The sequence below is a fragment of the Plectropomus leopardus genome, chromosome 15 (genome assembly GCF_026936395.1).
Source record: "Plectropomus leopardus strain MGB_pleo_1.0 chromosome 15, ASM2693639v1, whole genome shotgun sequence".
Taxonomy (NCBI): domain Eukaryota; kingdom Metazoa; phylum Chordata; class Actinopteri; order Perciformes; family Serranidae; genus Plectropomus; species Plectropomus leopardus.
In genome coordinates, this window is record NC_142190.1 from 13,307,710 (window position 1) to 13,444,995 (window position 137,286).

The 137,286-nt window shown below is 38.8% G+C and overlaps 4 protein-coding genes and 1 long non-coding RNA gene across 8 annotated transcripts; 3 read left to right on the forward strand and 2 right to left on the reverse strand.

Annotated features, from left to right (window-relative positions):
- Positions 1–24,423: 24,423 nt before the first annotated feature.
- On the reverse strand, positions 24,424–28,617 carry LOC121952806 (cornifelin homolog B-like). Its single transcript, XM_042499644.2, has 4 exons — positions 28,492–28,617; positions 26,582–26,692; positions 25,654–25,811; positions 24,424–25,060 (listed from the first exon to the last, which is right to left on the reverse strand). The coding sequence occupies exons 2-4, from the start codon at positions 26,682–26,684 to the stop codon at positions 24,938–24,940; spliced, it is 384 nt and encodes a 127-aa protein (XP_042355578.1). The 5' UTR covers positions 26,685–26,692; positions 28,492–28,617; the 3' UTR covers positions 24,424–24,937.
- Positions 28,618–34,970: 6,353 nt separating this feature from the next.
- Positions 34,971–37,390, forward strand: LOC121953060 (uncharacterized). Its single transcript, XR_006106476.2, has 3 exons — positions 34,971–35,101; positions 35,454–35,578; positions 36,618–37,390. It is a non-coding gene; the product is annotated as an uncharacterized LOC121953060 (long non-coding RNA).
- Positions 37,391–38,955: 1,565 nt separating this feature from the next.
- On the forward strand, positions 38,956–43,175 carry LOC121952738 (15-hydroxyprostaglandin dehydrogenase [NAD(+)]-like). Its single transcript, XM_042499557.2, has 8 exons — positions 38,956–38,970; positions 39,088–39,141; positions 39,423–39,546; positions 40,593–40,703; positions 40,779–40,871; positions 41,458–41,535; positions 41,705–41,858; positions 43,058–43,175. Exons 1-8 carry the CDS (start codon positions 38,956–38,958, stop codon positions 43,173–43,175), a joined length of 747 nt encoding a protein of 248 aa, XP_042355491.2.
- A 2,083-nt stretch (positions 43,176–45,258) lies between these two features.
- Positions 45,259–51,414, reverse strand: LOC121952409 (15-hydroxyprostaglandin dehydrogenase [NAD(+)]). Its single transcript, XM_042499071.2, has 7 exons — positions 51,257–51,414; positions 49,461–49,584; positions 47,834–47,940; positions 47,396–47,492; positions 46,782–46,858; positions 45,695–45,852; positions 45,259–45,494 (listed from the first exon to the last, which is right to left on the reverse strand). The coding sequence occupies exons 1-7, from the start codon at positions 51,347–51,349 to the stop codon at positions 45,374–45,376; spliced, it is 777 nt and encodes a 258-aa protein (XP_042355005.1). The 5' UTR covers positions 51,350–51,414; the 3' UTR covers positions 45,259–45,373.
- A 10,046-nt stretch (positions 51,415–61,460) lies between these two features.
- larp1 (La ribonucleoprotein 1, translational regulator) lies at positions 61,461–118,776 on the forward strand. Of its 4 annotated transcripts, none has more exons than XM_088088122.1 (22): positions 61,461–62,107; positions 85,511–85,575; positions 87,961–88,026; positions 93,519–93,590; positions 97,290–97,319; positions 97,618–97,768; positions 100,471–100,605; positions 101,149–101,298; positions 104,429–104,591; positions 106,080–106,224; positions 106,960–107,134; positions 107,254–107,435; positions 108,352–108,441; positions 108,861–109,187; positions 111,065–111,188; positions 112,015–112,220; positions 112,382–112,488; positions 113,429–113,586; positions 113,733–113,877; positions 114,097–114,206; positions 114,388–114,515; positions 115,278–118,776. In XM_088088122.1, exons 1-22 carry the CDS (start codon positions 61,729–61,731, stop codon positions 115,500–115,502), a joined length of 3,333 nt encoding a protein of 1,110 aa, XP_087944248.1. In that variant the 5' UTR covers positions 61,461–61,728; the 3' UTR covers positions 115,503–118,776. The 4 variants fall into 4 exon arrangements, with proteins under 4 accessions (XP_087944248.1, XP_087944249.1, XP_042354689.1 ...); XM_088088123.1 differs by having other exon boundaries at positions 107,254–107,420; XM_042498755.2 differs by lacking the exon at positions 97,290–97,319 and having other exon boundaries at positions 61,462–62,107.
- The last annotated feature ends 18,510 nt before the right edge of the window (positions 118,777–137,286 follow it).

Sequence of the window (137,286 nt, forward strand, 5' to 3'; positions counted from 1 at the left end):
AAGTCAAGTCCACAGATGGACAAGGTTGCGGAAGATAGTTTGGATAAATAAAATATTGGACTTTGTTATGGGAGACCACTGTTCATTTTCTGTTTCCAATCAGGATCATGATCTTTTCCATAGCCTATTAAAGTAGTATTTTTTTACCCATAGTCGGATGTGTTTCTTACCCTGAAGTGCTTATTTTAACCCAAACCATGATATTTTCCTAACCCTAACCAAACCTTTTTCCTGTCAAAGCTAACCAAACCATAGCATTATCACATCTTAAAACAGATTTATTATTATTATTAACAGTGATTTGTGACAGTTTAGTATGGCACAGACAAATGATGTCGCCCTGCCACTTGGGACTTCAAATCAGAAAAGTCTTGTTCTGGAAGGCAGGTACAAACAACGTACTTAATGTAATTTGGTGGACGTTTTTTTTTTTTGTCTTTCTGAGAAGCATTGTCATATGTGGTGTTAAGTAGAGTAGTAGTTATACAATCACATATGTAGATTTCAGTCAAAACTTCCCCCTTCAAATGCTATTGAAAATATTTTGTGTTCCTAAAAAAACTGTAAAGACTCTTTTTAAATCTTTTTACATCTTCTTTTCATATCTTCTCTGTTGCACAAATAATTAAATTTTATAAAACCACCACAAACACAGTGATTGTCTTCCTCCTGGTTTTGTTTGGCTCCTGAATCACCTCACGGTTACCCTTTTTCTCTCTCTCTCTTTTACTACTTCTTAACCAAATGTGGCTGAGCCTTCTGAGCAGACAGGCATCCACTCCCTTCTCCCACGGTCTCTCACAGCCAATAGATCAGTGTAAAAGCAAACCTGTGACGTCGGGTCATGATATACTGTGACTTGACTTTAAATGTGTGTACAGGTCGGAATCTCTCTGTACGTGTAGACAGAAGCACTGAGGTTGTAGGCTAACACACAATGCCAGACGCTTCCAATTACATCTCTGTATCTGTCAGGGGGCCTCCGAGCTTTGCCCTTTATGAAAACAATGAGCGGCACAAGAGCATGCGAGGCCGCTGTAGTCAGACCACAGATCCACTCCAGCTTTTCACACTCGTCCAAGGAGCTAATCACGTCTCTCTGTCTTAAATTATATTCAGAATTATTATGTAGCAGTGCAAGGAATCTTTGGAAATTTACTTTGTGATCTGGCCAGATGAGGATCAAGGTTGTCTGTTAGATATGATCTCATAGTTCCATGCTTTTCTTATTGTTGTCTGTGTTATCAAAAAACCATGTTCAAACAGGATAGTGCTCACATAATTAATGCATGCACACTAAGATTATTTTGAAAAGATTGGTGCTCAGGGCCACACCTAGCACTGAGGACGCAGAGGTCATGTCCTCAACGTTGTCTCTGGGGGGGTTTAATGACTGGGGAGCCTACTTTCTCTCTTCATCTTTTCGGCCAAACTTGCAATTGAAACTAAATTAAAAAATAAATCAATTAAAAGAACTACATTTTGTATGTCTACACCATATTCTTGGGGGAGTGTTTGAGCATCAGTATCGTTAAAATCATAGCTGCAACCCTGGCTGTTCTTCTGACAAACCGAATAAAACATTTAACTAAAAGCTCCCCAACTCTGTAACCATCACTGATTTTACTTACTGCTGTTTGCAATATACAAGGAAAGAAAGAAAGAAAATTAGACAGTAATTTTTATTATCAGAAAATATACAACTGCTACTACCACTACAACTACTACTAATAATGATGATAATACTAATTATTATTATCATTGTCATTACTATTATTATTATTAGCAGTGGTAGTGTAGTAGTCTTGTTAAAAGCAGTGTGCTGTTGTCATTGTGTGTTTAAATTGTGATCTGCTCAGGGATCCCAGCTGAAAAATAGCTCTCAATTTACATAAAATTATTTATGTTAAATTTTGACAGAAATAAATCTTATCAAATAAAAGTTACATTTGACATGACATTTGCTGAAGAGATTTTAAATTTAGCTGTTTGTGATTTTGGAAATGTATTAATAACCTACAGGGGGAGTTATAAGGCAGTAAGAAAAACAGCAATGATCCACAAGAGATACACATTTTACCTGTGGGAGAAGAAGAAGTAAATTCATCTGAAATTACAGAGATTGTTTTGTATGGTATATATGATATTACACATTTTGGCCCCAGTTTCCTGCCTTTTTCATTTCAAACATGTTTATTTTTTCATCTGATTCACACAACTCACCATTGCTTCTGTTTTGTAAGAAAAACATACATATTTTTTATCATATATGTACATCCCTAAATGACGTTTTCTGTGAAGGCAATTAACATCTTTGGTGTTTTTCCTTTTTTATGTGTTCCCAAAACATCAGGGTAAGCTCCATAAGCAGCTGCCGACAGGTTTAAACTATTGCAGCTTTGACACATTTTAGCTGAAATATGAGTCACTTTGCAAGTTAGGAAGGTTTATAAAATGCTTTTACTCTTCGTCCTAAATGAAGAACCAACCTTTTGCCACAACCTTTGTCCAGTTCACACTGATTTCCTCCTCTGATGTTTTGATGAGTTAAGGCTCTAGTCAGGTGTGTGTGTCTTTATCAAACAGACTGATTCGTTAGGCTCATTCAAGACCAGCTTTTCACAATAAGGGACACCTTAATGAAATAAACCTATGAGAGTTGACAGAATGAATACACAAAATCATAACTGCACTTTCTTTACTGAATGATTTGAACCACTTCTGTGACAGAATTCTCTGACACATCTTTAACTTTTTTAGGTTAAGCATACATTCAGGTGGTTGCTCCACATTTGCCAGTATTTACAAAAAGTTTAAGGTTACTTCCAGTAACTTCCAGACAAAAAGACAAGTTCTCTTCCAACTAAAGTATCTGGATTGTTTATGAAGAGGAGACTCACACACAAGTTAGAGTTAAAAAAAAATGCACTTCATACTGAAATAACCAAACGTGTTTCACAACTTTTGTCCAGTTTGAACTCACATCCAAGCTCTGATCAGGTCTGATTGTTTTCATGAATAGTTTGTTACACTCATTCAAGTCAGGCTTTTCACAATAAAAGATGCCTTTGGGGGTGTGAGAAGGAAAATACAACACATACAAATAAGACTTGAACTCACAACATTCAGAATATGGAGCAGATACTCTTTTACCACCTGCACCTCATCCCCTCTTCAGTCTAGTTTGTATTTAAGCCCAAGTTTTCAGTTCAGTGTCCGCTGGATCCTTGTTTTGGTCATGTGGTTTTCTGTTTGCTGTTTCCATGCTTCGACCTGGAATCAAGACTTATCAGATTCAAGTCATTTGCCTTCTCCTACATTTAGTGTCCACCTGCTCCAAATCTCATAACACAATGAATGCATTCTTGTCAAACTCAGTTGTAATTTGTAGTTGTAAACTGCACAAATGTTCTTCCATGGCTGATGCTACATCATATCACCAAGTTTTATGAAAATCACGGCAGTAGTTCTTTCCATAATCTTGCTGAGAAATAATTAACCAAATGAACCGAAAACAGCTTCCTTGGTGGAGGTTAATATGCTAAAAATGCCAACGCACTAACATGCATTAAAAAAACAAAAGTTTAATCAGAGATGTGCTAAAATGGCCTCCCAACTAAGTAACTATAGTTTCTTCTAGCCGCACATTTTGGACAAACATATCTATTTATTTGCCCTATGAGTGTTAAAAATCTAACATTGGCAAAGTTCTTAATTTTCTATACTTCCAACTTTTTTTTCAGCTGTGGCTGATATGTAACTATAGACTCAGGCTACTCTTGTTAGTAAATTAGCAAAATGTGCATGAACTCCGGCATTGGCCCTTAATCACCTGTAATAGAGCCTTTTACTTCAGTATGACAGAAGAATAAGCTCCGTACTACGATGTAGCTTTAATTACATCACACAGCGAGCAGCACCTCCAGTTCAAACAGGCCACACTCGTCCTGTCAGCTGCACGGCTCTGACATCAGCTGAGCCTCGGCTGCTGCGACACACCGCAGCTTCAAAGCTGCTGCTCGTCTGGCTCACGCCAAAACCAGTTACAGTGGTGCAGAACAGATCACCGCCACACAAAGGAAGCTTTGCTTTAATGTTATCAGAGACTGATCCACGTCTGTACTGAGCTGTAATGATGCTGTATTTCCCTGCCTGTCTGACAATGGCCTTATGGCTTTTATAAACGGACCCTAATACAACTATACACCATTAGAGAGCCACTTTTATTGCATTTCCAGGCCTAGAGAAGCCCATTCATCTTCAGCGAGATGGATTGCTCTTGTTTTTTTGTCATCATCAAGATGGATGAGTTTATGTTTCCCTCTGGCATTGAAGGGTTGGTAAACGGTGCCTGTGTAGAGATGAGCATCTCTGAGCAGAATCAGGAGGGCACAAAACATAGAATGCATTTATCTGTTTTGTTTAAATAGAACCAAAAACACCCATATCCAAAAAAGGGGATTGATTTTTATCTGTTTCTGTTACAATTATTTTTTCATGATGAATTTTTAAATTTAATTTAATTTTTTCATTTTTTTATTTATTTGCTGCTGTATCTGAGGACCTATTGTGAAGATTTTTCAGCTCAAACTATTAATTTCCTGCATTCTGGTGATTTTTTTTAATCAATTTATTTTTTTTTTGGCAACAATTTGTGCCTTTTCAGCATTATTGGTGTAAATGGTTTTGGTCGAAATTGCACAGCTTATATTTTTTTATGGTTGCATTATTGCATCAAATGGAAAGATGTTGATATCTTGTGTATTATTTTTGTAAACGTTCAAACCTAATTCAACTTGACATATTTGTTATCACTGAAGTTTTTTCCGCTGCATAATTTGGTGACCTTACAGATGAGATTTTTATTAATTTGAGTAAATAACTAATAAAGACAAGGACATAACATCCTCATCTTCAGTCCACGCTATGATAGTGAAAGTGTTTCCAGTCTGTGTAACGCTCCCTCAGACATCTGAGGACACACTGACAGTTATGGCATCCAGCTCTTTATCCGCAGCAGTAAGCAGCAGCTCCGACCATAAACCTGTTATCAGGACCAAAGCAGCCAGTTTGGACATTCTTCTTTTCAGTCTTTGTGTTGTTGACTGTGTTTTGTTTATTTGAAACTGAGTTGTAAAAGATGTTCTGAACAAGGCTTTGATGAGCCACTGTAACAGCGCCATGACCCCCCCTTCCCCCCACCACCACCACCACCACCACCCTCATCCCTGCCCATGCACCCCCAGCCACCCAAAACCCTAAATCTAAATGGGGGCTTTGATGTGGCTGGATGGTGCCTGTTGTTATTGTTTGTATCAGGGCTTATCACTGCTGACCCCCCACCTTACCCCCATCCTGATTCCTGACTACACACACATGCACACACACACCTCTTTGTGCATCATAAAGGCTGTTTAAGGTAGGGGTGTGACTTTAGCGCTTCTTTTGGTTGTTATTACATCTGCTAATAAAAATACAGACTTGTCTTTTCATTCTAAAGCTGATCTTTTCTTCTTTTTTCTTCCCTCTTCTCCTATACAGCCAGACTCTCCCTGATAAGGATGATGGATGGGGCAGAACTCTGGCTCCAGCCAAGCCCAGCAGCTTCCTGGGAGCTGAGAGATACTGAGGGGGAGGCGGGGAGGAGGTGCAGGGTGGGCAGGGGGTGAGGGGGGTGGGGGTATTGATGGAGGAGGTTGTTTGCCCCAAAAGACTGCCAAATAAAATAAGATAATAAAGGCTGTGTCACTCCACTTGTTGCAGATCATAGCTGTAGGTAAGGTGAAAGCAACTGGTGGGACTGACTGAATTTTCAGTGGGACAAACCAAACATGGCTTCAGTTTTTTTTTTTTTTTTACTATATCCTGGGGAGGGTTTAACCCTATGGAACCTGCAGCAACATCACTTTTCTTGTGCTGCTTTAAGATTCCTTTCACAAGTTTGTAAACCTTGGAACCCTGAGGGGAAAAAAGGCAATGAACAGAAAACAGACAATGAGCACTTTGGTAATAAGTGTTTCCCAATTGCAAGAAATCAGTAGATTTAGAAAATAACTAAAAGCTGGGGAAAATGTCTACGGAAAAAGGCAAAAAGCAGAGGAAAAACTATATAATCATCACAGTATCTCTTTCTAGTTTGTGTCTCTTTTTGGTTATTTTTTCCATTTCTGTTGTTATTTTTGTTGCCTTTGCAGCTCCTTCACATCTCTCTGTGGTGTTTTTGTGTCTTTGTTTGGTCACTTGGTTGGCATTGCTGAGTGGCATTTTGTAGGTAAAAGCCAAGGGGCATGTCTCGCACTTCGGGCCCCTGAAAGGAAACTAAAGCAGTCATGTGTGAATCAAAAAAAACAAAACAAAAATGGCTGACACTTAGGAATCAGCTCTCCTATAGGCGACATGCTCTCAGTCATACATGTATGCCTGATGGAAGTCTCTGACTTAAATAATGTATATATTTATACTTACTGCCGGTTTGAACACTATGACAGAGAATTAGAGCCACTGTGAGGGGAAAAAATGAAATTTTGACAAAAGAGTTCAAATGTTTGGGGACAAACATTTGAACTAGTTTTATTTCAGCATCCTAAAATCTCAGCTTATAAAATGTTAGTGAAACTGTATTAACATATTATGAGACAATGGGCCCCTGGGCACAGAAATGCAGAAGGACACACAGACTTTGTTGTGGTTTGCCCTGTTTTTATTATTGTATAATTTATCTTTAGATAGATATTTATTTGTCCTTTTGAAATTCGTTGTGTGCTGTACAGCAATCATCAGATAGACAACTTTCATAACACTAACAACAACACCAAAAGAAAAAAAAACATCTGCACATTAAAGAGTTTTGCGTTCTTTATGCATATTTTCTGGTTTTGTCTCTTTTTAAAACCATTTTGTGTCTGTTTGTCTTTTTGTAGTCATGTTATCACAATTCCCGTGAGTAATTCTGAGTCTCTCTTGAGTCTCTTTGTGGTCAGTATGTGTCATTTTGAGTGACATTTTGCAGGTGACGGTCAGTGGGGCCCCTGACGCTTTGGGCCCCTAGGTTTGTGCCGGGTAAGGCCTGTTTGATAATCCAGACATGGTGAAACTTTTAACTTCAGTCCATCTACCTTTCTCATTTGATGCAAATGCTCTCACCTGTTTTGATAAAAACATAATAGAATATTATGACTTTTTGTCTGGTGCAGAAGTGTCTATTTGAGTGAATTTCTATCAGTTAACATTGCTCTTTCTTCACTAGTCAAATCATAAATCCACGCAGGCAACACATGAAAATAAAGTCTTAATGTACAGTCTCAAAAAGCCTCTTTTGCTCCCAGGACACAAAGGGCAGAGGTGATGGCTCCCCCTCTCTACTGCACGTCACTGCACCTCATTAAAAACACAATTTTAATGCTTTACATTCTCTAGAGCTGCTTATTCATCTGAATATTTCTTTAATCTAACTGAGACTTTCCCTACGGGTCATTAAGTCAGGCTTCAATATGTGAAAATAGATAAAAGATTCCTAAATTCAACATTATTTGTCTCATCAGCAGTGTCTTCCCTTTTTTTTGTGTATAAATGATGTTTTGTTTACTGTGACCTACAGAAGCACCATTAGGTCACAGCCCTTGTTTGTGGAAAATTCAGCTGTATCTCTTACTGTAACTGTGGCGTGTGACCTCCCTGCCACACAGCGCCTTCCTGCTGGAAAACTGCGATTACGTTAATGATTTGTTTGGGTTTCAGGAAGACAGAGGGGGAAAGTCAAGCAAATATATTGTTAAATGAAAAGCCTAATCCGTGTTTATATCCCTGGCAAAGACAGGCATTTGCTTTCATTATGAATCAGACAAGATAATGTTTCCCACAGACAGACTTTGTTAAAATGAATTTCAACCAATTTTCTTCAGCTTTATCTGTGCCGCCAGGATCAAGGGTGCAAAGTCTGTGAGTTTAAAGACGTGTTGACCTGCTGTTGTATCTTGGCATGATCAGAAACATCGCCGAGGATGGTGGCCAGGAGGCTGGCAACTGCAACCTTAAACAAAATCTGTTTTAAAGAGTGTGTCCTCTTTTGTATGACTTTAACCCTTTAAAACCTTAGCAAAGTGGCTTGATTTCTTTAAAAACATGGCAGGAAGGCAATGAGCATTGAAAGAAAAAATGACCCAAAAATGATCAAGAAATTAGTAAAAATTCCAAGAAAATTACCCCAAAATTGGTTTAAAAAAAAGATAAAATAAAAATATTAATAAATAAATAAAATGACTTGGAAAAAGCACTTTGAAAATCTAATTATTTGTAACATAATTTCAAATATGTCAATGATAATTATAAAGATAGGTTTTTTTTCCCTCGCTTTTTCTTCCCTAAACATTTTTCCCTAGCTTTTTAAAAAGTAATTTTCTAAATCTACAAATTTCTTGCAATTTGAGAAACATTTCTTGCCAAGTTGCCTTTTTTCCCATGTTGTTGAAAGAAATTGCAAGTGGCATTTGAAAGCAGCCAAAGAATAGTGATGTCGATCCAGATTTCAAAGAGTTAAATTCTTTCCATACAAACGTCTGCTCTGTCATACTTCTGATACACCCAGAGATACAGCCAAGGGACAACTTTTATTTCCCAGAATTCCTCCATTCCCCCATAAGGTGTGCGCTCCCAGCTCACGGTGATGATTTAGGGGTGTTTATTCCCATTCGCTTAAACATTTACTTTTCAGCAGGTGAAGCTGAGAAGACAAATGTTTCTCTGCGGGGTTCAACCTCTGGAGGATTTAACACCACCTCTCCCCTCTCCACACAACTGACATTTACAAGATGAGCAACTTATGATGGCACCCGAGGAATCATGGGATACATATGAGTGGTCGGCTGGCTGTAAAGCGTCCGAGGGCATGCGTGTATGTTTTGTACTCACGGAAGTACACTGCGTTTCGGTGTGATTGCTACATCGCGTCTGGGAGGCATCTCCATTTTTCATTGCAGCACATTGTTTTGATCCAGTTCCTCTTTTTAATGACCCATAATCTTTTACTGTAAAACGGTTGGAAGGAGATCCAAAGGCCCCTGCTGAGTGACTTATTATCAGTTTATGCATGAGGATGGAGAGTAAATAAATGAACATATCTCTGCACGCCCTGAGCTTTCACCTTCTAATGTTCTTTTTCAAAAATTCTTCACTCTCCTTCTTGGCTGTTTTATTGCTTCATTCGTCCCTATTTTAAATTGTTCTGCTTCACTCCCCCTTGTGTGTCTCTCCCCCCTTTCCTCTCGTTTTGTTCCACTCCACCTCCTGCGTTAAGCCTTGATAATACGCAACACCTTGAGCTTTTTAAGAGGCTGCAGTTTTGGAGAAACTATTCCAGAAACACTGCTGGATGTTAAGTACAGAGGTGTGTTTCTGGGTGAGGGGACACTCGCCTTTCTGCAACAAGTTAGGATGAGGACATGGGGGTTACTGGAGGGGACAGGGTCTTAAGTAGAGCCAGGTCAGGGTCAAAACTGTAATTGAGACTGAGTGATTGTTTTAAATCACTTGTAATATCTGAGGTTTTGGTTTAATGAAGTAAAAAGTAAAGTTGATATTTTCAGTTACAGAAATCTGAAATAATTTCCAGTTTTTAATTCATGTTGTGGGTGTAGGGTGTGTGTGTGTGTGTGTGTGTGTGTGTGTGTGTGTGTGTGTGTGTGTGTGTGTTTGGGGGTTGGGGTCCCTCTAATGGGAGGTTTAGCTGAGACACATTAAGACATGGAGGAAAAGGGTCGAGTATGATTAGTGACCACCTTAATGGTATAATGTCGCCTCTATTTCAGGTTTCCTGGAAACAGAGGGTGTGTGTGTGTGTGTGTGTGTGTGTGTGAGTGCATGCATATCCAGGGGGAATACATACATGGACAAGAAAATGTTTGCTTACCAACTCCTAGCTCCAAATCATACATACCTTTTAAAATTTCGTATGCTGTATGAAAATGAATGGCTCTTTTTTTTTTTTTTTGTAGCTGTGCAAATTTCTGTTTGGTGAAATAAGTTGCTTTTAAGGGTTATGGTTATTTAGGTAACTTTATTTTTGTTTCATGAAAAGAAAAAGAGGAAATCAATAGTATTCATGCCAGCAGCTCTATGAGACTGTCATGCTTATTGTGAGGAAAACAAAAATTTAAGATGGACAAACTTGTGACCCAAAGTTGGTAAAGTAAATGTAAATACGATTCGTGTTGTGCACATTCACACTTCACAACAACTTACCCTATGTACACTAAACCTTCAATCAATGGTTGCATATGAGTATTTTCTTTAAAATATGCTCTTAAAGACATAAGACAGAAGAGCTGCCTGCTGACTCAGTTTCCCAGTTGGATATACTGGAGACACATCATTTTTACGGTTTGCAGATAATATGGTTAAGAGTGGTTTGGACAATCAGACTACAGTCCTTTCTAAGTGCATCTTGAGGGCATTTTCAGCCATACTGGTAAGATATATCTCATTACACTCCAATCAAAAGGTCAATATTGGACCCATAATTGACGAAGTGATGTATTACCCAACCCTTCCACCTTAACTATCAGTGCCACGTTTTCTGTGTGTGTGTGTGTGTGTGTGTGTGTGTGTGTGTGTGTGTGTGTGTGTGTGTGTGTGTGTGCGTGAACAGTGACAGACATGGCGTCCACTGACAGCCTGGCTCGGTCTTATCTGCACAGCAGGAGTGACGTTAGAGAACCAGGAGGGGGGTTGGTGGGAGGAGAGGGGAGAGATAGAGAGGAAGAGCTATGTGTGATTTTGCTTTCTCTCCAACACACACTTGTCATAGTAGGTGGGTTTCCATTAATCCTCAAATTGCACAAATTGAAATTTGAAACACATCAATTTAGGGAAAAAAACTCCAGTTTTTACGCTCCTATGAGGTGGTATTTCAGGCAATTCAAAAAAGCCACATTACACAAAACTGCAGTGGAAACACTTTCGCTTTTGTAAGTCACATGATGCTATGGCTATGCACTTGTTCGTAGAAACTGGCTCCATCAGGCATGATGCAGCAGGCGCTAAAAGACGTGTTATTGCATTGCATAACTCTTCAAAAGTTAAGTTTGGAATCCACTATTCCTCTGTGAAATCATGGACTATAACCTCCCAGAAATGCTTCAAAATTGGCTGCTCCCTCATTTGCCTTAGGTTGATCTTATAGAAACCATACATTTTCCACTTTGGTTAAAGGGTATTTATTATGCTTTTGCTCATTTTGGGTCAATGAGTTAGGTTAATGATGTTATAGTGTTGGATTTTTACATTAAACATGGCCTCAAAATATAAGGTATGTTAAAGCAAAAACCTAACGCTTCAGGACGTTTAGAATACTTTGGCGACATATCAGCTTGTTCAGGATTTCTTGAATGGTCATCTGCTCCAGGCAAACTACTGCAAGTATTTGCATGCTAATGTCAGATAAACATGTTTTCTTGGTTGCCAAGATATTACCATCTACCCATTTCAGATCAGATTCCTGCTGGAACGGTCCGGTTGTGTAGTTTTGGTTTAGAAGCATTTATTGTACACAAGACTCCCACATGAAAGTGCAGGGTTATTTTGACCTACCCACTGCCTCTCCTAACCACCCTACAGATGCCCCCGGGCTCCTTGCTTGTGCATTGTCACAAACTTACACCAAAAGCACTGTCAAAGTGACAGTATTTTTCAAGTTTAGAATGACAACAGGCTGGACTGACTTCACTTCAAGTCCATCCACCACCCAAACTTCCACACCCTTATTTCTGTCTTTCTACATGCACACCACATCCCTCCAAGGTTACCTGGCTGTATGATTGTTCATGTCATGTAGTGTTGCTACACCTTTTGCTCCCAATTTTACTAACGTTCATTATCAAGCCAGTTGGACACAAACAACAGGAAAAAAAAGTCAACCACAAAAAATTTTTAAAAAAAACATGAAGGCCCTTGTCACCTGTTTACTTTTTGCCTTTTCATCAAATATGTCACTTATTCAAAAAGAAAAATGTTGTCCTCATGGTTACGAGGACAATAGTTAAAGTGAATACCAGGAGAGAGCAGAGATGATGGAGAGGCTGAATGGGATGAGGGTTAGAAGAGGTGATTTTGGACGGAGAGATGACAGGGGCTGAAGGGAGAAGGAGGGGCCAGAGTGAGGAGAGAGGATGAGGTAGGAAAGTCGTGGGAAAGAGATGAGAGAGTGACAGAGGAAAAGAGTGATGAGAGAGAGGGAGAAATTTCACTACTCTGTACATCTGTGACCTCTGTAAGTCTTTACATGTGACCGGGTAGAAGTACAACAACATGTCGTGCCCTTCCCTTCTGCACACTGTCGAACTGCATACAATGGCTGAAATCAGAGGATAGGAAGCACAGGCCATGTATCACACTGTGTTCATTCATCAATTATTTCTGTGTTGAGATGCCTTTCACAAACATTTATACCTTAAAACCTCAGCAAATTGGTTTGCCTTCTTTCAAAAAGAATGTGAGCAACCTCACAAGAAATGTCCCACAAACTGCAAGAAGTTAGTAGATTTAGAGAATTAAAAAAGTATATTTCTAATGACAGCATTATTAGAATTTTTAAGCACTCTTTTTAGTTTTTTTTTTTCTTGTTTTTCTGGTTTGTTTGGTTCTTTGGGGTTTTGTGTGTGTGTGTTTGTGTGCGTGTGTGTGTGTGTGGGGGGGTTGTTTGTTTGTTTGTCTTTTTTTTACTTTATCATTGTTTGTGTGTTTATTGGTTTATTTGTTTCAGGATGGTGGGTGGGTTTGGCTAATTTTCTGGTAATTTTCTGTTACTTTTAACTTGTTTCTTTGCTAATTTGGGGGGTAATTTCTTCTTAAGTTGCTCTTTGTCTTCTTCCCATGTTTTTGAAAGATATCAAGCCAATTCACCCAGGTTTCAAAAGGGTTAACTGTTTGTTTGGGCTTTGTCAGCTCCTTTCCTGCAGGTGTGTGTAATTGGTGGGCAGGCCATTCACTCAGGCTGACTGGCAGCACCTGGGCCCAGTGCTCCCAGGCACCACTTAAGTCACCACCTAAGTCCTTTATAGGGTGACTTTATACATGTGCTTTGTTTGACTCCTTTGCCATTTTTTTCACAACACCTGCACACCAAACTGCCCACACGTCTGTTCACTGATACTGCTGACTTTACTGAAGTCCACATTTCTTCCTTTTAATAATGTCAGTTTATTCAACTATACTTTTTTCTGTTTCCTCTTTCATTTGCCAGTGTTTTATTCAGTTTTGAACATTTACTGAGCTGTTTGCTGCACAATATATCATTGTCATGGACTGGATCCATGATGATACCGTGTTCTTGTTTAGAGGAAATCATTAGACATAAAGGAGTGAGATGTCAGGACCAAAAAGAGTTGTGAAAGAATAAGAAAAACAGTGAGTCAAGACAAGCTCAGAGAGAGATAAGTCAGAAGGAAAAAAACCTCTGCTGTCATGGCTCAGAGCCATTTTCCCAAAAAAAAAGTCATTGGCAAAAAAAAAGACCAAATTAATGGATGTATTCATCTTTTTGGGAAAGCAGAAATCTGAATTGGGAAATCTCAGAAAGAGAGACAGACAATTACACCCCTGAACTTCTGAAAAACTGATTCATTAAGACAGATATCACAAAGGTAGAATGTAAAATAAATTCCTGATTAGATCTCATCCATGACACACAGTAGCCAAATTAATCAGAGCTCACATTTTCATGCCAAGCCGAGCTCATTAAAGTGTGCAGAGGAAGTCTGTTAATAGACTGAGTTGAACCCAAGTGCAAGCCGCAGAGAGCCGCAGCAGCCACTTGTTTCTGTTTATTTCAGCTTCGTGCTGTTAGTCTGATGGGACAGACATCAAAGAGGACATGGACATCTGAGAAAGATTGTTTTGGGTTTTTCTTTCATTTTTCTTTGTTTCTTTTTAGTTTTTTCTTCACTCTATCTCTGTGACTTGGGGAACATGGAAGCCGTGTGACCCTGGATGATTTATCAAGACATTTTTTTTCTCTCTCTCCTGTTAAAGTAAATGACCGGTATGTAGAGAGACTCTGGAGAGTCCACAGCCCCCGTTGTGGGCTATTAGGCCTCCCTCCGCCTCCCCCTGTGGAGAGAGGAAGATAAGGGAAAATTGAAAATGAAGAGTAAAGAGAGAGAGAGAGAGAGAGAGAGAGAGAGAGAGAGAGACATCACTGCATCCACAGGCAGACCTCTTGTTCTCCTCCACTATCTCTCTCTCTCCCTCCCTCCTTTGAGCTTGATTAGCCGCCAAGCTTAAGAGGCTTGTTATCAACCTTGGAGACGATGGAAGTTCATCGGCCACAGGCCTTGACTGATGGAGACGGGGATGGAGGCTTTTTCTTAGCGTGTGTGTGTGTGTGTGTGTAGGAAGTGGCGTATATCTTTTTGACTGATGTGGAGTCACGGTAGAATGCGGTCAGTTCATTCGTATCCGGAGCCATGGGGACTCCAACATGTCTGCTGGCTGGTTCTCATTCGGTCCCATGACTCGTCTGAGTGCTGCACACGAGTCCGTTCTTTGCTCAGAATAATCTGTAAATACAGAATTTGAGACATCTTTAGCATGTGAGTCAGATATGGCAAAGAAAGTTCTCAACAAACAAACTTTCAACTTTCAGCCTACAAGAGCCCACTCATTGAATTTCCCCTTGGGGATCAATTAAGTGTTATTTTATCTTATCTCAACCATAGGAGGTCAGGTAAAGCCATCCATTCTAAAACAACAAGTCCTTAAACTACCGATTAGGTTATTTCAGTGCCTTCCACAACAATGTTTAAAATAAGTGTGTTTTGATCCAGCAACACAATAGTTTGCAAGGTTTTACACAACTAAAGCTAAATAACTAAAGGGAACTCCACTGATTCTGCACACTAAAGTCCATTTACTAGTCCTCTAGAGTACTGTACTGTATATATTTAGAAAACTGTTTTAAAGCCTTTTTTGACTGCAGAGAGAGCTGCGCAAAATGAAATAATGACATCACTTGGGTCAGCAATGGTTTGGTCTGAAGACTATAACTTTGAAAATGCTGAATCTGAGGGTGTGAAGTTATGAAGTGAGTTTTTCAGACCTCTATAGCCTGCTCCTCATCTCTGTTTAAGACTTGCAGCTTGAGTCTGCAGTAGCCATAACTAGTATGACACACTCAAACTGAATTGTCGGTAATGCAGACAACAAGTTGTGAGAAGGAACAGGAATGTTGGAATACAAAAGCTGATATCTCCCTTGCCCGATATTGATATGGTGCCAAACCTGGCTTGTATACTGTGCAAATGAAGCTACACACAATTTAGTAACCACACCATTTGCACTGCCCATTAAAATACTAAACTAAAGTACCTGAGCAAGAAATGTTTTGACAGCAGGAAATAAAGCTCAGATAGACCCTGCTTCTTTTCATCTAGGGACTGTATACAAGTAAGATTCCAAAATTTCCATGTTTCAAAACATGAGGCACACTGCATTGCCTTGTCATGGTAAAGTCTAGGCAGCTCACACTTGCTCTGGCTCTGATTGAGGGTGACAGGCTGTTTCCAAAAAGCATGTTGGTCACAGGAACTAGAAAATAGTTGCAACAACAATTTCTTCAAGTGTCTCGCAGCTACCCCGGGGCAACATTGACATTAAGCTTGTTAGCTTCACACAAATCATGGATGCTACCACTTGTTGTCACAGAAAGCCTGCATTTCAATTTATCTGAATGGATAATAGAAAAAAAAAGCCGGTGATGGTGGGAGATTTTCTGTTCTAAGTTGAAGTTTTAAGCAGAAATCCTCATCTTCTTTGCATCTGTCTCCTCTGCAGCATCAACAGTGGCCAGAGTTAATAAAGACAGCACAGCTCTGTCCAGCAACTCCACACAGAGCAAACCTTATTTTGTCCTGCTTCATGGGCATTATATGGCAAACTTTGCACTCAAACCTTGAAAGTTACCCAAAAACATTCCTCCTTACCTCAGATTTATTAAGAAACTGACACAGAAACAGTCTGATCATAAATGATCTGATCACTTTGATCATAAATGAAGTCTTCATGTTTTTTTACAGTTGCCATAAAGACAATTCCAAGCGCTTCCTTAGTCTTATCAGAAGCAGTATCAGTTGCAGTCCATGTCTTAATGAACATTGTCTCTCAGTGTTTCTCTGTCTGAGTCCTTGCCGGCTCTGGATGAGGCCTCAGAGGGCGACAGGACCATGTAAACATTCCCAGCCCTCAGAATCTGTCTGTCTGACGGGGGTGATGCATCTGTCCGGCCCGTTTGTTTACCGGCCAAAGAATGTTAAGAATATAGGCCTCAGTCTATGTGTGTGTGTATGTATGTGTGTGTGTGTGTGTGTGTGTGTAATTTCATGTCCATGTGACCGTGCACTTAAAATAGAGAGTGTGAGGAGGCCAGGAGGACACATGGGCAGTGCGGGGTCACAAGTTTTGTTTCCTTTTGTATCGTCTTAATGTTTGTAATGATCCGATGGGATGTGGATCTGGTGAATATTGCATGGTGTTTAGTCTACCAATCACCACGGTGACAAAGAGTCTAGGTTTTGGGGGTGTGTAGGTGGTGGCAGGGGGTTGGGGTCAGAGTAGTTAGTGGTGTTGTGGGTCAGGGAGGACAGCACCAAAAATAAAAAATACAGCCAATAAGCTGCAGAGACCAGTTTTGCTTTGTTATCTGACTTTTTTTTTCAAATTTCAAATTGAAAAGAAACAAAACAAACTGTTTTCTGAAATAGCAGCAAATGAGAGCTGTATGTAGAGTGACCAGACTGGCTGGGCTGCACATGCGTGTGCCACGTGTAGTTTACCAGAAAGAGACTGGGAAATTTCTGAATACCGAAATTCTGATTTTTCTATCTAGGGCCGCCTATGTGTAACACAAGTCTTAACCTCTTAGATGGATCATTTAAAGTATTTGCTGCATATTTAAAACCAAGCTTGGGGAAATATGTCTGAAGTAATGCACAAAACATTGTTGTGAGGTCTCTTTTATGTTTTGCCTAATGTGGACTCATAAGGACTAAGAGACTCCCCATGGAGTTTTTCCGGTTGCAGTTACTTTATTTGCACCCATAAGTAGATTTGATTTGCAGTAGATGTGGCATCCATCTTATCACACATTTTAAAAACAACACAGACAACAGACAGACATGAAAAAAGCACTCAAGGCTCCAATAATAACTAAACAACTAAAAGAAATGAGTAAACTTTGCTGTATAGCACCTGTTCAGTGTTGCTTTTTGTTCTACACCTTAATACAATATACCTTTATAGAGAGGGAAGAAGATGAAATTCACTGTACAAAGGGTGGGAGTCATCATTGTGGACCACTATTAATGCTACAGAGAAATGTTTTTTTTATGTATGGGTCCCCATTTTTATCACTACACACACAAAGATTCATGTTTCACACTGTTATTCATGTCACCCACTGATAAACAGGTGGTGGAAACATGTCAAGAAACACACTAATGCACCGAGAAAGGAAGAGAAGACGACTACTGCAAGCTAGTAAACATGGATGTAAACACTGTGGATTTAAAAAAAAAATCAGCTTAGCAAATGTTGGGTAAAAGACATTCATCATGTTTGTTTGACTTCACACAGTATGTGTTGGTGAGTAACACTGTGTAAACAGAATTTTTTTTTCTACAAAAAAAAAAAAACAAAAACATCCACCGGGCAACTAGAGATCAGATTTGGTGAATCTGACTTTCAAGTCACAAAACTTTAGTCTGAAACCATTTATATGTGATTTCTCATGGACTTTAGCTGTTTGACTTAAAATAATTAGATTTTCCACCAAGACCCAAGAACGAATAGAAACTCAGATTTTCATGTGCAGAAACAAAAACTGGAGTTGTCATGTCAAGTGTTTTACCATCTACTTGAAAGTAATAAATATTTTACACACTGCAACTCTGTTTTAAATTTGGGAGGATATAGGACCTTGAATTTGGAACTTGGTGGTCTAGATTCTGGAATTGAGTCATGACCTCATAGCCAAGACTTGCGACTTACTTAAGGCTTGCAGATCAGTTAATCGTCTCTGTAAGAAGCAAATGTACAATATAAACGTAATACTGTCAACCGATGTTGTCAAACAAGGTTTCACATAACTCTTTCAAACTAATTAAGGGGGGATTTTATGGTTAAAATGGGTTTAAAATGTTAAAACATTTTTTAAAAAAAAAAGAAAAGAAATATGCCAGTAGCAACATTAAAAACAATGCTGAACCAAAGCATTACTGCACATTCTAAGGGAAGTAATTAAAAATAAATTTGGAACAGAAATACTTATGGACTCCAAAATACATAGTTTTTTAAGTGTGTGTTATGAAAGTGGAGAGCAGCTGTGAGACACACACACACACACACACACACACACGCCTCCATTACTGCCACAGCTAGTCTGGACAGTTTAAACTCCTGCTGACTGTGAAAGGTAGTTCCAACAGGCTGCACTCTTACCGTAACACACATTCATCCTCAGCTGTCTGCAAACGTTGGAGTCACTTTGGGATGTGACGTATCAATAGAATCCCATGCGATGGGAAACTTTGATTTGGATTGACCGACTTCTTATTCTTATTTGCATTCTGTTTATGTGCATCAAAAGTTTTGCGTCTCACAGAGCAAGGACAAAGAGGGCATCTGACAGTTGAAATGTCAAAATTACCATATGCTAAGATAAAGCTTTTGTAAAGTTATATCAACTAATCTGTAGACTATTAATTAATCACTGCACTATTAATAAATTAACTCTGACCTTTTTTCAAAACTCCTTATGCTTGGTTTAATCCTTTAAACCTGAGCATTTCAATTTATCCAGGAAGAATTTCTAGTATTTTTCCCTATAAATATTTGTTTGTCAATACAAAATATTGATGCAAACTGGTCATTTTCAGTATTGTATTGACTGATATGGTATGAATATAAGGTTTTAGGATGTCAGGAATAAAAATATGTAAAAGTTAGATTTAAACATTTCCGAATCTGCAATAATCCCAGAAACGCCATGTGTTGTGTGGACTCTTCCTAAAAAATGTGCTGAAGTTAATTCAAATTTTTAAACAAAAATATAACAGAGGTCCTGAACTTTCTCTTGCATGTGCAGCGCAGCTAAATAGAGTTTGTTTAAATCACATTTTTAGTATCTTTAGGCCAAACAATGTTTTTATTTCTTAAACTAAACAAGTCTGTAAGGTCACCCTCCGACACAACAGAGGAACGATGACATCAACACAAGAGTTATAGATCTTATTCACCCTTTCAATGAACCTTGAGATGCACTTAGAGGGTTGTTTCCAGCAGCCGTATATCAAGGCGAACAACAGCCTGGATCTTCTTCACAGGAGCCTGGCATGAGTTTAACTCTCAGTACTGCCACCCAGTGGAAGAGGGGTGCATAATACAACTCCACCTAAAGTAGATGGGACATTTGTATATCCATTATATTCATTCATTATTCATTATATTCTTCTGTAGGTATTACAACTACTGCAGCTATCAAAATGGCATTTAGTCAATAAAATGCTAGAAAAGAGAAAAAATGTCCATCATAAGCTCTAAGAGCCCAAAGTAATCTCTTCAGAGGTCTTGTTTTGTCAAACATACAGTCCAAAACCCACAGATGTTCAAATCACAATGATTTAAAAATCAGCAAATTCTCACATTTGGGATTCTGGAATTATAAATGCTGTACTTGTTAATGACTTAAACAAACAACTGATCATTAGCAGTGTTTGGAGTTGGTTTGTAATAAACTAGTTTGATAATTTTATATCAACATAAAACTTTTAATAGGACTGAAAAACGTAGCGAGATAACATGGTTTACAGAATGAGGGGGAAAACTAAAATATTAGACATCAAAGAGCTTTAAAGTTGTGATTGGATTCAAATCAGAAGGATTGCATGCAGTTTTTGGAGACTAATGAGACTGTGCCGCTGCTGTCCAGTGAGTTTGCCAAGTGTTCAAACCCTCTGCTATCTGACTGACAAGGTTCAGTAATCAAAGAATTTGTTGACCCTTCCTCCCCTTCACTGACCTCTCCCATCCCTCTCTTTCTCATTTGTCTGTATGTGTCACAGTACAACTACATATACACAAAATACCTACCCACAGAAATGAAGATAAGTGAAAATGTGTTTTATCTGTTTTTATCTTTATCTATTTTTACAATCCATTAAGATTAAACCAGAGTTTTTTAGTACCAGAAAATGCTCTCCACAGTTTGTCATGCAAACATTTTTGACAATGATGCCTGGAGGACAGCAGTATAATTTACATATTACATTTATTTCCAGGTATTTGCATTTAAGGTTTTGAATGTGACATCCAGAGTATTAATATAGTACTTAAATTTTTTTTTTTTTTGGGGTATAGTTTTATATGTCTGTCTATTAGCTACTCCACTACATTTCCTAAATGAAATGTATACTTTTACTTTTCTAAATACATACTTTAGTAGATATCAGATACTTTAAGACATTTTTCTCAAGTAATATTCTAAAAGGGGACTTTAACTTCTACCAAGGTCATATTATAGTAAGAAATCGATATTTCTACTCAGGTGTGGCTTTCAGGTGCTTTATCCACTCCTGTTGCTATGTAACGATATAGCAACATAATGGCATCCAGAGAATGAAGGTTCGTTACCTCTCTGTGTGTAATCGGAGCTTCTGTGTGGTTTTTGATGTGGTTAGCAATCCAGACGTGCATGTATGTAAATGTACATGTGTATCTTGCCCACTCACTCCCAGCTCATCAAGTAGCACTGCTTTGTCAGTGCATCTCAGTGTCAGATACCAATATAATATAAAGAACGAGAAAGTTTGTATAGGGCAGGTAGGAGAGGAAATGGAAAGGTCAAACAAACTGAGGACTTTAACCCGGGAGGCAGCTCTTCTTTTCCTCTGTGAAACCAAAAGTCAGTGGAGTTATTTTAATAACAGCATAGTGTGCTCGTATGTGTAGTATCTCATCCTTTATGGAATTAGATTTTGCTGTTTTCATTTTTAAGTGTTAAAAGGCAAAGACAAAAAAATGTGTTTTTGTCATTCCAGTAAATTCACCCTTTAAATGCTTTTTTTTTACTGTTTTAACATATCAGTGCAGATGAGGAACTTGGATGGGACAATGTTAGTTTGGATGCCAAACTGTGAACAAGTAAAAGATGTCGCTGCTTGTGTGGATGTCAGCTCCCCCACAGGAATTTTTTAGAGCATTATGGGATGCCAAAAGTCTCCACTGAAGCCAGAGCTAAATTTATTATGGGGTTCTTTAGGACATAGTGACTCACAAGCAATCGCAACCTGAAGATTGTTATAGACACTGAAACACTAAGATCATTGAGGGATAAGATCATTCTTGCCCTGCATGCCCTTTTGCCCCTGCCCTCTGCCTCCCCTACACACGCACATGCTGCAACATCACCAACCTCTACCTATCCGTCTCTCACTATCAGCTGCTCCCTGCTGCCGTTGTTTTGAGAGGTCAGAGCTGTTTGTTTGCTCGGAGGCCCGTCGTCTGATAGTGTGTGTCGGACTACGCCTGGCCCTCCCGCCCCATCTTAACCTGAGCTGTTATCAGCGGACTCTCCGGCAACTCCAACCTTGTCTTTTAAAAGGAACACTTCCCCTGGAAATTATGGACAGATAGACGGTGTCTCTATCTGTCATGGTGGAGACCTCGGGACAGACAGGATGACACTCAAGCAGATTCCACGCGCTACAGGTTCAAATCCATCCTATGACCTCTGATTTAAATCTCAGGGTTCCCTCATTACCTATAGTTACAGCTCAACTTTGTTTTATTCACTATTACTAAAAAAACAGATTTTTTCTTTTAAGGAGCAGATTTACATTCCCACACATCTTATAGTTGTCATGTTTCCTAAAGGATACAATGTAGTTTCAAAAAATAAATAAATAATTCCTTAAACGTGTGTAGGATTTAGGCAAACATATTGGCAAAGTGGGATGTAATATGAGTATGTTTTTACTTAGTGTATAATAACCTAAAGAGTCTTTGTGTTTTTATTAACTTAGTCGTTTATATAGGGAGTGGGTCCTCATCCACTGAGTCCACCAGTTGCATGTTTCCCCAGTAGCCCAGACTGGACAAACCAAACACTTGCTCTAAACAGGCTTTCACATTAGCCACCATAGATTTCAGCCCCCTCAGGGCAAACCAAACAGCATTCAGTGTTTTTACCAGGTTAAATGTTTATTTTGGAGAGGGGAGAAAGCTCTGTTGAAATTCAGCTCCATTTAAAAACTAGACCATGAACAATGAAGGGATACTAACCGGGAGCTCACACTTGGCACATGGTAGAAGTTTCAGCTGGTTGCAGTCTGCCACTACATACTAAATCCTACACACTGCTCCCTTAAAAGAAAACTAAGAAACAGATCCAGAGAAAACATGAATTAACCACACAATATGGGACTGATCCACTGTAATTAATTTTCCTCCACTGTAATTAAACAACTCATGCTGGCATCTCTGTGAGGGTGTGCTTAGCTTACCTTGCGCAGCATCTGGATTATCACAATATCACAAAATCACTTAGAAATTGCAGGATCATGAAAATCACATGAAAATCCATCATATCAGGCCTTAAATAATGTATTTGTGCCAACACCACCAGTGGTTTGCACCAGTCAGCATGCTATGAGGAGCCACTGGCAGCTATGGGCGTGGTTTCATTGTGTACAACAATACGTGGAGATGACTGTTCGTTCAAAACAACAACGACTCTTGAAGAGGTTAGGGTAAATGCCGCAATCGCATTAGTTATATCAGAACTAGAAAGTATTTCTTATTGAAAGGGCATGAAAGAATGTCAATGATGGCTTTTTGTGATGGAAAAGATGTTTTTGCTCTCTTCTTCACTGGCTCATTATGATACTGATGGACAGATGATTCATCCAATCACCTGCCAAGTTTTTTTTTTAAAGCGCTTTTACCAAACCGTTTCTAAAGACGACTTCTGTGTATCAAACCTACGATAATTTTATATAAAAGAAACAATAAAAACTTATGCGCTCATTTAGTCAATGTATCCAAGCAATAAAAAATAACACAAATCCCGTTTGGGTTTTCAGAAACATCCCTCACCTCAGCACAGAGTCATCTGGCTGGAAGTGCAACCGTCCGTGTGACCACAAGAGAAAGAAAAAGAAACTGATAAAATTACTCCCCCAACACTGGATCAAACCCAGCAGGGAGGGAAGTGCCAACCACCTGATTAAGCAACGTGGAGGAAATGAGGGAAGCAAAGGGGTCCATTTTCTTCAGGAGTGGGAAGGAAAAACCCAGAAGAAAGAATGGGAGGGGATGAAAGAGGGGGGCTGTAGGTGGGATAAGCTGTGTACATATGTGTGTGTGTGTGTGTGTGTTTGGGGGGGTGTTGGAGGGTGTGCGGGGTTAAAGTCACAGATTTTAAATCAGTTCTTTGGCCTTTAACGGGCGCAACAGAAGCCCAGTATGAGAAAGCAGAACAAAGAGGGCAGCAGTGGCCTTGACCAATTAACATTCCTGCAGCCTTTATGAGCCGCCTGGACCCGCCCCTTCACTCACACCTCGTAAAAGTCACAAACATCAATTCTTGCAAACCATAACTGTCATTATAATCCCATTAAAAACAACCCACTGAGCAATTTACAGTGAACACCAGGGCCAAGTGTGCCAGCAGAAGGGAGGGATCGACTCCCCTGGAACGCAAACCGGACTAAACTAATGGGAAAGTTTATTGCGAGTAATTTGAGAAACATGACATGATAGAGACTCCATAAGTTCATCGTGCAAACTGAACAACAGAAAAAAGAGGTTAAATCTCTTCTTCCCCATCCTTTTTTAAATTTATTGGATCTTGGCAAACATCTAGGTGACCAAATAGTACAGATGGTGTCATTCAAAGACACGTTTTTTTCTGCCACTAGAGGGCAGAAAAACACCAAATGACACCACAGCAAATGCTTAGCCACCACGTCTACTGTTGTTATGCCTGATTTGGTCTCCTTTTTGGTCTCCACCAACTCCTCAATATCTGGCTCTTTAGCTGCCAAATGCTGCACTTTTTTCCACCAGCTAGTTGATAACTAAAGCATTCTGTGTTGTAATGTGTAGAAAAGGTTTGTTTAATATAGTAGTTCTGATCCACTGTGACCCTACATGGCCTCAACCTCTGTAAAACATATCTCCTCATTTTGAGGAGTGTGGCTCCCTCTAGCTTTTGTGCCAGGTTTTACATTAATATTTAAAGTGAACTGAAGTTATATGGGGAGTTTTTTGTGCAGTTTGCCCTTTGTGTGTTATACATTTGTTAACTGATTTTTATATGTATGCTTCTTTACATTCTCCTTACAGTGTGCCATATGAATATACAAAGAAATAACACCATACTGTAGTCATCTAACTGATTTAATTGGCCATGACTCAATAATTAATAAAAGTAAACTTAGCAAATATTACATTAGCAGACATGAAATAAAAATATAAAAATACTTAAAGTAAATGTGCATATTTACAGCAAATAAAAATAGAACTCTCAGTGGTTGCACAACAAAATTTAAGTTTTCTTGCTGAAGAAGAAGAATCCATCAATGCGGCAGGTTGGCAAATAATAAACTAAAAATTAAACATGGTACACGGAAATTACATCTTAAACTATGAAATACACTGATAAACTGAATTCCAGGTTGGGGGAATTCATGGTTAATAAATGCTCATGAAGAACAACCTATACACCAGTGAAAAGTTGCTGCTGCATATGACCAGTGGTAACTTTGTTGACGTTTTTCAGTCTTTCAGTGATGTGTTTTTTAATCAATCAGTCCGTGTGGAAGTAGCAGGTGAAGCAGATTGTGTCTTACAAACGTGACAGCCGTGGTGCTGGTGATGAGTGAGGCGAGGGCAGTCATGTGTTCTTGGCGCTGACTAGAACGACTTGAATGTCTCTTCTCTTCAGCTCTCTGGACATTTGACACCAGCTGCAGGACGTACAGAAGGTTGCAAACGCACAGTCCCTACACATGGTGTCCTGCAGGTAAAACACAGTGATAATAAAGTCAACAACAGGTGAATTATCAGATCTACAGGCTGGATCTTGCACAGCCTTGGTATGTGTAAAGGAGGAAATTTGTAATGAACCATTGATTTTAATTATTAATTAATTAAATAATTTACGTTCTAGCCCTAAGAGTACTATGACTGTCCTCCCAGGAAAAATGACACATCAGTCTGACCGTGACTGAGTAGTTCATTTAACCATGATAATAGAGAGGTTATCTTATATTTCTTAAACCCAACTATGATCTTTTCCCAACTTTAACCAATTAAAGAATTCATTGCATTTGTTCAAAATCTTTCTGCCATCTTGACCACGATTCAAATGCTTTAATAAATACTAACTCTCACATCTGATATAATATTAATGACTGCAAATGATTTATTTTGGTTCAGTGAGGGTTTTTTTAGTTTGTTGAGTGAATTATCTCCGTTGGTCTTCATAAAATTACACTTTTAGTAAATAAAGGTCAAGAATAACAGATTAGGATTTTAAAGCAACCAAGAGAAACTTTTTTTTTTGTTTTTTTTGCCAGCTGACATCATCAACAAGAATTGTGGCCTTACTTTGATGCCATAACGCTGCCGCATGGAGACCCGCATGGACATGGTGATGGGAGGGATGCAGCCGCCAAAGATCTCCAGCAGGGGGAGACAAAGACACTGGCCGTACTTCTTGGTAGTTATACAGGCAAAGCAGGGACAGCACCAGAAAGCAAAACAACCTTAACCAGGAAAAAATAAAGTAAAACACACCGAAGAGCAACAGATAATCTGTTTCTGATTAACGACACACCTACAAACACTCTGAGACAAAGACACACCTACAAACACTCTGAGACAAAGACACACGACACACTCTTACACAAGATGATTTAAGATGCAAATAAAAATGGGGAAATAAGTAAATAAATCACAAGTTCCTTCTCATTCACAGTCTTAGGTGCAGTATGAAACTTTTCTCTTACATCAGATTTGTTGGTATTATTGAAAAACTGATGTAATTTCATATAATATGGATTGAAGTTTTTATCAATATCATTTTGTTCAATATTTTACAGCTGTGTTGGTGTTCTATGAACAAATGAGATTAGTAATTTTGGTAAGTTTATTGGGAGTTACAGACTGAATCAGTAAGGAAACAACTAAATGACATTGTGCTGTAATCCTCTAAATTTCTATGAAGCTGGTATTGACAAAATATGTTTTTAGCGTATTGGAAAACTGCAGCGAATTGAGGAACAAAGACTTGCTATTTAAGTGAGCAAACAAGGTTCCTTTGTCCCAGAGGCAGAACATGACTTTCCGTGCACAGAGATAAAATTCAAGTCTGAACTGATTAAACTAGCTTATAACTTCAGTCTTAAAAAGTAACACGATAAATATGTGATGTCAGATTTTAAAAGGCTTGATTTTATAAACATATTTATAAGTTTATCATTCAGCATTTGCAGTGGTGTGAATGTGAATCGTGCACTGAAGCTCACACACTTACACTCTGGCACATCGTCACAGCAATCACATATCCCAGATCCCCACTCATCAGATTCTCGGATCATCACAGGCTGAGGCTGCCTGATGACCATCTTGGAAGACATGATTTCGTCTAGAGAAAGAAGTTAGGATGTACAGTCCACGTTACACATTTTTACCAATGTCACTTGTATAAGATACGAGTATATACAATGTGCCAAAAAAAACTCTGGCAGCTGGTGAAACCCTTGCTACAACATTGAAACAAAATAAACAATCGAAAGGAATATTTAATATCATACTTGACTTCCTTGAAATGTGTCAGCATGAGAAATAAGATGTTAACCTGAGATATTTTTTGTGTTTTTGTCATGCTAATATGTTAATGTCATGCATTTGGTAAAAAAAAAATGGTCAAGCATGTGGGGCAACTTTGCAAGCTTTCAAGCTACATTGTGAGGAGCATGTAGATTGAAACATTATGTGTATGCGTATGAATGGAGGCAGTTGTGGGTGGTTTTGGGTAAAATGTATGTAAAGGTGGATGGATGAACACAAAGACACGGCACCAAATTTGGGTCAGGAGCTAATAATGAAGAATATGGTAGAAACCAATAAACACATACATTACATACAATTTCAAGCCCAAATCTACTTCTTTTGTTGTTGTTTGTTTGTTTGCTTTGTTGTTGTTTTGTTTTTTGCTTTTGTTTTTTGTTCTCTGAAATTTGTACATGCTGTTCCTGTGATCTTAAAGGATCCAGGAATATTGATGAGAATTTGGGGGCTGTATAGGATCAGGGAAATGGAGTGCTGAACTCCAGATTTAGGTTTGATGGGGTTAGGTTTGTTTTAGGTCACACTCTCTTTCTCCTCTTTTTTACTGTTTTCTGCCTCGTTTTTAAGGATATATCTAACAACAATTTAAGTGTAACAGCAAAAGTACAAAGTTTGATGGAAAGTATTATGCAGGTTTACATATATGTTTGTATAACTCAGTTTGTTATGCCCATACAAAAATCTCAAAAATCACTAAATAAGTGATGTTAAAAAATATTCATGGGATCATAATCTAGTGAGCGGACTTTTTTTTTTCTTCTCTAAGCACCTTGCATGGTACGATGGTTTGCTAACTTTAACCCAGTAGCTATTTACATAAGTAAACAGCCATGGTGACAAAGGTCCCCTCACCTTAATGAAGAAGTCATTTTAACCAAATCTATGATTGTTCCCTGACTCTAACCAAGTCCTTTTGTGCCTAATCTAAACCTTAAACATTGCACCGTCGGATCAAACAAACACTTTAACTTTTGGTTTTGGAAGGCACTGACTAATAATGCTGTCCAGCCAACAGTTCAGAAAAGACTGTATGTCTCTTTCAAAGTTTTTCAGATTATGACAAACAAAACCCTTTCACTCATTTAAGAAAATCTACTTGAGTTGCTGTGGTCATTTGAAAAATAAAACGCCTCAGAGTTAACCGTTGTTTGTACTTTAAGAAAGAGCCAAAGAAATAACAAAAATGGCCCAGATCAAACATCTTCTCTTCTCTCTGCATACACTTCATGAGTCTTAAGCTCAACATTTAGAAACATTTCTTAAGTATAACTCTAATTTTAGGTCCTCAAATCATCAGTTATTCGAGTTATCATGTTCATCAAATTTATGAAATAAATAGGCTTTAATGATATACATTTAACTGAACACAATGCATGGTTTATGGTGATACAAATTTAATTAAATATTTTTTAAAACTAATAAATATCATAGCAAATTGCTTTTAAGTAGAGTTTGTGAAGTGTTTTCCAAACATTAAAAAAACAATAAATCATTACATGAGAGAAAAATAAAATGACATAAATACTAAATATAGACAGGTAAAGAATAACAAGAGCAAATCTTTAATTTAATTTAATTTGAATAATGTCTCACCTGTGTATTTGTGTGATAAGAGAGCTCTGAGTCGGACGTCTGTTCACAGCAGATGTCTGCACTGAGAAACTGTCATTTCTCAGTCTGTTCAGAATACCTGCACACAACAGAACAAACTGGATAAACCAGTCCATCCTGCACTCCTTGAGCATCACCTTGCTATTATTTATTGTAACGAGCAGAGAATTAAAACGAGGGTGAGGCCATGACATGACCAATGCCACACACAGGTCATGATATTAATCACCTGAAACACAAAGCTCTGGATGTAAACTTTGTGTTTATTTCTTTAAATGGATGACAACAGTCAACATCAATATGGTTTCAGTAGTTACAAATCATGGTTCGTAGAACTGTGATTGACATATCAGCATTGTATGGCAGCTTTTACCATGAGCCATGAGAAAAACACTTTCATGTTTCACAGTGTTCAGTCATCACTGCAAAATTTTCACAACAGAAAGAATAACAATAACAATGAAATAAGCTTATAAACAGCATCCAAGTCCAAGTGTCTCAAAGGCCCCATTTACCTCTGGTATTATCATGGGATGGGTTTTGTAATAATATCAAATATTGATAAGCATCTTTGTTGCAAGACCTGTTTGGATTTTGTAAACGGTTATGTAGGGCTGGAAAACTTTGTAAAAGACACTTGCGAGCAATTGCTTCTACTTGTAGCTTTTGACTGGCAGCTAAGAAGAAGCCAAAGAAGCAGTGAGAGATGACCTCTTAGCATGCTAGGTGGATTTTTTGTCTTGATAATGTGACCACAGTACATGGATTATATCATCTTGGCTGATATCCAATCACAATGCAAGACAGACGTCCAGATGTGGTTTAGCCAATCTAATGGTATTCTGATCACAGTGTGCTTGCATTTCTACCAGACGTACAGATGCAATATATAGATACAAATGAAATATTAAAATCAGGTGTAAAACATGGGGTCAAAGTGTTTTACTATTTCTTGCATAGTCATCCATCCTCTCTCACTATATGATTGTTAGTACAAAATGGCAGCTCAAGAAATTTGTCCCAAGGAACTGGCATGGATATTATATGGGATCTTTTTTTGGTGATGGAGGAAAAGGTTTTTTCCTTTCTTTCCTTTATATTTGGTCACAAGAATTGACAGGTTATGAAACAGTGGTATTGTGTCTCTTTGTCATCATTATGCATCTTTTTGTGGTTTTGGCTTCCTGTTGTTGTACTGCTTTTTATGTATCCCATTTCTGCTTTTGCTTTGTTTGTCAAAGCACTTTGTAAGCTTTGTTTTTAAGGGTACTATTATGTATTTATTTATTTTAAATTAAAGTTCAGACAACTAAAACTGCTTGGTTACTGGCCATGGCCTTGGGAAAGACAGTCATTATTTGCATGACAACAAGAGGTTTCTAGGTCAAAAAAGTATGACCAAATAAGCAGTGGCTTGGTTTTTCTGGTAGGAAGGGTTTCTAAAACTCTGAGCTCTTTGGTGAAAAATGTTCATGAAATGTTGGATTGAGGAAGCACCTACATTTCTCTTTTGTCGTGTACAGTGAGCAATAATAGCTGGGATCAAACCTGTGAAATTCAGGCCTCACAACCAACAAGTCATCCTTTTTGCTCACAAAGTATTTGAATGTAGAAGTTATGTAACAGGTGGTTTTGGGACAAAAAGGCCACCTGTCTGTAGTCTTTTAGAAAATCTGGGCAGAAATCGTGACCAAATAAAGCTCCCCCAACCTTTAACAATCACTGTTGACAAACCTTTTTAATGAGACACAACAGCAACTGCAAGCCACAAACCACAGTAAAGGCTGTGAATGAAGGAGAACAAAATCTCTGAGAAGATACTGGCTGTAAATAAAGCAACATAAAGATTTCAAAAATAACGGAAGCAAATTTCAATGAAATGAGAAGAAAAAGGGGGGTTTATAAAAACAGAAACTAATTTCCTTAGTAACCGAGCAGCTGCCCTGCCCCGCATTCCTGCTTACAAAGAGAGCTGAATGCCACAGTGATGACCTGCTGTACATCATCATATCAAACACAGTGACAGCTTTAGTAACTGTTACTAACTTGAGCATTTCCTGGAAATACTGTGTCATTCAGTGAAGCATTATGACGGTATGGGCACGTCACTGAAGCTAGCAGATTTATCATCTGTGTGTCTTCAGCTGTCACAGGTTTCTTGCTGATGTATGAATGAGCCACTATTTATATTCAGGTGCACAGGTGTACCTCCTCCACCACAAACACCTCCTCCTCATATGCTGTAGCCTTTATATCATCCACGTCACCAAGATATGTATGCATGTTACAGCTATCTGTGAATTTATATAATAAGTATTACAATAATTATTTAAAAAACTGAAACTACTTTTTAATAATCCCATTTTCAGTATGTTCACTTCTTAACCATTCCACAGCTGTCCTAATCACTAATTGATCTTGCTTACTGTAAATCATGTTTGTCACCTTAGTCTTGCAGGAGGACATAAAACTTTGGGTGTGTGGAGACATAACACCCCACCCCCCACCCCCACCCCTAATGGTGTGTTCTTTTTCAAAAAAAATGTTTTGTTTTGGGATTTTTTTTTTTCAAAAAAAGATATCCCTGCATGTAAAAAAAAAAGTTTGCCAATTGAAAATTTTCTACCATAAACACAACTTGCCTCTATTTGAATGCTAACACGTGATTCAGCAGACTTGTCTCTCCTGAAAGCTCATCTTCAACGGTCTCTCTTACTCATTCATATCTATAAAAGCATCAATGAAGAGTGATTTTATCAGAAACAGTATTAAAACTCTTTGCTTTCCTCTGAACATTTAAAAACCTTTTGAAGGGCTGAAAGTTCTTGAAAGAAAGAGGCTGAAGTAGCTCAGGGAGAAATTATTTTCCAACTTCAGCTTGCCCATAGGCAAAAAATAAGTAGCTGACAGAAGTTTAATTTCCCCTGCTGACATGTTTTAAAGTATGTTTAAAAATGCTGTTTACAGTAACATGGTTTTCCTAAAGAAAAAAAACTCAGTAAAGGGTCTGGAAGCAAATCTACTCTTTCTCCCTTGTTGTCAAATTCTGGCATCTGCCCCAACCACCACAGCTGCTTGTGCTTAGTTCTGCTTTCTAACACTGGTATAGCACAAAAACAAAGTTTGGACAAGGCTCTGGCTATGGGGACTATAGCGCACTAATTTTAGTAATTGTAAAACACAGAATAAATCTGCTATGAAGTCCACATTCTCACATGTTATCACATAATTATCTATTAGAGGTCCAATCAAAGTTTGCATAAAGATATATTTTTTAAGTCCACTCTATGCAGGAGGTTTCAGGTTTCTTCCTCGAGTATATTTGAACCCAAGTTTTTGAGGAAGCACTCAGACATTTCCTCCTTCAGTAAAGGAATGCAACAACACAGCTCTGGTGACAAACTTCCCCTACATACAAGTTAGTATACTATAGTCAAGGTCTGATATTTTAGGGGATATAAACATAAAAAACCTTTTTTTTTTTAATGTGGAGAGGATCTTTTAGATTGCAGAAAATGTGTAGGAAATGTTGCAATAGTGACATTGCTCAGGACAAGGATTGCATTGCATGTTTCACCTAAGGGTGACCTAGATATGCAGACCCAAATTCAATGTAACAAAGCAACATTTCACCCTGTGCAACTGTGTAGCTTGTTTTTTGTCAATAAGAGTGTGTATTCAGCAGCCTTCCCAATACTTTTGACCCAGATATGAGGCAGCACAAACTGAGTGAACTGCTGTAAGACCCAGCTCTCACTCTCCCTCTGGGAACATATATCCAGAGAGTTCTATGAATGGAGGGGGGAAAGCTCAACATGTGAACAGCAGATTTTGAAGGCCAACAACCACATGATTATGGAAATCTTTACATATTTGAAATAGTCGCAAGTAGTTAAAATTGAAACCTCGTGTTTTTGACTTGCATCTTAATACTCAGTCATGCACGTGCAACAGCTGCAAACATGTGAACAGAGCCAGTACAAAGCAGTGGATGAAAGTTAATAAAACATTGGAGTTGTATTTTGGAAAAAGAAACCCCTTACTTCCAAGGATGACATACCAGTTACACACACTGAGTCAACAAAGGAATTGATCAATATCTGATATGCTGAAAATAAACCAAATGCCCAAATGTGTAACTTCAAATTAGATATATGTTCATGTTCTTTCCTGTGTTACATCTGGCCTACATGACTGCAAAAACTTGAAACTTGAAAACCACCTTTTCAGGAGTGCACATTCCTGAGTAAATTGCCATAGGGCTACCTATAGGTGAGTTTCAATTCACAAAAATGGCACCCAAGAGTAAAAAGAAAGGGTTTAGAGCTTGAAGTCCTGCAGTTGAAAATCAGAAAATGAAACATAACAAATGTAGCAGGGTTAGTAGTCATAGTTGGAGACCCAAAACAATTTGAAAATGTTTTTAACTGCGAGCACTGTTTAAGTAGACAGAGAGAATCATTTAACAGGGAGTGAGATTCCAAGTAAAAAAACTTCTTGCTAAAAAAGAAAGTGGTACATGACTAAAGTGGGAGAATACGTATCTGTACATGACTTGAATAACAGACCTGGACCACTCATGGAAAACTGGTGTATTTGCCAGATGTTTTCAGATCACGTGTAGTTAAAAGAGAATCTGTTTGTTCAGGGGTTATTGTATGAAGTCCAATGTGTATATATTCCTGAACCCTGCTACTTTGTGCAAGAACTGGTTGTTAAATATGTGGTCATTTAACACACACACACACACACGCAGGCACACACACACACACACACACACGCGCGCACGTGCACACACACACACACACACACACAATAAACCTAGGTGTTCTGCGTTGTCTACAGCAGATAGACCTTCTGAACTGAAGACCATGGACCAAATGCCTGATCAAAGCAAACAGACAGCAGAGCGGCAGCCCTGCAGACTGAGGTTACAGTCCGTCCACAGTCAACACAATCCAGACCTTTTGTACAAAATCTAATACAGAGGTGGATAAGTTGAACAACAAGCCAAATGAGTGCAGAGAAAAAAAAATGATTACAAGATTAATTTTACCGAAATTACGTATTTAGCAGCTAGAGCAACTCTGTCACCTGAATATTCTGCTTATGAATTAATAGAATAATAAATACCTAGTTATGCTAACCAGAGCATAATTTTCATTTCTTATGTTTCAGTTTCGGCAAATCATAGGGCTTGGTTAAAGTAAAAAAAAAAAGGTCTTAACTGAATTCCGAAAATTTCAACTCTGATTTAAATCAAAAGGAGGTAAAGATTTACATTTCCAGTATGGTGGCTTAAATCTGCATATATTGGGGTTTTTTTGGCCACTTGGGGGCAGTACAGCATGTAATTTTTTTTTTTTTTTTGCAGTTCACCAACACTTTGGCTTCATTTAAGACATAACCCATACAAGCAATTTAGAGAGAAGATGTGCCACATTATGTATCTTACGGGCATTTATGATACATATCATTGTCCTTTGGTCATGTCTCGCTTGAACTGTTGGCTAGTCTTTCTAGTCATACTGCTTTGTTTCATTAGTTTTCAAAAATGAGCCCACAAATATGGACAACATGAGCATTAAGTACAGATAGAAGGCTCCATCCATGTCCAAATTCATATGTAATGTTAAGCATAAATGAGCCTTTATGCACTTATCTCACACCTATCAGAGGGGAAGTGTAGTTGCAACAGCTGCTCTGTAGACTGTCCACATCTGTTACATCTTCAAGCATTCTCATTTTGGATTTAGGCTTAACGAGGTTTACCCACAGACAAATTGTTGCCTAAAAGTTGTTGTGTCTACAGTGGTATCAAGTAGAGCAACGTTATTCATTTAGAGTTTCATTCTGTGCCATGAATGTAATGCAAATGTTTAAGTCTCTAATGAAATTTCTCTTTTTGGCTCTGCTTTGGTCTACACCAACTTCTGACTATTTACCTGCTGAATGTTTTACTACGTTCACCAGTTAGTTGCTAGCCACACTGACTGAGTTGCAGGTGGTTTACAGTTGATTTATCAGAGCTTTTCTACTTAAATTGACCTCCTATTGGGCGGCAAAAGGCCATTCTCAGGCTGGAAGAGAAAAGATTCTACTACTTACATGTGAACAGATACATCTTCATGAAAACTGAGCAAACTCCATCTGCAGATGAATACGGTGATAAGTGATTTAAAGCACATAAAAAGCAAGTACGATGAGTTGGGGTTACTTTTTTCAGATTTTTTTCTGTTGTTTTGGTGCTTCAATGTAAAATGCAAAATGTTTGTGACATATGCAGAAAAACAAGCATATACACACAGAATTATGTATGTCACATTTTCTCTTCTTTTAATACATTTTACCAGCAATGTCGACAACATTAAGAGTTGCACTTTGTACTATGTATAGGGACATAGAGAAAGGGGGTGGGAGTTAGCGAAAGAGAGAGAGAGTGAAAAGAGAGAGGGGTCGGATAGTGGGAGCAGTGGTGACTCAGCTGGCGAGAAGTGAAGAGAAGAGAAGAGAAGAGAAGAGAAGAGAAGAGAAGAGAAGAGAAGAGAAGAGAAGAGAAGAGAGAAAAATAAGGATTGCCCACTGAAATCTGGTACTACCTAAATCTCCAGTTTTGTGACAATTTACTGTGAATATCTTTATATGTATACTGACACCCTGGAGCTGTTTTCATGATTGCTTCATGCTTTTGATAAATGTTTACACATGTGCCTAGATAAGATTGAGATGAAGAAACACCCCTGAAACTGCCAGGTGGTGTGAATCAAACTCAAGCCTTTTTGTTGTTGTTGTTGTTGTTGTTGTTGTTGTTGTTGTTGTTGTTGTATCACCCATGAAATGACAATGATTGATGTCCTGTGCATCAGTTTTCTAAATGTCTGGTGATAGATTGGGTATTTTTGGAAACACAACAAGAATTTAAATAATTTATTTTCTTCTTCCAGCAACTCTGTGCCAGCTGGCACACCCGGCACTTCCTCAGCCTGGACTGATTTACAAGGTGTCCTCACTCAGGAAAGAACACATTGCACTCCTCTCCAAACTTCTGTGACAACAACTTCAGCAGCCGGTATTTTTTTATAGCCTGCGTTGGTTCATTTGAACATTTAAACATTGCTAAACAGAGGAGAGGATCATCTCTCAAGTACCTGGTGCTTTGACTTTTACATTGTATTGTAATAGTGTAACAGTCTTTAACGGGACCTCTGCCTCTCTCTAGTGGAGATTTAGTGATTGGGATTGTTCCAACCGCAGCCACTTTAACCCTTTGACACCTGGATAGACATCATTTTTTTTTGTGCTGCGTTCAGATGCCTTTTGCAAGCTGTTTACCCTTTGAAACCTCAGCAGAACTGTTTTTATTAAATTTGAAAACATGGAGAGGAAAAGCAGCAGCTTGGCAATAAATGTCCAACAAATTCAAAGAAATGAGTAAAAGGTGACAAGAAAAATAACTAAAAAAAACTGTTTTTGGTTTTGTTTTTAATGGGGTTGTTTTAAAACAAAAAAATAGGAAAAATGCCCACAAAACTATATTAATAATTATTCTAAGTATATTTTTAAGATTATGTTAAATAAAAACAACACGTATACATATATTTTCCATTTTCAGCACTTTTGAAGACATTTTGTTGTTGTTTTTTTTACCCTTATTGTTATTTTCTTATTTTCATGTAATTTCTTGTAACTTTTTACTAATTTCTTGCTAATTGTCAGGCCATGTCTTGTTAAGTAGCTAATTTCCGTCTCCCTTTGTTTTTGCAGGAAATCAAACCAATTTGCTTGAGTTTCACCAATAATTTGGTCCAGTAATTGGTCCAGTTGCACCAATAGCACAGAGAATTATCACCAACTGCAGTTTCCAGCAACTCAACACAGTGTTTTAGGGTTGATTGGGTTAATTTTCAGACACAGTTAGCAACTAGCTGCTGGACATAGTGAAACATTTATCAGCTAAGTAGTATGATTGATATTTTTTTCATGCGTTGAAGATCAAAGCTGAGCTTCTGAACGTTTTAGGCTTGACCCCTTAAAATAAAGAAATGTGACCCTTTTGGGGGAGTTATTTTATTTAGTATCATGTCACATCTCTTTAATGTATTTTACAGGTGCTTTGGTGCCTCAAATCAGAAGACATCAGGGGATTGGAGGGCAGCAGTAAGGCAGAGACTTTGCCTCCTGGCCTGGGAAGGATGTCAGCCATGTCTGGGCCGCTATTCTTAGACCCCCTGGAGAAGCTGGACGGCCAGACAGAGTCTATCCTCACTGCAGCCCGGCTTGTCCGCGGAGGATGGGCAGAGGGAAAGAAGTGGCAATTTTCCAATTCTGAGTGCTTAGCAAGTCAACACTCTGTGTCCAGGTCAGATGGTACTCAGGGTCCAAAATATGCTGAGATCTGCCTGACGGGCCCCAGAGGCAGGCAGGTTCTCATTGTGAGCAGCAGGAAGACAGCTGAGGACAAAGAGACTGGCTCTGAAAAAAAGGCAGATGAAGCACAACAGACTGAGCATGCATCCTCAGAGAACAGACAAGCAGACAGCACGACAGGTCTCTGCATCCGTGTCCGGGCAACTGGATGTCGCACCACATACAGACAGTCCAGAGGGGTTAAGGCCCCAGTATTACCAGTAATTGCTGAGATATAAGTTAGCTGCCATTTATTCCAGAAAGAACAATGCATTGAAGGCAAAATAAAATACTTCATTACACTATTCTTGGCTATGATAAACGTATAAAAGCCAATGTAGACTTTAACCAAACTTTGTTTTAAACAGAGGACTCTGATGGCATGAAATCTCTTGCTGTGACTGTGTTTTTTTTTCATTTTCTGTTTTTTTTTTCATTCAAATTTTCATTAAATGCAAATGTGTGCAAAATGTAACCGTGTATTGTTGCTGTTTTTCTCTTATGGGTACAGTAGAATCAATATGGAAACTATACTTTCTGCCAATGTAATAACTAATGCTATGGAGTGTTAGTAAAGAATACCCATCAACTGTGAAAATAATAGATGTAGCTACCATGACTTAAGAGCTGGGCATTTCAGCCATCACCATTTTGGTTTTACACATAAAGGTGTGTGATGAGTAGGTGGAGCTGTTTCATACACAGTGGTGATGATGCATCCCAGACAGCCTATCACTCAAAACCACCCTACCCTTAAGTAAGGGTAGGGTAAATTAGTAAAATTATTAATAAAATTAATAAAATATAATTAATAAAATTTACCTCCCATACTGTTGTGCCTAACAGATAACTTGATGGAGTAATAAAAGACATAAAGAAGGTGAAAACTAACTGCATTTCACACAAGGCATTATTGATGACCTGAAAAAAGTGGGAAAAGGCACAACTACGGGCTTTGGAAGCTGAGATTTGCATGTCAAGAGAAGAACTCAATGGGTTTTATAACAAAACTAGATTTAGAACCAGTTGAGAAGGAATAACAAAGACCTACATGTTTTTTTTCTGAAACACTCAGTAAATTCTGCTCTCAAGCAATTTGCTGTATTTTTTTTTTATATTATTGGTGCAGATTAGTCCAATATGTTAAGTATGGCTACCTTGTCAAAGAGGACATTTCTAAGACTTAATGTATCTAATTGTGGTTGATATTATCCTGCCCCAGTATCAGCCCTTACTTAAAACTCACTGTGAAACTTTGCCTTGGAAAATCTAAATTCCAGTTGCCATAAATCATTTCATGTGATTCTGAGAGGAATCAGACCTGGGACAGGCCTTAGAAAATAACTTTATAGTAATGGCCAATCTTCCCACTGATGGTCTGGTTTACTCATGTTGGTTGTATACAGGTAGCAGTATTAAGTTTATGACTGTTTCAGTTTAAAACTCCTTGTAGTTGCTTTAACCAAGAGGGATCACAGGCAGAGGTTCATTCTGTAAAGCAAACGTAATGCAAAGACATCCTGACAAATGACAAGTGGAGGTGGACCAAGAGCAGGTCAGGTTGTAGAACTGGCAGGGAAGGGGTTATCAGAGGGCAGGTAGGCATGGTTGGGTCTGAAATGACGAGACAGCTAGTGAAATAAAAAAAACAGGCGGAACAATGTTTGAATACCGATCAGAGAGGGTTCAGGAAAATCTGTGCAATGACATTTAAACCTTGATTTCTGTAAAAGGTTAACTACAGCGCAACATTCAAAAACACGAGGCCAATCTTGGTCCAGAGTTCATACTTTTCTGTTTTGCATCGCATCATTACAGTACGTGTTCAGCAGTGAACAATGGCTGGCTTAGTTAGAGTACATGTCTGCACTTCTTTTTGTGATATCCCTGAAGAAAAAAAACTGCTTGTTTGACCAGCTCAAGATATGTTTTAACATCATTTTTGATGGTGTAGTTGGTCATACCAGCTTGTGATGGTCACTCTAGCTGGTTTATCCATTAAAGTTCCTGTAAATTTAGTATGAATCAATGTCTTCAAGTATGGAGAAATTTCATGTGGGAGAAGTGTCATGAGGGAGAAGCATGAAAAGCAAAGGACATAAATCAGTTAAGTCTACTGTCATGGGATATCCATGAAAATAAATGTGCTTAACTTGACGCTTGTCACACCAGCATGTCTGGCTGCTGGCCCACCCAGCTAAACCATCAAAGACCAGCAAGAACTGGGTCAGGACAATCTAAGGCTGTCTTCCACCAGCTGAAACCATCTTCAAACCAGCTACCACCATAAGCTGTTTTTTTAGCTGTTTTTTTTTCAGTAGGGATGTATAAAATCATTTAACTTAGGCCAACATAGTTTCTGTAGCTTGAGTTTTTTCTGTGCCCACTGAAGCAAGGTCCAGCTATACAAGTAATTTCCTGTAGACTGATTAGTGCTGTATTTTGGAAGGAACCCATAACTGTGTATTAAGTGTAGGCCTATATCTGATGGTCCTTTGCGTGTACAGGTAGCTCTCCTGGATGTGAATGAAACTGCAGGGAAGAGTTTGAAGGCAACCCTTGACAAACATTATGGACAACACAGAACCCTGTTCCTTTACTGTGATGTTGAGTCAGAGGAGCAAATCAAAGGTAACATACGTGCGCGCGCACACACACACACAGACTTTAATGAGAAAGCTGGAGTCTCATTTACCAACGAGATCACCAGTGACAAAGTTGTATTAGGTCCAGTGCTAATGGCCAATGTTTTCAAGACAACTACAGTATGGCTAAGGTTATGGAAATTTGGTTAAGACGACTAAACTAAAGTTGAGGTTGAGGATTTGAAACACTTGGTTAGGAAGGTTTGGTAGAATTACAAGGATGAATGTCAATTGCTGATCTGTTAGAGAGCATAATCTGCAGTCATCACGTGTGCTATGCCATCATTCAGCATGTGTTATGCTATCACTGGTGCTATCATTGGTGTGTATTGCTGTGTATCAACCCCTCGAGGACAGACACTATGCATCTTTCTGACACCATATGGTAAATTCAAATACTTTGCACTAAAATATTAAGATATGGACCTAAATTAAATAGCTTATACCTATTTTTTTTTTTATCACACTTGTCATTACATTTAAAGGTAGCATATTTTGGCATTTTTAATACATTGTATCTCATCAATTTAATTGTATAAGTAGGCCTTTTATTAGCTGACTGATCACATTTGGTTTCATTTTACGCTTTGTACTGTTTGTCGTGCTAATTGATAGATTCTGAAGACGATCACCAGGATAGGATAACATACATTCATTATTTTGAATAAACCACATGCTCTCCACCAATAACACTAATGCGAACAATACAGTCTGCTGTCTTGATAAAACAGTAACTTTTTTTGATAACAACATTAGTATAGCTAACAAACATTACTAAACTCACAAGGTTAGTACAAGTTTATTGGTCTTATATTCTACCTCATCTTATAAAGTGCACGTTACTTCCTATATCATTCACAGAACATTGGCACTGAAAATACATTTTCAGAATCAGACATAGATTTATTGCCAAGTAGGTTTGCAAATCATTATTTTGTCTTGGTAATTATTGCACATAGCAATGAACAGTGCAAAAGTCAGGGCTTCTGGAGTTTAGAAGTTAACAACTAACTTTTATCAACTGCTTTAAAGATTCCCTTCAGAAAACTGTAGAAACTTTTGGGGGAGTAGACACCCTGTGCAACAATGCTGGTATCTTGAATGAGGGAGAATGGGAGAAAACTTGCTCCATAAACCTTGTAAGTATTTATTACCTTAACTGGCATAGCGCCTCAGTCTTCACCCAGTGTGCACTTCAGTAACAGTTCTGTGATGTAGGTGGCGGCTGTCAGAGTAACTTACGTCTGCAGCACATGAACAAGTTGACTGGAGGTTGGGAAGGGGTCATCATCAATACTGCATCCATGGCAGGTATTGACATGAAATTCAGAGCCCCCACTCTCTTGTTTATGGTTATGTAAAGATATAGAAATATAATGAATAAAAATATATAAAAACTCTTGTGAAATGTTGCGTTTTTTGTAATTTTGCAGTGTTTTCTAAAGTCTCATTGTGTTTTATGAAAAATTGTTTTGGGTTAAAAAAAATGTTGTGTTTTCTGAAATTTTGTTATGTTTTGACCCTCAAGGCCACTGTCATAAAGGCAACTGTGGTAGAGTAATAAATCGAAGTCACAAATAAATTTAGAATAATTTGAATTCAAAGCTGTAAAGTTTTTTTTCTGGTGAGATCTTTTATGTTTGTTTCACATCATGTGTGATGTGCACAGACTTATAAAAGAATTATATTATATATAATTTATATTATATCTGAAGCATTGTAGTTTCCTCTCATAATTGTTTTCCTTTTGCAAAAACAAATGTGAAAGATTTCATCTCACAGGCAGAGCACACAGATTGGAGATTTAACAAATACCATCAGGTCTTGACATTATTAGTCTATATTTAAAGGGAATAAGTGCATGAAAATAAGAAATGATGTAACCCCCATCCTATAGGTCTTGGTCCTTTTCCAAGCTGTCCTGTGTATACAGCCAGTAAGTATGGAGTGGTTGGCTTCACTCGAGCCATGGTGGTAAGGAGTTTTGTTTTTTTTTTAACTATAAAATTGATGAAGAAAATCACAGTCTGAATTTCTTTTCCTTGTATTGATCATATTAGGAACTGTGCTTGTGAGCAGTTGAAGCCCAATTATGTGTGTGTGTGTGTGTGTGTGTGTGTGTGTGTGTGTGTATACGTCTCTTTCACTTGGCTGCCTCCACTGCTACGGTATATGTGTCATCGCTTTTTGTCCAGGTCTTGTCCAAACAGAGCTGGCTTCAAAAATTTGCAAAAGATTGGGACAATTTTCCCACCTGGTTGAAGAAACCCAAAAATTGATGGACAAAGGGATGATGAAGTAAGCTGAAATTTTCATGAAATCAAACCCAATTTTTGACAATGTTTATGGCTTTAGTGCTAGTAGCAGAGTCTGTCATTCTCTTGCTGAGGTCAGATTAACTTAAGTAAAAGTGATCCACAGGAAAGATATGTTCTCATCTGTAACCACCTGGCTTCACTGTCATTACAGTCTTTGAATTCATTAACTTAAAATAGTCCATTGTAAAATCTCAAATTAGTTAGTAACTTAAAAAAAAAATATAACATTCCGCATGCCTTTCACATTAATGTCATGCAGATTAGGACAGAGGAACCAGCAACACTCATATTTTGTTACTGGTCATGATGGTTGGAGTAGTATCGACAGTCTGCTAGCTATTTGCCACTATGTCATGGATGACATAAGGAAGTGCTGCAAATTCAACAAAAAGTGATTATTCAGCCAAGATTTCATGGCATGACTGACATTGTTGCAAGGCAAAACATATGAAGCTCAATGTACTTAATGGTAAAAGTTTTTTAAACTAACAAACACAAAACCACCAAGAAAGCCTGTCAAGGGTCCAGGTTAAAAAAACATCAAACATTTCCTTTAAAAGCTGGAGCCAGACTCAGCTGGCAAAACACAGGGGACCTTTACTGTGAAGAAGCTACAAGAAACACAGTATATTCTTCCCAAGGTTAATGCTTACAGAGATGGTTGATTAAAAATGCATCCATATTTTGGCTGCACTGTAAACAGATGCTCCAGTTGCTCTTCTAATGTATTTCTGACAAAGTAGTTGCTCAACAAGTGTTTGCTGTTGAAGTAAACCACATTTGCTGTCATGGCTGTAACCACTGGTGTTGCCAAATCAACATCTGAATTCTGGCGAGTTACAATTTAAACTCAGTTAAAAGATCAGTTCAAAATTCTTCAAGTCTAACTTAAGGAAAATGGCATACCCGCAAAATTGTATCCCCAATTCTGTTTTTCTTTGACAGAGATGCTTATTTTAGATGATTTTAACATACATGTTTCCTGTTTCTCTTGTTCCTATTTTACCCTGAGAAAGACTTATTTTGACCACATCATTACAAATAACAAATTTAGATGTGAAAGTCACAGACGCTCTTTGAAAAAAGTAAATAAAAAGATCAAATATATTACAAATATTAGCAGACTTATGTATAATGTTGTTTACATGCTTATTTTCTAAATTGTACCTTTTGTTTCAGAGCATCCGAGGTAGCCAAGTGCCTCCTTGAGTTAGTGACCAACGAAACAAACAATGGAGAGGCTTTCATGGTGAAATTCAACCTAAAGAAATATGTGACTTTTCCTGAATTATACTAGTAGCAACTGACAGTGACAGACCACAATGTCAATGTCATCTGACTGAATCCTCTCATGTTTTTCAGAGCTTTAATGTGCTAGACAGAAAAGATAAATTACCAAGTTACATTTGCAACATATTCCATATTTGTGGGTGAGGCAGCCCAGATCATCAGAACCTGTAAAACAGATAAAACATTGATTATTTTCATTATGAAAAATTTAAATCTATGAAACACTTGACTACACTGGTAATGTGGCTTTAATAGCTAATGACAATTAGCCCGATCTGATTCAATAGCTAATGTCAATAAACCAATTTTCTCCAAAGATCTCATGTCTTTGTTTTCAGTCATTTGCAGCTCCTCAGAAACCCCCAAAATTTAAAGATTTACCTGCTAAGGTTCTGTCATTTGATCCATCATCATGTTGTGTGACCTTTATTGGCACAAAACTTAATAATGTGATTTCAAAAGAGACAATGTCACACATTACTGCCGGTGGTTACCAGTCCATATGTCCAACCACGACTACTAACATCCTGTTAATGTGTGTTTGATTTCTGTTGGTACACAGATCCAAGAAACAGAAAACAAATAGTGTTTACAAAAAATAAAAAATATAATAGTTTAGCACATTTAAAAACATAAGCTTAAGAACGTAACGTTTTATGTCTCATTATGTGGTTTATCTTGTGTAAAATCCTACAGCTGTCTTTTAACTGTGGTGTAGCTGTTGTTTACAGTCCTGAAGAGCATTTTACTCAATAACTGTACTTAATAAGGTACTTATACTTCACTTACGTGTTTCCATTTCATGCTTTGTTAGATTTGTCCTGAATTATATTTCAGCTGCCGCTATTTTACTCTCTACTTTTTGCTAAACTATTTAACAGCTATAGTTTAGCTCCTTTTTACTTGAACATGTGTCCCTTGAGGAGAAACGTAAAGCCTGCACACTTAATCCATGTTAATAATGTCAATATTTTGGTCCAACTTAGATTTTCATCATTTTTGCCTCATGAAGTAGAATCTAAACGTTGTCTTCATTAAACTTGTGTGGCAGGCCTTTCTTTTTTTCTCAGTGTGTGTTGTTTTTGGTTTTCCATGCACCTACCTGATGTGTGTATAACAATTTTCCTTTAACTCTTAACCTTCATATGAGCAGTTTATGATGCATTATTAAAGTACACAACAGTATATGAAGCATTTACAATTAGCACTGCCTAGACTGACGACCCTTTTAAAGTATCACTTAAGTATTCATACATCAGACAGAAATTATCCAGCAATATAGCATTGACAGGAGTCATTCAGCAGAAAAAGTACTTTAACCTTTGCTTCTTTTTGTCTCCAGTACTTTTATACATTCATATGAGTAAAATTTTGATTGCAGGACATTTACATGTAATGGAGTATTTTTGTAGTCTGGTACTGCTACTTAAACTTAAGTTAATGATTTGAGTACTTATTTAAACACTGGTTGTTGACTCCAGTGTTTTGAGAGCAGCTACAACATATATAGTGAGTTATTTTACCTGTTTACTGATTTGTTACACACTGAAGACAGAAACATTTAAGCAAACCACAGCATTATGTATGAATGTATTTATTATCTACTGACTAGAATTACATGACATTATGGAACTTGAATTACCACCTCCTGGTTGTACCAGTCCACTAATATGTGGCAAAGGAGGAGAAACTCACAAAAATGGAGACTAATTGACCTCGTAAACTCCCAAACTTTAGTGGATCATAACATATAGGGCATTAATCTGCAGATGCTTTAGTTAAAATGAGACCAAACTTTTCAAACTATCAAAAATGTGGCTTGCAGCATTTGGTAAGGCTTGTTGTTTTTTAGCTAGGCAGATTTCCGGAAAACGTTCTACTATTGCTATTTCTGGTTGAACAGAGTGAGGAGTGAGCAGTCAGTTCTCTGGATTTGAAGTCATCTCACAGAAATCTTTGAAATGTCCAACTTTGACTTTGAGATCCAGTGATTGTTAAATTTTGACAGTTATTGTAGGTAGTATCGTATATGGTATATTGACTACTCAGTAAAATATATGAGCTGAAATTCTTTATCTGCTGCACACAGAGACACTTGACACATTTTGATTTTATTTTTTTCAAATTCAAGCACTATAAAACATTGCAGTTTTGATTAAAGTATCCAATACAGTATGCAACGTTTTAGTGAGTCATTGCACAGCACTACTCGATGAATGTCGGAAAAGTTGCGTATTTCTTTCCCGTTGGTAACACCAGGAGGGCCTCTCCATTCTTAGTCTCATCTGTCACCAGCTCCAGGTAGTGTTCAGCTAACTCAGACACACTGAAAAGAAAAGACATGGTAACTTTTTCAGTTAAATTTTTGGATCCCTTTCACATGACATAGAAGGGTATTGTTGCAGCGACTGTAAGGTCACCCAGCTGCAGAACAAACAGTTAAAAGTATTTAATGGAGTGTTCAACAAAAATGTAGATTTATGTGAGGATTAGCGCTAACTTTAAATGACACAAGAAAAGACTCACGTCAATGTCCCAAGCTTTTCTACTAATTGTTGGGTTGCCTCAGCCAGGTGGGAGAATTGCCCCAGTTTGTTTGGAATAGAGGTAAAGAGCTCAGTATTAACAAAACCTGGGCAAAGGGCATTGAACCGTATACCATAGCCTGATAGGGAAGAGGCAATCTGGTAAAAGACACACATATAGACAGAATTAAGCATTAACTGTTCAAAGGCACAATGTACAATACAAGCACTCAATTGTGACTAATTGGTGAGTGTTGGAGATATCGACCATAGAGATGTCTGCCTTCTCTCAAATATAATAGAACAAATGGCACTCAGCTTGTGGTGCTCAAAGTGCCAAAAAATACATTTGAAAAACTGGACAACAATGTTTCTCCAGATATTATGACCTGGTTACTCATGACAATCCACAGACCTTGTTGTGAGCAGTTTTGTTTAGGAACTATTTCTTTCTACCGAACAATATGCACCAACTATATTACTGCGCAGAAGGAAGTGTGCATCTACTCATGGACAAGAGGCTTGTGTTTATAACAGTGAGAGATGTAAAAATTAATGCAAGTTTCCTTCTGCTTTGTAATACAGTTGGTGGGTGTAGTTTGGTAGGAAGAGTATCTTTTCTGATGTCCTCCTTTGCTGAGCTATAACATTAGCTCGCTCAGTATTGCTAGGTGAGATAACAGTAGATGCACACTTCCTTTAGGAAGTGATACACCACAAGCTGATCGTGCCATGTAGATCCATTATATGCATAGAAGACAAGCATCTTTATCTGATGTCTCAAACACTAGGCAACTCAAACCAAAGCAATATAGATTGATAAATAGCACCACAGGTAAAAGAAAGGATATACCAAAACAGTGGATAATTCAGCTTCTCAGCATTAGTTAGCTAGCCTGTGATCCAAAACATGTCAGAACCCAAAATCTTGTAAAGTCTATCATTACTATTTGCAATGATTCCAATGACTATGTGTGAAAGTGTAGAACTCATCTTTACATGCTTGGAAAACAATTTAACTTTGTGTAAATTTATGTACATTGTTTTTTCAATCTTCCTGAACTTTCTTCCGGAAAAACCTTCCTTACCGCCATGGCTCGAGTGAAGCCGATCACTCCGTGTTTGGTGGATGTATAGACAGGACAGCTTGGTAGAGGGCCGAGACCTGTAGGATGTGGGTTACATCAGTCAATGTTAGGGTTAAAATTTGGAGTTAGTGAACTCTAACTCTAAAAATCTATGTTGTCTCTTATTCATGATATGTTAAGACCTCGGCAAAGTTACTGCCAACATTCAAACACAGTCACAACCATTTCATTGCATTCTGAATGCTCTATAAACTTTATAAGCTTTATTCAGTACCATCATTTACCCACTTGTTAGAAACTGTCTTTTTAAAGGAACACAAATCTTTTGGGTTTTTTTGTCATACAATAAAAAGTGAACATCTCTTAACCTGGTGTGCGAGCATCTAACCAAAAAGCCATTCAAAAAACCCTTTGACTTTGAGACATGGGAACCAGGAGTGCTAAAATATTCTGTTATTTCTGTTTTTTTTTAACTCACTCCTGCAGCACTCTATAGAGACACAAAGTGGTGAATATAAAGCATTGTGAATTTAACCGCATTCCTCAGAAATGCAAAGAATGCTGTTTCCTCTTGGTAGAAATCAACCAAATATGCAGTGCAGTGTAGACTTTACCTGCCATGGATGCCGTGTTAATGATGACCCCTCCCCGCCCTCCACTCAACTTGCTCATGTGCTCCAGAGCCAGGTAAGTCCCCCTGATAACACCCACCTACAAAACACAACAGATGCTGTTAACTTTGGTGCTGACAGCAGATATGTCTTTGCTGTTTTCTGTGTGTATTGAATGTTGTGAAATGAAACAGGGGAAGCTGAATGTAATACCTGGTAAATTTAACGGTTTTGATGTTGGCAACTAATTTCCTCATACTACAACTGCTGGAAAGAAAATAATCTACATGTTTGTGTTGGTGGTGGTGCAAACAGTAATTCACGAAACACTGCAATTATATGTGTTGTGGTGTTATTTCCCTTGTGGGAGTGGTGCAACCGGCTACAAGTGATGGGCATAATTGCAACCAGAAGCAGTTTGGTACTCTAGCTACTTCTTACAAGGTTTATGGAGACAATTTTCTCCCACAGGGTCTCATTCAAGATGCCAGCATTGTTGCACAGGATGTCTATTCCACCGAAGGTCTCTACGATTTTCTGAAAAGCAGCTTGAGAGGAAAAAAAAGTTAGCAGTTAACATTTCAATACATGGTAGAGCACTTCCCCTTTTATGACATACATGAACCTTTTTTAGTGTGGGATCATTCAGCGTAGACTCGCAGCTATTACTCAGCTAGTTGATAGTTGATCATCAATAATTTTTATAATTCATTAAGAATCTAAAAAAGAATCCACTATTTGCAGCTTCTCAAACATGAATATTTTCAATATCCCCCTCTTCTGACAGTCAATTCTACAGTAAATTCAAGATTTTTGAGACCAGTAGTTCATGTTTTATGCAATTAATGACACCAGTTTTATCAGTCAGTTCATGTTTTTGTCATATGCACCAGTAAATTATAACAAAAAGCTTGTTCTCTGGCAAAATTGTGAACATGAAATATACAATCTACCAAAGAAAGTACAATAAATTAACATATGATATCTGCATACTTTAAAAAAGGTTCCGACACAAAATAAAAGTTCTTCTGAACTAGAGTGAAAAAGACAACAAACCTTGAACTTAACATCATTATATGTACATTAAAAAGTAATTCGCTGCATTAAAGATGGTCTTTTTTGAAACTAGTCTGTCTACGTAGATAGGGGCAAATACTTTTGAAATTGGCGCTATAAGAACAGAAAAAAAAACTGAGAAATGTGGGTATGGCACGTTTTTAAACCGAACAGATCAAATCTGATAGTGAAATGAGTCTTTTTATGGTTTGACGCTAAAAATAATGTATTCACTAATTTACAGACATCTCTTTCTCACTGTAAGTCAATGGGAAAAAAATCTTGGACCCACTGGTATCACGTGATGGACTCAGGAGTTGTAACTGCACTTTTGGCCACAATGCAAATTGGCTTTAAGCTCCATTACACCTCCCTGGTGGACTGGCTTTGACACAGGAAACAATCTCGACTTACGGTTAAACGGTAAGCTAAAGAAATATGTTTCTGTCAGCTTTTTGGGGCGAGGAATAGGCAATTCATCAAGAGAATCGTGGTTTCGGCACTATCTAGTTTTACTACTTGGTCTAAGTCTGAGAGAGAGTGAGGAAGACAGCTTATCATAATTCATCTACACATACCCACATTGTTATGATAAAAAGTAAATTGAAATTCAACAAAGTGTCCCTTTAGGGCCTCTGGGTGCTTTTCTTCTTGCTGTTCTTGACATGACCATTCAAAATCTCATAAATATCTTTCTTAACTATAATTAATGTTACTGCATACCTCAAAGTTATCAGGGGTGTGGTTCTCCACCTGGAATTAAATGCCATCTGATAGGTATAAGTTAAGAAAAAATGTTTCCAGGTTTGTGAGCTTCCAAGTATCTGAAACATCTCTGTAATTGAAACAAAACAATCACAAAAAACACTACAAGGTCCTAAAGGGATTCTTTTTATTTTCGTGCATTTCTAGATGTGTTTATTTCAATAAATGAGCTGTTTGTCTTTTCAGTACCTCCCCCACATCCGTAGTTTGTTTATCAAGTGTGTGTGTGTGTGTGTGTGTGTTTTACCTTTTATCTGCTCCTCTGATTCAACATTACAGGTCAGGAACAAAGTTCTCTCCTGTCCATATTGTTTGTCAAGGGCTTCTTTAAAAGTCTTTCCTGCGGTTTCGTTCACATCCAGGAGGGCTACCTGTGTATTTGAGGTTATATTAGATACAGTTTATTAGATACACCCAGTTAAAGCTACTGAAGTCTCATACAACAGTCCTGGAATAAATCACAACTTCACAAAGTTTAAGATGATCCGTTTGTGTTGAAACTGTTGTGTCTTGTTTCAACTTTTTGGTCAATTTGGAGGCCGAAGTTTGTGCTGTTGTTATAATTTTAAGGTTTCCAATGCTCTTGTATTTCTGTTTTTATAGACTTTTATATACTTCTAATGATCTATTTTTGACTTCTCTCTGTCAGCTGTTGCAACATCTGAACATTTCATCATGGAATCAATAAAGGTTTATTGAAGTCCAAGGCGAGAAGAAGATTCCCATTTCCTCTTCTTCCAAAATGAAGTGCTAGAATGTAACAAAGTACATTTACTCAAGTACTGCACTAGGTATTGAGGTACTTGAACTTTATTTGATTATTTACAATTGCTGTTACTTTATACTTCTACTCCCCTACATCTCGGAAGGAAGTATTGTACTTTTTACTCCACTCCATGTATTTGCAAATTTTAGCTACTTAGATTATTACTACGAAATCTACATCAGCTAATAAATTATGATGTATTGTAATAAAAAATCTCCTCCCCTGAGTATCTGAGTAGGCTACTTTATCCACCCCTGCAGAAATGCTTCTTCCAAATCACTTGCTCATCCAGCTTGTACCGTAGGTTTTTGTTTAAATTGTAAGGGGAGGAACATGAAAAACAGAATGATTACACCTAGTACTGTAATTGGATAATTCAGCAGACTATGAGTAGGAGTCATAAGACTATTTCATAAATATAAGTCTTTTGATCATAGGTTTCACTTCCCACACTACCTCAATTGTAGTGGATAACTCCCTCTGGTCTTAAAAATATGCTATCGTAAAACTAAAATATTTTCAGATGGGGGTCTCTGAAGACAAAAAAAATTCAAACGAGGGTTTCTGACCAACTTTTTATCACTTTAAGAGTAACTAAAAAAAGGCTGAGAACTACTGGTCCAGGCCTGGATAAACTACCAAGTGTCAGTCATTTGCAGCATGAAGCTGATCTTAATGGCAATCAAGTAAACTGAGGTGGAGGCAGCTGTATAGCAGTTTAATCTGTAAGTTTGGGGACATTTCTGTCAATAACTGGTGCAGTGAGGACATTACAACCTACTTTTAATTCAAAACAGCTTGTTTAAAAATGTTGTAGAAGAAGGTGTATATGTCTAAGAACTGATTATGTATGAGAATATGTTAGGCTATTAAAACTTTATTTTAGAAAATAACCATTTCAAGATGAAAATGACTCCACCTGGGGCAGTTATTTAACTGAACAATAACATTTGAAGAAAGAGCTGGAAAATAAAATGGAGAACGGGCAAAGCATCGTGTAGGTCTACTAACTGCAGTTAAATAAAATGTAGTGTTGTATAAGGTGCAATGTGCCCCTCTACAAACTTTGTGGACTTTTGTGCATATGCTAAAACAGAAATTCTCAACAAGTACAGTTGCCTGCAAGTGCCTTAAAGACACATTTAATACTATTTGAGTAAATGCACTTTGATTTCCACCACTGAACACAGAGAGCCTACATTTAACATCTATCAATTTTTGCATTATTTTGTCATGCATTTTCTATACTGGTAACTTCAGCTGAGACAAAACTCTACCTTGGCATCGTTTTTCAGCAGAATCTCCGTCATTGCTCTTCCTATGCCCATCGCTGCTCCAGTCACCACTGCGATTTTACCGTTTAAGGCCATTGCAGCTGTTTATTGAAAAGAGATGAGACTCTCAGTTGTTGGATCCCTTCAGGATATTAAACAAGGATGAACAGAGAGAAGCGCTTTTAAATATACACCGCCCACCTTCAGGAGAACATACCCATCGTGTCGCAACATGATTGAAATATGCGGATAAGGAGTGCAAAAGAGCACGTCATAGGTCAACTTTTGAAGGAAATTAAATATGTTTGAAATCTTATTAAAAGATAACTTGGAACATTTGCAATTCAGTGTGTTTTGAAGTGAGTACGAACTGATTTCTTTTGATTAAAATTGTACGAAAACCTGACTTTAGTTTTAAAGTATTTACGCATTTGGTTACCACGCAGGTCACCTACTATCTGTCTACTCTTGTCCGCCTATCACAGTGACATTTGGTCAACACTCGGAAACCGCTGTTTGAACATGTATGGGCGCTACACACGTGACTTAGAGGAGAAACGGAAGTTTTCAGTCCGACACGACACAGTGTCCGTTCAAAAACTTCGCAATTTCATACATTTTCCCTGCACACCAGATATAGGTGTGTGGTATGTAAAAACAAGACACTTGTTCTGCTTTGTTGAGACACACTCTTCAATTCGGCATGTGTTTGTAGTCAAGTATTTCGACAGAAATGTAACTTTGATCACCAAATTCAACAAAAATCCCCGAGCGGACGCTATGGAGCAACGTTAACCAATGACAAAAAGTTCGACTGTTCAATCGGTAAGAGCTTGTTGGTGGATTGAATGTATGCCGAATTTAAGAGTATCCCCTTAAAACTTAGAAAGCACACGTAGTCACAATTGCAGTATCTTGTGCCTTTGATTATATGTAAGTAATCTTAAAACGGACAGCTTTTTAAATGAAGTTTGGTGACTGTGGCAATAGAACCTAACCTCATACGTTCTGTCTGTATGTGGCCACCAGATGGGGGCACAGTGCTACTTGACAGATAGACTATCTCGTCATCAATAGAATTATTGCTAATCAGTAAGGTGTTAAGGAATTCAGTTCCACTTGATTCTGCTGTTCGTTATTTTTTCCAAACCACAGCTTTTTTATGTTTGGGTGTGTAAGTCTACCTCTATGCAGTAGGCTAATACTGCACTGGTTATTAAGTGGTTTCTAGGCTATTTTTTTGGGGAGTGAGTGTAACTACTTGTAGCAGCACTATCAGTTGGTCTCAGGTTTGGCACACCCTGTCCTGAGAGCCAAGCCCACTAAGACTGGGAGAGACTGGCAATGCATTGGTGTTTACACTGCTTTTACTCAAATAATGTTGAGAATTGATTTTTAGTGACATGAAATGTGTGAATTAGATGAATCAAACTCTAGATGAGAGATGAATTATGGTAAATTAGAAATTGAGGGGGTGTAGGCTTTACAATATGAACACCTGATGTAGGCAAAGATAATATGAGATCATATTGGTATGCACTTCATAATAATTATCTTTTTCCCCTTCAAATACTTTGATAGTTTTGCCTTTGCAGTTGCTGAAGTCAGAGGGGAAAACCACTATTTAGTGGACGTTATTCTAGTTTGGACACTATTTAATTCATGAGAGGTCAAAAGACAACAATTCTTAATTCCATGGGGCCAAAACTGTTGTGAACCACAAGTATCTTCAGTGTACCTTTAAAGTATGACTAAAAGCCTTATGTGTCTTGGGTACAATAATGTAGCACTCCTGTGCTCTGTATCAGATATTTGACATATATGAGTTATTTTCATAAATAAGCACGACAAGTTCTCTTTGATCAAGTCCTTCAGGATCATCTGTCAATACACACACAGTTAATTATATTCAGTGTACATTCAGTGTATGAGTCACTACTGTTGTGAAAGGTTGACAGGTACAGTAGCCCCCTCCAGGTGTGTGTTTAGGACGCCTGTTGCTCAAAGGATTTTGATAGGCATACTTGGCAAGACTGTGCATGCTGCTGCAGCAATAGATTAGGGAATAGTGTGTGAGAGTCACAATCACGATTTATGTGTCAAAAACTGTTGCAACAAAAGAGGCAGAATAGCCGACAGACACTTTTAGTTCAGGGGTCAGACGGATATAATGTGGTTCTTTATATTGATATGATTTTATCTGATGTAACAACAACCACAATTGCCTTTGTTTCAGCGAACAGGGAGACCCAAGATAAAGAACATTTTTTTTTGGAAGTTGCCTGGAACTTAAAAACACACCAATAATAATAGCAAATAATAATTATAGCAGAGACTCAGTTATTTTAATGGATACTAACAATGGAAAATTGCTGTTATTCTACTGTTACATTCACGAAAAAGACACTGGATATGTAAAAATGACTGTAACATTGCTTCTCTTGTGCTGTGGGGAGGTGTACAGACCTCTGTGTCTTAGTGTGCCAGTAGGTGGAGTGTGGAGATGCCCTGTGGGGACAAATTGCCTGTTTCACTGATGCCATTACATCATAGTATCTCAAATACAGAGAGCTCAAACACATGGGCGCAGAGAGAGAGAGTTCCTTTCTATCTTCTAACTTTTGAACTGAAGCCCTTATGTGTTTGATATTTTTAAATTTTGAAGACTTATTATGTGTGTGTGTGTGTGGTGGTGGTGGTGGTGGTGGTGGGGGGGTTGTGTTTTTTGGAAGGACACACTGGCTTCCTGTTTTACATTTGTGATGCTGTTGTACCCAGTGATGATGTCATCATGTAGTTTTTGGTCCACTACTCTTCTACATTTGTTTTTCATGAATTACTAATATACATCAGCAATGTGTTGCATAAATCATCCACTATTTTAACTAAATCTTGTCTTGTTTTTTAATTTTTTAAAACTTTTGTATTTCCTCCGTCCTGGAACGTAAGAAACAACTACAATCAAAAGGCCATATAACATAAAATAGACTCAATTAAATAGTATTGTTGGTATTATAGCGAAGTTGACAATGAAAGAAGTAGTTTGACACTGAAAACTGTGTCCTATCAGCAGTTTCCATCTTGTTCCAGTATACTGATAGATAATCTGGGCTTCCAAGTTAACACATGTCCAAATGTATTAATTGACGTATCCTTTAAAAAAATACCTTTCTCCAATTAGAATTTTACATGTCAGAGATTGTAGATATCTTAAACCAAATTTGAAACGATGTGAAAATCCAGTTCCTCCACTCTGATGGTGAGATTAACTGTCTTAAAGGACAACATATATAAATCAAAGGCCTTCAATCTGATTGATATAAAATGAAACTCTGTGCACTCACACGCTGGGTCCACAAAGGCCCCCCCAGCTCGTCTTGCTTACGGGGCAAATCTGCCATTTAACGGCTTTCAACTGTGATTTGCTGACCAGCTGCTGACTTGTGTTTTCATCCCAGTGGCCCATTGCCATTTCACTGGTGATTACACTGCTAAAGAGCTCCAGAGAGCTGGACAATGCCCGAGAGCTTTACATGTCACCAGTGTCATCGGCCGCAAAGAATAGGACGCTGCCATTGAACCAAATATCAGCCTGTTTACAGTGAGGGGCCTCGATGGGTGGGCAGGGGTGGGGGAGATGAGTGTGTGTGAGGGCGTGTGTGTGTCAAGTCAAAACCTATACAGGAGACTGTGACTGTGAATGTAGAGGCTTTGGTGTGTGTGTGTTTAGAGATTATGTGGTCTGAGGGTGTGTGACGGGTGCTACAAGCTAGACAGAGAGTTTGTTGGTGGTGTTACAGTCAGACGTGAAGTTTTATGGAGTTACTGGGAAAAAAAAAAACATTGGTTTGTTTGCAAAGATCGACACGTGAGTCAAGTATAAGGTGCACAACAGACATTGTATGGTTTGTCATCAGACCAACAGTGCTATTTTCCTATTCAGAGTGCATCTACCACAGACACAAAGAACTGAGATAAAATGTTTCCTGGGTTTCATTTTAGAGGATCCACCATAAAAATGACAACTTTAATGCAATAAACAACCAAATTTATATCAGTCTTTTCAGAACTTTATTAGTAGTCATCTAGCTTATGAATGCATTGTTGTTCGGGCGGCTGACTCTCAAACCTCAGATGTCTCCAGAGCCATATCAAAATAGTCCCTGATCCCATCTGCATCCATGTGCCCAGGACGTAACTTTGTGATGAGCATCACATATTGTTCCCCAAACAAAAAACATTTCACCAAGTTGCTTTGCAACTCAGAAGCCATGTTACTATGGTATTTCTATATGACTGGTGTTAACAAATTCAACGAACTGATCAAAACATATTCAGTTTCTCAGCTTTTCAGCCTTGTTTACCATTTTACTGTTTTTTCAAAGCTGGGGTGGGAATCTAACATTTCCCCAATATTGTGTCCAAATTTAAGTCAAGCACTTCTGCATTGTTTCCAACATCCAGTTTTTGTTTTGCTTAAGGAAAAATGTAACACTGCCTGAAAGTCCTATTTATGCCAACCTGTAGCACTTTAACTCATTGCCTTGCTGCTGTGAAGCTACTCCAGGACTCAATGGCATCACTGTTGGGTGTGGTGACATGCGCCGCAAAGCACATTCATTTCAACACCCAGCCACACCTTTCCAGGTATGGTCAGAGGTGAAAAAGACCTCTGGCAAAAAAAAGTGAATATGATTTTTTTTTCTCTTTTCCAGTTAAAGAATTAAAAAAACGTAACCATAAAGACAGAAATCTACTTGTCTGGCACTGATTTCCACACCCAAACTTGGTAGGCCTATTTAGGCAGGATCTTAACATTAAACAATTTGCTTTTCTCACTGGAGGCCTGAATGGTTGACAGTCATGTAATTACAATGTAACAGCCAGAGGCTTTACAGCAGCCAGAAGAGGGTGGGCGGCCCAGTGTTGTCCACCACTCCAAGCCAGTTGGGGGATTTTGGTTCTTAACTGTAGATTTTTCAAAGGGGTTTTGTATTGTAATGCTTTGAGTTTTTATCAAATCAACTACTTTTTTTGAATGAAAGTGTTGGAATTTCAATTATTACAAAATAAACTGTAACATAATTTTGAATTAAGAAAGAATTAAGCTGTTAAGTACATTTTCCCCATGTTTTTTGAAAGAAATCAAACCAGATTTCTCAGAGTTTAGGGGTTTAAATGCAATGTGAAAGGCATCTGATGCAGCACCAGAAAGCTGCTGTCAATCCAGGTGTTAAAAGCTTAATTCACATCCACAAGTTTCTTTGATGATGTCAGATATAATAATAGCATGTAATATTTATAGAAATTATAATATAAAATCAGTTGTACAGGCAGAGTGCCAGCGCTATGTGTCGATTGGACTCATGAGTCAGCACCATCAGAGTAGCACAGGTATGAGGAAGATCTGTAGGGTGTGTGTTAGTGTGTGAGATGTGAACTCGTGGTCACAAACAGCATAAGAGCAATTTCTTCCCTCTTTAATTATACGCACATTTCTCATCCTGTTAACACACCCCGTCATTCGCACACCAAGGAGTACAACCAATGCTGCACCCTTCACAACCATTTACAGTAGGCAGTGAGAAACTACACGTATGTCATGAAAGGTACTAGCTGACAGCATATTTGAAGTTTTAGTCATCAACAATCCTGCAGCCTGTGTGTAGCAGCTGAAGTCTTGTGAAGCTCCTGCACTGTTTGTCAGCACATATTTTAACCCAATACACTGCATATGTTTTTATATATTTTTCAATAATTTTACTGCAAAGATTAAACATAAAAAAACATTCTGGACAAACTAGAGTTTATTCAGGCAGACACTTAACATTTATAATGTATTTACATGTTTGCTAATTGCATAGCCCTTTTGTACGCCGATATCATGCTATATGGCCTTTAACTAGTCCTTTCTTTAGGCATCTTCTGCATATTTACACAGAACCAGACAACGGCATCACCATGCTGCTCCAGTGTGTAATTTTAAATAGCGTACCGGCATCATAGAAGCAAAAGAGGCGTGACAGGCTGTGTTTAACACAACAGCATTGGCCTTCAGTGTGACATATAACATGCATTGGCAGCATATTCTAAACAATAACAATTGCATAACATAGCATAACAATCATTCATCGTCCCTGTTATGTGTTAGCTATTTTTCGTCCTCTGCTCGGATGGTAAAGAGTTCTCAGATCTCTTTTTTTTTTCCAATTTGCAGACATTTATGGTTGCTGTTCTTCTTGTTGGCTCATCTTTCTGATTGGAGAACTGTAGCTTTGCCTGACAATTTTTTGCAACTTTCAACTTTGCAATTGAACATAATATGGAACGTAGGTAGGAGTATTCTCTCAAGCTCTTTTTCTTCATTCTTTACTTCAACACAACATCATGAATAACTCTGAGGAGAGACTGAAAATATGTGCTCTTATCTCCATTTGTGGGATTTAACTTGTCCCACCCTTCTCTATCACAACAGGCTTTTCACCCCACCTTCAAGTGTGGCCATTCAGACCAGGCAATTAAACGTTTGCCTTAAAATGTGGTGGGATGAATGCTTGACATCTCCAGATAGTTGTGAACTGCCGCCTTAGGCCATACGAGCACAATTAAGATGGAAGTAAGAATTTACTACATGTACAAACACGATTTCTATTAGTTGAATTAAAGAGGCCTTTAAGGGTTTTTAAAATGAAAACAGCACAACCTAAATTATAAGTCTAAATGCAAAGTTTTAAAAAAAAAATCCTCCTATATGAAAAAAAGGCTAGTTCTGGCAGTAGCAGTGGTATGGGTGTCGGCCTGTAGCTACTGGCCTCTGTTCATACATGTAGAGAGTCGTAAGCACAATTCCTGCAACTGTACATGGCATAGAAGATGATTAATGACTGTGGAGGGTTAAAAACATGCCATGTCTGGACAGTTGTCTCTGTGGACAGTTGTAAATGTTACATCAAGATGTTATTACATAACTTATTATAGTTTATACATAAATAAAATTGTTACTACTATCAAATATTGTTTTTATTGTTTATTTTGTACATTCATCAACTTTATAATTTATCTATCTCCACTTTATGGTTAGAGACTAAACTGTATTTTGTATTTGTTTGTTGGTATTTATGGTATGTTTTGATGCCAATTCTTATAAAATTTAGTTATTTAGGTTTTGAATGCAGGGCATTTACTCGTAAAAGAGTATTTTTACAGTGCCTTACTGCTACTTTAACTTATGTAAAATATCAAAGTACATCTTTCACCACTGACTTAAAGCAGTGGTATAACAGTTTTGGAAGAAATGTTGCATTCAAAACCTTACTGAAGGAAATGTAGGCCTGGGTATTACTACCAGGATTAATATTAAGCCTGCTGCTGCATTAATGTATATGTTGCATTTTATTGCTGTAGAACTTTATGCTAATTTTAACTCCATTATATACTGTTGGTTATATTAATCTACAGCAATGCATCATATTCTATAAGATCATCATATGTTGGTAGTTTTGCTGTCCTGTGAGAACTACACATCTGTAAACAGTCAACTTTTCAAGAAAATGACCCCCCTGAAAAAAGCCCTGCTTTCAGCTTTGTGACCATACATTTTCCACCTAATCCATTTAGTTTAAGAACTTTCTCAACACACTTAATCCTTCAGTTTATCAAATAAATAAATACATAATGAATTATAATTAATAATAATAAATGAAGACAATAATAATATTAATATTAATATTAATATTAATATTAATATTAATATTAATAATAATAATAATAATAAAACAATTATAATAAATGAAAAAAATCATATTTGTGATATTATTTAAAATCACTTCATTTGGTAATGCATGGTTGTCAGTGGATATGAAAGATGGCTACGAAAAATTGCAATCTCAAAAGTAAATAAAGCTGTCAGACAGATGTAGTAGAGTACCCTAAATGGTACAATATTTTCCTCTGAGCTGTAGTAGCGTAGAAGTAGGCTATACAGTTGTATGAAATAGAAATACTCAAGCAAAGTACAAATACATTGAATTTTGTATGTTACTGAGGTACACTTAGGCTCGCTATAGGCCCACTTATAGACCTAAATAAACTGTGTTACATTCACTGTTTCACGCACACACTGAGTATCAAACACATGGTAAGTCCAACTCTTTTATATAATGAACCACACATTCTGAAAAAAAGGCCTTTTAATGTTGACCCGCACGTTGTAGCCTATGTCACTGAACGCAACACACACACACTTTACACACTCACTCAAACAAGCAAAGGAAACTGACTGAACAAAGACACGCACTTGAGCCTCCCTGTCTGTTATGATGAAATTCTAAAGTTTTAGAAAAAAACATGCTAAAATTTTGTGGAGGACTGGACTCAGAGCGTGAGCACACACGTGGAGCTCGGCTTTGGACACGTGTGTTCTGTGCAGGAACAGTGAGAGGGGTTTAGATACGCTTTCCCACCTTCTTTTAATGCTTTTAGAAAACAGAGAGCTATAAAACACAACAGTGAAGGACAAACAACTGCCAAGTCACTATCACAGCGTTTTGTAAAGTTGTGGTAGCACTAAAATCCTTGTGTTTTGGACAGATATTTATTAAGGTAACGGAGATTTGTTGAGCTTTGAGAGGGCGAGACCGACGTCACTCAGGGCTTCGTGCTGCGTTTACTGTTTTCGGAAAAATCTAATTTGTTTTAGAAACGTATTAGGTTAACAAATAAGTAGACTTGGTTAGTAAATGCAAAGGAAGGGAAAAATAAACGCAATATATACATCATATGTATATTAATTAAAAATACACAAATGATATAAATATTATATTAATTTAAATTTAATTAGCCACAAAATGTGCTGTCCCCTGGCTTAGTGGGCTAGCAATAGTGTAATAATAATGATAATTATAATAATAACAACAATGTGGATTTATGTAGCGCTAGTCAAGGTACCCAATGTCTTTTTTAGAGTAAGAAAATAGAAATAAATAAATAATAAAAAATCAACCAGCTACTAGGCTACAATAAAATGCTGCTTATGTGTCAATGCACCAATAATGATATCCCAATGATAAAATCAATTAAACAATACTATTCTGAAATTCACAATTTTAATTAACTTAAAGTATATATATATTTTAAACTCTACAATTTTTTAAATAATGACTTAGACTTTAAATTGAGCAATTTTATATTGTGGTTTCACAGCAACAACAAGCCAAGTAAAGGGTTTTAATGCTTCTTTAACCACTGATAGCTTGTCTTAAATTAAATGGAACAAATGTGATATTAACAGATCAAATACAGACCGTTCTATATCTATGTCTGATTTGTGAATAGTCTTCAGGTCATATGCTACAGTGATAGGCTAATGTAGACCTTTGTATGTCTGACTGGCTATAGAGATGAATCACCCCCGCAGACAAAGAAGGTAATCTCATCAATTCACACAGATGTGACAAAGTTGATCTACATCTGGTAAAGTAAATAAAAAAGAAACCAAAAGAAATTATAGAAATAGCAAAAAAAAACATAAACAGGGGTACAAACATGCAAATATATAGGCTGCATTTAGTCAGAGGATTCAGGGAAGAAATTGGCTTAATTCTCCAAAAGGCTGACACTTTTTTTGTCATTGATTAATTCAAATTACTTAAGGAGAGCTTTCAGTTCCAGGAGGAAAGATACAAACTCGGGGTTGACTGAGAGATTGTCTGTTTGTGAATGAAAAAAATAGCATTTGGAATAACAAAATTCATTAGATAGCTAGGTTTATTTCAGAGCACTATGGTCTGGATTTTTATAATAACATATAATATCCCCGAGGTTAAATGCGAAGACTGAGTTTGAAGTTTCAAAGAAGTGAGAATCCAGATTTGTCCAAAATGTTTAAGATATTTCACATTGAAAAAAGACATGCATAATAGTTTCTGTGTTTTGTTTGTAAAAGGAGCTGGATGTGTCAATGTCTGTGAACTTATCAATAAGGCAATTAGCAGGGTATATTTTATATACATATATTTGATAAACTACTTGAACCTTATGTGAGATAGGCTACAGTACTTATAAGCACTCGGTGACTTCCGACATTGGAAATGAAGAGGTTTTACGATGAGCACGCACTTGAAAGCAACATCTCGACCTGACCCAAAAGCGCGCTCCCGGCTTTACGTGGCTACTCCCCCTGTTCACCGTACGTGCGCGCACCCCTCTATCGCGTGGTGGAGATCATCCATATTGCTGCTAGTGGAGGAGATAAGGTTGTAATCCTACGAGGCCCTCGGACACGTTTCTTTATTTTTATACATGTTTTAACTCGGCGCTGACTGCTCTGCGTCTTAGACTGAAGCTCTTTTGGTCTAGGAGCGACAGAGGAGCGGCAGACTCCGCGGAACAACTTCACATTTCCTTTAAATTGAAGCCGAATCGGGCCGGGGGGAGGACTGGTAATCCTGAGGGGGGAAGAAAGACGGTGGTGGGAAATGGCCACTCAGGTGGAGACTCTCCTGCCCGGCAACCCGCTTGCTAAAGCGGAGGAACACGGTAAAGTGATCCGCGGCGAGCCGGAGGTAGAGGAGGGCGGCCGGGGCGACGGGGCCAAGCGGCAGACGGGTGTCGCCGAGCAGGGGAGCAGCAGCAGCAGCAGCCCCGGGCAGGGAGGGACCCCCGGAACGGAGGAGCAACCCTCCAAAGAGGCGACAGAGGAGAGCAAAGGGGGTTGTGACAGCGACGACAAGCAAAACGAGGAAGGTGTTAAAAGCAGAAAGGAGTTTACTGAAGCTCCCCCGCCCAAGGTGAACCCGTGGACTAGGAAAATGAATGCGGTGACCGTGGTCAGCGTGAATGGACAAGCACACCACGGTTTGTACCCTCCCTATGTGTTGATTTTTACTGGCTGTCAGTGTTGTGTCGGTGTCTGTCCGTCCAGGTGTGGTCACACAAGATGACCGAGCAGCTGTCACAGATAGCATTTTTACTGAAACCAAAAGAGTCAAGTGAGTGCATAAACAAGCCCCGTCTGTGGTCGACCCCTTGTTGCTCCCTGCAAGCTGGATATATTTGGGAATGAAAGCCCCCCTCCTGCTAATGAAGGCTATTCCTGGAGTTGCGGATTCATGGGTGGCTGGTTGCACAAGGGATCACACCCTTAAAAAGTTGAAATGCTCCAAAATGTTATTTTTTTCTTTTAATAATTACATTTGCTTATCATGTGCACAAGGACAGTGTTGCACCCCTTTAAACACATGCTAAGCAATATCAACTAACCTTTTTGCCTATCTATCTGCTTCTCTTAGATCATATGAATACTTTAAAGTGCAATTAAGGAATTCGTCTTGTGTTGCACGTTGTGTTGTGGTGCAATGGTTGTTGAGTCGCTGTATTTGTCATTTGACCAGACAAACCATTATATTTTAAGTTTTAGTGTGTTTTCTTGTATTTTTTGGTAGGTAGAGCATGCTAACTTCAGTAGTGTCGCCATGCATGTTCACTGTACTGACTTTTAACTCTAGTCAGAGTATCTCAGATGTCACGTTTAGCCTGCTTCATCACTGTGTCGTCCCTGCCCTGTGTCTCATCTTCTGCCACCCAGACAGTCAAACCGTAGCTGACACACACTCTTCGTTAGCCAAATATTTAAAACCGGTACTTACTACTGTTTACACGTTTGCTCAGGGGCTGGTTTGTGATAGACAGCATCGCCAGACATTAATGAGGCATCCGCCCATGTCTCGCATTGCATCAATTACAAGAAAAGCTTGGTCGGGTGCATTAGCATGCTAACAATAGCACACTGACTCCTCTTTGGCCTAGCGCGTCGTCAAGCCCTTCCCACTCAGATGTTAGCTTAGCTTCCAGGTTATACCTTTCCACTCATTTTCTGTGAAACATGTCAGCTTTTTAGTCTTTTTTTAAGATCGATTTGCAACATCAAAACACCACCCATCGTGAAACTGTGCTGGTTTAAGCTCTAAAATGAGCAGGCTTGTTATGAGACATCACGTGTTCACTCCACGTGTTCCCCGAGAGAAAGGCATGGGCGCTGCTAACTTGTTAGCGAGCCATTTAGCTGACGAACTGCGCTTTATCCGTGCAAACTCGGAGACTATATATGATAAGAAGTTATCATGAGTCAGACTGACTGGTTGTTTCGTTGTTAATAACCCGGTTGTCACTTCGTGTGTGTGTTGTCAGCGCAAACCCGGCTCCTGTCAGCTTGTACTCAGCTAGCGATTATTAGCATGGAAGCTAACAGGCAGGCTGGTGAGAGTCATCATGGCTTCTGCATGATCTCACACACGTCAGAGATAGCACTACAACTAATTATGTTGTGTCACGGGATTTAGGCATGCAGTTTTTCTCAAATCAAAGGCCGATTGTAAAATCAAAGACACACTACTTGTTTATGTGAAGTGAGTATTGGTGATGCACATGAGGGCAGCTCCCTTCTATTCTCTGTGGCAAGGCAACGTGGTTTTCTTAGCTCTCACAGCCATGTGTGTGATTTTTCCTGGACAGTGTCTGCTCTGCAGTTGCACAGCCAGGTCATCATGATATTGGCCTGGGCCTGTCAGCGGTATCTGTTGCCTTTTTGTTTGCCAGCTGGGTTTGTTTGCTGTGTGTAACTGATGTAGACTTTAGGTTCAGGGTACATCCTGTTCCCTGAATCTGGACCAGTCTGGGTGGGTTGGATGGATGTGCTCCAAAAGCTGTCACATCAGCAAGTAAACCTGGTCTGGAGCCAGAAGTTGAGAGAACCATGCAGTGTCATGCCCCCTTTTTTATGTTGCATTCAAAGAAAAAATGCTTGATTGCCAATTGTCAGCTAGATTTTGTATTTTTGAAGCAGTGGTTTCAAATTATTTCTCTGTTTTGATACTGTGATACAAAGCCAAGTTCTTCTGGGATGCTGTCGACGCAGGTTGTGTGTCTATGACTTGATTCTTTACGTTTGAGTGATTTAAAAAAATAAAAAATAAAAAACACAAGGAAGCAAAGCTATACATTGCTTTGCAAGGGAGGAAAACAAGGATGTGACTGTATCACAAGGAAACCTGCTTGAGTTTTAAATTAAAATGAAGCAAAAGTTTTACTGTTTCATTTTCTGGAGATAGTGGCATCCTCGGTAAAGTTACTGTCCTGGAATATTTCAATTTGGTCCAAATGACAGTTACCAAAAAATAAGAAGTTGTGTCTTCTTAACAGGTAGAATGCTCTCTAATCAGTTATGTGTATTCTGTGTGCTCTTGAACAAGACCCTGGACTCCCGTCCTGGATAAGAACACAAGCTGAAAGGCTGAAAAGGTATTTCCATGGCCAGGGCAGGCAGCTAGTTTTAGGATCACAGTGGGAGTGATCCTAAATGGATTTGGATCCTGAAAAAGCAGCACATTTTTACAGTCGCCTCAGACGTGCTACCACTGACTGGGTTTACTGTTATTTATTTGGGAAATAATCGTTTTAGCCAAAAGGATACAGCAGCAAGCATGTCACCAGCTTGATTTTCTTTCTCACTAAAGATGCCATTACTTTCTTGAATTGGACAACTGAACTTTCACCTTTTCTAAACTTCCTCAAAAAAAAAATCTCTCTTTCTTCTCTTCTCTTGTGAAACCCACACAAAAACACACAGACCTGAACACTAGGCACAATAGATGCAATACATAAAACATACAGTAGTAATATATGTAAGACATGGGCTAAAACCTACCACATGAATTCAAGTGTAAATATAAAGACAGAAATAACAAAACTTGTGGCACATCCAGCAATTACAATCCAACCTAGTCACCAGTGACTAAAAATTATTACCGTCAGCCACCACTTTTTTTGTGGAAACTTGAACACTTTGTGATGACATGAGTAATACATATTATTGAGTTTTTCACCCTAGTAGACCTGACCTTTGATGCTCAAACTCTTCATACAGAGGCCAGACAGGATGTCGTCAAAAATTGTTTGAGACTTTAAAAATAAGAGACAGATCAACGACAGATTAACCCTACATAGGCCGAAAAAAACATTGCGATGGAGCCTGATCTTGTCATCTGTAAAAATAGTTTTGTTCTAGCCTCAGAGAGGTGTCTCACCCATGTTTGACTGCTAGTGTTATTAGTAGTAAACATGATTGCGACTGTCTCGTCTGTGGGGTGTGTGGTGGCATTCTGTATCCTGTCACCAAAAACCACTGTTGGCACTCTGGCATGCAACAGTAATTTTCCTCAGACTGGCCTGTAAAGAGTGCTGACCACAGACTTAAAGGTGCCCTGTGGAGTTTTAGTTACATTCAGGGTCACTCACCAATATTTCCAGCATGTTTCCCTGAGGCCTGACAAACCAGTTGAATACATCTACCTCCTCCTTAATACATTTGCATAACAGAGTTTGTAAAACAATACAAATTTGTGTATTGTTGACATCCATCTTTGCTTGAAGCACTTTTCTTCATCACTGCTGATGTGCTTGTTTTGTTGTGTGTTGCCGTCACCAACTGCAGAACAGCAGAATAGAATAAAACGGGCAGCAGAATATGCATTGAGTTACATTTGTGTACTGCTGAAAACAATAGAAATAAAATTGTAACTCACTATGTCAAAACCTATGGGGTTGAAGGTTCTTCAAAGTTGGGATCACATTGGGTTTCACTCCCAATAATTTCTATGAGGAACACAGGTGAGAGGTATTACCTTAAGGTTGCGAGGCCTGACTCGTTGTGTTTGGTCTTATTGAACTTTGACAGGCAAAATTACAAGGCTCCCCAGGGTCCAGTCAGTTGAAGAGAGTGTGTAAGCCTTGTCTTTTATTCTGAAAATTATGTTTGTCTATATCCTTGTTTACAAAATGCGTGGTGAGATAATGAAGGAGAAAGAGAGATGCTGCTTGGCTCCAGTGAGGTTAAAGCCACAGTCATTAACTTTTATGAAAATAAGTTTTTGTCATATTGTCACCACATCCACGGTCACAGTAGTACATGAAGCAGTTAGTATGTGAAAAATAGTGTTCCTCCTCCCAGCTACAATACAGTTGAGCGAAAGCTACGGCTAGATCACAATCTTTTCATTTTCCAGCTAAAGAGAACACTAAAATATTTTTCTAGAAAAAATGAGGCTAGAAAACAAAACTCTGATTCATTTTTGATCAACACTGCTGAGTTTGACTGTTTGACTAAAGTTTACAAGCACTGATTAACATGATTGATAGCTGCGTTAAAGACTCCTTGGCTCTGATTGGTTGTTTTTATACACATGCAGTAATGCCATTAGAAGCACTGAGAGGAGGCAGAGCAATATGATTAGTCTCATGTACTACTGTGTGAATATAGTGACAGTTTAAGTAAATGTGACAAAAGGTAGTTTTATAAACGTTACCAGCTCTAGCTTTAATGGCAGCTTGATTATTGCAGTTTTTAGCCCTGCTTGCCTCACTTGTTGCTACTCTTACAGCCCTGCCCACAATACTTCCTGTGCTATCTGCCTTTGCTAGATCACGTGACTTAAAGCCAGCAGGTAAAATCTGGTCAGACTACGACTTTATTTGGGCAGCCCGGACTGTAGAGTTGAAGCCGGTCTGACATTTATGCATTTGGCATTTAGCTGAATGACTTCTCAGTTTGTAGGTCTTGTGACACTGCTTGTGCAGTGGTAAAGATCATCTACAGTGTTATGCTTGCACATTTTCCTGAACTTTGGGATTTGCTGCAGAGATGTAGACCAGTTGAAAAAAAAACAAACTTAAAATTAGTGAGGTAGTTGGGTAATCATGATTACATTTATCACACTAACCTGATGCAGTCAACGTCCTTTTTTGCTTTGTTTAAACTAAACTGGGTTCAGAACAACATTTCGGTATATTTTTGAGGTGTGTAGCTCAGAAGTTGAATTAATTTGCAAAACAAGTAGGCTCAGGTCCTCTGAACAGTTAAATTCTTCAGTGTATTTTAGCCCCAGAGGGAGTAAATGGTGAATTAGTGATAAATGCTAGCAGTGCTGTTGCCCGCCTCGTTCTGATTGGTCACCACAGAACAAGGGTTCTACTGTCTTTTATAAGCAGACCCTCTCTGTATAATTTCTTCCCAGAGTTCTTAAACATTATATTTCATTGATCCAGTTAGACAACATGGTGAAATGCTCTGGCTGCAAAGAAAAGCAATGCAAACATGGTTTTCAGCTGATTCTCGCAGCTGTTTTGGTGGTAGCAAAATCAAATGTACCGAGTAAAGCATGGTCCAATTGATCAGACAGCCCAGTGCACAAAATTATCTCAAACTGCCTGCAAAATAAATCCACTTTGGCAAAGCAAGTTGCTATGGAGGCAGTTTCAATTTTTAATTGTTGTGGAAATTATTATGTGAATATTCTACTTGGGAGATGTACAGTGTACTCTGAACTGTTGGGCGGCTTGGATGGATGTGCTGAACAGATGTTGATACTATAGGGCAATAATTGCTTGAAAAACACGGTGTCCGTGACAGGATTGACTAAACACATTATGACTGTTTGTAGGGCTGCAACAACGAATCGATAAATTGATTATAATTGATTATTAAATGTGTTGGCAATGAATACAATTATCAATTCGTGGTGACGCGCATCATCGTTAGTTGCAGCCTTACTGTTTTTACACTCAAAGGCACATTTGTTAATTGCAAGGGCACAAATCGGCATTTTTGTTCATTTTCGCAGTGAAGACCCAAATCTGGTCAGTAAACATGATGCAACCCAAGATCCTGAGCTCTACTGTTTTTCAGTTCTATTTAATTCATTACTGACCACTGGCTTTCAATCTTACCTCTATTTACAACGTGACACACATAGATTCAGACCATCGGCCCAGTCAGAGAGAGAAACAGCTGATGAGTTTCGGCTGAAAATAACCAAATTGGAACCCATGAGAAAATGAATGTTTTCTGCTTTTAATGTATACATTTATGTTTTTAATTTCATCATCTGCTACAACCCCCCAGTCACAGTGTGATTTTTAAGAGTGGAAGTATCGAGAATCATTTATTTTTAACACAAAAATAGCTGGGAATCATAGTATTACTGCAAGGACAACACTGAGTAAAATATTTACTTTGCAGATGTATCCTTCGAGCTATGTGGATGTCCACTCAGCAAACAGGCTTCCCATTAGTTGATGTTTGTATGACTTTACTGTAATGTTTGGTGAATTGCTGCATTAGGTTTTTCAGTTATATAGGACTTCAGGGGATTTACAGCCGCAGCAGTGTGTAATGTAGCTCCTGTAATAAGTGCAGCAGACAAGACACATGATCAATCACAAACTAATCATCCAAAATAACTTAAACACTGTAACAAGATAGGAACATTACTTTTGATAATGATAGCCTGACCAGTTTTGGGGGTTTTGGGCTGGTATTAGTACAATTTATTGTTACTTTTTAAAAATAAACTTTTAAATTATGATTCTTTGAATCTGAATTTTTGAGTTGTTGCCACAATTTACTGAGCAGGACATTTGAAAGTTGAAAGCAGGATTTACCATAGACTAGCCCAAACTTTAAATATATAGTTTTTGACATAAGGTTGTACAGGTATTAAACAATTTACTATCCTGGCTTCAGTATTATTTTTAAGAATTATGCTAGTTTTTTCATGAAAAAATTGGGTGATTTTTATACAGTTGTTAATTTGAAGTATCACAAAAAGTACGGCCTTATTTTAGGTTTAAAGTCCAGTTTTTTTTTTTGCTGTTGTGAAGAATGCAGGACGATATTTAACACTATCCCATAGATGAGGTGTGACCCCCATGGTCAAGGAATCAGGACTGACTGGCAGGTCTGGCAAATGAATGAATGAATGTAAATGTAGATTAAGCTGTATGAATTAGCATTCCTTTAGCATCATGCAGGAACCTTAATTAACACATGCAAAAGCAGCCCTCTTTGTCTGAGTCTTTGGTTATAAAGGGACTGTTGAAAGAAACGCTGCATTTTGTATAACATGACTTTTGCATTTGTTTAAAAGAAAGAGCAACATCAGAAAGGAAGTTATGATTTTTTTCATCATTATTTTACTACACGCTGCTTTGAGCAACATTATATAGTATTTATATGCAGGATATAAACAGTAAACAGTTCATTTTTAACACTAATGTAGCTGTGCTCCGATATAAGGTTATTTTTAGTGCTTATTAAAGTGCAGTCATTTATCATTATTATTAATATTTCTTATGAAGACACTTATTATTAACTGTGTTTTACTATCACTATCACTTGTTTATCCTCCACTTATTGGTGTCCACATAGGAGTTATAGTGCATGCATATAACTGCTAACAAATAATAATAATATAACCTACAACCCACACATGGGACAGTTGAAGTAAAGTTATTTCATTGGTCTTTTATAGAATTTTTTAAGAGCTTTCACTCTGTGTGCTCGGCTTTCCTGTTAGTTCTAAATTAAGCTGTGAATTTGAATGACTGAAGCGTGTGATGATTTCCGAGCTGCTTTGCATTCCTGCAGCGGCCACTTCTTCTCGGGGGTTGCCGTTTCAAAATTAGCATGGACACTTCACTTGTCTCTGACATTTGTCTCTACTCTGGGAATCTTGTCCTCTTTGTGGCCTTGGAGATTTAGACCCCCACCTTCCGTCATCAGACACCATCGGAGCTGTTTGTAGCCACGTTTTACGACCCGTCAAAGGTCACAGCCTTTCACGTAAAGGGGTAAAGTGGAGCTACTGCTGCAGGACAGACTGCTGCAGGACAGACTGCTGCAGGACAGACTGCTGCAGGACAGACTGCTGCAGAACAGACTGCTGCAGACACTACTGTTGCTTTTTTTCAACTGTGTTGATGGGAGCTTAGCTGATTGATCAGGAGGTTGTGTCTTCATGTCAGCTAGTGGTTATAGTGGTCGACTAACATCTGACATGTCCTTGGTTTTTTTATTTTTGGTTTAATGCTCCACTGATGGTGAACTTAAGATACTAACATTGGTTGTATAGATCACACAGTTTTCGCTTTGTTGTTTTAACTCTTATAACTCATTCTTATTCTGACTGAAACTTACAATTATTTTAATTGTCATTTAGTCTGTCCAATATTTTCTTGGAAAATTGATTAGTTGTTTGGTCTACAAATATCAGAAAATGGTGAAAAACGTCTTAGACATTACTAGAGATGAAAAACATTTTCTCCTTTCTGGCCTCTCAAATTTGCTGATATGCTGTTTCTTTTAAAATAATATCATTGATTAAATTGCCTTTTTTACGTAACAGTCAATCAATATCAACACCAATTAATAATTACAACTATTCTCAGTTGCAGCCCTAGATATTAAAGAATCTTGGAAATATAAATCATGAAGAATATTTAATATGCCTCATTTGTCAAAAAACTGAAGCACAAATCTAATTTTTGTTTGACTTGTAGACTGACAGAACCTCAGAGCAGATGTCCTCAGAGTGGAAACGCAAAGCTCGCTAGCAGCCTATCGTCTGTTGTACTCACTTGGCTCCACCTCTCACTGCTCACATCACACACACTCTGTCAGCTGTTTCAATGCGCCCTTGTCTTAAGTCATCCAACTCGAGCTGCTTTATCTGTCTCAGGGTTGTGTCTGGACTCGATGATAGCGGCACATCCCTCTGTGCTCAGGATCAGGGTGTGGACTGTTTACATCAAGGATGTGTCGAGTTAGTGTATTAAAAAACGTGACTAAGCCCCTGTAGTCAAAGGCTTCAAGAAATGAGTCCAGTGGGATTTACTTAAGAAATGAATGTGACGAAACAAGTTAATGAAAGTGTGTATTACTGAGCCATGAAGAGAAATGTGCCTACTACTCTGAGGTAGCCTGTACTTCTTTCATGAAGTATAGTGAATTTATGATTCTAGAAAGGACAAGACAGGATTTTATTTTCAAACAAAAAATACTTAAGTTTAATTGTTGGTGAATTGAGTTTATGCTTTCACTCCAAACCAGTATTTTTTTGCTGTGATGTCTTTTAATCGATGTGAAAAGCGTAAATCTGCAGCATCAACTCTGACATTTTTTCAAGGACAAGGTATAGCTGGCTGTCACTGCACTGGGCTTCTCCAAGTGTGAATACAGTGAACAGATGTGGCCCTGCTGTGTCCTCACTGCACCTTGCATCAACTTGCGCAGTTATAGTGCGCAGTTATATAGCTGATCTGACTGAAGCCAACCTGTGTCTGTCTCCTGTCCCAAATCAAGCTGTGTCTTGTGGAAGGCTGTGCTGTCAGTGCAGAGAAAACTGTTTTTAAAAGTCCCCTTGTGTTCAGATCTCAGAACATTTGTAGACAATAACTGAATCTCAGAGCTCAGTTTCACCACTGCGTTTTTGTGTGCAGTCTCCGATATCAGATATATGTGACATTCTGATGTCAAACAGAAGGCTTTTACTTTGGAGAAGCTAAAGCAAATGTAGTGTATTATCACAGTTAGCAGAGCTTTGTTAGTTGTGCTCTTCCTTCATGGTAATAGGTTTGCACAACAAAATGTGCAGTGGCAGTACCTCAGTCTTTGGGGACTTTGTTGGGGAAGCAGAGGGTAGCTGGTTCAATGCACCAAGGGCACGGTGTTATTCAGCGCTATTATGTCAGTGTTGAATGAAGAACTAATTTTGACAGGTTGTTACTTTTGGTTTGTGAGAACACCTCCAAAACCCCTCAGGTCAAGAGCATTGTTTAACTCTTTGTACTCTCCAACCACAACAAATTGGAATCTGAGCTATTTAGATGACAGATGATATGTTTTACAAATGTATATATTACGGAAAATGGCCTTTGATGTCACTTTTGATTAGTTGTTAAAACGTCAGGTTTTCCATATGTACCGGCTGTTGGCTAGACAATAAAACATTTCCAGCCAACTGTTTACTGAGTGTTTCAAATCATATCACCGTCATGTCCTAGATATTGTTTTTTTTGACACTACTTATTGTCATAACAAAAACAACACATCAGTAGACAAGCTCTGTTTTGTGTAAGAGGTACGATCCTGAAATGGGACAGAGTTGTCTCGCCTTTAAGCCGCAAATGGAGGTAGTAATAGCCCCAGATTGGCGTCTGTGTTAAAGGGACTGCCGGCAGAACGGAATGGGATGTGTGTGACCCACTTTGGGTGAAAAGTAGCTAGCAGCAGTTAGCAACTAACTCAAAAAATAAGAATTGTAGCTGAAAATATCACAAAAATGCTCAGGTTCAGCAGCTCCTTACTCTAAGCAGAGGATAAGATCAGACACTGTATAACAGGGATGGTAAATTATTGTTATTTTCATATTATGCTGTTGTTATTGTTTAGAAAACGCTACCAACACATTTGTTATATGTCACACTAGAGGCCAACGCTGTTGTGTTACATGTCATGCCTGTCACGCTTTTTTTTGTTTTCACGATGCTGGCATTCTGTTTCAAAATACACTCTGGAGTGGCATTATACCACCATTGTTTGGTTCTGTGTACAAATGCAAAGGCAGTGTAAAGAAGGGTATTCGTATAGCACAAACTTTAACAAGCGCTAATGTTAGTGTCAGCACAACTCAGCTCTGGTTATTATTTTCACCCAGCTGGACATTGTATGCACTTGCTGCTTGTCACTCTCATGTTTCATGACCTGACTTTAGCATGTGTGTGGGTTGTTACTTCAACTCAGTGAATGCAGGGAGATGCCTCCCGGCCCTCTGCTGTCTGAGCTTTTTACTCTGCATGAGGTGATGTCACTGCACTGATCATGTGACGCCACGGAGAGTCTATGGTGTGTGTGTGTGTGTGTGTCTGGTGTGTGGCACGCAGGCAGTCTACCGGCATACGCTCTGACTGTCGTTTCCTCCATATTTGGTTCTTGCAGAGAGGCTTCCCTCCTCTGTCGTCACTCTGCTCTACTGTTAGAGCAACCGACTGCAAGTGGCTAGTAGACAATATTGATTAGATTTAAATGTTAGATTTTGTTATTTAAATGTTAGATTTTGAGTGTGAGAGATGATTAACCATTATAAGGTGACTATCACACATCCTCATCCAGTTCTTGTTGCCTTTAATGAGCAAATGAGACATTTTGGCTTTCTTAAGTGCCTTTTTGGGAACTTGGTGTTTCTCAGTTCTTTCATTCAAAGACAAACTAAAATATAAATGTGTGTGTTGGTAATAAGGGTTTCCTCTGTTGGCTTCTGTGAATTTTTGTGTTGCATGTTATCCTGCAAGGATGATGACAGAGTGCTTCTTTTACCCCATAGCTAGCCACATTAGGTGGAAAATCCCAGAAAACACTGACCTCTAAAAGTGATTCTTTCAAATACAACATGACCTCAGAATGACAATAAAATGCATGTGGGAGTAAAAAAAAAAACCTCTTAGCCAAAGCCAACAAAAAGTCCCAGCATCTGGCTGAGGACTGGGCCTGTTTCCCAACACTACCACTGTGTTTATCTAAGACTGCAGAGCCGACGTGGCACAAGGTTTATTTATAGGCTTCACCAGCGATACCCTGTGGGCTTTGGAGCAGGTATCTGTGCTGCAGCACTCATGGGAATTTGTCTTTGCTCTCCACCTGAGGTGTGTGTGCTCTGTTGTGTGTTTTCTGAGAAAGAGAGAGGACGGCATTGTCTGTTGGGGTGGTGAAACTGGAGATAACAGTGAATGAAAAGATATTTGACAGAGAGCACTTCTGACAGTATGTTATGCAAGTCGATGTAATATACTGGGAGGACCCCTGCTTTTCACTTAAATTAAAGGGAGCATTTCGAATGTGCAAAGTGATCTTATATAGAGGCAACAAAATAAGTATTGGAGTAACAGAGGGAGAGGTAATGGTTAATGTCAGCTGGCAGGGGTTGATGGTTGCTAATGTTAATGTTAGCCTCTGGCAGTCAGCAGGCTGCAACAACTGGCTTTGAGTGCTGTGAAGAAAGATGCTGGGAATCAACACAGAGGAGAGTGAAATGAGAGTGAATGGTAAGGGGGGGGGGGTGATGATGGAGTCGACAGTAAGATGACTGACTAGTAATGCGTATGTGATGATTAGGGAAAAGCATGTCATGGATGAATATATTGTTTCCTCTGTCAGCATTATTACAGTGACAATTTTACATTTTAATCTCATGTCTGAATAGCTTCCCAACTCCATCTAATCTCATCATTGCCAACAACACACAGCTCCATATAAAAACTACAACACACATTTTATTGTAGCCCAGTGAAGTACAAAAACACATTTTTGGTGCCTGCCTGCTGTAAAAATATTTTGTTTTGTTTCAAATCCAGATAAAAATATGTGTGTTTTTATGTGTTGCACCAGTTTGTCAGTGTTTGTTCTCTGCTGTTGTGTTGGTGTTTCAGGTCATATTTCAGGTACAGCTCCTTTGGCTCAATGATGCCATTTTGTTTTGTCAATTCAGAATTTCAATGGAACGATACATTTACAGGTCAAACAAGGTAGTCTGTGATTTCAGGCTTCAGTGTGGGAGCAGAGTTTCAGTTAGTGCTGTAGGATTGTGTGTAAAATCAGAGTCAGAGTTTTGTAGAGATAAAATGATGACGTGCAGGTCAATGCTCTTTTTGTGGATGATATAGCTGGGACTTTGAGTACTGTTGTCTAGCTCCTCCATATGTAATTTGATGTGACATTTCAGATGGTTATATACTAGGACTGGTTATCGTTTAAAAAAAAAAAAGACAATCGCAGTATCAATACCAGTACACTTAAAGTGATACCGATACCATTAAAGTGCATCATTTGATACCCATAATGTGAATGGAGTGGCGTATAGTATAGCCATACTTTCAAACGTTTTAGTGTTATCTCGCATGCTCAACTGCCAACTCTGTCAAATAGATGGCACTCGCACTGTAATTCAATTGTTATTTCCAACATCTATTGCCAGTCTGTCCGTCCTGGAAGAGGGATCCCTCATCATCCTCTGCCGCGCTTCCTGAGGTTTCCTCAGTGAATAGCAGTGTTTCCTCTTCCTTGGGTTTGATGCAATTTGTTCTTTTGATGCAACGTGGGGATAAATTAGGTGTACTTGATCTGCCTGCTAATGCAAATGCAGCAAAAACATAAACACTCCTGTTCTTCCCTTCTCCTCCTCCGCATGTCTTCACTTATCTTTTCTTCTTCGTATGTTTGTGATAGTTATCCATATGTCTCTGTAACACACACATGCTCACACACCCGATCTGCCCTTGAGTTTTAGAGAACACTTATCAGCACTCTTGTACAGTGGAGCAAATAATGTTAAGATAACAGCCTTCACTCCTACCCGTCGAGTCGGACTGTTCTTGATATAGTTTCAAGCCCATGGTGTGGTTTTGGGGAAATAATACCATGAAAGGAACAATAATTATTATGGCATCTGAGTTGGATTAGTCACCACTTCAGTTTTTGGAAGTTGAACTAGGGAGCACGGACTTTTTGGGGGGCAGGAGCTAGAATGTCCCAGAAACCAAATCTGGAACTTGCACTGTGGATTCCTATGATTAAAATGCATGCAAAGTTTATGTTTAACCAAAGTACTAAATAAAATAAAAAGGTCATGAGATTATGACTACACCAGAAGGCAAACTGCAATAATCATTGCTTGCATTCCTTGAAAAAAATGAACCTGGGAAGCATTTAAAGCCCTGAAGAGGCAGACTTCCACAAGACAAGGTCTTGTCTGAAAGCACTGCTGACTGTGTGACTGCTTGAGGGAGTAGCAGCTTATAGTTTGGCAGACGCCTTGACCGTGGGAGGCTCTCCTCTGACCTTAAACTATCATCTGATATGCACTGAACACTGAGCAGTCCTGTGGGCGATGCATACGTGCCCTTAGTGGGGGAATCTTGGTGCACGACTCAGCTGATCAGTAGAATGTTGCAGAGCTCGATAAACCTGCCGTTTATCACCGAACAAACACTGTTTGTTCACTCTTTACAGTGGTTCACAGACTGCAAAATTCAGTTAAGGGTCCTGAGTCACATTCGATGCATGGCTTATGGTCAGTGGTGCTCTGTGTTTGTTTCCTAGAAAGGCTTTCAAAGGATCTTTCACCAGATTGATATCAAACCTACCAAAGACTTTAACAGCTTTAGGGCACGGTCTCGTGTGCAAAATTAACATTGTATTAATATTAGTGCTGGGCCGTTAACGGCGTTAACGTGCTGCGTTAACGCGGGATTCTTATCGCGCGCTAAGGAAATTATCGCGCGATAAACTATTCACTAAGTTGGGTCTATACAGTGAGCAAGGCACCAATTTCACTTTGTTGTTTAAGCGCGGATGTATACCTGGTTGAATTACGCGGAGGGGGCGTGAACAAGGCGGAAGCTGGTCTGCCTGAGTGACTGGAGTGATTAGGCTCAAGCCCTGTCACAAAGCTACTGACTGTTAATGGTCTTCTTCATGACATCCAATGTAGGCCCACAGTTCAGTTAGGGTCATGTTATCAGAGGCTGCGCCCTCTGCTGTTCATTCCAGTTAGCAGGAAAAAGCTTTTTCCACATGGAGACAGAACCTGTGTTCCTAAATGTCTGTCTTTGACAAAATAAAAAAAAGTTAAACACCAAAGTAAATCTTATGGGACATTATTTTTCTTTACCAAATATTATAGTAGAACAGCTTTCTCAAGCAGTTTGTGATGCATTTTCATCATTTAGATAGATAGATATTATTTTGAATGTCTTTGGCAAAATTCAAATCTATAATTTTAATCTAGATTAATCTAGATTAACTACAGGATTGCAGTGAGATTAATCTAGATTAAAAAAATTAATCTATGCCCAGCACTAATTAATATAATATTTATTAAGATTTTCCATGTGTTCACATTCATTCAATGTGAGTTAATTGATGGAGCAACATTCCCCTCTGCTGTCAAAGCAAATTGGCATCTTTGCATTATGTGAAGTTCAACTCTGATGAGCTTTGACTGCTGAAGTTACAGCCTCAACCAATAGCAAAGAAGTATGGAAGAGACATTGATTATTGCTTTGTCTAACATGCCAATATTTTATGATATTGGCCGTGAAAAATACAACATTCACCACACGAGAGATGCTGCCTTGCTGACAGCGGGTCGGTAGACAGGCAAGAAACATAAGAAATTGAAAATGTACCAAAAAACATGAAATTTTGCTGAATTTATTAGCAACATGTACAACATGTATTTGTTAGCTAGCAAACTAGTTTTCAGTGTTATCCACATCTGGCACTGCCCACATTTAGCATGAGTGTCGCTTCATCGGGCGACTGCATTACTCATGTTTGTCTGTGTCCTTATCGTTAATACTGTTAATAATAATCATGTGGTCTGTAACCATAAATAAACAAAAAAACAGGAGCCTGTAGCCATGCAAGCAGCCCTATGAGGCCTTAATAAGCCACAGTGATACTTTGACTTAAATTGTAATGTCAGCATGCTAACATGCTCACAATTACAATGAAAACGTGCTGATGTTGAGCAGATTAAATGATGGCATGTTCATCATTTGAAGCTAGTGTGTTAGCATGCTAACATTTGCTGGGTAGCACATAACACCTGAGGCTGATGGGAATGTCTTCGTTTTGCTGGTACTTTGTCATAAAACAAAGTTTTGAGGTGGTGATGGTGCTAGATGAAAAGTTATAATTCATCTTGATGGGAACATGAATGTGTGTGTCCATGGCAAGCCATCCAACAATTGGTGAATTATTCAAGTTGGGGACCAACCATCAGACATCACATATTGAAAAAAAATGTGTGTTAGTTAAATTCACCTGATGAAGACCATTTGATCATTGCAGGTCAGCCTTCGCTTTTCGAAACGCTAGCACAAATAACTGAAGGAAGTAAAAAGGCTCCTGACCTTATTATATGGAAATTCTGTAGAATACAAATAATATTTTCCTCCTGACACCCGATAACTGTTTTAGAGGCTGCCAGAGTCCTCTGTCATGATGACGAGGCAGAACAGTCTGGGTAAGTTGTCTCACTTCCTGTGATAAGCATTAAAAAAAAAGGCTTCAGGGGAAATCAGTGCAGTATTGTTTGCTGGAAAGATCTGATGCAAACCATGTAAATCTACCACCCTGTGTGTGTGTGTTGTTGTGTGTTTTTGTGTGACATGCTTTGTCATGCTCAGTAAGCAACAATGTGACATTTTTTAAAACTACCTTTCACACTTTCTGTTCAAACTAAGCAGATAAGTACGGAATAAATACTAGAGGAATTCCTGACTCAATTTAGCAACAGCATTGTTGCACAGAGTTTCTACTTTGAGCTGTTGAGTGGAGATCAGGAGTTTTTCTTTTTATGAAATGTGTGTTTACATGGCCCAGGTATGACTGTGCACCAATGTTGTAAACTTCTTGCAAAGACTGTAATTGGGTGCTGAACAAATGTGTGATCAGCTCCTGCCTGTAATGTTTGGTGAGTCAGTGGAAGTTGAAAAACACTGGAGAAGTTATCGAGTGTTTATATCTGCCAAAGAGGTTCTGTTTGTTAGGACCTGGTCACACCAGAGAGTGGCACGCTGAAACTAATCCCCATGTCTTTGCAATATGTTTGGTTCTAGGAGCTTAGTGACGACTCGCTCTGATCAGCTGTAGCTAGTGGGTGCGCTAACCACTAACATGCTAGCCATGTGGGACAATAGCTCCCAGAGCTTCTTTCTATTTTCTCTGTCATGTGCTGTTTGCAAATTTGTATGTCCTAGGATGTTCGAGAAATTGCCCACCCTACTCTGCCTCTGATTGTCTTACCCTGACATTCTTACCCTAACCAATCTAACTCCTCTTGCCTAAACCTAACCAATCTAACCAACGAAGGCAGCGGGTACTAGCCAGCCAGAAGGAGAGTATGGCAGGTCATGCCTTTGCCATCCCCGGAAATGCATGCCATTTTACTCGATTCCAGTATTTTGCTCTGGGGATTGTAGATTGTTCCATTCAATTTAAAGCAACTCCACCAAAATCAATTGTTTTTGTTAAGAAATTTTTATTTCTGGTAGGTGTTTAGAATTAAAAGAAAATGAATAAAGCTTTGGTGAAATTTTGTTGTAGAAAAGGGAGTTTTTAACTTCCCTAGTCAGGTGATTATTGAACATAAATGTGAATACTTGAGGAACTACTGCATGCATTTGGATAAAGGAAGCTGTATGTATCCCATGACTCCCCATCATTGTGTTTATTTTTGATGAGCATGATGAAATTTAAATTGAAATGACACATGAAGCCGATACTTTCGGTTCAGGTATTACGGTTTTATGGTTTGTGTTGGGGAAAAAGTCCTATGAAGAGGTCATGAGGTCAGGTGATGCTCAAGGGTTAACGCTCATAAAACCTCAGAAAGACATTTATGTCAGAAACGTGAGCCGCCATTATTAAATCAAACTTTTAATATGATCCTGATTCTGAGTTAGGGGCAATCTTGTAAACTTTGATCAGTAGTTATTTTTGGCTGAATGGTAGTTTCACGTGATGTCATCAGCCATGATTAGGATTTTCAGCAGGCTGTTGAAGCAACATTTGCCCACTGAGTGTGAGCTGTTGAGTTAGCCACTTGCAACCACACTAGGTTATAAGAAGCTTTTATTTTACAATAAAATGTAGGCAGGTTAAGAAGTTAAGCTGCTAGCTTCACAAAGCAAACATTTCAGTGTTGAATTAGTTCACACAGCCTCTTTATTAAAAAGGTTTTATAGACCAAAATTAAAAGGAAAGAGCACAAGGAACCAAAGTAGCTGCTTATGCCAAATATAATGGACTAGGTGTGCAAAATTGTTTCACTGTTATATTCAGTTCAGTGTGTCATTTCATAATCTGTAAAAACTCTTCACATTAATTCACAAACATGGTGCACTAGATCCTGGAGTTTCGTGTTTCAGAAAATTAGAAAAGCCAACTTTGTGGATTTAATAAAGCCTAAATATGCGCTCACTGCTCAGTTGTAATCAAAGAAAATGTGCAAATAACTTTAAACTATAATTGTTAATGAGCAAGTATCCACTTAATTTAATTGCAGGATAAGTTGTAAATATTCAACTGTTGCTATCTGTCTTAACCGTATTTAGTTTTTCAGGTCATTGTCCTACTTACTTTCTTATATTCAGATTCCATTTGAGCAAAACCTGAGGGAAAAAAAGAGTTTTATGGTGTATTAAATCAGTGTTCTTTGCTACCCAGTTAATGTTGCAGATAATCATGCTGGGGGGAGAACATGTGGTCATGTTCAATGATCATTATAGTGTATTATCTAAATATGTGCGGAACAAACACTCGCGCCCTCAACCTACTGTGGGCTCAGGCTGCATGATTGTTGTTGGATTTTCTGTCCTTGCTTGGATTCTTCTGGGCTGGCTCTTGATACTGGGTGTAATTTCCAGCCTCCTAGAAATTGTTTTAGAGAAACCTTTCTACCCTCAAAGTTCTGTTGAAAAACTCTGGAGGACACATGACCGTGACACTGTGTAGCCAACAAAATGAAGCAAAGGTCAAAACTGTAGTGTTGGCAAGTTTCAAGTTAAATCTCTTTCTGATCTCTGCAACTCAAAGCTTAATTGACAGTTCAAGTTTGAATTTCACAAGTCATGTAAGGTGATGTTCCTGACATCACCTTACATGCCTCATATTTCTGGCATACTAAAGGAGAACTTGAGAAACGAGAAACATAAGATGCAGCTGCAGTAAAGCATTTGGTATCAAGGACTGGCTCTGCATTGGAACATATTTCAAATATAAAGAGGAGTACTGCTGCATATTTGCAAAATGTCATATAAAAGCCTTTCGTGCTCCAGAGAGAGCTGTGTGTGAAATCTGATGAATAACTTTGTGATGTCACTTGATTTAGTGCTGGCTGGGGTTTGTAAATAAAAAAAAAAACATTTAAAAAAAACTCCATTTGTTGGGACAGAAAGGTGCTCTCTTGCCAGACCTCTGCAGCCCGCTCCTTTTCCTTGTTGCAGGCTATAGGCTGCAGGCTGCTACTAGCACTTGATTTTTTGAGCTGAACTGTGTGTGTTGGAGTTGCATTGTGGGTAATGTAGGCACCAAGTTTTATCAAGGAAGAGGAAAGAGTGGAACAAAAAGATGATATCTCTGCTTCTGGATTTCAATACTTTGTTGTCTGCTCGCTGATCCCTGAAAGTGAAGTTGGACCTGCTGTGCTTCTGTTGTAATGTTGGTTACTTGTGTGCGTAGTTTTTAAAATATAGTGAACCAGAGATGGCACTTGAAAAGTGTGGCTGAAAGGGAGCGTAGATACGAGGTCTGTACCTGACTCAGAATAATGCCTGCTGAACCAGATTTGGCTGTTCAATATGAATATTCAAAAAAAAAAAAAATTGTTCTCCATATAAAGCTTTAAAGTTTGAACAGGGCTGAGCAGGACGTTCAGTATGACACTGCATTTATGCCATACAGTAAACAAGCTACCGGCGCAAACAATGGATCGCAAATGTGCAACATTTTTTGCCGATATTAGATATCAACAAAAGCTAGAGACTGTATCCTATTAACTTGCTGTGAGCTGTAAATTCCCCACTTTTATACCGTATACAGTGTGGTCTCTCCCTCCCTCAGTGCTGCTGCCTGCATCTTGCAGCTGCAAAGAGTAGTGTGAAAGTCAAGAGCACTCACTCCAAAGCCAAATCTGTAGTGAAGTAGTACACCACACAGAAAAAAAACAAATGCTCGATTCGAAGCAGTCTGTCATCTGAGGGTCTCAGACTGATGATTCGAGTCTCTACTAAGGCTGCCCCTTGAAAGTTAGATACAAATGCAGTGATAGCTCAAATATTGTCATGCAGGGAAGTGACATTTCGTGAGACGTAAGTATTCTTGTGGGACCCAAAATGCCTCAAAATCAGCTTATTTAATAGAGTCCAAACCCTATTGTTGAGTTTATCTCTTTGGGGTTGGAGATCTCTTTTGTTGCAGTTCAGGAGACAGTTTTGTATCATGTTAAGTTTTGATTACGTGGAGAGCATTTCAGTGACTGCACTCGCTACCTTTTAAAGCCTTATTTTCACGTGCTTCTGTACAGTGTTTCTTTCAGCTTGACAAACCCCTCAGTGTGGTCATACACTCATGCTCTCTGCAAACGTGACCTCCAGTTGGTCACAATTTTTACTTGAGAGATTGTATGGCTGTAAGTAAGATCAGTGTACAGTATAAGTGCTGTGCTTGCACTAATCTCCCTTTCAATGGACTTAACCCCACAACATTTCTGACTTCACTTCTCTTGTTTTGAGTCAATGTTATGCAGGTTTGGCTTCTCTCAGAGCTGAAAACTATTTCTCAAATCCCTTTTAGAAATTCAGATTCTCCGTCTGTTTTCTCTGTCATGGAATTACAGTGTCTTTAGCAGGACCTTTTGCTTCTTATGATCTTCCTCTCAATGGCGTCTGGTCTGAGGAATGTGAAAAATGTATTGTACTCCAATGTAAGCTGATGGAGAAACTGACATGTGAGCACACTTGCAGCCGAGGTTTGCTCCAGACGTTCCGTAAAGTCGTGTGTGATGTGCAAACACAAAAATGCAGTAGAGACATGGGCATGATATGGACTCTGTATTTCATAACGTGGTAGGTACATTAAGTAAATGTGTTGTATTTTAGTATAAGATAAGGTTTATATCATGATAAATTCCCAGTTATCTTAATAAGACAGAATGTAATGATATAACTGTATAAATACGTCAGTGCAGGATATTTCCTGTCTTGTTTTGACTCACCTCTGATGTGTTTTGGGTTTTTTTTTGCTGTTTGACTTACTTAAAGTTGCTGTTTGACTAACTTAAAGTTATTTCCATTTGCAATTAATGTATCTGTTGTGTTTTTGAATAAAAGTTTATTAATTTCAGAAGAACACATTCAAATAAGAACGGCAAATATTTTGAGTTTTTGCTTCACCTAAACAGTTGATTATCATAATTTTTCCAGCTTAATTTTCAGTCCAGAGATTCAGTGATTAATCAAGTAATGCATGAGTTGATTGCCTAAAAAATAATCAATTAGGGGTGGGAATCACCCACGGTACAATAGTGTCTTGACACTTAAGTCACAATACAATATTATTGCGCTTTAAATGTTTTGCAGTGTACCTACTAGTGGGAAAACATTTTGTTTATTTTTTTTAAATCTCTTTTTATCTTCATGTTATGTCCCGAAAGAAAAGTTCATCAACATCTGAATTATCCAACATTTGTTCATCTCACTTCACTCTTTTTAGTGTAGCAATGTAGCAAATGTATGCTTCTAATCACAGAAGTTAAATTTGTGTTTGTAATATTTATAATTTATATTATAAAAATGACTATATCAATATCAAATCCCCCCCACTATTATAATCCGGCTTCTTAAATATCCGAATGTGTTGCTTTTCTTTGCCTTATGGTAGTAAAGTTAATATATTTGTGCTTTTGTACTATTGCTTAGACAAAACAAGACATCTCACGATGCCACAGTACACTGTGAAGGCTATTAATTGTTGCTGCCTCATTTCAGTTGATTCACTAATTGTTTAAGATTTTGAATCTCAGTATAATTACTTCGATTCCAGATATATTCTGCATAATTCAGAGGGTATTTAGGTTGCAAATGTAAATTAAAAGTAGATCTTAGTAAATTAAACTCCCTAAGAGATTCATCATCTGATTAATGTGGTCTATTTTTCAGCCCTTTATGTTCTTGTTTTGCTGCACAAACCTAAATCTCTAATCTGATTTTGCTCTCATGAGTACACACAATGAAAGCTTGGTACACTGCTGCTCTTAGTGTTGTTGTTGTTGATGGTTAGTAGTCTGCCAAAGGCTTTTATTACCACCCATCTCTCTCCTTCTCTCACTTTCTCTGTCTCTTTTTTTGGCCTTGTCCCTCGACATGATCGTCGTTAAGGAGCTTATGGAGATTTTCTCTTTGGTGTAAACTGCTGGGCAAAGTCCCTGTGAGCCGCTTTCACTCCCTCGTAGTCAGAGTGTGGTGACACTGCAGCCAAAAACGGCAAGAGGCAAGATCTCTTCAGGACACAAGACAGTTTAGCATTAGGGTGAAGTGAGCTTCTGACTGTTGGTTTGTTTTTATGAAAATTGATGACCCCGCTACACATTGGGCTGGCCAAGTATTGCTTGTTTTCATGAAGAAAACAATATTTTTTAGGAATCTTTCAGTTTTATTCGATTCCTCTCACTATGCTGGTAAACAACGGTTGGTTATCCTTAAATGCTTGCACATGTAAAACATGTAGATGCAACTTGAGGACAGACCTGCTTCATGACTGAGTGTGCATATCTCCTTATTGTGTACTGAAACGTTGCTGTATTGTTGTAATTTTTCATTCATTGTCAGTTTGTTGTTTGAAGCACTTTGCTGCAGTAATTTCGTGAATTCTACCGTCAATCATTTGTTCTCATTTATTGATGATTAATTAATTGATTGATTATTAATGGTTGTGTGTTGTTATTGATTTAGATTTTTGCTTTATGTGTGTCATTTGCTTTTGTTTTATAATTTTTTCCTTGTCATATAAACTAATATGTGACATTTATAGACTAAATAATTAATTGTTGAATCACTCTTAGATGTTTTTTTTTAGTCCAGCACACTGATAAGTACTCTTGATGACTGTTGGTGTCTGCTGTTTGGTTGTACTGATGTGTTTCTGTGATCCCTGGACATTTTCTTCATGAGTTTCCGAGTTTTCTCAGTGTCTGTGATGCTGCTGGTTGACCTTCTTCAACCGTCTTTTCACTGTGTCTTCATGCTGAATTGCTGTGTTTCAATTCTGAATAAGTATTCCGATGGTTTTGCATTTTCTGTGTTTTTGTTTTGTTTTGTTGAAATGAGCTTCTGTTGTTGTTGAGCTACCTGGTTACAATAATGACAGGGCAGAAAAATGATGGGACTGGTGTCTGGTTGCTGCTGTATTAGTTCAGTTTATCTGAAAGTGATGCCACAGCTGCACATTAAGAAAGAAAACCTGAGGGTAAAAAAGCAGATGATTTATTGAGCGCTTATCTGCCACAGGTGGATAAGACAAAAAGTAGTGGTAAATTTAAAAAAAAAAAGCAAAGGAGTACACATACAAAACTGAGACAGAAAAAACAATATTTTCTGTATTTGATCTCACTTTTTATGGTGTTTATTTGTTCAGATAGTTTTTACCACGACCGTCATTTTCTAGAAAAAAAATCCAGCTAACATCCAAAGGGAAAGTTTTGTTTCCTGCTTTACTCTCCGTTAGTTGCTATTGCTGATGATTTTTAGAGGATCTGTTTTCATGTATCCAGAGCCAGTTGTAATGTCGACCATCTCAATGTCTTTCCACAGAGTCTACTGGCCCTGCCAAGGTGGTGAGAGCAGGGAACCCGCCCAAAACCAGACGTGGAGGAAAGGTAATATTCTGTGTGTCTGTCTGTACAGCTGTGTGAGAAAATAGTGGTGGATATCAACAATAATGACATTATGCTGTCTATATTAAATAAAGCTCAACTGAAGTTTAAAACAAAACAATATCAGTAGGAACATGGCTTGAGTGGTAGTTTACAAAAACAGACCTACAAAGCAAATGAATAAAACTGCTGGGGTTGAATACTGAAGACAAAATAAACTAGAAAGTGAAAAGTAAACTATCTCAACAGTTATGTAGCTCATAGTTTTCTTGTAAGAGTCAAGTTTGGTGCTTTAAAATTAACACTGATAAAAAATGCAAGCAGCGTCTTTTTGTCAATGTGCAAAATATTAAAATAGCTTTTTTTCAATTTAGAATTACAGTCACTCAAAATATTGGGTGTTTCAGGGCTGTAAAACTGTGTTGAATCATATCCTATTAGTAAATGTAGGAATGAAGTCAAGGTTCTTTAATAAGGAATAAACTGAGTGCTATTTTGCACTATTATTTATATCAGTCTAACAAATCACATCAATACTATAGTATTTTTGGATAAAAATAATTGCATGTAAAAATGTATTATGATTTTTTTTAATTCTGAAAAACATGCAGTGGCTCTGCATGCTCTGGTTATGGCCTGCGGGCCTTCATTCAAGACAGCATAATCCAGCATACACATTTTATGGGACGGATATCAGAGGGAGAGGAAAGACTCCCATGTTATTGATTCACAGGTGTTCCTTTCAGGTTGGTTGTATGTTTACAGAGTTGGTCATGTGAGGATTAAAACACTGTGCACTGATATCCGTTTCAGGCATCAGTTTGTGACTTTTTGTCACAGGCTTCCATTAAAGCTGACTTTTAGCCTGTTATTGTGTTGCTCGTAGTGTGAAAGTCAGCATACGCCTGTAGTCTGGACTCAGTAGTAAATGCATAGATAGAGTACTTTTCTAAACCCTAAAAGTGGAAAGGGATACACATCAGGCATATGCAGTATCCGGTATCAAGGTATACCAGGGTATTTAGAGTGATTTTAAATACGTACATGCTCGAGAGGCTGTATTGAGGATATTCTTGCATGCCATGCACATCACATGCACTGGTGGGTATGGCCAGGCCACACTGCATTCATGAGAAGAGTGTGTTTACATTGGCTGTGTGTGTTGTTGCGGCACTGCTGCAGAGCCGCCCACTTTAATAACCACTAAATTTCCACAATAAAAAGGACATACTTCACTCATTTATGAAGCCGTGCAACCCACTGCATCATCAACAACAAATAAATACCCTTTTCACAGTCTATTTCTGCTGACAACCGCATGCGTCATTAAGGAAAATCTGCAAAACACCATTAAAAAAAAAAAAGAATATATAGATATGTACCACTTAAGCCTAATACACATACCTAGCAGTGCAGGAGCAGTGTTGACTGATAATCTCGTCATCCTCTTAGCCATAATTTGCATCGTATTGCCTCATTCATAGAAGTTAATATACATATAACATGAATGTTATATAACATAACACAAGCCTGGTCATAGCATACCGTAGTCCTTGCTGTGGGCTTCTTAATGATATGTTGCTTGATGCCAAGTGGCTTTCTAATAAATAGTGCAGTGCTCCGCTAAATGGAACTGGCATTGTCATGTTACTTTTTGTCAAGCTCACCCAACCTAGCAACAGTAACTAAGGGGGGCAGGACTTAGGATCTGTCGATTCAAGCAGAACATCTTCACGAGGTCAGAGTTTCTTTACAGCTTAGTGAAGATATGTGCAGTCACAGTGCTGGTATTTATCTGTCATGCCTCAAGCTGTGTATTAACCTCCCTTCACACTTCCTGGAATGCAAATGTGAGTTCTTGGAGAGCCAATGGCTCAGCAGCAGATAAAGCAGACAAACTCTCCCCAAAGTGTTTCATTCACAACTTCCTTTGATTGCAGACACAGTGCTGCTGTCGTACTGCAGGGCTGTTAACCACACCTTGACCACAAACTTTTACGACATCCTAACGTTAAGAACAGAATTGCAGAAACAAAAGACTGAAGTTGACAAATCACAGGTAATACAACTGTTAAGGATGAAAAAAGTAGGTTGTTGACAGCAGGTGAGTTAGAAAAACAATTAAGATTAGAATGTATCTTTGTTAGAGCCCTACTGTGACAAGAAATTGAGTCATGCTTTGTAGCTGTGAAATGAGTTTTACTTTGCATTTAACATTTAAGTAGTGTTTCTCCCCTTCACCCCACAAAGAAAACATTTGAATTTATTGATCCAATTGGATGTGTGTTATGGTGTTTAGTATCAAGATAACCTGTCCTAACATCTCAGTTTAACAGACACACGTGACACTCCTGCTTATTTAGCTTTGTTTTGTAATTTGTCGCTCAGGTTGGAGATTTTGGTGACACCAACAGCTGGCCAACTCCCGGAGAGATCGCGACTAAAGACATGCAGGTGAGTGTTATGGTTTGTTTGAGAGGTGTTAAGTCACAGGTTGGTAGAACAGTATACGGGACAAACTGATGAGATAAGGGTGGTGTGTGTTAGCGATTTGGACCACTGAACTATTTCAGATTTTCTGCTTTTTTGTAAGACAGCCCAGAAGACGGCTGCTGTGTCTCGAGCTCATTATTAGACTCTCATTTCTAATTTTCCTTGAGTGTTTTTTTCTTGTAGAAATATTTGTTTGAGCATTGTCATCGAAGCCTGAGGTTTAGGAATATTATTTGTTGTGCATAACTGTGTATTTAAGTAATGTAAATATAGACACCAATATCAACCTCATGTCTGCAGGACACACCTGTGTTAGAGCTAGGTGGTTATAACAAACTGAAATATCATGATACTTTTGACTTGATCTTGGAGGTAATTATTTTACAGTATGGGATGCATGACTTGATTCTTTCAAACAAAATAAAAGAGCGGGTCAGCTGTTCTCCCCTCCCTTAACCCCACATACTGTGTTCGCTGACGGTGTAAGCATGGAGACTGGAGAAAGTGTTAGCTTGTGGCTTGAAGGTGGAAGATGGTGATGTTTTATTGTTATTAAACTTTTATTTAACATGGTGAAGACACATGGAGATTCAGTGTAATTCTGCATTTGTACTGTATAAACACAATTACAGATCCTGCAGTAGATGGAGGTCATCACAACAGCTGGCAGGAATACTCGTGCACAGAAGCTAAACAATGTAGCATACTGCTGTGGACGCCATGTTAGTTTGGTTCTTAAAGTCACACATTACAACAACTAACCAATCAGAGATGGTAACTTCTGAGTTTTTGTGTTCTTGTGCTAGGTAAAATGAACGTTTCTGTCAAAGCAGTCTGGTGGCCGAGGATGGGAGTAGCAGCTACATGTAATTTAGCCACCTTAAAAAAAAAAAAGAACCTCCTTGAAAAAATCAATATCATTTTAAGTGCATGTTAAATTTAGATTATTTTACTGTTTTATTTTGCCAGCAGATAGCCCTTTCCAATGGGGAACTGAAGCCATTATATTGCCCTTTTCAATTCCACCAAACTCAATTGACAGAAACAGTCAGTTTATTTCATAGCACATGGGAGTTGCTGGTTTACCAGGACTCAATTGTTAAGTTTGTTTGTGCTACTGTGTGACTTTCTGTATGAAAATAACGTGGCATCCATAGCAGCACATAGTTTTATAAGTAGCAATAACATCATGCAGACAGCTATGCCAGGTCACGAGGGAAAATGTTTTTAGAAGGGAAAATAGCATTTTGGTGCTAAAACATACACATTTCAAAATGTAAGTTTCTACTTTGAATACATAAGGAACAAAACTGGGAAGCTACAGAGTGGTATAAAACCTTAAAAAATGACAGAAATAATGGAGCTGCCTTTTAAGTTTAATAAACAGGATCTGTGGTGGTATGATAACAGGAAATATTCCTTAATAATGACAGCTAGCCAGTAACCCGGTTGTTAAGAGATGCAGAACAAAAGATTTGAGACTAATTCGACGTGGGTGACAACACAGAGCGAGGTGTTTATAAAAAGGGAATCTTGGTCCTTAATTATAATATTCACCAACCAATCAGAAGGAGCTGCTCAGCTTGTCCTGCTACACTTTGTCTAAGTGGATGTGTGTAGTTTTCTACAACAGGTATTTTAGTGGTTGTGGCTGTAATTATACAGAAGCTAAACAGCACATCCAGACAGAGCAGTCTGCTGCTGCTGGCCCGACTTTGTGTCTTCAGGACTGCATGTTTCCTTAATTTTTTTTAAGGGAGAGGGTAAATCAAGACTGTCCACTATGGCAGGACCTCTTGGACACATAGGAGACAAAAGAGAAATGGCTGACCTCAAAGCAGGCACCAGGCAACATTTACACTGAAATCCATCTTTTTAACAGGAATTGGGGGTTGTTAGAAAAATCTCATTCGGAGGAATAATTACTGTAAAAAATCCTTCTGTCAAACTGATAAAATTGAAAAAAACCCACATGCTGTCTCACTTACTGTTAGCACACGAATATATTCATGACTTTTCAGGTAAATTGAGGTATTCCATAGGGTATATTCTGTATACATAAATGCTGGGTAGCATCGCACTAATACTGTCATATACTGTATAGGTATGAAGTTATAAAAAAATGGATACTGCCCAAGTCAACTGGGTAAATTATCCAATCAGAAGCCCTCAGAAATAAGTTTTATTGTTTAATGAAGCACATTGAGCAAACACATACACACTAGCATTCAGGAAAGTAGGTAAAGAGTTTTTTTTAAATTCTTTTTAAACATCAAATATGCTAAACATTCATCATCTCAGTTTTTCATTGGTCTTTTTCTTCTGATAATCAATTGAACATCTTTAGGTTTTTTTGTTATGGAATCAAAACAAGCTATTAGAAGATGTCATCTTGGGTGGGTGATGGCCATTTTAAACTTTTTTACCTGACATTTTTGTAGATTTGTAGATTAATGCGAAAAATTACCATCAAATTAATCTATAGTGAAAAACATTCAAAAGCAATTAATTGCAGACTGTTTTCACCTCATTTGCTGGCTGTTCAAGCTATAGATGCCGGCACAGAAAGGAAAACTAGGACAGAAAAAAGTGAGATATCAAAAGAAGCCTGAAACACCTGTCGGTCTACTCCAGTTTAGACCCAGTCCACCTTTCACCACACACCCAACATACTGACCCCCTTCCCTCTATACTCTCTCGTTCCTTACAGCTGTTGGTGCGACAGGGGAAGGGATGCGTCTAATTTGTGTCGTCTTACAGTAGCAGCATTAGTCAATCACCCCTCAACGCCGTTTTCTATTTTTGCTCTCTGGGTGATAGTGTGTCACCAGGAGACCGAGTGACCCCTGCAACTTCCCCTATTTTAGGCAGCCAGGTCTAAGCGAAGATGAGGGAGCTGCACGTCCCAGAGCAGTGAAATGTGGGTCATATCATCGCAGCCAGGAATAACCGGCGGCTCCGGTGGCAGAAATCATAGGTGGTGGGATGGGGGTGGAGTCTGGAGACGGTGACCAAAGCCTGGGAAGGGATGTCCTTTTAGGGATCCCCCTTCAATAAACCACCCCTGGATCAGTGCTGCTGGTTCTATTCTTAGGGGCTGGTGTTCACCGCCACCATGAACATTTAAAGCTGCAAATCAGTCGCGTAATTCCTCAGATTATGCACGCCGGTAAATAGACACTGACATTTGATAAAGGAGGGATTTGTGATTTGCAGGGTGTTGCTTTGGAGGCTGGTGCTGTGGTTAAAGCTAACTCTGAGATTCATGCAGTAAAAAAAAAATTCTGTAACTTGATTAAATATGTGCTTATGGCTTTTTCTCTTCTCTCCTTCATGCACCATAAAATATACTTCAGTAGCATGTTGGTGTGACAGATGTGTCTTCAAAGCACCACAAACACATTTGTGTGTTTAGCTGGCAGCAAAAATGTAAGAGATGTAGAGTATATCTTAACACTGAAAGATGCAGAAAGCCAAAAAAGAGCCAAAACAGTTAGTAGACTATTCAACAGAAAATTACTTTTTTGGTTATTGTTAATCAAGTTGGTGTAACTTTCTCAGAAGGGGGATGAGGATGTGTCGATTTTTTTTAAATTCAGTTTTATAACATTATAACATGAATATGTTTAAGTTTGGACTGCAGATCAAGCAAAACAAGCAATTTGAAGATCATCTTGGGCTTTGGGAATCTGTGATTTCTTATTTTTTAATTTTATTTTGTTTGGTTTGAAATTGTAGATTAAAGTAAAGTAAAGCATTTTATTATTATTTATATTTTTTAGCCAAAAAGTCTTGCAGTTTTAGAGCCTCTCATATGTGAAAAAATAATCATTTTCTGTGTCATGCATGATTGTTAATTTATTACCTTTGGGTTTTGAACTGTTTATCGGACAAAAAAACATTAGAAAATGAGTCTGCAAAAACATAGATTCACTGATAATCAGACAGCACAGTTGTGGCGAAAAATCAAGTCTTAGATGCACAGTGATTCTCTTTTTGAAAGATTATGTCTCCATGCAGAAAAGTCAGTTATTTGAGATTTAAACCTAATTCTTGACATTTCTAAGTGCTGCTAGGATCCTGCTTGGCAGCAAGGTAAAAGGACGGGAAATACATTATATATAGATATAAAAAGAATGCTGAAATTATTTTAGAGGTTATTGTAGCCCTCCGAATCAGAAGCAAATCTAATCATGATGTGCCGAAAGATTCCCAACTCCACTCTTATTGTTATTTTGATGGGCTGATCCTTTGATGAATTTGTTTAAATTTTTTTTTAAGTCTTTATAATAAAACTGGCCTCAGTAAAGATGTAAGAGGCAAAAATCACAGTAGGCTACTTGTTCTGTGCAAAAAGTAACAGTCTGAGACAAATCAAATGGGCAGCTTGTCTAACGGGTATTTAGTGGCATCTGCTTTAAGTATGTAAAACCACGTGTCCGCCCAAAAGTAAGCACCCCTCTTCCCGCACAATCCTCAGGAAAAACTTCACATATGAGCACATGGCTGTGTTCAGCCTGCAGTGTGTGCATTAGGCTTTCATGTGTCTGTTGTGTTATCACCTCATTTCTGTTCAGAGTGAAAAGATTGTCCGCATGTTGTTGGTTTCTTGTGTTGGTTGTTGGTATACTGCAGCCATGTTCAGGAGTCTTTTATTTTGCGCGACTTTAAACAGAAGCCAGATCAGTGGCTTCCTGTCGTGGTAGAAGAGTGAATCAGCACCCCCCTGATCTCAGTATTACTGCCGACATACACTGTCTTTTATCGATTCAGAAAACACACTCACACCTGAGCTTTGAACAGTCGTCTAATCTGATGGCTCATTTCCATCACTTCCCACCCTCTCTGCACTCGCTAAAAATAATCGCCTCTTATTCCCATCTGTGCAGAATCAGAAGAAATAAACCACAAAAACACGTATGCTCGTCTGCATGTAATGACACAACATTAGCCATTTAGCCACTGAGATGATATGGGATGTACTTTATGAAACCCAGAGGGAGCTTAGTGGACTGTAGACGCAGCAGATGCTTCTTATTATCCACAGCTTGTGCTGCATCCATTTGGCATTTTCACTGTGTTTGATGGCAACAGGAAGAAGAGTTTTGCCCTTGTGTTGTTGGAGCAAAGCAGCACAACACAGACAAGCTTTTAAAGAGGCAATAATTGTTTTTTTTTCCACCCACCCAGTGCACAAAGTGACCAGATTATAACTGCAGGGGCTTAGAAGGACTCGCAAATTCACTTTAGGGCCAAAAAATCCCCAAACATTGAAGGGTTTAAGATTCCCCATTCACATTGATACATAACTACTTCACAGCTGGGCTTTTTCTTACAAGCTTTGTGTTTTTACATTCACTATGAGTGTGTGTGTGTGTGTCTGTGTGTGTGTATGTACATCATGGTCCCACCTCATTGTCTTCTCTAAACTGCTCTTCCCTCCCTCTGTTCAGATCGAGGCAGTGACACGGACCGTGTCCTGCCCGCCAGCTGTCAGGCAGGTCAGAGACTCATGGAGATCCACTGTAAGTTCAACCTGCAGCCTGTGAAACCTCCAGCCTGCCTACCTACTTACATCAGTACAAGCAAAAAAAACCAAAAAAAGTAGAAATCTAACACTGCACAGAGAAAGAAGCATCAAACAATGTCATACAGTCAGTCAAAGCCTGCTTTAAGTTACACTAAGATTTTAATTATCCTCACTTTTTATGCAAGGAAGCCTGAAACTCCCTGTGCTGACAAGTTTAAGTGGAAGCCAGTTAGCCTACCTTGCTAACGTTAGCCCTGCTTAGTCATGTATGCACACTCAAAGCTGTGTTCGTCCCAAATTATTTAAAGTTTTTCTTTATGACACAATGAGAGAGAGGACACCTGTCAACATCACTTATTTCCATTGTGATCCATCATGAAAATGTAGCACTGGTGCAAGAGGTCATGTGCATCATACCACCATCATCAAATCCATAAAATAAATACAACGTGCACCATCAACAAAAATATGAGTTTCTTATAAGCCACAGTTTAACTGTCTTTATAAAACTGGGGAATTTTTTAAATTTTATTTTAATGTTTTAAATGAAGTGGTAACCAGTTCAGATCATAAATTCTAATATATTTTTCTTTTTTTTTTGTCCCACAATGGCCAATTTCAGCAGATGATCAATAACACCGTGGTATATTATATGCATTTGAAAACATGACGTGGTTATAATGGCCCCTCTGGGGGTTCTAGTGTTAGGATAAGACAGGTTTAGATATGTTCGTAGGCTGTCTGTAAGTATTTCCATATTCCTCTTGTCTGATGTTTTATTAACCAGTTCATTCAGATTAGGGCTATTTTCATGATTTGCTGCAATTTTTAAAGCGCAAACATTTTTTATCAGTTTGACAAATTACAGAAACTTTGCAGAAACAATATTGCAAATAATTGCATAAATTACCCAAAATAAAATGTTATTGTATGTGTCAGTATAGGTTTTATATGCACCCTAGGTGGATTCTCCTTTTTCCTCTTAAATGGAAGTTTGGAAATGGAAGTTTAATAGAGCATTAAATTCAAGGCCCTAACATGTCATTACACACATAATCAAACCCGGATGCAACCAAAAGTAAAGTAGGTGAGGATCCAAGCCTGTGATAAGTACAAATTCTTAATTTAGATAGATTTGAAATGTGTTTCTTCAGCTTTCCAAAATAATTTCTGCATGATTCTAATGTCAATAATCTAAAAAAACGGTATTTTTAAAAAGGTTACAGTTTGCACAACAGAATTGATCGTGTTGCCTTTATACAGTTGATTACGAATTTCACTGCATGTTTGAAGTGGGTCTTTGAGTTCCTTGTTATTAGATTAGTTTGCAAAACAATACCTTGAAGGCTGAGCATGTCACTGTCTGAGGGTGTGTATGTAGACAGAAGGGTTTGGGTTGAAATGTGTCGTGCCTCTAGTTACTTGCTCGACTTGACTCCAATACTTTGCATGAGTCCTATGCAAACCCCTCAGGAGTGTCAAACTTTGCAGATACGTGTGTGTTGCTGATAGCTGAGCTGCCATAGGAAAGATGAGCAGTTGAACTCTGTTTGATTTGAATAAATGCGTATATCAGCTCTGCGAGGAAAAGATAACCAGAACAGGCAATTCACATTTTGTGAACTACACTGTGTCCGTTACTGCGTGTTAGCTCAGGCTCGGCTGGAGGACAGTGGTAGTACTGGTGCTGCTCTGCTGCAGTCAAAACATTATGATGAGACAGAACATGAGACGACATAAAGAAATCCCTAAAAGTCATGTAAAGTCTGCTTTGAGGAAGCTATCATTGTAATTTCAACATTAATAGATAAAGTGCTTCAGTTTGATCTGAATATAAAACCTTAAGTTGTGGATGCAAAACATATTAATATACTGATAACAAGTTATTCTACAAGCTAGATTGCTGGGAATGGTATAGTAAGAAAATCATTTTATTTATTTTACACTTGCCCTTTAGATTATAAATGCTTTATTTGGTGTGTGAGGCTGCATTCACATTTAATACTTTTCTTTTTAAAATCCATAACTATTGCTTCATTTCCTCCTAGCGCCCACCCTGCTCCGGGGTATTTGAATCCCTAAAATGGAGACTTTTGAAAATGATCTCATTATTGTTTAAAAACGATTGCATTTTAGTGTGGATGCGTGGAGACAGAGACTTTTGAAAATGCTGAAAGACGCCCACTTTAGCTTCTTGATTGGGTATTATCGGTTTACCATATTTGCTTTGTTAACACCTTCCAATCTGTTTTCCACCGTCTTTACCGCCTTACCCGTGTTACTGTCAGTAACAGTTCCACTTTGTTGTCAGTCCAAACAACAAAAATCTTTGGTCTTACTTTTTGCAATTGCTGTTCTCCCTCCATAGCATTTTCTGCATCTAAGCAGCTAACTGTAGAGAAGACAACTTCCTGTTTACGCTGGCAGGCCCGTGGCCAGTGTTCGTGAATGGTCTTGTGATATGTGTTTTTAGATAAATCATTTTAAAATGCTGTTTTAAATGAAAACATATCACTGTGGATGAAGTTTATGGGTCTGTTGTTTACCAATAGAATATATTAACGATTTTTGTCTATTGCTCTGATGATGATATTCAAGAAACACCATCATTTTCTACTGTCTTCTGTTCGCTAAGCCCCGCCCCTACCTCAGTTACTGTTGCTATGCAGATTTACCACTCAGTAGTTCTGGTCATGTTTTTGAAAAGTCAGTTGGTGAATTCACAGAGGCTGACAAAACCGCCTCTCATTTCTAATTGGCTGAAACATCAGCTGTCTTGCAGGCTGCACACATGAAATGTTGAATGACTGAGGCTAAAGTTACAAGTCACAGGCAAATCAATCAAAGTTTATGGTTCTGGAAAAGCTGTATGTAAAGATGATGCCCTTCAAGCATCACTGTTAAACTCCATGTCCACTGCCTTGGCCAAAGCATAACATAACTAACATAGCTTTATATTTTGGGTGCTAGTTATGTTTGCTAAGCTTGGACTGGGCAGTGACTGTTGAGGGGAGGGGTTAAGCAAACGGTCTATTGCTTGACTGAAATCTTGTGCATGTAAACGAATTATTTAGCCACAAAATGATCATTTGTATATCAGTTACTCAGCCCATGTCACCTTGAATTTATGAAGACATTTTTCTTGCACGCCCTCTTGCTTCCTCAATGATGAACCAACAATGCAAAAACTGTGAAAGTTCTTGACAAATTGAAGTAAAACAGGTTTATAATTGATATAATACTACATTAAAAAAGTCTGTTTACAAAATCTCCCACAACGCGTACAATACGACCCAAGTCTCATTAGCGTAGTCATATATTTAGTAATTTTCCTAAGACGTGCATTTTTGCTCAAACTTTAAATAGCTACAATAAACTACTTCCACATATGAATAGCAAGCCTTGGCAGGCAGGTTCACTTAAGCTTTGCTCATGTATTCCACTGAGCTGCCCACTCATCAGTGCATGAGACTGTTTATGTGAAAATGTTAGTAGTGATTTGAAAGTAGTGATATTTTGGTGAAAATGCATGTGTTTTGGAAGTATTGAACCTACAGCCTGACAAATGAGACTTGAATTATACTACACAAGTTGTGTGAGAGTTTGTAAATGTTTTGATGTAGTTTTGCTTTTGTTAAACTTTAGTTTGTAATGAATTTTCTCCGTTTTTGCATTTCTTTATTCACCATTCAAGACATGCAAGAAAAAAGTTTTCTTCATGAGGGTGAGTACTTGAAGAACAAATTATCACTTTGTAGGTTAAGTATTCCTTTAATGTCCGGTTCCACGTTGCTAAATCGGGGAAATAACATGGCGTGTATATGAGCAGATATTCTTGATTCTTTGGCACTAATTTTGGCCGCTTTCATTTTCTGTAAAAGTGTGCTACTCCAAATTAGTTTAGTGCAAAATCCCTTATAACTCTGACCTTATTTTAATGCCTTCAGTATCCTGTGATTGCCTGAAATGTTTCTACGGATATTTTCTTAATGTTTATCTGTCTGAACCTGTTTCCTCTCCAGGCTCCAAAAAAGACAACGGTCAAGAAGGAGGCAAAGGAGAAGAGAGAGAGCAACGAGGAGAGCAAGGAGAACCTGAAGGCCAAGTCAGACGACTCTGGAGAGGAGAAGAATGGCGATGACGACTCCCAGAAGAACGGACCGAAGAAAAAAGGTGAATATCGTTCGGACAACTGGCACGTTTGCTCCCTAAAAAGGAAATTGATTAATACCAAACAGTAGCATGTGCTAATGTTAGCATAAAAACAGGCTTGTATGTCTCACACTAAACCTCAACATGTTAACATCCATCAGCAGTTTACATGTTAACGCACACACGTCTGAACATAAGTTACACCTGTGAATGCCCTTAGTTTGAGGAGTCACAAAATGGACATCATACAGAGGATTTTTGTTTGGGGAACAAACACTGGCACCAGTTTTTTCCCCTCTAGTGGTAAGAGTCTTTATCCACCAGAAATAATGGCATGACCTCAGACAGTTTTTCTAGATTATGTGTGTATTTGTTTATTTAATACATAGTTGTTATGCATTATCAAGTTTTAAAGCTTTAAAGAGGCCGTTGGTTATGGTCAGGTATTTTTTGTAACTCACCAGCTTAAGCAGCTTGTTGTCTCCTCAATCACTTCTTTCTTTCCCTCTAATTTTGGGGTTTCCCTGGTGTTGTCATCCTCATATTTCTGTGTGGGTTTTTTATGATAAGCTTAACTGGTCATGGGATTTTCTTTTTCTCTTGACAAAGGTATGACCGACTTAAACCATTAAAGCTAAAATAAGCCGTGGTTGACAAATTAAAAATGTTGTTTTTGGTGTCACTTAACCCAAACTGGACAAAATGATTAATAGCTCATGTCAGCAGTGAAATAAAGGATGTGAGGGCAGTGCAGTCAGAAGATGCCCTCGTCCTGTGTCCAGTTACAGAGTAATACAGAGTAATAAGGCAGTTTGTTTACTCAATGTGTTGTCTTTAATACGAGTGCAAAGTAGTTAGAAGTAGTTGTAAGATGTTTTCATGATAGTTAAACTAAATATATATATTATAAGTTATGACAGTACAAGCAAATGTACTTACTCATAAAGTGTGAGGTAATGGCGCTTGAAGTCAGATACAGCTTGAGCCAACAACAGATGCCTTAGTGGAAGTTTGTGATGGCTGGTTGCAGTTTTGGCAGCAATAAAAGGATTTAACTACACCAGGCAGCCAGACAGTGAGTGTTTTCTGATCCTCACAACATGATTACCCAAAAAGTGTCGGCTTTGTTTTGGGGCAGCTTCCTGCCCCTTTCTGGCAGTCGACAAGACGTTTTTATTCCTTGAAACAATGCTGGCAAACAGAAGGTTATGGTGAGGATTTCACCACAGGCATTTTTCTTAGTTGTCATTTCACCAATGTGTTCTCAAAATATGTCCGTAAGTATACATCTTCTGTATATTTTAAATTATTATTCCATTTTATTGAAGATGCTAAAACCAAATCTTATGGACATGTAGGGGTCCAAATTAAAATGTATATATTTTTTTTATTTCACAAGGTCTTAAAGGCTGGTTTGTGTAACAGTAAAATTCTGACTTTTCTTACTTCATGCGATTTATGGGTCAGACTTCACCTGCAGACGTGCTGTTGAGATGATGAGCTCTTCATGTCTCTTCTCTGACTAAACATCAATGAGGAGAACTTTCACAACTCTGATCTCGGCATTGAAGCAAACAACACAAAAATCTGTTTACCACTTATGCTAGACCCTACAGATTAACCCTAAATTGGCCACACTTGACTACTTTTAGAACCAGGATTTTATATAGTTGTTAGACATAAAGTTTGATAGAGGTCAAAGCTTTATTAATAGAACAAACAATCAAAATTAGGGATGCATGATATATCTGGTCATCTATCATCTGCAGATTCCACAAAATGTGTTTTCATGTTACTGCTCTCAAAAATCTGTGACTGTCTAAATTGTGGTAATATCATTTCATATTATTCTATCAGTATTTTACATGCTTCTACAACAGTTGTGACTCAGTAGCCACAGTGTCATCTACAGGTCAATATTTTTCTTTTAACCCCCTTTATTTCCTCCCTTGTTCCTTTACCTACTGGGTCAGCAGATAGACACGAGGCCACGTCACTTTAAAACTGGCCGTCATTTCCTCTCTCCCATAGTTTGTGTGTCACACACTCACCCACACATCCACATAAACCCTCTGCAGCCAGATGTTGGTTCAGACAGCAGATCACTGATGCGCCCTGCTGGCCAGCTGAGGTACTGCAGCAGCCATAATGCTGTTTCACCAGTAAAAGACTTGGCAGTATTGAGCACATTTTGTCACAGCAGAAGTTAAAAATAGCTAATTCCCCAGTCTTCGGAGGTGCTGCTGTATCCCAAAAATTGATCTGACTGGTAAACTGGTTAAAGTGGACAGCTTGACTGCCAGTCACTGTATGTTTAAAGAGGCCAACTGACGTACTTTCTTTCTTCATAATATCTTTTCTTGTCAAACAATCTAACAATAAGTATTTAATGTCTACACGTGAGATTGTCCCACTGATTGATCCATAAATGTTTGCATAAGCATAAGCATTGATAGTATTGGTTCATACCTTTTGATAAATATGAGATTGTTAGCAGGAAAAATGCTCAAAATGTGGATATATTTTTATTTCTAACAAAAAGTTCAAGTGTATTTTAGTAAAAGTTCACATTATATACTTCCAGCAACATTTAGCTTTAAAGGAGATTAAAATGTCAAGTTATGATTAAAAAAAATAGTTAGGTAATGAATTCAGAGTTGAATTGTGGCCTAAATGACAAAATCTTTCCTAACTGCATTGCTTCTCCCTGCCGTTAAAAACAGGTAACAAGCAGAAGTGGGTTCCTCTGATGATCGAGGTGAAGTCCGAGGGTCCCAGGGAGCGCTCAGCCTCAAGGAACAACAGCAGACAGAATGAAAACCCCCGTCTGCCTCCCAACGCCAGGAACGATCTCAGAGGTCAGTCTGTCCAGTTTACTTTCTGCAGGTGACAGAAAAGGTATTTGCAAATGAATTTAAAGTGAGGTGAAGAAATCCCACCCAGTCTGTTTAACATGAAGCTTTAAATGCCAGGGGTTATTAGCTAGAGCTGTTTGACTTGTGGCAACATGTGACAGCAGATTTGAATGCCGTGCATTGGATGTGTTTGTATTACAGCATCTGTACATGCTGATCTATTGGCAGACATTACTGCTGGTTGAGACATGACTCAGCAGCAGGATGTGGAGAGATCTGTGTGTGCTCCTGCTAATTTGCTACTTCTGCTTTGAAAGCTCAGCTGCTTGAATGTACACAGAATAAAGAACTTATTTTCTTGTAACCGGTAAGGAACTGACATGTGTTGGATACTGAGTGGACATTTGATCCGTTGGTATGCAGAACATTTTGAGTTAAAAGTCTGATTAAAAGCAGTCATCTTAAGATGATTCTGCACCTCAGTTTTTGTTCTTCTCGTCCAGTGTGCCGGTGTGTTTGTGCTGAAGGCTGTTGGTTTCTCTGCAGACTGGCACAGTCAAAAGTATGAGCGGGAGTGGCGCGATGACCACGACGAGGTTTCCAGCGTGAAGAGCGAGGGAGCGCCGTTCCGTGGAGGGTTCAGAGGTCGCGGACGTGGAAGAGGAAGAGGCAGGGGACGAGGCAGAGGTGGCAGAGGTATGTTTGTTTTTTCCACCCTTAGACAGATGTGCAGAGAAATGATTCTAAAACACTAAAAATACTTTACCACAAGTTTTCTGTCCTCAAAAAATGGACTCTTCTTTACTTGGCCTTTCTTATGTGGTCGTCCGCCTCTTATTTTGTGTTTTCTGAAACAATACTGTTGCTGGTGAGGATTTCACCACTTTTCCGCTTGTGTGTGTGTCTTAACTGGAAACTTTTTTTTTTTTGTTTTTGCGCCAGTGTAGTGACTTACTATGACCACGGGCAAGAGTGTGCCATTATGAGCATAATACTTACAAATTAACAATTCAAAGTGATGTAAAAAAAGGCAAGTGTACAATTATAAATGGTGTACTGTTACCAAAAGGAATTTGAATTAAATCCTTTTTACTTCATTGGACCACTAAAGAGTGGGCAGGCTTAGGAGTTTAGCACAATACAGAGCTACAGAGGGGTAGACTTGGCTCCACACACACCTCCCCCACTGTTAGATCAGGAAGAGGACAAGGGACAGATGAATAAATAAGACTTCCATCACATTGTTTGGGAAATTAAAACAAAGGTTTTGACCACAGATATCCAAACAAACATCGCTTCGTGTTTCTCTCCATATTCTTCTGTTAGTCTCTACAACCACAGACGGTTTGCTACAACCCACAAACAGTGACTGCAAACCCGTATTAGCAGTGTGGCAAGCTAAATAACCAAAGCCTCGTTTGATTGGATGAACTTTTGGAAACGCCGGACACAGAAGTGCAGGAAGAGTCACCAATACTTTAAGCCCTTTTACCACCCTTTTACCTTGTTTTACAGAAAGAAAAAATGGGATTTTGAGGAAAAAAATGCTCTGATAACTGATTTTTATTTATTTATTTTAGGTAAATGATCAGTTACCATGGGGAAAAAAGGTCACTGGCTGATTTGTTGAACACTATAAAAGCAGAGCTTCTCTTACGTTGTGAAATGTATAGGTCCGACTTTTCGTGCAGACGTGCTGTAGAGGTGATGAGCACTTCATGTCTCTTCTCTGACTAAACATCAATGAAGAGAACTTTCACAGCTCTGATCTCAGTATTGAAGCAAATAAAGCAAACAAAACTAAAATAACTTAAATCATTCTGAGTTAGGTCTTGGTGATATAAATTATATAAACAGGTTCTCAATAAGAAGATTGGAAACCTCAAAATACGACTGGTAAGTTGTAGTATTTAACAACACACTAATAACGAGTCACGTTGCAGTCCTTTAGAAACAGACATTTAACTTTACAAAGCTAGGCGCGTGCCGCTGTTTTGATGTCAAAAGTTGGATAGATGGACAGGAGAGATGAGCTCTCCCACTGAGGAAACGCAACAATCGTAACCTTAAACTTAAAAAGAGGTGTTGTGGATAAAAAAAGTAACATAACATAAGTGGTTTGGCAGTAGTTTGGCCACTCAAAGCCCAGTCTGGACCCAACAGGTCTTGGCTACATACTGATGATGTATGCTGTCAATGCTGCTGAAAAACGGTGCCAATAAAGATGTGAAATGCCACCTCAACACCTGAAGCACCTCCATCCTATAAAGCCCTACATAGATATTATTAGACCGGTCACCTGGAGTAAGAGGCGAGGCACTCCTGCAGCCAATGGCAAAGACATGTGCAAACAATTACTTGTGGTTTTAAGGAGAGTTATATTTTGTAATTATTGTACATTTGCAGCACAGTGGTTTCCCTGAATTAAACAAACAAGATATAACATGTTAATTAGAAATATTTAAAGTAGCTATGCTAGCTGTTACCCTGCTTTCAGTCTTTTTGATCACCTAAGTTTGTCAGTGGCGGACTGTAGCTTCTTATTTTAACGTACAGGCATGAGAGCGGTATCAGTTTTCTGATTTCCTAAAATTTTGAACAGTTTCTGTCAATATTCTTAATCCTCTTCTTGCTACAAGGTAGAAAAGCTCAACAAAATGGAGCACGTTTGACAAACTACTGTCTGGCCAGTGTGACAGAACTGAAGAGTCTTCTATAGTTTTGGTTCTGTTTCAGCTCTCAGACTGGGTGGTTGGCGACCCTAAACTGGCCCCACTGAGGCCGCAGTGAAAACAAAAAAGTGCAATAACAACCAGTGAGTGTTGGAATGAGGAAAGGCCTTGGATCCAGCAGGAGAAGCAGGTTTCCCCGAAGGCCTGTTAGTTTTGGCAGGTTTCTTCTTCTCTCCCCTCCCTGTTGTTCACTCTCTTTTCATACATATTGTCTTTTCTTACCGTCCCCCTGCAAACGCTCTTCTTAAGCTCAATTTCTTTTCCTGCCTCGTCCTTCCTTATTCCAGCCTGAGGCAGAGATATCACTGCTGTCTTTTTAAAATTTTAAGAGGGAAGAAAAGCGTGAGAGAAAACAAAGATTAAAATCAACCCCAGGAGGAATAAATTAGAGTGACTGTCCATTAAGTCCAGTGTTACGGCTCCTTGAGGACAACTTGTTTACTTTCGGCAGCGCTGATGAAATGGTCAGAGTTAATGCTAAGCAGATGAACTTGTCTGTGTGTGTTTTCTTGGCCCTCGCATGTGTGTGTTCATACACAATCAAGCACACTCACACATTTGTCAGTGAATACATTCGCTCTCTAAGCTCTTTTTTAAATTTAAATATAATTTGATAAGAACACTTTTTAAAATATTTTTTTATTAATCTCTTGCATAGAATTGAGCCAGAAGTACAGGAGCTACAGGAAGCGCAATTTCGGAACCTGTCCATCTGACGATGATAAGTCTCTGGGGGCAAATGCCAATATTTTTAGGGTTTTGGTGTAGTCAGCAGATATCGAGGCCAAGTCATTCTCTTGCGTGTGCCAGTCATCTTGGCTATGGATTCACTATATGAATCCAGATAATTTTAAAAAAAGAAGCTAATACCATGCATAATCATCATCGGACTATAGGAGATAGGTTTAGAGATAGCATACTCTGGCTGATGCCTGTTTACCTGTTACACAAAGGTAATTGGTAATTATTTTTCTGACTACAAACAGAAAACAGAATTCTTCAGATACTATTAGTTTGTACCATCGCCTAAAGATCCTGCACTGTTTGAATTTCAGTACCTATCTAAATCGTTAATCGTTCTCTGTCCTGTCCAGGCCACTATGACTACCACTACAGCTACAAGTCCTACGACGTGAAAGATGCACCCTATGGTCAGAAGTTTGGCAACACGGTGACATACTACTACGACAACATGAGCAGCAACGACCTTTACTCCGTCGACCAGGACCTGCTGAAGGACTACATCAAGAGACAGATGTAAGTTTAACTTCTGTCTTAAAGGAATGAGACAAGAGCACCACTAAAACACCAAACACAGCAAAAAACACGGGCTGTTGCTGTTTATGCAGGATTGCAGTCTTACCTGTAAATGTGCTGTAGAAGTGATGAGCTCCTCATGTCTCTTCTCTGACTAAAAGCCACTGGAGAGAACTTTCACAACTCTGATCTCAGCATATACATGTATAAAAGTACAATAAAAGAGAGAAAATGAATGTGTGAATATGATCATACATTTCCATGCACTGAGAGAATAGACAGTGCTGTAAAGAATGCACATTTTAAGCTTTATTCAAACAGTATGAGAAGCGGCTTAAAAAGTCTGATCCCATCTGTCCAGCTGTTCATCTTTGCTCCGTCTTCTTACCCGACCACAGTTCAGCCTGAGCTTGTCTTTAGCCCAGGAGGCTGTTTAGATCATTTTATCTGTAGGTCTTTGAAAGTCTTGGAAAAACATTTAACTCAGTGCTTTTAAAAAGGCATTTGGAGGTATTAAAAAGTCTTAAACTGAATTTACAAAGTTTTGAGTATTTTTTTTTTTTTCGCTGAAGGCAATAATGTTAGGTATACTTATTTTTCTGTAAGGGGTTTTCCATAGTAGTAATAGTGTAGATAGTTGTGCTGACCCATATTGTGTCTCAATTCTCAGACCGGTATGACCATGAAACGGTATTAAATTGTAATCTATGTGATGTAAAGAAAGGTCTAACAATGCAGAAACCCTGTGAGATGATCACCAGGGTTGGCTATCGTTTCGATTTCATCAATTCTCTTTTGTACAATTTAATATGATCTTAGTAAGAAAAGACACCAAAATATGATGAAAGCAAATCAGCAGATCTTTGTTGTTATAAACAGTCGACTGCAACAAATAGTGAGATGATTTGTGATTTTTATTGATTAAAATAGTAAGTAAATGTTACTATGCTCTCTACTTCGGGCTCCAACATACCAATGTTAAAAATAAAAATACTCGCCCATATCCTGTCCTTTACCCAACCACAACAGGTTTGCAGTTAGAGTTTGGCAGATGAAGACACTTTGCTGTGTGTTGAGACGGTAGTATTTTGGCACCTAACTGAGGGAGTGTAACAGTTTCCTTGTGTGCACTCAATGCCCCCTTCAGTTTAAATCTGTATCAAGTTATTCAGAGACTTTGATCCTGTCAAATATTCTGTTTTTGGTTAGTCATTCTCTTGAAGATATTTGGCTCCATGAGGCACATATTTGAAAATCTGTGTCCAGTACATTTACTAAATGTTTTCTGTGTCATCATGCAGTCTTGTGTCATCTCCCCCTTTTCTCTTTGTCATCTCACTGGGTGATTCTCATGTATCTTAACTGTGTCCTTGTTTCCTTCACGTGTGTTGTTTCTTTGTGTCTAAGTCCTTACCATGTCAGATGCAGGAAAAGATGAAAGCACCAAACAATTGCTGAGTTGTTGCCCCGTTTCTCTGCCCTCTGTAGTGAGTACTACTTCAGCCTGGACAACCTGGAGCGTGATTTCTTCCTGCGGAGGAAGATGGACCAGGAGGGCTTTCTGCCCATCGGACTGGTTGCCAGTTTCCACAGAGTGCAGGCCCTCACCACTGACGTCAACCTCATTCTGGACGTAAGCACACTTAAAAGTGACCAGTGAAGTTGGAGAAGGCGAATCTGAGAGGATACTTTGGCCAAAGAGCCAAAAATGGTTTTAAACAAAATCAGAACAACATTTTTTTTCCCAAACTTAATTGAATTTCGGAAATTTAAAGTGATTAGACACAAAAATCAACTTGACACACAATTAAATCACTATCACAAATCCCAATCAAATCCAAGTCTTCCGCGGCAGTGGTGAACCTGGTGTAGATTATTTGCACCAAGATGTTTTATGTACAGATCTGCTCACAGATTTACTACCATTTCATGAATGAGACCCATTGTATTTTAGTAAAATCTTACTTAGTATCTCTAAAGAAGTATTTTGACTTTTGGAAAATACATTTCGTCTCATACAAGCCAGCCCACAGGTGTGAAAGCAACCTCCATTTATTTACACTGAGCTTTTGCTTGACATTTGACTAAACACTACAATATATAGCATAGTGTTTAAAATATTAAACAGCATACATTAGTTCGTTAGTGTTTAAAATATAGGCTGTAACCTAATGATTCAAAGTCACACTTATGGAGTTGATCTAAAAGCTCTCTCTCCTTTAAGCTCTTCATAAAACTGAAATACTACTACATAAGCCTAATAAACATGTCTGTGGACATGAAGAAGAGTCTTTATACAGAGGCAGTACGGTATATACTGTATTTCTGTCAACATGCAGACTAACTGACTCATCGTCTCTTCTGTCAGGCTTTGAAGGACAGTAAGGAAGTGGAAGTAATCGACATGAAGATCCGTCGGAAGGTGGAACCAGAGAAGTGGCCTCTGCCCGGCCTGGCCATGCCGAACCAAACCCACACCGATTTCTCCCAACTCATCAACTGCCCTGAGTTTGTCCCGAGGCAGATGACAGAGGAGCCCAGAGGTGAACAATCTGTTAATGAAACGGAAATAATGGAAAGGAATCGAGTTTAATTTTTCTTGACTCCACTGTGGTGATCTGGCTTATAAAATGTTCTCTGTGACCCTCTGTGTCTGCCGCAGGCTCTCCCAGGGCCTCCACACCGGTGAAGCAAAACAGCAAGACAGAACTAGACACCTCCAACCTCAAGACTATGCCCAAGGGCCTCTCCGCCAGCCTCCCCGACTTGGACTCGGAGTCCTGGATCGAGGTCAAGAAGAGGCCCAGACCGTCCCCAGCCAGACCCAAGGTCAGCACAGAGAAGGTGAAATTCTCTTAAACCTGGGATTGATCATTTATATTTTTAAGTTTTCCATTCAGCAATTTACATTGACCCTGATGCCGTGTGACAACTTGCCAATAGAAACATATGTTGCTATAAAGTCAGAGCACAGTGCTTGTAAACTTAAATTAATTCTTAGTGACTTCATCATTGAATTTTTAGATTAGTAATTAGCAAAATAGATCTAAAAAAATAGTTTTTGGATTATTTAGTTATGATAAAAGATTAATAACTGTTGATTTTAAAGCTAAATAGCTACTTTTGTAATTGGTGTGAACTGACTCAGATCTCAAAGATTTTTGTACTGTTGACAAAATAAGAAATTTGAATACATGAACACTTTGGGCTCTGATACATTGTGATGGCCATTGGTCACAAAGAATAGATGATAAATTGAAAAAAATAATTGATTAACCCAAAATGAAAATTATTTTCTAAATATACACATTCATGCTAGCAACTGGCCCTCAGGCATTGTTTTACACTGAAAAACACAGGAAAGACAAAGGAAAAGAGCTCACTAACATGGATTTTAATACATTTGCATACAAAATGTAAGGGTTTTGTGTGCATAGACAAAGTCTTAGAACTCTTATTTCAACTGGTGTAAAATGAAAACACAATCAAAAGTGTTTAACTTCTGTTTTTGCTCACTGTAGAAACAATGGGTTTACCTTTAGAACCACACTGGCAGCACCAGTCTTTTTTATTACAATATTAAAACATTTAACACATCTGCACTTCAGAAAAAATCTGTCTTCTTTTGCACAAGAAAACTCCTGTCCTCAGCTTATACTTAACATGTCATATGGGTCTCATGCTCGCTCGTTCACTTATTTTCACACCTGCTATCTCCCTCTCCTCCTCATGTGTGGCTTGTGTTGGTGTACTGACGTAGGCCCCCTCGTTGCAGCAGAAGGAAAAAGACGACTCAGTTCGCTCTCCGGTACCTCAGCCCGGCTCTTCACCCTCACCTGCTGGAAATAAGGTGAGGAAAAAAATGTTGAAACTATGTTATTTTTTTAGTTCTACATTCTTTTTAGAGATGCAGTTAATTATTTTATCTCTTTGTTATTTTGTTGATAAGTTATTAAGTACTTGCCAGGAAATTTCACTTAATTGGACAAAGAATATAAAACACAGAAAAGCAGAAAATACTTACATTTGAGAAGCTGGAACCAGAGAATAAATGCCATTTATAAAATAAATCACAGCTATTTCTTGCAATTTGTAATGTGCAGGCATGTTTGTCTTTTTAATACACCTCAATCCATTAAATTCATTCGATTCTATTAAACTGTCATTAATAATTTCCCTAATTAAATCCAGTAAACACAAGTGATCAAACAGAGTCATCAAAAAAGGTAATCAAAGTTTTTTTTTATTTTTTTTTTTATCTCTGATCAGGATGGTGCGGAGCAGGACGAACCAGAGGAGCTCGACTTCATGTTTGACGAGGAGATGGAGCAGATAGACGGACGGCGCAACACCTTCACCGACTGGTCGGATGAGGAGACGGACGGCGAGATCGACGACCACGACGTCAACAAGATCTTGATCGTGACACAGACGCCGCCCTACCTTAGGAAGCACCCGGGAGGAGACCGCACGGGAAACCACACATCACGCGCCAAACTGTCCAGCGAGCTGGTCAAAGTGATCAACGACGGGCTCTTCTACTATGAGCAGGACCTGTGGGACGACACGTATGAGCCCGAGTACGCCACCATTAAGGTGAAGTCTTTTTTTTTTTTTTTTTTTTATGGTTGATCAATTAATTATTTTGCACAGTCGAGGTTTTGTTTGATTTTATCTTAAAATACGTATATACAAATATACTTAAGCTTAATAATCTTCATGATGGAATAGTTAGCTTCCAAAACTGTTACAAAGCTGATTATAAGAAGTGGAAAACTCTGCTGTTGTATTTTAAGATAATTTTGGGTTGTTCTTTGTCACTTCAGTACTGTCTGGAAAAAAATCCAGGAAAAGCTGTTGTACAGCAGGTGTCACTTCTGTTGTAATATTAAAAAGTCTTCATGTTTTGAATTTAATTTTTATAAATAATTATTATTATAAATAATTTTATAAAATATCAGGCAATGAAATTCATTAAGTTTGAATTTGTGGGGTCTTAATTGCCTCAAACATGTTATCAAATTTCATTTATCCATATTTTAATTTATTTTTGTCAAAATGAGTCAGGCTTTCTGCATAAAAGTCACTTCTGATGTTACAAATCTTTAAACCTTTTGACCCTAATTATGTCTTTTTACCTAATACTAAACATCTTTTGACAAAATGTAGGTTAACCTGACTCGCTGTAATTACCTTATTCCCACAGAAAACGTACCTTTGCACAGGACTACATACTATACACACTACTGATCTTTATACAGAAAAATTATATTGTAAAGGCCCTAAAAGCAATAAATTTAAGTGTTGGATAATTGTCAAAATAGACTTGTGAATTGCAGATTTTTTAATCATAAAAAATGTAACACATGAACCTTCACCATTAATTAAAAAAAAAAAAAAGGACTCCAACAGATTATCTCCATTTATCAATCGAGAGTTTTGGGATCAAATGATCCACCTGGAAACTTACCTGAGGAAAGCATAACCAAACACACAACCTGTAGTGATACATAACTCAAGTCAGGCTCTTCTGAGAGCTTCCATGTTGCCTTTTTGTCATTTTGGAGTTGTTTCTGCCCAAGACCAGATGATGAGTAGATTTATTCTTCCTCATTTAGAGCTGTTTCTGGATATAGAAACCCGGCACAGAACAGAAAGTTTTTTTTGTTTTGTTTTTGTTGTCATTGCTGCCCATTGTAGCATTGTTGCACTCATTGTGGGCCCTTCACGTGCTCGCCGGCACACATCCAGCTGCGCGTGGAACAGAGGACGCTTGTTTATAAATAAACCCCGCATACGAGGCCTCGGCCTGAGGCGTCAAGCTGCCGGGCTGCAGGGGGGAGACAAAGATGGACGCTCAAAGATCTGAGGATACTTGGTGGAATGAAGGGGCGAGTGTGAGTGTGAGTGTGAGAATAATCCAAGCGTTCAGGACTGGTACATGACACTTAATGTTTTGGTTTTTTTTATAGAAAGATTTGAAACTTTGAAACAGCTGCTGCTGTTGGGGGAGGAGCAGTAACTGTTTTGTTATTAGGAGGTCTTCACTGGCGGAAAATTCAGGGTTTTGTATGCTGATGTAACTCAGCTGGTTGGTGTTCTCGTGTCAGTAAGAGGCTTCATCATGAAGGTGAAAAGAGTGTTTTTGGCAGCCATGTTTTGCTGTTGCATCTCAATCTCCAGATTACTGCAGATAAGGTCTGTTGATGATCCAAAATCATTTTTACAGTTTGAAAGCATTGTTTTTATATACTTTTTTTTTGGTTAAGAGCTTTTGTGAGTTTTTTTTTTTTTGAGAGAGATTTGTTTCTTTTCTGCGTATGTTAAACAACGTATTCCCTTTTCCCCCTTTTTTAAACACTTTTTTATCATTTAGCCAAAATATAAAGACATTCTACAGATCCTTTTCTATCAGGGTTGTTGGAAGAAAAGGTTGTTGTCATATTAACACTCAATTTTTCTTCTTTTTACAGCAAGAGGTGGAGAACTTCAAGAAGGTCCACTTGATCAGCCGCGAACAGTTTGACTGCCTGACCCCTGAACCCCCAGTCGACCCCAACCAGGAAGTCCCTCCAGGCCCCCCCAAACCCCAGCAGAGTAAGGACTCAAAAACACATAAAACACACATATGATGTCGAAGTCAAGTGAAACTGTAAATAAAGAATGAATAAATAAAAATAGCTCCCTGAGGCTTTACAGAGTAAAAGTTCCTCAAATGCTACACAAGAAAGATACACTTTCTTTGCTTTTGTTAATTAATTTTATCTCATTATCATTAAAATAAAACACAGATACAGATAATCAGCGAAATGCCAAATATTGGCCCCGATAATTGGCCAGGCCAATAATCTGTCGACCCCTAGTGTGTTGTATTTACTTAATTTTATTGGTGCGTGCGCGTGGTGCTCTGCAGGGCTCACTGTAAAGTAAAATCGGTGTGTTTTTCCCAGCTGAGCTTCTTGTGAGAGTCTGTCTGATCTGTCATCTGTCTCATCTATCTGTTGTTGTGTGACTTTCACACATAAATTCCAAAGAAAGTGGTGGCCAGTACAGCACCATGGGTCTCTTTTCCTTCTGTATTTCAGGAATTGTTCTTGTTCATTGTATTTAGTGATGAAAGTTGTCTTACTTTTCATTCTGACTTTCATTAAATGGATCTGAAAAAGTCATAAACTCATGTTGATTAAACCTGAAAACATTCTTTTGAAATGGTGACTGTTCAAACACTCAGCCCTGTGACTCCATAAATGATGCCTTTAGATCCCTGATGTTGTGACATAAGTTTGTCTCTTTTAATGACTTTCAAAAGTTTTACTTCAGGATTGGTGAGATGAAAAGTGAGACATTTGTATAGAAAATGTACGTTGTGTGAGCAGTGCTGGTTTTGCTGCCTCAAATCAAACCTCCTCCCTCATGTCTTCAGTCCCCACAGACGCTTTGGCGAACAAACTCTTCGGTGCCCCTGAGCCCTCTTCAATAGCCCGCTCGCTCCCAACTACCGTGCCTGACTCACCCAACTACCGCAGTGCCCGGACGCCTCGCACGCCTCGCACACCTCACCGAAAGGACCAGACCATGACGCCGCGCTTCTATCCAGTGGTGAAGGAAAGTCGGCCTGTAGATGCCAAGGTAAGATGTGTGCTTTGTGAGGCTGAAATAAGACTTATTTTGTTGGAAATGTGCCTTTTGGTGCAGCAAACACTTGGTTTTATGGTTTTAGCGGGTCAAAAAAACACACAGTCTGAAACATTTGCAGACTAAACATGTTGATAATGTTTATAATGTTTCAGACACCCAGGAAGAGGAAGACCCGACACAGCTCCAACCCACCCTTGGAGTGTCACGTTGGCTGGGTGATGGACTCAAGAGAGCATCGCTCCCGTACTGCCTCCGTCAGGTGAGACTCACTGCTCTGCGCTATTTTTTTTAAATGAGCATTGAAAGATTTGAGAAAAAAATATTCTGTGTAATTAGTTTCTTGGTATGCCGTTTTTTTTCTTTAAAAAATCTACCTGATTTCATTACCTGCTCTCATTTGTTCCTTTTAATCAGTGATGAAAGTGGTTTTATTCATTGTACCTGGCATTAAATGGATCTTTAAAAGTCCTAGATCTGCTGAAAATATGAATCAGATCAGACTAATAGGAGCAGACTGAAGAGCAAAGGCAACATTTAGGGCTTTACTTTAATATCAGTTAAAGTCAACTTTATCATACCTATACACCTAAATGTTCAGCCTCTTTAACAGTGAAACAAAGGGCTTTTTTGCTGCTAGCAAGGTTCCCACAGTCATGGTCAAGTCATGGAATTTCACAATCATATTTCCAGGCCTGGAAAGTCATTGAATTAGGGAAAATTCTTGAAAGTTTTGGGAAAGTCATGGAATTTTTTTCTGTGAAATGAAATTCTTAAAGTAATCTTCCGTGGGCAACCTAACATAACAGAAAATTCAATTACTGTAGCTGTTGATGTAACATAGCTCTAATACGCATCCATGTGTGACTGTTATTTCAAATCACACGTTTTGTCATTTCCTCCCCATGTTCCACATGCTGAAATAATGTTTGAATAGTTTTAATCTGATGTGTTTTGAAAATGCTGGAAGAAAAAAACAAACTGTAAATATATATATATATATATATATATATATATATATATATATTATGGGTCCTTCAAAAGTAATGAATACTTTTATATCTTATCCATCAAAATGTGAGGGAACGCTGTAGTTAACTTCAGAAAGCATCAGACTCAGTACTAACTTCACCCTGTAAGTAGTTCTGACATTTAATGAGGGATGTACTCTCTCTGTTCTCCTCCACATTTCTCCCAAGCAGCTCTAATGCCAGCCCGTCGGAGGGCACCCCCGCCCTGGGTAACATTGGCTGCACACCTCAGTCTCTCCCCAAGTTCCAGCACCCATCACACGAGCTGCTCAAGGAGAACGGCTTCACACAACACGTTTACCACAAGTACCGCCGGCGTTGCCTAAATGGTACACATTTTGTCGTTGTTGATTCTGTCTTCAAATTTTCGTAAAACCTTTTCTGCATTATTTATTAACAGCAAAGGATGTCTTGATCACCTTGTATTTTAAGTAACCCTGTCTGCCTTTTCTCTCTTCTCTTTGACCTGTTACAGAGCGAAAGCGGCTGGGAATCGGCCAATCACAGGAGATGAACACGCTCTTCCGCTTCTGGTCATTCTTCCTGCGAGATCACTTCAACAGGAAGATGTACGAAGAGTTCAGGCAGCTGGTGGTCGAGGACGGGAAAGAAGGATACAGGTAAGAGTCTTGACCAATGATGAACGGACTTTATGTAAACATGTTTATGTAGCAGTGGCACTACCATTTGAATTTTGAATTTAGAAAACTATGTCAAACATAAAATCTTCTCTTTTAAAACCAGCATTTACAAAGATCTTTAGGTGGGCTGGTTGATTGGACCAGGTTTATTTATCAATGACAGAGAAAGTAGACTTCTAAAATGTATGAATGTTGCAGGTACGGTTTGGAGTGCCTGTTCAGGTACTACAGCTACGGTCTAGAGAGGAAGTTCAGGCCAGACATTTTCAAGGACTTCCAGGAAGAGACCATGAAAGACTACGAAGCTGGTGAGAAAACCTGAAACATAAGATACCAAATGATTTCTTAAAACAGCACAAATACCAATGCAATTCTGTTATGATTTTAAAGTGAGGTCCTGTTCCTTTTTTATTGAGAAAGGCTCACTTTCAGAGTCACCTCATCCTCTGGACTTAAGTTTTTGTTGATTTTTTTCTTTCCTGCTCTCAGGCCAGCTTTATGGACTGGAGAAGTTCTGGGCCTTCCTTAAATACTCCAAAGCTAAGACTTTGGAAATCGACCCCAAGTTGCAGGAATACCTGAGCAAGTTCAAACGTCTGGAAGATTTCAGAATTGACGTGAGTAGAACATGCTTTGTGGTCAGTAAAGGCTGATAGAATAGAAATCGTCAACACTGAAAAGACGCCTACGCTCATTTTGTTTTTCACTTGAACATATGCCACATGTGGTAGTTAGATCGATCGTGATTAAGAAACGGCCCCCCCAATACTCAATGGTTGTCTGTTAGCTTTTAGCAGTGGTGGCCTTTTTTCCAGTATTCACATAAAATACAAGCTTTAAATTGTTGAGTTATTTTCCACTTTTTAGGTAATAAAAGTGGCACCTCCTCTTTGAAAAGTTGATTAAATGACAAAAATGGTGGAGGCAAAGTTGTTGCTTTCATTGTGGTAGTCTAACAGTAACATTATGTCATATTTGTCTCAAAAAGAACAGTGCCATCTATTTTTGCAGTACAAAGTTGGGTTTTTAATCAGGTTCGGGCCCAAAACTGCTGCCATGGGTCAGCCTTAGGCTGGGCTTAAACAGAAACTGTACGGGTTTGTGTATGGTCAGGCCTGATATTTTGGGTCTGGTCAGAGCTCTAACAGGGAGAGGTAAGGAAACTGCAACGTGGCTAGCTAGCAACATATAATAAATCAGCACCCAAGTACCGTGATAGTATTGAATAGGGAGATAAGCATATCAACTCAGCCCTAATGTGAAAGCATCTCTGAGTTTGGTCACTTGAGCACATGTAAACACACTTATTGTGTTTAGTTGTTGTTGTGCTTTTTGAACAACTGTCCATATAATCTCCATCTCGGTTATTTTGGTTCCAGCCGCCTATGGAGGAAGGAGGCCGCAGAAGACACTCATCCAGCGGGGACGGTCGCCGCCGGCACCCCTCTCAACCCTCCAGTCGGCCCCATAGCCAGGCCAGCTCAGGCCCCAGCCCCGCCCCCACCGCCCACGGCCCTGCAGCCAAGGATGATGCCAAACCCACCAGCCAGAAAGCCCCTGCCCCAGCTGCTGACCCCGCACCAGATGCCAAGACACTGAAATAACTCAACAAATACATCGGCCCACATGGATCGACTCAACCACGTCTGTAAGTCGCTGGTTCTCTCTGCGCCACAGGAGGAGGGGAGGGGGGGGGGCCATTTCTCAATTCAAGCATGAAAGTAGTTTTTTATTTTTTCCTCCCCTTCAAAGACTTTTGACTGAGAAATAAGGAAGACAAGTAATTAATATGGCTCAGTTTATTAGTTATAAGTTTTTGAGAAAGAAAATACTTTTTTGTCTTCATGAGGCAAGAAATTGATGTAGTGTCAAACACATTCTTTTTCTTTTATAAATACTTGCCAGTCCACAGTTTATTTGATGATTTACTACCTTGGAATTTTTCTTTTTTTTTTTCTTTTTTTAAAAAAAAACATTTTCATGTTGACCCCCCTCTCTGTCTCTGGGACCGCTCTTTGATTGTCACTGTCCTGCTGGCTGAAAGATATTTGATTCCTCTCCCAGATCTCAGATTTATGATTATTATTTCGTTGGCATGTGGTGAGATTGGAGACTTGGAAATAGTTTGAACAAGACTGAGCATCTGAAAGCCCCGCTAGTGGCCATGCTGGAGGCCTTGCTGCTCCTGACATCCAACCGGACCAAAGTGGTTTGAACCGAGCGACTGACATTTCCATCTGCAGAGCCCCCCGGTGCTCCCAGTAGAGGGGCTAAAAATTAAAAATATTTGATTTACTTTATGGCTGGACATTGAGGGGAAAATATTAAAGAACCAAATGATAAAAAGAGAGAGAGAAAAAAAAGAACTAGTACCTATCCCTCAATATGGACACGATCATTGAAAGTTGCCTTATTTTAATGGTTTTACTGCTTCTAACTTGTGCCCGCCACCTTATTGTCGATTGTACAGCATTGAAATCAACCATGTATCTGGTCACCATTTTCAGCTGGTGCCACTAGGTGGTGCTGTGTCTGCCAAACCGTTTCATCCCCCGCTCCCTTCCGTCACCTTTTCTGAACTGTCTTCCAAGTGTCATTCGGTCTGTTACAAGTCCTGTAATTCTTCCCTGTGTTTGCAAGTCGTGGCTTTTCGTGCTAAAACTGGTGGAAGTTCGTCCCTTACAAAACAAAAGAAAAACACTTCAGTGGGGTTGAGAGTTGGGAAGGGAGAATCCCTGATGATCTCCCTTATGGCTGCTTCCTGACTTTCTCTGCGCCTCCCCGTCAGACGAGCTGCATCCATCCATTCATCCATCCGTTTGACATCCATCCATCAGTCGACCATCAGTGACAATACAGGACTGGAATCATCAAATCTGGATTACTTGAAGAAGCGATGGTTATGAGGAGGGCTGCCGTGCTCTGTTGTAGGTGCTCTGGGTGGAGCATAAATGAGGCTCAGACGTTTGGCCTCCGACTTCACCTTTAAACTGAGGCTCGCTCAGCCTGATTGGGCCTTGAGTGCTCTCCTACTCTTCCTGTTTCACACTCAGATACACACATCAGTTGCAGGCATGAACACTGACAGGTGTAGTCGCACGCAGGTACAGATGTAGCAGCATGAGCAAGATGAATACAAAACACAGACATCGCTCAATGTCTTGCCTCGCTGTGGACAAAAATTCAAGACTGGACTCTGTTCTGTCGTCACGCTTCCTACAGTCAACCATGTGGATAGCTAAATCTTTATCCGACTCGAGTACTGATGATATCAAATTGAAGAGTGATTCTTTTTTTCAACATCCAATGTAAATGTGAATTTGACAGATGAAGAGAAATGATTACAACTCCCTGTTCCTTGTTTTATTGTTTATAGAACAAATTATATATTTGCCTTAAATGTGTACGTACTCTAACTTTTTTTTAATGGTCTCATGATTATCTTTTAATGCTTTTTAATTTCAATTTGCAGTGTTTCTAGCGTTGATGTTATGATGGAGGTGGGTTTTTTTGGCAGGCTGTTAAAAACATCTGTGGATTTCAGAAATGGGAACATTATTTACAACACAAAAGGGAAAGATGACATCAGGGCGTCAACGGATATTCAGTGCAAACACTCAATTTGTAACCATATAGTGTTTCACATTGAAATCACTTAATTTGCTCTTTTTTTCTGTTAGTAAAGCTGTTTTTGCTAGGATGACTGAGCAGAATTTCCAACAACAAACTCACACTAATTATTAAATCTTAAACCTCCTGGGTTTCTACAGATGTGTCTACAAACTAAAAAATTGCATAGAAATTGTTTGATTTTGGGGTTCAAATTGAAGTTCACAAAATTCTGGAAAAAAAGTCTTAATACACATATCCAGATTTTTTGTGAAATAACCCACTTTCTGTGACATACTGCAATGTTTGTTGTTGCAAATCTTTTGCTCTCAAGTGCTGAACTATTTACAGTCAAACAGCCCAGTTACATCAGTAAAATGTAAGAATTTGGGAATTACCTGACATTTTTTTTAATCAAGCTGTATTGGTCATCTGTTGTTTTTTTTTTTTTTTTTTTTTTTTACGTCCTGGTCCTTTTGCATAATAATTGTTAGCCTTTTGGTTTGTGTTCAACAGCGTTGAGGTCCTGTCAGTGTTTCATTTTCTTCCTCTTAGTCAAGAATTGTTGAAAAAAATGAAAATGCAAAGCTCTACTTGCTTTTTCCCTTTATTGTATTGTTGCTTTATCTTCAGGGAGATTTGGATCAATTTCGTAGGCTTACAGTTGATGCATGAAAGTGTTTACTGGAGGTTTAGACAGAAAAAATAAGAGCTACAAATATTCAGAAAGGTAGAAGTCCATGCTCAATTCCCAAAACCAGTAAAGCCTTTAAATGAGTGAGCTTGTGTGTGGCTGCAGACATGGCAGTCTGTCACGGGGGGAGAGGGGCCTCTTCTTGCTTGGATAGTCACATGATCCCTCCCTCTAATGTGATCACCTGTCACATCTGGAGGTTTCAGGTGTGTTAGGAGTCTTCAGCCTTCTCTATCAGTATATAACTCCTGCTAGGTGTCCAGGCGAACTCTGGGGGGGAACCACACCCTCGACTCATCAGTTTTACACGGACTTGGCCAGCAGGTCGGACACTGGAGAGATGAGAAATAGATGCAGGGAGGGAGAGTAGAAAGGAAGGAGAGAAAGAGCCCAACCCAACTGGGATTTGTGATGTTGTTCAGAGGAATATGGCTGGTTATGATGTCTGGAGACTGAAAAAAGGACAAATTTCCATAAAGCCATATGAATAAGAAATAACTGTATATGAACCATTAAAATAGTTCATTACATTACAATATATCCTAGGCTTGTCATGAGGAAAAAAAAGATGAAAATGAGGAAAAAAGGAACAAAAAAATATATAAAATGGAAAAATGTAAAATACTTGAATGAGATCTTGTATTATAACATTTAATATTCATAATATCTGCTTTGTAGGCTGATGTGATTCGCTATTAGTGTTATTTGTAATTTGTAGTAATTATGCTTTTCCTTAATAAAGAAAAAAAACACAAAATGGACAAAAAAACCTTAAAAAATGGCCACTGAGTGATTATTTCTATCGTGTGAGAGTGAATAAGTTTACTTTGCAAAGAGGTTTGTAACTACAGATGCTTGATCTCTAGTTTTTCTAGGTCCATTACTTTTACTTAGTAATATGTATCTAGTAGTTTCAAGAGATTTTGTATGTCTTGAATAAATTATTTTCTGTTGTGTCCAGGGTGTCTGCAGGTTTTAAAAAGTGAGATATGTATGTATGTATGTGTATATACATTCATACATTGTCGTCAGCTTATCCTATGCCGGGTCGCAGAGGCAACAGGCAGAGGAGAGCATTCCAGACGTCCCTCTCCCCAGCAACGCTTTCCAGCTCCTCCTTGGTGACCTTAAGGCTAGGCCAGACAAGATATGTAATCTCTCTAGCGCAGGCATGTCAAACCGGTCCACAGGGGGGCCGGTGTGGCTGCAGGTTTTGTTTCCAACCAAGTAGCAGCACACCAGACTTGACTCATTTAATCAACTGATCTCCATCTTCAGACAGTTGATTGGTCAAACTGTGTGCTCTTGGTTGGTTGGCACAAAAACCTGCAGCCACACCGGCCCCCCTGTGGACCAGTTTGACATGCCTGCTCTAGCGTGTTCTGGGTCTGCCACGGGGCCTCCTACCAGTCGCATTGCATGGAACACCTCCCGTGGAAGGTGCCCAGGAGGCATCCTCTTCAGATGCCCGAACCACCTCAACTGGCCCCTTTCGATGCGAAGGAGCAACGGCTCTACTCCAAGCTCCTCCCAGATGTCTGAGCTCCTCACCCTATCTCTAAGGTAAGGCGATCTCATCCCTTTGGTCACCTTTTGGTCCGACGAAACACATTACTGTAGAAGCCACACCAAACCGCCTGTCTGTCTCACACTCCATTCTACCCTCACTCGTGAACAAGACCCCAAGATACTTGAACTCCTTCACCTGGGGCAGCAACTCTTCCCCCACCCAGAGGGGAAAGTCCACTGTTTTGCGGCAGAGAGCCATGGCCTCAGATTTGGAGGTGCTGACCCTCATTCCGATCACTTCACACTCTGCTGCAAACCGCCCCAGTGCATGCTGGAGATCAAGGTGTGATGAGGCCAACAGAACCACATCATCCGCAAAGAGCAGAGATGCAATTCTGAGGTCCCAACACTTGGACCCCCTCCTCCCCCCGGCTGTGCCTTGAGATCCTGTCCATGAAAACCACGAACAGAATCTGAGACAAGGGACAAACCTTACAACACCAACTGTGAATGTGTTTGACTTTATGTTGAGTATGTGGACACACTTGTTTCTGAGGACGTCTCACAGTTTGCCTGAACCTCCTTGTGGCCAGCCAAAAGACCTCCTCCATGGCCTCCAGACTCCTCCCACACCCAATTTTTTGCTTTGGCAGCCTCAGCTGCAGCCCTCCCGGCCAACCGGTACCCATCTGATGCTTCAGAAGACCCAAGATCCAAGAAAGCTCAAAAGGCCTCCTTTTTTCAGCCTAACGGCCTCCCTCACCCCTGGTGTCCACCAGCGGGCTCTTCAGTTGCCACCACGACAGGCACCAACAACCTTCTGACCACAGCTTCTAGCAGCCGCCTCCACAATGGAGGTTTTGAACACAGACCACTCCGATTCCATGTCCCCAACCTCCCCCAGGATGCACAAGAAGTCCGGAGGTGTAAGTTGAAGACCTGGCGTACAGGGGCCCCGCCAGAGATTCCCAGTTTATTCCACCAGGTGGTGATCAGTTGACAGCTCTGCTCCTCTTTTCACACGAATGTCCAAGACATACGGCCACAGATTGGATGATACAACCACAAAGTCAATCATCGATTGACAATATAGTATGTCGAAAAATGTCAAATTTTGACATATCAAGAAAATGACGTAGAATAGCATGTGGAGACACGTCATGGCATAATATGTCAAAGAAACAGCCAAAAAAGCATAATATAGCATGTTGAAAAAGTCTTGGTATAGTATGTTGAAAAACATCAAATTTTGGCATGCCCAAAAAACGTCTGAAAATGACATTGAATAGCTTGTCGAGACATGTCATAGTAGTATATGTCGAATAAACAGCCAAAAAAAATCATAATATTGCACGTCAAAAGAATGGCTGAAAACGCCATAGTAGAGTATGTCGAAAAACTTCAAACTTTGACATGCCCAAAAAAACAGACGAAAATGACAGCATGTCGATACACATCATACTATAATACATAGAGGAAAAAAAAGGCAAAAAAGCCTCAACCCTCTATATAACATATTATGATGCCAAAAGTTTGGAGTGTTTGCAGGCAACATTGTGCCATTGTGCAACAACCTATTGGAATGAATATGTTGAAGAGTCTAAGCATGTTTCACGTTTCTGGTCTCAGTCATCTGCGTCTTTCCTGGCACAACTAATATCAAATTTATGTACCTGAAATTGTAGAGATGAAAATTATGATAACAGGTTTGAAACAGCATACATACCTAAATACACACAAAATGTCATGATATCATGGTGAATCCATAATGGTGCATTGTTGCCTCAAGGCAACATTTGCATTTAAACAAGTTTCCGTCACTTCATTAGCAAATAAAGTACATTAAACTATTAGAAATTAAGCTTTAGTCATATATTAGACTAAAAAGGCTGAAAAAGGCCGGGAAATGACGTTTTCAGACATTTTCTGTGGAGAGAAATCACTAAGCTGATCCTTGAAAGAAAGTCTGCAAAAAGGATTCAGCATGGTCTCCAGAGAGCCATCTGACAAATTTAAACACAGATTTAGGTTCGTTATGGCTTGTGGCATTTTCTGTCATTTTTTCGACATGCTATATTATGGTGTTAAAGGCCGTTTGTGCTGTTGCGAGTCTGGGCACGCTGTTTAAGTGGCGTACACCCTGGCATATGTGTTTTTGCCCCCCCCCCGCCCCCCTCCTGTTTGCTTCTGGTTTCCAGGTGGATGCACCAATGGGAGGGATAAAAGACGGGGAATGAACAGGCGGAGCCTTCCGCTGTCTCACACTGTCGACCGCAGCAGTGAGTGCACTGTCACACTGGAGCGGGGCGACGGTCATATTTTGACTTCTTGCCTTTATGTTTGTTGTTTTGGTTTGGTTTGGGAATCACCGGCAGTCTTGGTTTTTGTGATCTGGTGCGGTTATTTGTTGTGAGTTTGAACTGTGTCAGTGTGGCTTTTGTTGTCTCCACGAGCTAACTGACGCGTAGGTTGGCAACGGTGTGTCACGCTGACACTTTGTGTTGCTTGTACTTAATTCGTTTTACCTGCTTGTGTGCGAAGTGTTGTTTGTAACTCCTTTTTTTTTTGGTCTCTCCACGTGTCATTTTGTTTTCGCGTTACACCAACACTTTATGTTGTTTGTGGTTTTATGCACTTGCGCTTTTGTACGCTGCCGTGTTTTTAGTACTACTTATTGGACTGTTTTGGTCCTCTTTTTTTCGTCCTGTCTTCTCTGGTCTGGTGTCGGCTCTCTGCAATTGAGTTTGCATTGGAGTTTGTTGCGCAACCGAGCGTTGATATGTTTGCATCAAAGATCATTTAATTGCTCTTGTCGTACATTTGGATGTTGCTGTGACTAGACAATTAAGGAAATCGGCTATTTAGCGGAGTTGTGGTCTGTTTTGGCTGACAGGGGGTTTTCGCCACGTACCCAGATCAATCGGAGACCGGGCTCTCCTGTCATGACACCAGCTGCGGAAGCAGTTTGCCAACTCCTCAGTAAGGGAAGTAGCTATTGGCTCTCCCAAAAGTAGCTAGATGACGTAATCAATCAATTTGCATAATATGCAATTCTGAGAGGCAAAACTAATAGAAAAGACTGACCAGGTAGTTTACAAACTACTGTAACTATTCATGTATTTACAAACTTTTTTGTTGCCATATAACTATAATGTTAGCTTTTTTTCTTTTCTTTTTTTAGTGACCTAATGTATGTAGAGCAAAAGAAAAACGTGGTCTTGTAGCTTATTCTTGGCCAGAGGAACGAGGAGAGGAACAAAGAACTGAGTGTGTGAGTGAGACTGACGGAGACAGTGAACTGTGTGAGGGATTTTGGGTTGTGAAACTAAAAAATAGTAAAAATTTAAACAAAAACATAACGTCTCTGCTGTAACCATACAAAATCATTGTGATTGGTGGTGAGCTGCATGCGTGTGATTCATTTGCAGGGCAGGCAGCTCTCGAAGCGGTCTCAGAGTCCGCTGCAGGTTTGGACTGCCGGGCTGCTGGTCAGACTGGCTGCATGAGTGCTGTATGAATGGAGAGGTGCTTTTTGCAGAGCTTTGTCAACACAGTCATTCCCCAAATGACCAGAAAAAGTCGCTAGATTTGTTGCTGGTCGCTTTTGATTAATTCAGTCGCCAAGGGGGTCTAAAGAGTCACTAGATATAATGACAGAGTCGCCAAGTTGGCAACATGGTCGCAACGTCTCTTCCGCTCAGAGACGTTGCGACAAAGTTGCCACTTTGTTGCGATTTAGGCTGGATCCCAGGTCCCTTAAATTGCATCCTTGCTTCCCTCACTTGCATCCTTTCCTTGAGTCTAAGCCCTGCTCACCAGGGATGCATGGAGAGACACTAGGAAACCACAAGAGGAGAGAGGAAAGGAGCACGAACGGTTTTAAGAGAAATGCAAAGTCGTTTGCTTTGAAGCCTCACCCAAAGCAACGCCCGTTTCTGATGAGGGCAGCAGCTGATCAGCTGATTGGCCCGCTGTAGGTCGTTTGTGTGCACTAAGCATAATGTGATACTCACATAGAACAGATGAAATGTCACACAACTTTTCAAACTCTGCACTCTGCATATATGTTCCATATATGATAACAGTTAGACCTGATCAGGGCCGGCTTTACCCAATTTGGTGCTCTAGGTGCCCTAACCCGCACCTCCGCACCCAATAACAACACATCACGTGCTCACCTATAATTTAGGAACATGTCACTGTTTTATTTGTAATGTTTTTATATATATATATATATATTTTTTTTTTTTTTCTAGACAGAAAACACTAAGTGAGGGCGCCAGTGGGCATAGAAAATTATTATTTTATTATTATTTTCCCTCGAGGCCAAGGGGGATTGGCGGCGTGGCGGTGCCCCTCCAGCAGATGGCACCCTAGGAGACCACCTATATCGTGTATGCCAAGAGCCGGCCCTGGACCTGATGTTTCTGTCTCACTGATGAACGCAGATATGTTTCAATTATCTTATGTTTAAAAAAACCTCACTCTGCAGGGACAACAGACTGTATAGGCCCAGATAACTATAATAATATTAACCAAAAAGGGAGCTGGCGCTGCAGCTGCTGTGAGACGAGATGGCCTTCACTGAGAGACTTTATGCATTAGGCTACTTAAGATTAAGGTTGATGATGATATTGGGCTATTTTGGTGCGCCCTCCGGTACTGGGGCCATACGCACAGCGCATAGTAGCAGCGGCGCTGCAGCTGAGCACAACTGTATCAGCTGTTAGTCGCCTTTAACAGCTGTGGAGACTTTTAATAGAGTTGATGTCGCATCTAAAATAACAGATAAATAATAGCATAATAATACAGATAGAGTTCGGCCTGTCAGTGGCAGAGCAGCAGAGTTTATCTGTTAAACAAACACCCGCACATAACCTGCACACTGTAACGTGTCCTGTTTAAAGTCACAGAATGCTGTTCATTATTTGCATCTGCAGGCTATTTATGTATTTTTGATTGTAAATTCTTTATTTAATGGCCCAGAATGTGGTCATGGTGTCTTTTGAACGCTGGAAATTATTTGTAGGGGCCAAAACCTGATGATCAGGGATGATCAGCCTCACCTGTGACTGAATATAAATGAGAGTAGAAAGTGTTGTATGTTGACAGACAGACTCTCTCGGACTTTTACTATCTCCATTATAAAAGTAGATAGGACAAATCGATTGTGAAAAAATAAATGAAGACAGTTGTTTTTGGCCCTTTTGTTATTCTGTTTTGTTTTGTTTTTTAATAGTGATTCAGGAAATAAATGAAATATCAAACTCGGGAGTGACAAACTTGAGTGTAATCTTTGAGCTGTCTTCACTCCGGTATGAAACTGTCAATCAGTAACTGACGGGGGCGTGTCAGGATAAAAGACCTCTGTATAGACTGCTCTCCAGTGTCCTCGATGTCCTTTCTTCAATGCTCGATCCTTGGCCCAAATAAGCGCTTTGGTATGTCCTTCAAGATGACGTATCAAGACTGACTTCCGGTCCAAGCAAGGCGCCAGGAGATGAAAAATAAAAGACTTGGGATCTGGTCCCAGAGATGTTTTTTAATCGGTGCAGTCACTTGAATCATGTCGATGAAACAGCAGAATGCAGCCGGTGATGAACAGGATGGGGAGATTGGATTAGCCGACAGTTGTGGCTGCCTCTGATTGTTGGCTCCTTCCTACGTTGGTCTCCCTCCCACTCTGTTTCCATGTGTTTTTTTTCCCCAGCTTCGGCTGATGTTTCCTGCCCCATGACTGAGCCGGGCTCAGAAGTTGGTTATTGCACAGAATTGTGACCAGTCTCTAACCAATGTAGTTGAAGCCGTCATTTCAGGTGACGAGGCGGAAAAAAGGCCCACCTGTTACTCCACAGAGTGTTGTGCTCGTGCGTGAAAGGTCTCCTTTGCATGTGTCCACAAAAAACAACTGGGGTGTGGTGGGTCAAGTCAAAGTTCCACTATCATGTTGTCATAAGACCCTCAGACTGGCACATGACAATTCTTTTATGGGCCATTGGCATTAAAACATCTGTGAGTTGGCGAAACAAAACACGTCCGCTGCGCAAACAAAAATGAAATCATGGTTTGATAAGGCCGGACAAGCCGAGGTTTCAGCCCAAGTGTTGAAATGTTGATGAAAGCGCACCTTGACAGTGGCTCTGTTCTGTTGCCTTCTGCCATAAATAATGGCACAGCAGTTGATCAGCGGATTGGGCCGCTGCAGGTCGTTTTGGTGCACTAAGCATAATGTGATGCTCACATAGAGCAGATGAAATGTCACACAACTTTACAAACTCTGCATATATGTTCCACCACAGCAGAACTGTAGAACAGGCATTTTTCAGAAGATGCTCTGCAGAGAAACACATGTCATTAATGAGGTCATCATATGATTATATGACATTATACCAGAAATAGTCGCTAGATTTCTTATATGATTATTGATCTGAGGTATGTTTCAATGAGCTTACATTTAAAGAAAACGTCGCTCTGCAGATGCAACAGACTGTATAGGCCCAGTATACCAGTATTAACCAGAACTGCAGTTCATCCTGCAGCCATTGTTGGCAGTGTACCTGTGGACTTTGAGGATGCTCTTACAGAACACAATGTGTAAGGTCAATTGGGGATTGGCCAATTTTTCAATGTCTTGATTTACAAGAGGACCCCATACTTCTCTACCATACAGTATTATTGGTTTGACTATTGATTGGGATATTCTGAGCCAGATTCTTATGGGTATATTAATGTTTGAAGACTTTTTATAGCATAGATGGCCCTTCTCCCCTTGTCTCTGAGATCATTCAGGGCCAGATTGAAATGTCCCATACAGAGGTAAAGTTTAGTCCCAAATATGTGTAGTTGTGTATGTGTGTGTTCGATGTGGGTTCAGCCCAGCAAAAACCTATTTGGGTTTCCCTGACATCTGGGTCGTTTCTGGAAGACCATAATCCTATTTTTCTCCAGATTAGCTGTCAGGGCCCCATTTTGCAGATGATGCAGTTGCTGTTGTAAGGCCTCTTTAGGTGGAAAAAACAATATGAGATATCTGCAAAAGTCTCTCTCTCTCACACCACTGACCGCAGCGCTAGCAACAGCACCAGCATTGTCCCAGTGGAGCGAGGCAACGGTCTTATTTTGAGGTTTTGCCTTTTTGTTTGTTTTTTTGGTTTGGGTTGGAGATCACCGACAGCCTTGTTTGCGGTTACTGTTTTCTAAGGTCTTTGGTTTAGGAGGGTGAGCTGTGTCCACTGCATGGTTGGCCCAAACATGCATTTTTATGGTGTTTTGGGCCGTTTTTGCAACATTCTTCGTTTTGGCGTATCTTAGCATGCTATTTTAGGCTGCTTTGAGCTATTTTCGGCGGTTTTTGGGACATGTCATATTTTGACATTTTTGCCATACTATAGCCTTGCCTTTTCAGTCAATTTTTCAAAATGTTTTTTTTTTTTGTCTTTTTTGCTGTTTTTGCAACATTCTTCGCTCTGGCGCGTCTTAGCACGATATTTTAGGCTGTTTTGAGGTGTTTTCAGTGGTTTTTGGCACATGTCATATTTTGACATTTTTGCCATACTATAGCCTTGCCTTTTCTGTCAATTTTTCAACATGCATTTTTACGGTGTTTTTGGCTGTTTTTACAACATTCTTCGCTATGGCGTGTCTTAGCACGCTATTTTAGGCTGTTTTGAGGTATTTTCAGTGTTTTTTGGGACATGTCATATTTTGACATTTTGCCATACTATAGCCTTGCCTTTTCAGTCATTTTTTCAACATGTATTTTCATGGTGTTTTTGGCTGTTTTTGCAACATTCTTCGCTATGGCGTGTCTTAGCATGATATTTTAGGCTGTTTTGAGGTGTTTTCAGTGTTTGTTGGGACATGTCATAATTTCACATTTTGCCATACTATAGCCTTGCCTTTTCGGTCAATTTTTCAACATGCATTTTTATGGTGTTTTTGGCTGTTTTTGCAACATTCTTCGCTATGGCGTGTTTTGGCAGGATATTTTACGCTGTTTTGAGGTGTTTTCAGCAGTTTTTGGGACGTGTCATATTTTCACATTTTTGCCATACTATAGCCTTGCCTTTTCGGTCAATTTTTCAAAATGTTTTTTATGGTGTTTTTGGCTGTTTTTGCAACATTCTTCGTTATGGCGTGTCTTAGAACAGTATTTTAGGCTGTTTTGAGGTGTTTTCAGTGTTTTTAGGCACATGTCATATTTTGACATTTTGCCATACTATAGCCTTGCCTTTTCGGTCAATTTTTCAACATGCATTTTTATGGTGTTTTTGGCTATTTTTGCATCATTCTTTGCTATGGCGTGTCTTAGCACGCTATTTTAGGCTGTTTTGAGGTGTTTTCAGCGTTTTTTGGGACATGTCATATTTTGACATTTTGCCATACTATAGCCTTGCCTTTTCGGTCAATTTTTCAAAATGTTTTTTTATGGTGTTTTTGGCTGTTTTTGCAACATTCTTTGCTATGGCGTGTCTTAGAACAGTATTTTAGGCTGTTTTGAGGTGTTTTCAGTGTTTTTTGGCACATGTCATATTTTGACATTTTGCCATACTATAGCCTTGCCTTTTCTGTCATTTTTTCAACATGTATTTTCATGGTGTTTTTGGCTGTTTTTGCAACATTCTTCGCTATGGCGTGTCTTAGCATGATATTTTAGGCTGTTTTGAGGTGTTTTCAGTGTTTGTTGGGACATGTCATATTTTGACATTTTGCCATACTATAGCCTTGCCTTTTCGGTCAATTTTTCAACATGCATTTTTATGGTGTTTTTGGCTGTTTTTGCACCATTCTTCGCTATGGCGTGTCTTAGAACGCTATGTTAGGCTGTTTTGAGGTGTTTTCAGTGGTATTTGGGACATGTCATATTTTGACATTTTGCCATACTATAGCCTTGCCTTTTCGGTCATTTTTTGAACATGCATTTTTATGGTGTTTTTGGCTGTTTTTGCAACATTCTTTGCTATGGCGTGTCTTAGCACGCTATTTTAGGCTGTTTTGAGGTGTTTTCAGCGTTTTTTGGGACATGTCATATTTTGACATTTTGCCATACTATAGCCTTGCCTTTTCGGTCAATTTTTCAAAATGTTTTTTTATGGTGTTTTTGGCTGTTTTTGCAACATTCTTCGCTATGGCGTGTCTTAGCATGATATTTTAGGCTGTTTTGAGGTGTTTTCAGTGTTTTTTGGGACATGTCATATTTTGACATTTTGCCATACTATAGCCTTGCCTTTTCGGTCATTTTTTGAACATGCATTTTTATGGTGTTTTTGGCTGTTTTTGCAACATTCTTCGTTATGGCGTGTCTTAGCACGCTATTTTAGGCTGTTTTGAGGTGTTTTCAGCATTTTTTGGGACATGTCTTATTTTGACATTTTGCCATACTATAGCCTTGCCTTTTCTGTCATTTTTTCAACATGTATTTTCATGGTGTTTTTGGCTGTTTTTGCAACATTCTTCGCTATGGCGTGTCTTAGCATGATATTTTAGGCTGTTTTGAGGTGTTTTCAGTGTTTTTTGGGACATGTCATATTTTGACATTTTGCCATACTATAGCCTTGCCTTTTCGGTCATTTTTTGAACATGCATTTTTATGGTGTTTTTGGCTGTTTTTGCAACATTCTTCGTTATGGCGTGTCTTAGCACGCTATTTTAGGCTGTTTTGAGGTGTTTTCAGCATTTTTTGGGACATGTCTTATTTTGACATTTTGCCATACTATAGCCTTGCCTTTTCTGTCATTTTTTCAACATGTATTTTCATGGTGTTTTTGGCTGTTTTTGCAACATTCTTCGCTATGGCGTGTCTTAGCATGATATTTTAGGCTGTTTTGAGGTGTTTTCAGTGTTTTTTGGGACATGTCATATTTTGACATTTTGCCATACTATAGCCTTGCCTTTTCGGTCAATTTTTCAAAATGTTTTTTTCATGGTGTTTTTGGCTGTTTTTGCAACATTTTTCGCTATGGCGTGTCTTAGAACACTATTTTAGGCTGTTTTGAGGTGTTTTCAGTGTTTTTTGGGACATGTCATATTTTGACATTTTGCCATACTATAGCCTTGCCTTTTCGGTCAATTTTTCAACATGCATTTTTATGGTGTTTTTGGCTATTTTTGCAACATTCTTTGGTATGGCGTGTCTTAGCACGCTATTTTAGGCTGTTTTGAGGTGTTTTCAACATTTTTTGGGACATGTCTTATTTTCACATTTTGCCATACTATAGCCTTGCCTTTTCGGTCAATTTTTCAAAATGTTTTTTTATGGTGTTTTTGGCTGTTTTTGCAACATTCTTCGTTATGGCGTGTCTTAGCACGCTATTTTAGGCTGTTTTGAGGTGTTTTCAGCATTTTTTGGGACATGTCTTATTTTGACATTTTGCCATACTATAGCCTTGCCTTTTCTGTCATTTTTTCAACATGTATTTTCATGGTGTTTTTGGCTGTTTTTGCAACATTCTTCGCTATGGCGTGTCTTAGCATGATATTTTAGGCTGTTTTGAGGTGTTTTCAGTGTTTTTTGGGACATGTCATATTTTGACATTTTGCCATACTATAGCCTTGCCTTTTCGGTCAATTTTTCAACATGCATTTTTATGGTGTTTTTGGCTGTTTTGCAACATTCTTTGCTATGGCATGTCTCAGCACGCTATTTTAGGCTGTTTTGAGGTGTTTTCAGCGTTTTTGGGACATGTCATATTTTGACATTTTGCCATACTATAGCCTTGCCTTTTCGGTCAAATTTGCAAAATGCATTTTATGGTGTTTTTGGCTGTTTTGCAACATTCTTCGCTATGGCGTGTCTTAGAACAGTATTTTAGGCTGTTTTGAGGTGTTTTCAGTGTTTTTGGCACATGTCTTATTTTGACATTTTGCCATACTATAGCCTTGCCTTTTCTGTCATTTTTTCAACATGTATTTTCATGGTGTTTTTGGCTGTTTTTGCAACATTCTTCGCTATGGCGTGTCTTAGCATGATATTTTAGGCTGTTTTGAGGTGTTTTCAGTGTTTGTTGGGACATGTCATATTTTGACATTTTGCCATACTATAGCCTTGCCTTTTCGGTCAATTTTTCAACATGCATTTTTATGGTGTTTTTGGCTGTTTTTGCACCATTCTTCGCTATGGCGTGTCTTAGAACGCTATGTTAGGCTGTTTTGAGGTGTTTTCAGTGTTTTTTGGCACATGTCATATTTTGACATTTTGCCATACTATAGCCTTGCCTTTTCGGTCATTTTTTGAACATACATTTTTATGGTGTTTTTGGCTGTTTTTGCAACATTCTTTGCTATGGCGTGTCTTAGCACGCTATTTTAGGCTGTTTTGAGGTGTTTTCAGCGTTTTTTGGGACATGTCATATTTTGACATTTTGCCATACTATAGCCTTGCCTTTTCGGTCATTTTTTCAACATGTATTTTCATGGTGTTTTTGGCTGTTTTTGCAACATTCTTCGCTATGGCGTGTCTTAGCATGATATTTTAGGCTGTTTTGAGGTGTTTTCAGTGTTTTTTGGGACATGTCATATTTTGACATTTTGCCATACTATAGCCTTGCCTTTTCGGTCATTTTTTGAACATGCATTTTTATGGTGTTTTTGGCTGTTTTTGCAACATTCTTCGTTATGGCGTGTCTTAGCACGCTATTTTAGGCTGTTTTGAGGTGTTTTCAGCATTTTTTGGGACATGTCTTATTTTGACATTTTGCCATACTATAGCCTTGCCTTTTCTGTCATTTTTTCAACATGTATTTTCATGGTGTTTTTGGCTGTTTTGGCAACATTCTTCGCTATGGCGTGTCTTAGCACGATATTTTAGGCTGTTTTGAGGTGTTTTCAGTGTTTTTTGGGACATGTCATATTTTGACATTTTGCCATACTATAGCCTTGCCTTTTCGGTCAATTTTTCAACATGCATTTTTATGGTGTTTTTGGCTGTTTTTGCAACATTCTTCGCTATGGCGTGTCTTAGAAAAGTATTTTAGGCTGTTTTGAGGTGTTTTCAGTGTTTTTTGGCACATGTCATATTTTGACATTTTGCCATACTATAGCCTTGCCTTTTCGGTCAATTTTTCAAAATGTTTTTTTCATGGTGTTTTTGGCTGTTTTTGCAACATTTTTCGCTATGGCGTGTCTTAGAACACTATTTTAGGCTGTTTTGAGGTGTTTTCAGTGTTTTTTGGGACATGTCATATTTTGACATTTTGCCATACTATAGCCTTGCCTTTTCGGTCAATTTTTCAACATGCATTTTTATGGTGTTTTTGGCTATTTTTGCAACATTCTTTGGTATGGCGTGTCTTAGCACGCTATTTTAGGCTGTTTTGAGGTGTTTTCAACATTTTTTGGGACATGTCATATTTTCACATTTTGCCATACTATAGCCTTGCCTTTTCGGTCAATTTTTCAAAATGTTTTAGTATGGTGTTTTTGGCTGTTTTTGCAACATTCTTCGTTATGGCGTGTCTTAGCACGCTATTTTAGGCTGTTTTGAGGTGTTTTCAGCATTTTTTGGGACATGTCTTATTTTGACATTTTGCCATACTATAGCCTTGCCTTTTCTGTCATTTTTTCAACATGTATTTTCATGGTGTTTTTGGCTGTTTTTGCAACATTCTTCGCTATGGCGTGTCTTAGCATGATATTTTAGGCTGTTTTGAGGTGTTTTCAGTGTTTTTTGGGACATGTCATATTTTGACATTTTGCCATACTATAGCCTTGCCTTTTCTGTCAATTTTTCAACATGCATTTTTATGGTGTTTTTGGCTGTTTTTGCAACATTCTTTGCTATGGCATGTCTCAGCACGCTATTTTAGGCTGTTTTGAGGTGTTTTCAGCGTTTTTTGGGACATGTCATATTTTGACATTTTGCCATACTATAGCCTTGCCTTTTCGGTCAAATTTGCAAAATGCATTTTTATGGTGTTTTTGGCTGTTTTTGCAACATTCTTCGCTATGGCGTGTCTTAGAACAGTATTTTAGGCTGTTTTGAGGTGTTTTCAGTGTTTTTTGGCACATGTCATATTTTGACATTTTGCCATACTATAGCCTTGCCTTTTCAGTCATTTTTTCAACATGTATTTTCATGGTGTTTTTGGCTGTTTTTGCAACATTCTTCGCTATGGCGTGTCTTAGCATGATATTTTAGGCTGTTTTGAGGTGTTTTCAGTGTTTGTTGGGACATGTCATATTTTGACATTTTGCCATACTATAGCCTTGCCTTTTCGGTCAATTTTTCAACATGCATTTTTATGGTGTTTTTGGCTGTTTTTGCACCATTCTTCGCTATGGCGTGTCTTAGAACGCTATGTTAGGCTGTTTTGAGGTGTTTTCAGTGTTTTTTGGCACATGTCATATTTTGACATTTTGCCATACTATAGCCTTGCCTTTTCGGTCATTTTTTGAACATACATTTTTATGGTGTTTTTGGCTGTTTTTGCAACATTCTTTGCTATGGCGTGTCTTAGCACGCTATTTTAGGCTGTTTTGAGGTGTTTTCAGCGTTTTTTGGGACATGTCATATTTTGACATTTTGCCATACTATAGCCTTGCCTTTTCGGTCATTTTTTCAACATGTATTTTCATGGTGTTTTTGGCTGTTTTTGCAACATTCTTCGCTATGGCGTGTCTTAGCATGATATTTTAGGCTGTTTTGAGGTGTTTTCAGTGTTTTTTGGGACATGTCATATTTTGACATTTTGCCATACTATAGCCTTGCCTTTTCGGTCATTTTTTGAACATGCATTTTTATGGTGTTTTTGGCTGTTTTTGCAACATTCTTCGTTATGGCGTGTCTTAGCACGCTATTTTAGGCTGTTTTGAGGTGTTTTCAGCATTTTTTGGGACATGTCTTATTTTGACATTTTGCCATACTATAGCCTTGCCTTTTCTGTCATTTTTTCAACATGTATTTTCATGGTGTTTTTGGCTGTTTTGGCAACATTCTTCGCTATGGCGTGTCTTAGCACGATATTTTAGGCTGTTTTGAGGTGTTTTCAGTGTTTTTTGGGACATGTCATATTTTGACATTTTGCCATACTATAGCCTTGCCTTTTCGGTCAATTTTTCAACATGCATTTTTATGGTGTTTTTGGCTGTTTTTGCAACATTCTTCGCTATGGCGTGTCTTAGAAAAGTATTTTAGGCTGTTTTGAGGTGTTTTCAGTGTTTTTTGGCACATGTCATATTTTGACATTTTGCCATACTATAGCCTTGCCTTTTCAGTCATTTTTTCAACATGTATTTTCATGGTGTTTTTGGCTGTTTTTGCAACATTCGTCGCTATGGCGTGTCTTAGCATGATATTTTATGCTGTTTTGAGGTGTTTTCAGTGTTTGTTGGGACATGTCTTATTTTGACATTTTGCCATACTATAGCCTTGCCTTTTCTGTCATTTTTTCAACATGTATTTTCATGGTGTTTTTGGCTGTTTTTGCAACATTCTTCGCTATGGCGTGTCTTAGCATGATATTTTAGGCTGTTTTGAGGTGTTTTCAGTGTTTTTTGGGACATGTCATATTTTGACATTTTGCCATACTATAGCCTTGCCTTTTCGGTCATTTTTTGAACATGCATTTTTATGGTGTTTTTGGCTGTTTTTGCAACATTCTTCGTTATGGCGTGTCTTAGCACGCTATTTTAGGCTGTTTTGAGGTGTTTTCAGCATTTTTTGGGACATGTCTTATTTTGACATTTTGCCATACTATAGCCTTGCCTTTTCAGTCATTATTTCAACATGTATTTTCATGGTGTTTTTGGCTGTTTTTGCAACATTCTTCGCTATGGCGTGTCTTAGCATGATATTTTAGGCTGTTTTGAGGTGTTTTCAGTGTTTTTTGGGATGTCATATTTTGACATTTTGCCATACTATAGCCTTGCCTTTTCGATCAGTTTTTCAAAATGTTTTTTTATGGTGTTTTTGGCTGTTTTTGCAACATTCTTCGTTATGGCGTGTCTTAGCACGCTATTTTAGGCTGTTTTGAGGTGTTTTCAGCAGTTTTTGGGACGTGTCATATTTTGACATTTTGCCATACTATAGCCTTGCCTTTTCTGTCAACTTTTCAACATGCATTTTTATGGTGTTTTTGGTTGTTTTTGCAACATTTTTTACTATGGCATGTCTCAGCACGCTATTTTAGGCTGTTTTGAGGTGTTTTCAGCGTTTTTTGGGACATGTCATATTTTGACATTTTGCCATACTATAGCCTTGCCTTTTCTGTCATTTTTTGAACATGGATTTTTATGGTGTTTTTGGCTGTTTTTGCAACATTCTTCGCTATGGCGTGTCTTATAGCATGATATTTTACGCTGTTTTGAGGTGTTTTCAGTGTTTTTGGGACATGTCATATTTTGACATTTTGCCATACTATAGCCTTGCCTTTTCGGTCAATTTTTCAACATGGATTTTTAAGGTGTTTTTGGCTGTTTTTGCAACATTCTTTGCTATGGCGTGTCTTAGTACGCTATTTTAGGCTGTTTTGAGGTGTTTTCAGCGTTTTTTGGGACATGTCATATTTTGACATTTTGCCATACTATAGCCTTGCCTTTTCAGTCAATTTTTCAAAATGTTTTTTTATGGTGTTTTTGGCTGTTTTTGCAACATTCTTCACTATGGCGTGTCTTAGAACAGTATGTTAGGCTGTTTTGAGGTGTTTTCAGCGTTTTTTGGGACATGTCATATTTTGACATTTTGCCATACTATAGCCTTGCCTTTTCGGTCAATTTTTCAACATGCATTTTTATGATGTTTTTGGCTGTTTTGCAACATTCTTTGCTATGGCGTGTCTTATAGCATGCTATTTTATGCTGTTTTGAGGTGTTTTCAGCGTTTTTGGGACATGTCATATTTTGACATTTTGCCATACTATAGCCTTGCCTTTTCTGTCATTTTTTCAACATGTATTTTTAAAGGTGTTTTTGGCTGTTTTTGCAACATTCTTTGCTATGGCGTGTCTTAGCACGCTATTTTAGGCTGTTTTGAGGTGTTTTCAGCGTTTTTTGGGACATGTCATATTTTGACATTTTGCCATACTATAGCCTTGCCTTTTCGGTCAATTTTTCAAAATGTTTTTTCATGGTGTTTTTGGCTGTTTTTGCAACATTCTTCACTATGGCGTGTCTTAGAACAGTATGTTAGGCTGTTTTGAGGTGTTTTCAGTGTTTTTTGGGACATGTCATATTTTGACATTTTGCCATACTATAGCCTTGCCTTTTCGGTCAATTTTTCAACATGCATTTTTATGGTGTTTTTGGCTGTTTTTGCATCATTCTTTGCTATGGCGTGTCTTAGCACGCTATTTTAGGCTGTTTTGAGGTGTTTTCAGCGTTTTTTGGGATGTCATATTTTGACATTTTGCCATACTATAGCCTTGCCTTTTCGATCAGTTTTTCAAAATGTTTTTTTATGGTGTTTTTGGCTGTTTTTGCAACATTCTTCGTTATGGCGTGTCTTAGAACAGTATTTTAGGCTGTTTTGAGGTGTTTTCAGTGTTTTTTGGCACATGTCATATTTTGACATTTTGCCATACTATAGCCTTGCCTTTTCGGTCATTTTTTGAACATGCATTTTTATGGTGTTTTTGGCTGTTTTTGCAACATTCTTCGCTATGGCGTGTCTTAGCACGCTATTTTAGGCTGTTTTGAGGTGTTTTCAGCGTTTTTTGGGACATGTCATATTTTGACATTTTGCCATACTATAGCCTTGCCTTTTCGGTCAATTTTTCAACATGCATTTTTATGGTGTTTTTGGCTGTTTTGCAACATTCTTCGCTATGGCGTGTCTTAGCACGCTATTTTAGGCTGTTTTGAGGTGTTTTCAACATTTTTTGGGACATGTCATATTTTGACATTTTGCCATACTATAGCCTTGCCTTTTCGGTCAATTTTTCAACATGGATTTTTATGGTGTTTTCTGCTGTTTTTGCAACATTCTTTGCTATGGCATGTCTTAGCACGCTATTTTAGGCTGTTTTGAGGTGTTTTCAGTGCTTTTTCGGACATGTCATATTTTGACATTTTGCCATACTATAGCCTTGCCTTTTCGGTCAATTTTTCAAAATGTTTTTTTATGGTGTTTTTGGCTGTTTTTGCAACATTCTTCGCTATGGCGTGTCTTAGAACAGTATTTTAGGCTGTTTTGAGGTGTTTTCAGTGTTTTTTGGCACATGTCATATTTTGACATTTTGCCATACTATAGCCTTGCCTTTTCGGTCATTTTTTGAACATGGATTTTTATGGTGTTTTTGGCTGTTTTTGCAACATTCTTCGCTATGGCGTGTCTTATACGCTATTTTACGCTGTTTTGAGGTGTTTTCAGTGTTTTTTGGGACATGTCATATTTTGACATTTTGCCATACTATAGCCTTGCCTTTTCGGTCAATTTTTCAACATGCATTTTTATGGTGTTTTTGGCTGTTTTTGCAACATTCTTTGCTATGGCATGTCTCAGCACGCTATTTTAGGCTGTTTTGAGGTGTTTTCAGTGCTTTTTCGGACATGTCATATTTTGACATTTTGCCATACTATAGCCTTGCCTTTTCGGTCAATTTTTCAAAATGCATTTTTATGGTGTTTTTGGCTGTTTTTGCAAC

What these genes read in the sequence shown, in the direction of transcription:
- LOC121952806 (XM_042499644.2), bottom strand. Translation starts at nt 26,684, where the DNA reads ATGTCTTCCAAGATGGTCATCAGGCAGCCTCAGCCTGTGATGATCCGA. An exon ending in CTGTGACGATGTGCCAGAGT is followed by an intron (nt 25,812 to 26,581) that starts GTAAGTGTGTGA and finishes TTCCTGGTTAAG; the next exon opens with GTTGTTTTGCTTTCTGGTGC. An exon ending in GGCAGCGTTATGGCATCAAA is followed by an intron (nt 25,061 to 25,653) that starts GTAAGGCCACAA and finishes TTTTACCTGCAG; the next exon opens with GACACCATGTGTAGGGACTG.
- LOC121952738 (XM_042499557.2), top strand. An exon ending in CAAAGACCAGCAAGAACTGG is followed by an intron (nt 39,142 to 39,422) that starts GTCAGGACAATC and finishes TTGCGTGTACAG; the next exon opens with GTAGCTCTCCTGGATGTGAA. An exon ending in GTCAGAGGAGCAAATCAAAG is followed by an intron (nt 39,547 to 40,592) that starts GTAACATACGTG and finishes ACTGCTTTAAAG; the next exon opens with ATTCCCTTCAGAAAACTGTA.
- LOC121952409 (XM_042499071.2), bottom strand. Translation starts at nt 51,349, where the DNA reads ATGGCCTTAAACGGTAAAATCGCAGTGGTGACTGGAGCAGCGATGGGC. An exon ending in AAATTGTCTCCATAAACCTT is followed by an intron (nt 47,493 to 47,833) that starts GTAAGAAGTAGC and finishes TGTGTTTTGTAG; the next exon opens with GTGGGTGTTATCAGGGGGAC. An exon ending in GAAAAGCTTGGGACATTGAC is followed by an intron (nt 45,495 to 45,694) that starts GTGAGTCTTTTC and finishes TTTTCTTTTCAG; the next exon opens with TGTGTCTGAGTTAGCTGAAC.
- larp1 (XM_088088122.1), top strand. Translation starts at nt 61,729, where the DNA reads ATGGCCACTCAGGTGGAGACTCTCCTGCCCGGCAACCCGCTTGCTAAA. An exon ending in TCGCGACTAAAGACATGCAG is followed by an intron (nt 88,027 to 93,518) that starts GTGAGTGTTATG and finishes CCCTCTGTTCAG; the next exon opens with ATCGAGGCAGTGACACGGAC. An exon ending in CCCCCCCAAACCCCAGCAGA is followed by an intron (nt 111,189 to 112,014) that starts GTAAGGACTCAA and finishes TCATGTCTTCAG; the next exon opens with TCCCCACAGACGCTTTGGCG.